The sequence below is a fragment of the Mustelus asterias genome, chromosome 1, assembly GCF_964213995.1.
Source record: "Mustelus asterias chromosome 1, sMusAst1.hap1.1, whole genome shotgun sequence".
Classification (NCBI taxonomy): Eukaryota; Metazoa; Chordata; class Chondrichthyes; order Carcharhiniformes; family Triakidae; genus Mustelus; species Mustelus asterias.
In genome coordinates, this window is record NC_135801.1 from 7,653,113 (window position 1) to 7,797,291 (window position 144,179).

Consider the following 144,179-nt stretch of genomic DNA (forward strand, 5'->3'; position numbering starts at 1 on the left):
TTAGTATTACAAGTCTACTTACATTAACACTGCAACGAAGTTACTGTGAAAATCCCCTAGTCACCACACTCTAGCACCTGTTTGGGTACACTGAGGGAGAATTTAGCATGGTCAACACATCTAACCAGCATGTTTTTCGGACTGTGGGAGGAAACCGGAGCATTCAGAGGAAACCCACACAGACATGGGGTGAACGTGCAGACTCCCCGCAGACAGTGACCCAAGCCAGGAATCGAACCTGGGTCACTGGCACTGTGAGGTAGCAGTGCTAACCACTGTGCCACCATGCCGTCCACACGGTTAGATGGATTGGCTATGCTAACTTTTCCCTTAGTGTCCAAAGATGTGTAAGTTAGATGGATTAGCCATGGGAAATGTGTGGGGTTACAGAGATAGGGCGGGGGACAGGGCCTAGGTAAGATACTCTGTCAGAAAGTTGGTGCAGACTTGATGGACTGAATGGCCTCTGCTGTACTAACCATTATGCCACTGTGTCACCGTGCCGCCCATTTCTGTTCTCACTTGCAGTGGTGGCGGGTCACAAATTGCTGGAAAATTCGGGCCGGTATCTTTATTTATCTTTGATAACCTGAGTGTACTGAGCTGTGTTTAAGCCTTTTTCCTCAGAGTGCCACATGGACAAACCCACCACTCTTAGCGCTAATTCTATTTGTTTTCTTGCAGTTCAACAATATTCCTAAAAACTCCATTTTCAGGACAACTGCTATGCATTTTGGATATGGATCTAGCAAATTCGACAGCTCTTTTAAAGAGCTAGCAGATTCATGATGGGCCAAAAGGCCTTCCTTTGTTCCCTATGGGCCCATGGAAACAGGGTTGGAGGTGGAGGGCTGTGAAAATAGGGAAGGAAACACATAGGGATGGGCCCCAATGCATTCTTACCACTGGCGTCTTTCTCAGGGGCAGGCTGAAAACTGGGTTGGCTCTTTGCTGTCTGGAGGTGGACAGTTAATGGGGGAATTAGTTTAGTTGCTCATTTGCAATTGTGCTGGTATTTTGGCTGGTTGTGGGACTGGATCCCCAGCCAAAGTTTTAAAGTTTAAGTTTATTTATTAGTGTTACAAGTAGGCTTACATTAACACTTCAATGAAGTTACTGTCGCCATTTCATGAGAGCTTCCCTCCTGTTCGTTTCCACTTTGGCTGGCAACAGGGATCTTGGTTCAGGTGCGTCTGGAGAACATTCTCTGTGCTGACGAGGGCAGACCCTTGGCAGATTACTCAGACTAGGTAAAGTCCCCCTAGTCCCAGCTGACCATCAGCTGCTCTCCCCGTTGAGGGGGAGAGATGACTGGTGCTGATTTAACCGGAGGATCACCGCACCTCAGGCGAAGGGCAAGGTTAAGAAGGCGCGGCCTTCAGGAATAACCTCAGCCGATACGGGACATGAACCCATGCTGTTGGCATCGCTCTGCATCACAAATGGGGCGGCACGGCGGCACAGTGGTTAGCACTGCTTCCTCACAGCCATGATGTGGAGATGCCGGCGTTGGACTGGGGTGAACACAGTAAGAAGTCTCACAACACCAGGTTAAAGTCCAAATAGGTACCTTTAAGACCTGGCTGGCTGTAGGGATTCGCATTCTAATTAGTATTCTGTAACTTGATTTTGTGTCTGTGCCCTGTTTGAGAGCACATTTCCACTCCATCTGACGAAGGGGCAGTGCTCCGAAAGCTAATGGTATTTGCTACCAAATAAACCTGTTGGACTTTAACCTGGTGTTGTGAGACTTCTTACTGTCCTCACAGCGCCAGGGTTCAATTCCTGGCTTGGGTCACTGTCTGTGCGGAGTCTGCATGTTCTCCCCGTGTCTGCGTGGGTTTCCTCCCGGTGCTCTGGTTTCCTTCCACGGTCCGAAAGATGTGCTGGTCAACTGCATTGGCTATGCTAAATTCTCCCTCCCTCCCTCCCTCTTGAACAGGCACCGGAGTGTGGTGACTAGGGGATTTTCACAGTAACTTTATTGCAGTGTTAATGTAAGCCTACTTGTGACACTAATGAATAAACTTTAAAACCAGCCATCCAACCAACTGAGCTAACCAGATACTAGCCCAGGTCTCCTCATCAATATTCATTGCGAGATCTTTCTCCCAAGATCACAGAATTTCCAATCTATTCAAGGATCTAAAACATAATGTGTCATAAAATCTCCTGATTAATTGCTTTGGTTCCGTAGATATCAGGATTTATTTTCCACCAAGGAGACACTAGCATTAAAGATGCTGAGATATCTCATGAATAAAGTTTCTGAGTTGTAAATATCTGAAAAAGGATAACAAGGAGACACCACTAAACATATCATCCAACCTAATGAGTCCCCTCACTTTCCAAATATCAAAACCATGGTCAGTAAGACCTGGTGGGAAATCTGGGTTCCCCAAATTCAAATCTTCAAATTAAAAAATCTTCCATCCAATTCACAGACCATCCTCCACACTCTCTGAGTGTTAATGGATTCTCACATTTGTCAGGCGCAGTCTTGGAATCTTGAGAAACAACTGTAGTGGCAATTGCTGTGGCTTAGACCTGCAACACTTGGCAAAGTGATTCCATTTGCCATAGGTATTGCAATGCTTAGTAAGTACAAAGCACACTCTTCACCTTTGTGAGTGCTGGCCACTGCAGTTTGGGCAGGGTACGTTCTGTACTGAGGAAACTTCCTTTTCTCTCCTTCATTCCTTCCTGCTCCTCTTTGACTCTTCATTTAGCGTGCAGATACTAAAGGCGGATTCTAACACGAGGTTTGTTTCATGGACCAACTGCTTACATGCGGCATCGCTGTGTATTCCACACAGCATACGGTCTCTTATGAGTTTATCAGTGAGAGTATCCAAGATGTGCATTTTTACAGGATTTTCAATGTTGAGGCAGATGATTGTATCGATTCATCAGGTTTCGGGTGTTTAAAACTTGTGCATGTTTGTTTTTATTTATTCGTGAGACATGGGCATCGCTGGCTGGCGACTCTTCAAAATGCAGCGAATGAAAATACAACAAAACTTACTCCAAGTTATAAATCAAAGAAAGGGTTTAATAAAGAAACATCATTACTCCAAACTTGGGGCCTCGCCCTGGGCCATTCCAAGCTCTCCACAATTCTACGTAGTTCCTCATTAAAAGTGAATCAGCTGGTCAGCTGACTATTACATCACTCTGTAATTGGTTCCATGTTTTACTGGGTCAGCTGACCCTTACATCTTATTCCCATTGGTCACATTACATCCAATCAAAGTTGTCACCGGCTACATTCTAACAAATTCCCTTTGTTTTTTTAAAAATTGTTTTTCAAAATAATTTAAGACAACCATCCTCCAGTATTCTTAATAACTTTCCAGTACCTGCACCCCTTTTTGTAAAACAGTTGGAACAGTTGTAAAAAACCTGTGGATTACCACCGACCCAGTTAAGTTTGGAAACCTCTTTGTTTTCCAGCATTTGCTTAATGCTGGCCAAATCAATTCTTAATCTTTTTTTCCGCTACACTTTTTGTTGAGTGAACATTGTCCATATAACACTCAATTGGTACTTTCTTACCCGATGTGCCCATAAAAAATAACTCTGTTAATGTGTCAGACAAATATATCCCCATATCCAACGCCTCCACTAACGCTAGGGTTTCAGCGCCAATCTGCTTTTGACTACCCTTCTTATTTTCTTTGCTTTCCAGGCCAAGGGACAACATTGTCCTTCTTTACCTACCAGGAATATTATGAATCCAGCACCGCTCGAATGTCCATCTGGTAGATTGGCATGTGAACCATCACTAAACACAACCAATTTCATATCTTCCGGTTCTCCTATTGCTGGGAATTTAATTATATGCTCCTCTCATTTTAACTTTTTAAATGTTTTATTAGCTTGCAAGATCTCTGTCTGTGGCATGCTTCAACATATTACTGAGCTCTAGGACATTATAGCTCTTGTCTGTGTGCATAGCCAATTTAGCTGTCCTATCATACTCCTCAACAATTCTGTTTCTTTTTCATTGGCCCGTTCCCCTTTTTCCATTGACCTTTCTCTGGTGATGGGAATGGAATCAATACTGTTCAGATATCCCTGTTGACTCATCGTTACGATGTGGAGATGCTGGCGTTGGAGTGGGGTAAACTCATCATTACACCAGAGGTACTTTGTCGGATATCAAGACCAAGATATCGAAAAGCACCAGCTGTTTGACTCCCTACTTTAAATTCTGTTTTCAGCTTCTCAATTATCCTGTATTCAAATTCTTCTGAGCCACCCCAGAGGAAATCATCCACATGCATTATAAAAATTCCAGCTAATTTTCCTTTAGCCTTCCAGTAAAACATTGCTGGATCTGCTTTTAACTGGACACAGCCATTCTTCAGTAACACAGATTGTACAGAGAAATACCAAACCCTTGATGCATCACTTAACCCATGTACATATTTATTTAATTTCCACAAATGTCCCTGTGTATTATCTGCTTCTTTGAGTGGCCTCAAAAAAACTTTTCTTTGAAATGTTTGGCCCTGCTGCTTTGATATCAGTTGATTTACACATCCAATTATGAGATGCTGGAACAGCAACAAAAATTTTCATCGTCACTTTCCCTGCTGTGGGTGGGTCAGCCCTAATGTCTCTCCCATCCAAATGTTCCTCATACCCACAGGCTACTAATCTGGCTTTAGCGTTATATGTTCCATCTTGCAAAACTTTCTCTGTGCAAACCCACCTATGGGACAAAGCAGGCTGCCCTTCATCTGGTGCCTTGGTGTACACCCTAAACTCCTTCCAACTGTTCAGCTCCCTCTTACTTGGCCTCTCTTACTTCCGCGAGCTCCATTTTGTTTGCCGCTTTCAATACTTCCATATCATGGGGGCTTCTACTCTTCTTCTTGTCATTGGTTTGATTCCCAGCCTTCCTGGTTAAGCTCCAGCCTCTACAGCCGTGTCTGTTTCTGTCAGGGCTGCTACTCTCAGACCGCTGCTCTCTGTAGACACACCTTTGGTCACAGATTCGTGACTTTTTCCTGGGTTCGCGAATGCTCACTGTCTCATCCTCAGGACTTAAGTCTCGCTTTTTTTGTTTCCATCTGTCCATCCCATTTTCCCAATCTATAGCTTTGGCTTCTTGCCCTCGCTCTTGGATGTTGAGCCAGTGTTTGTACTTTCCTGAGGCCTTTCCTGCTTTCCCGATTATGGTAGCCTCCCTCCACTCTCTTGACCCTTCGGCTATGTATGATACCACTGTGCCTAGCTGAACCTTTGAAGTAGCAGCTTCATCCCCTGCTTCACTGGTACTTTGTTGATCATCAGATTCCCTCTCATCTAATGTTGACTGCTCCCATAATAACTCAGGGTATGCGCATGGTAGAAGGTGCCTCCTGCACTTCTAATCTTGCTCACATGCTCCAAATTCATACCCAAGTCCCACTACTCTCGAAGAATGGGCTCGCACTGTCTGGTTACCGTGTTATACTATAATTCCTTGCCGTCTGTTCCCATCACTTTCTCGGGCCCTTTCCACTTTTTTTCCTTCTCTTTTATAGCAGAACCTATCCCCTTTCTCAAAATATACTCCTGATGATCATATGCGATGCCTTAGGGCCTTTCTTATCCGTTCTGAAACCTCAGCCTTAATGAAGGCCTTTCTCCCTGCATGCATGGCGTTTAAGTGTGCAGAAAACATGGAGCTAATGCTTGTCCCTTCTCGCGCCGGGGGAGCATCTGTTAATTTGACGGCAACTTTGGATTCCTCCCGTAAACCAACTGGTATGGACTATAGCCCCCCCCCCCCACCATTTGTAATGAATTTTTCGCGTGCACTGCCCATGCTAATGCAACCTACAATTTACAGCCCGGTTGATCCGCCAAAGTTTTATGTAACATGTCACCTATAATCACGTGATTCCTTTCACAAAGGCTATTGCTGAATGGGCTCTCTGCTGCAGTGTCCATTATTACAATATTTAAATTTTCGCACATATCTTGAAACTCATCATTTGCGAATTCACCCTCATTGTCCGTCAAAAATTTAGACGGTGCCCCCAATCCTATGGGCCATAATTTTATCTATAATAGTCTTTTTACCTTTGCTGTAAATCACCGTGGATATGCTAAACCGGGTGGCCATGTCCACAAAGTGCAATAGATAAACACCTTTGTCTTTGTCCCATATCTTTAGATCCATCGCCACTACATCATTGAAATCACATGCTAGTGGTAGACTCACGACTGGAAGCAGGCGTATCCTTTTATATTTTATGCAAATTTCACACAGGGCTGATATTTGTTCTATGAAATTATATCCTTTGTCCAGAACACCTGCATACCGCAACAGTGCTCTCTGTCTCTTGCTACTGGATGACCAAACTGCTTATGGAGTTTCAGAATAATCTTCTTTTTGTCCTTCATGCTGTTATCTATTAGTGACACTAATGCCTCATGAATCCTTTGGTCTGATAATTTCGGTTCACTTAAAGGAAGACAATAATGGCCAGATCTTGTAAAACGTAGGTCCACAGTTTTCCCAAATACCACAGCTTTATCCTGTTTCAAATCGATGGTCATCTGAGCTTTCTTCATCGCAGACCTGCTTAACAACAAAGGTATATCACTGGAAACTACATCTGTATTTATAAATAAACTGATGCCCGCAATCTTACAGGGAAGTATCACCCTTTTGAAGGATGTTAGAGTGTTGTCATCTCCAAATCTAAAGCAGGTGGAACTATCATGTTTTTTCACTTTCTTTCGGTCTTTATGATCAAGAGACCCTAAATGGCAATCTAGCCAATCTTGGCCGCAGACGGTGGAAGTACATCCACTATCTAAAACAGCACAGTTGAAAGAGTCTATCATCAGGACGCTCATTATGGGACTCAACTTTTCTGCCACAATGCCTTCCTGGTCCTTACCCTCGTCACTGTTGGTTTCCACATGTTCTGTGTCACATGTGGTTTCAAAGACACGATTTCTTCTTTTCGGACAGTTTACAATGTAGTGGTATGGGGAAATCGCATTGGAAACAGCGACTCACAATCCCTCTCGCATTCCTTTGATTTAAGTATCCCATGTGCTTCTTTTTTCCCCATTTTCAAATCAGTTATAACCATTTTCGACACTAGGTCTGTTATTAATGTAACTGTCTCTGTTTAAAGGCCTTCGTGTACCATTTGGTCTGGCACGCGGTTGAGTGACCATTGACTCCTCCGTTCTAGGCGCTATGGCATTCCATTCTGTATTGAACAAGGTGGCGGGGAAGGATTATTTCCCAAAAAACTGTTTTAATGATGCTGCCATTTGATCAAAGAAGGGCTCTGTTCCCCTTAATTGTATTCCAGTCATTACTAAAAGAGTATCCATGTGCGACAGACATGCACAGTCCAACAACTTAAAGGTCAATACTGCATCTGGAATCTCCAAATTAAATTTCATTAGCCTGTTACGGCCCCTATCAAAATCCATGATATACTCTTCCATGGACTGAGTGTCTTGTCTCCTAATCCTGTCAAACATCACCCATTCTTCATAATTCTCCAAGAACTCATCTTTTTGGTAAAACTTATCTAAGTATTGTAGCAGGAGCTGTAGCCTTTCTTTTTTATTCAGGGTATCTGCTGTCCAATCGAAAAATACTTTTCTTCTTATCTTGCTGCTAATTGGAAGCGACAAAGCTAATGCCATACCTTGCTTTTTTTTCGGTATTGTGGTGACAAGGGTCCACATTTCCACTTCTGCCTTCCATTGCCGATATGGTTCAGCATCTGTAAAGACAGGAGGACAATCCAATCCCACCGGCTTACTTCTACTTTCTGCCATGGTTGTGCACTTCTTCAAAACCAAACGCCAAATTGCGATGGGATCCCTCTGCTACCAATGTTTCTTCAGAAGGAAGTCTTCAAAATGCAGCTAATGAAAATACAACAAAACTTACTCCAACTTATAAATCAAAGAAAGGGTTTAATAAAGAAACATCATTACGCCAAACTTGGGGCCTCGCCTTGGGCCACTCCAAGCTCTCCACAGTTCCTTATTTATAGTGATTCAGCTGGTCAGCTGACTATTATATCATTCTGTAATTGGTTCCATGTTTTACTGGGTCAGCTGGCCCTTACACGTTGGTCACATTATATCCAATCAAAATTGTCACTGGTTACATTCTAACATTTATTGCCTATGTTGCCCGAGGGCAGTTGAGAGTCAACCTCATTGCTGTGGCTCGGGAGTCACATATAGGCCAGACCAGATAAGGATAGCAGATTTCCTTCCCTAAAGGACTTAGTGAACCAAATGGACTTTTCTGATAATTGACAATGGTCGTCAGTAGATTCTTAATTCCAGAATTTTTAAAAATTCCACCATCTACCATGGTGGGATTCGAACCTGGGTCCCCAGAACAGTAGCTGAGTTTCTGGATTAATAGTCTAGTGATAATACCACTAGGCCATCACTTCCACCTCAATTTATCAGAGAGACTGACATGGCCGTATGCTTGCCATCCCTTTTCCAACTTTTTCCAAATGTTGAGCATGCTATCATCGACGACAAATGGGTCAATGTGCCAAAGTCCTTGTGCCATCTCCTGACACCATGTAAAGTTGCTGGGTTGTGTAGGAATGATGACCAAGGACTACAACTTAAATGGTTCACTACAAGATCTTCAGTAGCTCCAACACGCCATGCCGACGGCCATACGGGCGAGAGGTCAATGGCACAATATACATAAATACACATTCTACATCCAATCTCTCTGCATAACTGGTACCATTCTCTTAAATCTCCCCAGCGCCCTCTCACTGCTTTCACATTATAATTGCTGGCAAAATATTAAAATAACTAGAGTTCCGGAGGCTTCGATCTCATACAGTCACTTCCTCGTCAGTGGGCAATACAAGGCTTCATAAGCTGTATAAGGTGCTGGTGAGTCCACACCTGGAGTACTGTGTACAGTTTTGGTCTCCTCACTTGAGAAAGGATATACTGGCACTGGAGGGGATGCAGAGGAGATTTACTTGGTTGATTCCGGAGTTGAGAGGGTTGGCTTATGAGGAGAGATTGAGTAGACTGGGGCTATACTCATTGGAATTCAGAAGAATGAAGGGAGATCTTACAGAAACATGTAAGATTATGAAGGGAATAGATAAGATAGAAGCAGGGAAGTTGTTTCCACTGGTGGGTGAAACTAGAACTAGGGGCATGGCCTCAAAATAAGGGGGAGCAGATATAGGACTGGGTTGAGGAGGAACTTCTTCACACAAAGTGTTGTGAATCTGTGGAATTCCCTGCCCAGTGAAGCATTTGAGGCTACCTTGTTGAATGTTTTTAAGGCAAGGATAGATAATTTTTTGAACAGTAAAGGAATTAAGGGTTATGGTAAGCGGAGCTGAGTCCACGAACAGATCAGCCATGATCTTACTGAATGGTGAAGCAGGCTCGAGGGGCCAGATGACCTACTTCCGCTCCTAGTTCTTATGTTCTTATGTTAATGTCTGGTGTGAATTTCCATTGCAGTGGGAAATTAATGATGTAAAACCCCTGCCTATCCTGGAATTGTTGTGTTAGAGATTGCAATGAAGCATTACTGTGCTACCAATATTGCATGCATAATAGTTAGATTTCACAAACTTTGCACTTGCTCAAGAAGTACTTCTGTTGTTAATACATGTTTGTTGATTTTTCCTAATTCATTCAACTCAAAACTTTGACAACATGTCAACGATAGCAGGATTATTCTCTGAATTCTGAAGTAGAATACGTCACCTCCCTCAAGTAAAGGCAGGTTTGTTAATATTCTCAGCATTAGCCCAAACTGAACTTGAAATGTGTTGGCAGGTAAGGCAAGGATGATGTCTGCTCACTGCACTGGCAGAGGATTAGAGTATGCTCAACTGCAGGCAGGCATTATTGAATAAACTTTTACTTATGCCTCCCCCCCACCCCTTTTAAAAGTAATTTATAAATCAAAATGTAAAACGGTACTTGCACACAATTTGCCAGAATGCAAAACAACTAAGACGATATCAGCAATACCTGATATGCAACAGCACATCGGGCGACACGGTGACACAGTGGTTAGCACTGCTGTCTCACAGCGCCAGGGACCTGGGTTCAATTCCCAGCTTGGGCCACTGTCTGTGCAGAGTCTGCACGTTCTCCCCATGTCTGCGTGGGTTTCCTCCGGGCGCTCCGGTTTCCTCCCACAGTCTGAAAGACGTGCTGGTCAGGTGCATTGGCCATGCTAAATTTTCCCTCAGTGTACCCCAACGGCTGGAGTGTGGCGGCTAGGGGATTTTCACAGTAATTTCTTTGCGGTGTTAATGTAAGCCTACTTGTGACACTCATAAATAAACTTGTTATTACTGTAATCGCTGTTAAAACACATATAATAGCAATATTGCTGGAGTAATTAGCATGTTTAGAAAAACCTTTTCCTTAATGGAAGTTTGTATTTAACAAAAATACTATCGTTTAACAAGAAGCAATGAAAAGAACAACTTATTTATTCTTCCTTCCTACATACTTTCAAATACGGGGCAAACGGGGCATAGAGTATAAAAGTTGGGGTCTGATGTTGCAGATGTATAGAACGTTGGTTCGGCCGCATTTGGAGTACTGCGTCCAGTTCTGGTCGCCACACTACCAGAAGGATGTGGAGGCTTTAGAGAGAGTACAGAGGAGGTTTACCAGGATGTTGCCTGGTATGGAGGGGCTTAGTTATGAGGAGAGATTGGGTAAACTGGGGTTGTTCTCCCTGGATAGATGGAGGATGAGGGGAGACTTAATAGAAGTGTATAAAATTATGAAAGGCATAGATAGGGTGAACGGTGGGAAGCTTTTCCCCAGGTCGGTGGTGACGTTCACGAGGGTTCATAGGTTCAAGGTGAAGGGGGGGAGGTTTAACACAGATATCAGAAGGACATATTTTACACAGAGGGTGGTGGGGGCCTGGAATGCGCTGCCAGGCAAGGTGGTGGAGGCGGACACACTGGGAACGTTTAAGACTTATCTAGATAGCCATATGAACGGAGTGGGAATGGAGGGATACAAAAGAATGGTCTAGTTTGGACCAGGGAGCGGCACGGGCTTGGAGGGCCGAAGGGCCTGTTCCTGTGCTGTATTGTTCTTTGTTCAAATAACCTAGCTGGCTTCTTTCTCTTTCTATACTTTTGTGGTGAACCATCGTTGGTTCCCACTAGATAGTACTGAGCCAGGGTCTGGCCAGTACTACAAGTATGTATATATGTTGCTGTTGGGGTTAGGGATGGGTTGTTCTACTTGTTGCTGTTGGGGTTAAGGTTGGGTTGTTACACCTTTGTATTATAGTATTGTGGTACATCCCAGTCGGGCTCCGCCTCCTGGGAGAGGTATAAAGGTCTCTGCTCTGTCTGGGACCCCTCAGTCTGGGATCGTGTATATAATTAGTAGCTGCCTTGTTACAGCAAATAAAAGCCTTTATTCCCTGAGCATCAAGTCTCGTGTGTGATTACGCGCATCAACTTTCTTCCAATTCCATTTCCATTAGCTTGACTCTGCTGTTTCCGCATTTATCATAGAATGCCTACAGGACAGGAGGAGAGCATTCAGCCCATTGAGCCAGCAGCAACAACAATCCCACCCAGGCTCTATCCCCGTAACTCTAAAAGTCTGGATATGACAGACTTCCCCACACACATAGCGCTTTGACTTGAAATGGCGGCATTTAAATGGTCGATGGCCCAATAGTGCAGGGCATTATCAGGCTAAATACGTGGGATTATGGGGATAGAGTTTAGATGGGATTGTGGTCGGTGCAGGCTCGATGGGCCGAATGGCCTCCTTCTACACTGTCAGGATTCTATGACAACTGCTTCCTTCAGCCCAGGCAATTTCATTCTAAGTTGCGGATTTGAGAATCTAATGAATTTCAGAATAGTCCACCTACTGGGGTCTTTCAGTGTTACAATGTGGCCAATGGTACCATGCTGTGAGGGCCAGCTGCTGGGGAGCGATCCCCCATGAAGTGAACTGGGAATGTAGCACGCCGTTCCCCAACACCATAAGATAACTTGTTTGTCTTGTTCTGCTGAGATGTGATGGAGTTAATCGTCACTCCATGCTCCTCCCCTCCACCCCGCCCCTCACCTCAGGAATAAATACGTTGACTGACTTGTGAGCAAAGCACTTAAAGACCAGCAGAGAATACCGGCTAATCTTACCGAGTTTGTGTTCTCTGTGAAAGCCGCTGTCTGAACAGTACCTCAACCCCGCCTCCTGTTGCAGCACCAGCTGAACCTACAGTGCAGAAACTCCTCCGATCTTACTGAGGGCACCACTTCATCCAGGTTAAAATCCAAGAGAAGGGAAGGTAGGGGTGTTTTCAATACTTTTACATACTGTAAGTATGGGATTCAAGAATCATTACATGGTGTTGTGAATGGGAAATTCAGTCCCTGTTGAAGTACATTCACCCAGGACAAATTGAGTTCAAAGTTTCATTCCTGGCCAGCTCAGATCTTTGGTTTAAATGGTGACAGAATAGTTGGTGGTTTTTTTTCTCCCCTCTTCACTGTAAATGGGCAAACACAGAATCCCCAAGTTGAAAAGTCCATTGTTCGCAGGATCAGCTGCCTTTTGAGTTTTTACTTGCCAATTTCTCTGTGTTCAAACTCTGTGACCTGAATTGCAAGTCTCTCATTAACCCCGTGACTGACAGGGCACAGGGAAACTTCTCTCTGGGCTAGTTGCTTTGTTTAATTGGCTGTCACACTGAACCAAAGGTTGACACTCGCAACCTAGAAACAGGAGGAGACCATTCAGCTGCCCTCTCAGGGGATTTTCACAGTAACTTCATTGCAGTGTTAATGTAAGCCTACTTGTGACACCAATAAATAAGCTTTAAAACTTTAAACTTCATTCTGGACACTCTGACCAGAGTAAGTCGTTCTGTCTACCCTATCGACCCCTCAACTTAAACACCTCAGTTGGATTACTCCTTAACCTTCTATACTCAATGTAATACAAGGCTGGGCTATGCGACCTGTCCTCACAATACATTGAGATGAAAGGCTAACAAATGAGAAAATCTAAAATGTCTCCTGGGCACCCTGGGTTGCTATTTGCACAACTTTTGTTTGTCTTCATTTATATTCCCTGTGTGTACCCAAAAAACATTGAACTGATACTATCCTGATGTCACAAAACCAAACTGGCTGATATGATGCCTGGATTTGAAATATAGACAACACAGACCCAGCCCAATGCCCGTTGTCCACTCTTGAACAAAGAAGTGTGAAACAGTCAGACTAACTCAATATTTAAAGTTGCAGGCAGTTTAATATCAGCTAAGTAAAATTTATCAAGCCTTTGCCTATTGGGCAATGTCGGAGAGGGTCCAAAGTGTTTTTGGAGGTGCATTGGCCATGGAGCGTTGCCACGCCCTCACCGGGATGACAGAGGAGTGGGTGACCTACCCACACAAAGGCTGCAACAGGCAGGGGGGGCAGCTGTGACAGCGGCACTGGGTGACAGAGAGATGGAGCAGGGTCCATTTAGAGGGCAGGATCTTTTTTTAATTCATTCATGGGACATGGGCGTCACTGGCTGGCCAGCATTTATTGATGTGGAGATACTGGCTTTGGACTGGGGGTAAATACAGTAAGAAGTCTCACAACACCAGGTTAAAGTCCAAATAAACCTGTTGGACTTTAACCTGGTGTTGTGAGACTTCTTACAGCATTTATTGCCCATCTCTTGTTGCCCTTGGAATGCAGTTGAGAGTCAACCACATTGCTGTGGTTCTGGAGTCACATGTAGGCCAGACCAGGTAAGGATGGCAGATTTCCTTCCCTAAAGGACATTAGCGAACTAGATGGGTTTTTCCAACAATCGACAATGGCTTCAAGGTCATCAGTAGATTCTTAATTCCAGATATTTTTTCATTGAATTCCAAATTCCACCATCTGCCATGGCAGGATTTGATCCCAGATCCCCAGAACGTTAGTTGAGTTTCCGGATTAATAGTCTATTGATAATACCACTAGGCCATCACCTCCTCATTCACCGTGCCCTCTGTTGCTTTGGACCTGGACTGCTCCAAGCTCCTTGGCAGTGTTTGGATTCTGTCTGGCAGGCCAGTGATTTTGTCACACTGTGTTCAGCCGATGTTCCCGTCATTGCCGAATAGCAGAGACAATGAGGGGTGGGTTTGAGGCTGACAGCATTAGTAGATGTGTGAATTGGTGTAGGGTACCTGGATTTTAGGTGTATGTCCTTAGAGTTAGGGAGTGGTCGGTCGAAGATACCTTGTGAACATGTTGATCACTGTTTTAACATAAGGTAATTGAAAGAGCGGCATGGTGGCACAGTGGTTAGCATTGCTGCCTCACAGCTCCAGGGACCCGGGTTCAATTCCAGCCTTGGGTGACTCTCTTCGTGGAGTTTGCACATTCTCCTCGTGTCTCCTTGGGTTTCCTCCGGATGCTCCAGTTTCCTCCCACAGTCCAAGGACCTGTAGGTTAGGCGAATTGGCCATGGTTAAGATTTTCCCTTAGTGTCCCGAGATGTGTAAATTAGGTGGATTAGCGATGGTAAATGCACGGGGTTATGGGGATAGGGTGGAGGAGAGGGCCTGGATAAGATACTCTGTCAGAGAGTCGGTACAGACTTGTTGGGCAGAATGGTCTCCTTCTGCATTGTAAGGATTCTATGCTGATAACTCCTTTAGACACTGCTGCCAAGTCCTTGGATCCAGACTCTTGGAGTGCATCTTCCTGATCGCCTGCTCCCACTACTTCGGAGTGTGATCTTTGAGGGTCTCCTGGCACTTCACAGGATCATAGCCTCTTTCCTCTTCCCTCTTGCACCACTAATGCCTCCAGCTCTGCTGCTGTCAGTCTAGATCCCTCTGTGTGTCCTGATATTCAGTTTGCAGGAATTTCTACTGCAGCAACTTTTCCACCTTTACATTAATAGTTAGCCGGCCTTAACAACAACAGGCTGTCAGTACCATGTGCTGTGTGAAGGGCTTGCTGAAACCAGCACTGGAAGTGCGGAAAGTTGCACCAAAATCATTCAGATGAAAAGGGTAGAAAAAGATGATGGCAAGAATTTTCCAGCTGTTCACATCCACCGCTGCTGCCAGAGAGGACGGAGAATTTGGCGCTCAGCAAAATCCCTGTTCACTGCAGCGGGACCGGAGAATCCCGCCGGCGTGAATGGCCAGAAACTTTCAGCCATTATGGGCCCTATTTTACCATTTTGATTCTAAGTGTTGGGTGGCCTTGAAACTGGGAGTGTTTCAGATCCGACTTTTAGACCCGTTCTCAGGCGCCCCCATACGCACTCTGCCTGAAAAAATATCAGCGATTCCGAATCGCACTGTAGAAGCCTGTGGGCAGGGCTTAACGCGCCCAAAATCCTGCAACTCCGATCGGACCCTCCAACTGCGCATGTGCAGAAAAAAATGATAGAATGTGGCTCCCCTGCCACATTGCTCCCAGGTCGGATAATGCCTCCTGCTGGCCCCCACAGACATTGCCCCACCTCCGCAACATTACTGACCCCTTTATCCCCTCACCCCCTCTGCCACCCAGACTGATTGCGGGCCCCTCCCCCCTCACTGATCTCAGGCAGAGTGGCAGCGGACCCCCCTTCCCCCTCACTGATCTCAGGCAGAGTGGCAGCGGACCCCTCTTCCCCCTCACTGATCACAGGCAGAGTGGCAGCGGACCCTCCCTTCCTCCTCACTGATCTCAGGCAGAGTGGCAGCGGACCCCCCCACCCCCTCACTGATCTCAGACAGAGTGGCAGCGGACCCTCCCTTCCTTCTCACTGATCTCAGACAGAGTGGCAGCGGACCCTCCCTTCCTTCTCACTGATCTCAGACAGAGTGGCAGTGGACCCTCCCTTCCTTCTCACTGATCTCAGGCAGAGTGGCAGCGGACCCCCTTCTCCCTCACTGATCTCAGGCAGAGTGGCAGCGGACCCCCTTCTCCCTCACTGATCTCAAGCAGAGAGCCTTTGGACGCTCGGCACCTACCCCCTCACTATCTGGAGCGCCCGAATCGGACATTTGTGGAGCATGTCTGTTTTGCGCCGATTCTGGATGGGCGAACGCGGTGGTAAAGGGGGAAGTGCCGGTAAGGTTGGGCGTGCAGCCCATTAAGTCAATTTAAATGAATGCAAATGCATTTAAATGGCCGTCGCACCCATTTCGGGTGCAGTCCCGATCGCGACCATTTCCGGGCCTTGGTAAAGGGGGAACCGGTGCGGAGGCGGGCGCGGATCATGCTACTCACCTGACGCCCGACTTTACCATGTTTTCGTGCCCAAAAACGGGCGCAACGCAATGGTAAAATTGGGCCCCGTGTCTTATCCACTTCTAGCCAAATAAGCATAGACATGTAACAAATCCAGGCCCCCTTGTCCAAAGCTCAGGGTGAATTAATTTTGTACCCTATATACCCTATACAATTCAATGGAATACAAATGCAACATTTTAGCCCCTGCTGTAATAAAAGTTATGAATATCATCACCAATAATTTTGTTCAGGCAATATTAACCTCATATAATTCCAATGTATCAAAAAAAAGCCCAAAATGCTTTTGAGCAAATTCTCAGATGATAAGGATTAGAGGGAACACTGAAATTGTACATTTCTTCTGCGTGTAAGACCATAAGACCATAAAATATAGGAGCAGAATTAGGCCATTTGGCCCATCAAGTCTGCTCCACCATTCAATCATGGCTGATAAGTTTCTCAATCCAATTTTCCCACCTTTTCCCCGTAACCTTTGATCCTTTTACCAATCAAGAACCTATCTCTCTCTGTCTTGTATGCACTCAATGGCCCGGCCTCCACAGCCTTCTGTGGCAATGAATTCCACAGATTCACCACCCTCTGGCTGAAGAAATTCCTCCTCATCTCGCTTCTGAAGGGTGGTCCCTTTACTCTGAGACTGTGCCCTCGGATCCTAGTCTCTCCGACTAATGGAAACATCTTCCCCGCGTCCATTCTTTCCAGGCCTTTCATTATTCTATACGCTTCAACGAGATCCGCCCCCCCCCCCCCCCCCCGCACCCCCCCATTCTTCTAAATTCCATCGACCCAGAGTACGTAGTGTTAGAAGATGCGGGCTCAGAAAAGGCACAATGGCTGTTATCGAATTGATATTATTTACCAATTTGCTTCACGAGATAGATTCTGGCTACTGCCTGCACCATCGTATTCTCAAACACAATTGATCAACGGCAAATTGAATTTATATAGCCCCAAAGAGGTTCCAAGAGGTTCACAGGAGTGAATATCGGTCAGAAATTTGACACCAGGTCACACAAGGAAATATCAGGATAGGTGACCAAAACCTTGGTCAATACGTAAGTTTTAAGAAGGATCCAAAAGGAGGAGAGAGAAAGGGAAGCAGAGTAACTTAGGGAGGTAAGCGCAGAGCTTAGGCCAACTAAGGCATGAACAGTGAAGAGGCGAGATTCAGGAAGATCGAGAGGTCAGTATTCGGGAGGTTGTGGGCTTCATAGAATCATATAATCCCTACAGTTCAGAAGGAGGCCATTTGGCCCACCGAGTCTGCACCGACCACAATCCCACCAAGACCCTATTCCCATAACCCCACACATTTATCCTGCCAATCCCCTGATACTAATGGACAATTTGTGATGGCCAACCAACCTAACCCGCACATCTTTGGAGCGTGGGAGGAAACCAGAGCACCCGGAGGAAACCCACACAGACACGGGGAGAATGTGCAAACTCCACACAGACAGTGACCCGAGGCTGGAATTGAACTTGGGTTCCTGGTGCTGTGAGGCAGCAGTGCTAACCACTGTGCTACTCCAAGGAGGGGGGGTTACTGAGATAGGGAAAGGTCATGGCGGAATGGGGATTCATTCTTTAGTCCACATTCAATGTAAATCCAGCAATTCTTCGTACAAGAAACCTTTCATGTTTGTTACTGCTTCCAATAGAATCATAGAAACCCTACAGTGCGGAAGGAGGCCATTCGGCCCATCGAGTCTGCACCGACCACAATCCCACCCAGGCCCTACCCCCACATATTTACCCGCTAATCCCTCTAACCTACGCATCTCAGGACTCTAAGGGGCAATTTTGAACCTGGCCAATCAACCTAACCCGCACATCTTTGGACTGTGGGAGGAAACCGGAGCACCCAGGAGGAAACCCACGCAGACACGAGGAGAATGTGCAAACTCCACACAGACAGTGACCCGAGCCGGGAATCGAACCCGGGACCCTGGAGCTGTGAAGCAGCAGTGCTAACCACTGTGCTACCGTGCCGCCCAATAGTAACCAAAGTCTTGACATAAATTTGGCTAAGCCCATGTAGGATTTGGAAAATGTGCCTCATTCTGTTCCTCCAGTGTTCTTGCCAAAGAACTAAGAGTAGTTGCTAGATAAATCTGAGCTGTACTTGAGTTTATTTTTGAATGATGTGCTTGATTCCTGACAGGTTGCAACATGTCAAACTACAAGCTGACTTACTTTAAAATAAGAGGGAGAGCTGAAACTGCTCGTTATATTTTTGCATACAGTGGGATAAAGTATGAAGAGAACACAGTTGAAATGGCAAATTGGCCCAGTATAAAACAATGTAAGTGGCGCAGATTGCAAATGGCAATTGGAATGGTTAATCCTCTTTTGTCTACTTTTACAATTTTATCTTGCTTCATCCCATGAATGAAAGAGGAATTTGGGTTCCGCTGTGCAGTCCTGCCTCGCCCTGGTTGGGGTCACTTGGTGTCAGAAAAGAAATGAGTTGAAAAAGTTTTTTGTCTTGAGAATTTGGCAGGGCCAGAGGACTGAATAATTTCAATCTCTCTGCTGGTTGGAGAATGGAAGTGAGGTTAATGCCGGTAAGCTTTAACATCCCAAAATAAACAACTTCCCTCACAGGCTGTTAGATCTGCTGTGATGCTGGGCTGCCTGTGGGTTTCAACAAGACGTAAGAATTTTCTTCACAAAAGGTACTATCCCCAATACTCAATACGAACCTGATAAGAGGAGCAGAGAATTGTAACGGTGCAGAAGGAGGTTATTCAGTCCTTCGTGTCTGCACCAGCTCTCCAAATGACCGTGTGCCATTCCCCTGCCTTTTCCCCATACCCCTGCACATGGTTTCTATTCAGATAGCCATCTAATGTAATCTTGAATGCCTCAATTGAACTTGCCTCCACCACACTTCCAGGCAGTGCATTCCAGACCCCAACCACTTGGGCGGCACGGTAGCACAGTGGTTAGCACTGCTGCTTCACAGCTCCAGGGACCTGGGTTCGATTCCCAGCTTGGGTCACTGTCTGTGTGGAGTTTGCACATTCTCCTCGTGTCTGCATGGGTTTCCTCCGGGTGCTCCGGTTTCCTCCCACAGTCCAAAGATGTGCGGGTTAGGTTGATTGGCCATGCTAAAATTGCCGCTTCATGTCCTGAGATGTGTAGGTTAGAGGGATTAGCGGGTAAATATGTAGGGATATGGGCGTAGGGCCTGGGTGGGATTGTGGTCGGTGCAGACACGATGGGCCGAATGGCCTCCTTCTGCACTGTAGGGTTTCTATGATTTCTATGACTTGCTGGGTGAAAAAAGTTTTTTTCTCATATCACAGAAGAATTAGAAGGAGGAGGAGGAGGCCACCAGTCCCATCAAGTCTTCCCCGCCATTCAATACAATCATAGCCAATCTATGCCGGCCTCAGTTCCTTTTTTCTGCCATTTCCCCACAATCCTCTATTCCTCGATCTATTAGATATTTATCTACCTCCACTTTAAATACTTCTAATGATTCAGCCTCCACTACCCTTTGCATCAGGGAATTTCAGAGATTCACCACCCTCTGCGAGAAGAAATTTCCACGCACCTCAGTTTTAAATGACCAGCCCTTTATCTTGTAGCGATGTCCCCTTGTTCGAGACTCCCCCACCAGTGAAAACATCTGATCATCGACACTGTCAAGCCTCCTCAGGGTCTTACATGTTTGAATAAGGTCACCCCTCACTCTTCTAATCATCACATTTGCTTTTTTTTGCCAAACATTTTAAATTTGTGCCCTCCCGTTCTCAATCCTTTTACGAGCAGGGACAGCTTCTTCTTATCTACTCTGTCCATCCCCCTCATGATTTTGAACATCTCTATCAAATCTCCTCTTAGCCTGCTTATCTTCAAGGTGAACAGCCCCAAGCTCTCCAATCTATCCTCATTAAAGACGTTTGTCATCCATGGGCCCATTTTTATAAACCTCTTCTGCACTCTCTCCAATGCATTTAAGTACTTCCTAAAATGTGATGTGCCAGACATGTACACAGTACTCTGGCTGAGGTTTAACCCCATAGGCTGGGGAGGTGGTGGGATGGTGGTATTGTCATAGAGTCATGGAATCATTAAGGTTTACAGCATAGAAACAGGCCCTTTGGCCCAACTTGTCCATGCCGCCCTTTTTTTAAAATTGTCTCTCGACTAGCAATCCAGAGACCCAGGATAATGCTGCCATGAGTTCCAAAATTCCTTTTCTAAATCTCTCTGTTTCTCTCTAATTTCCCACCTTCTTGTGAGCTGTCCCCCGCATACCCTCTTATTCTATCTTTTACTCTTGTTCTATGCTTTTAAAACTTAACTCCAACTCTCTTAAACTGTTGCCATATTCTGCACCCTCTCCTTTCCTTCTCCCCGATGTACTCTATGGCTGGAATTTTACCGTCCTGCCTGCCACGGGAATCAGAGCGGGCGAGGTCGGACCATGGGGAGGTCCATTGACCGGGGGAGGGATCTTATGGTTTCGGGACGAGCGAGGCCATAAAATCTCACCCTCTGAACGGTATGTTTTGTCTGTATCGTGCGCAAGAAATAATACTTTTCACTGTATGCTAATACATGTGACAACAATAAATCAAATCAAAAATCAAATCAAAAACCCTCCTTGAAACAAATCTCTCGAACCAAGCTCCGCCTAAGACGTTCTGTCCTAATTGCTTATCCTGTCCTAATATCTCCTTATTGTGGCTCGGATGCCAGATTTTGTTTGAGAACGTGCCATTGCAGAACCTTAAGATATTTTATTACGTTAAGGGCGCTTTATGAATGCAAGACATAGGCCGGGATTTTACCGCCTTGTCCTCCCCGGAATCAGGGCAGGCGAGGCTTGCAGAACAAAATTCTCTGTTGGCCTTGGGCAGGATTTTACGAGTCTCGCCCGAGTGAGGTCCTTTCGTCCTGCCCATATTGTATGATCAAGTTGCAGTGTGTGATTTGAAAGGAGGATGTTGATTCATTGGTGATTTCAGGGCTGTGGTGAAGGTTCTGAGAACTAGGGAGGGCTGAAGGATTGGCTCGCTGAGTGTCCTTGTGGCCGAGTCATCTTTTTTTCCATAGAGTGACATAGAATATACAGAACAGAAATAAGAGGTTTCCCTCATTCCATCTGCCTGATCTCAGCCTTGCAGAACATCTTTCTACCCCCTCCTTTTCTCTCATGTATTTGTCCACTCGCCTTTTGAAAGCACCTAAGCTATTCGCCTTGATCACCTGTGTTTCCCTTTTGGACTTATTAGTAGTACTTCATAACTGATCACTTTACACGTGGGAATATAAATTGCATTAAAAAACCCCCTTTGATTTATCTTGAGTGATATAAATCACAGAGGCAGATGAGACTATGTCTAAATCACTTGATATGCCTTATTTGCACCATTTGTGTTGCTGCACTTGTACAAGGCACTAGTGTTTAAAAGTTTATTTATTAGTGTCACAAGTAGGTTTACATTAACACTGCAGTGAAGTTACTGTGAAAATCCCCTATTGCCACACTCCGGCGCCTGTTTGGGTACATTGAGGGAGAATTTAGCATGGCCAATCCACCTAACCAGCACGTCTTTCAGACTGTGGGGGGAATCTGGAGCACCCGGAGGAAACCCACACAGACGTGGGAAGAAGAACGTGCAAACTCCACACAAATAGTGCCCCAAGCCGGGAATTGAACTCATGGTGGGATTGGACTTAACGCTCTCACTAATGTGGACTCTGCGGTTCTCATTCCAGCTCTGCTTTTTAAACAAATTCCAGTCCTGAAGGTGGATGATACTGTCCTCAACCAGAGCGCAGCTATTGCAAGATACTTGGCTAAAGAAACAGGTAACATTAGCCAAAAAGCTTCATTTCATTACATTTCTGTGCCAATATAATCATAATGGGAGTTGAGTATGATCTTGTTTTCCAGTCTGACAATTATACATATTTTCCATCCATTTTTTAAAAATTCTTTTTTAGGCATAGCGGGAAAAAGCAACCTGGAACAAGCTCAAGTGGATGCTGTTGTAGACACCATAAATGACTTCATGAATATGTTCCCCTGGACCGAGAAAGACCTGGCTGTGAAAGTACGATTGAATTTCAAATATTATAAGATGGAGAAGTGCTTGTGGTTCGAGATAAGATTTGCTTTTATGGCACCAAATGTAGCTCAGTGGATAACACTCCTTCCTCTAAATGGATGGTCAAACCTCAACCCAGAGACTTGAGCATTATCAGTGTAGTACCGAGGGAGGGAGTGTTGCTTAAGAACAAAATAAATAGGAGCAAGAGTAAGCCATTCGGACCCTCGAACTTACTCTGCCATTCAAAGAGATTACGGCTGATCTGATTGCAGCCTTAACTCCACTTTCCTGCCTGCCCCCCGTAACTTTAACTTCCTTGTCAACCAAAAATCTGACTAACTCAGCCTTGGATATATTGAATGACCCAGCCTCCACTGCTCTGTAGGGAATCATAGAATCCCTACAGTGCAGAAGGAGGCCATTCAGCCCATTGAGCCTGCGCCAACGACAATCCCACCCAAGCCCTATCCCCGTAGCCCCATGTATTTACCCTGCTAATCCCCTTGACACTAAGGGGGCAATTTAACATGGACAATCAACATAACCTGCACATCTTTGGACTGTGGGAGGAAACCGGAGCGCCCGGAAGAAACCCATGCAGACACGGGGAGAATGTGCAGACTCCACACAGTCACCCTCGCTGGAATTGAAGATGTACAGTTTAGGTGGATTGGCCATGCTAAGCTGTCTTTTAGTGTCCCAAGATGTGTAGATTAGATGGATTAATCATAGTAAATGTGTGGGGTTATGAGGATAGCACCTGGGTGGGATGCTCTGTCAGAGAGTTGGTGCAAACTCGATGGGCCAAATGGCCTCCTTATGCACTAGAGGTATTCTATGACGAATACCTAAAAATATCTTAGTTGATCACTTTCATATGACTGTTTGTGGGATCTTTCTGTGCACAAATTGGCTGCCACATTTCCTACATTACAACAGTGACTACACTTCAAAAAGTATTTCATTGGCTGTACAGTACTTTGGATTATCCTGAGGATGTGAAACCCTGCTCACACCAAACAAATATTAGGCTTTGATCTTCCCCTACTTGAAAGTGACGAGTCCATGTTTTTTTTATCTGCAGTGATAATCTTTTAGTAGTCGGCAGCAAATTCCACAGCAATGTCTTAAAACATAGGCAGCTTGGAAAGTGTGGCAATAACATATTTTTCTAATCATTTCGCTTCAGCGCTTACAATCTTACTTCCAAAATAGTGTCCCAGGCAGAATTTGATATGGAGGAGTGGGTGAGGGGAGAAAAAAAATGAGAAGAAATTCTGTTTGATCAGAGTTATTTCAGAATAGTTTGTTCAGAGATTCTGGATATTGAAGTGTTCGAACCTCCAACTTCTTCGCTGATCGTGGTGCTGTTTGGAATATCTTTCAGAGCGCTTGGACTCCTCACTGTTGTATGATCCCGAGATAAACAGGGGACAAGTTCATTAATGTTCATATAAGTTCATATAATATTGGGGTGGCACGGTGGTTAGCACTGCTGCTTCACAGCGCCAGGGATACGGATTCGATTCCCGGCTTGGGTCACTGTCTGTGCGGAGTCTGCACGTTCTCCCCGTGTCTGTGTGGGTTTCCTCCGGGTGCTCCGGTTTCCTCTCACAGTCCGAAGACATGCTGGTTAGGTGCATTCGGTCATGCTAAATTCTCCCTCAGTGTACCCGAACAGTGTGGTGACTAGAGGATTTTCACAATAACTTCATTGTAGTGTTAATGTAAGCCGACTTGTGACACTAATAAATAAACTTTAAAAAACCTTTAACCCACACATCTTTGGACTGTGGGAGGAAACCGGAGCACATGGAGGAAACCCACGCAGTCACGGGGAGAACATGCAAACTCCACACCATCAGTAACTTGAGGCTGGAATTGAACCTGGGTCTCTGGCGCTGTGAAGCAGCAGTGCTAACTACTGTGCCACCGTACCGCCCCATGTCTATTTTTAAGCGAGAGGTAGATAGATTCTTGACTAACAAGAGAGTCAAAGGTTATAAGGGGAGGTCACAATGTGGAGTTGAGGCCACAATTCTCATTGAATAGCAGGGCAAGTTCGAAGGACTGAATAGCCTACTCCTGCTCCTAATTTGTTCATATTTATGCAAGCAGAATGTTTGTAACCTTTACCATCCTATTTGACCCTGAGCTAAACCTCTGATCCCCAAATGGTCCCCATTGTGAAGAGCACCAACATTAATTGGTGGTGGAAGCAGTGCTTGTATTAAACTGTTGCTACTGCAAACCTTTACAGACTCAGTGAACTGGTTTATGTGCAAGAGCTAATGGCTTTCTCCTTTCTCAGCAAAAGATTACAGAAGATGTCTTCGCCAATAATATCCCCTTACTGCTAGATGGTTTAAGTAAGCTCCTGGAAGATCGAATGTGGTTTGTTGGTGATTCAGTGAGTATCATTTATTGAAGTTTAAAATTCACATGCAGGAGATTCACAGTAGACAATGTCTGTGTGGAGTCAGCACGTTCTTCCCCTCTCTGTGTGGGTTTCCTTCAGGTGCTCCAGTTTCCTCCCACAGTCCGAAAGACGTGCTGGTTAGGTGCATTAGCCATGCTAAATTCTCCCTCAGTGTACCCGAACAGGCGCCGGAGTGTGGCAACGGGGGGATTTTCACAGTAACTTCATTGCAGTGTTAATGTGATTGTGATGCTAATGAATAAACTATAAGGATGATTGGCAGGGTAAACATGTGTGGTTACGGGGATAAGGCCTGGGTGGGATTATCGTCGGTGCTGGCTCGATGGGCCAAATGGCCTCCTTCTGCACTGTAGGGATTCTATGAATAACAAGAGGGACTGAATGGCCACTCTTGGCTGGGAAGCTTGCCCACAGTGAGTGTTGCTATGATGTCCCAATGCCACTTAATAATCTACAAATATTCAATTATCTAGATTCACGCATCTTATTCTGGGATACATAGAATCCCTACAGTGCAGAAGGAGGCCATTTGACTCCTTGGGCAAAATTTTACAGCTGTTTTATGTCTATTATGTGGCAGGAAAATATCATAAAATTGGGCATAAAGCGACCAGCGCGATAGGCGCCGGTTTTCGCGACCGGAGCGATTTTACGACACCCAGAATTCCGGCATGGTGAGCCTCTCGCCGGAAATGGGCAAGAGGTTGATTAATTTATTTAAATTTATTAAAATCGCGTTTTGCATGTGTTTAGCTAGCCCGGCGCTCAATTGTCTGGGCTCGCTTGCCTTCATGGCCTCGCCGAGAGAGGTTCTCCCCGGCGAGGAAAACACCTGCTTCCCATGAACGGGGAACAGTTGTGTTGGCCTCGCTGGTGGAACCGGAGGCCATTGAGACCCCTCGGGGAGGCCAAGTGCAAAGCACTTCTGCCCTTGGACAGTGCCAGACTGGCAGTGCCACCCTGGTACCTGGGCAATGCCCACTGGGCAATGTCATGGGGTGGGGCCCTGTGGGGGCAGTGCCACAGGGTGGGGCCTGTCGGGGGGTGTGAGGCCCACTGCCACTCTACATGCAATCTCTTACCCACCCTGTCCTCGCAACCTCACACATTTAGCATGGCTAATCCACCTAACCTGCATATCATTAGACTGTGGGAGGAAACCGGAGCGCCCGGAGGAAACCCACGCAGACACGGGGAAAATGTGCAAACTCCAAACAGACAGTGACCCAAGCTGGGAATCGAACCCGGGTCCCTGGTGCTGTGAGGCAGCAGTGCTAACCACTGGACCACTGTGCCGCCATAGAGTACATGAGTAAGTTGAGGCACCATGTGATGTATCGCATGTTTGATGGAGCTGTAGCTCCCCAAACTTCTCCATCACTGGGAATTCTGTTGCCTCCTGTCTGTCTGATTAATCGATAGAGATTGATTGTTATGATCACTCATCAGCCCCATAATAAGCAACTGCCAGGATCAGAGAGGGAAAACCTGTTCTTAATTCATCCAGCAATTTATGTTTCTCTATGAATGACCACATCAGTGACTGGAGAGAAGTCAATCCCTGTGGAAGATGGGAGAGGAAACATTGATCCATAAGAGAGGGAACAAAATCTTTAAAATAGGGTGCCTAAAGAATAAACTATGCACAGCTGGATTCATTTCAGCTAAGCCTTCTGCCTCTATTCCTCGGGCACATCTAGCAAGAAAGTGACTATTGTGCTAAAAGAAATAACTGGAATTAAGAACCCAAAAGAGAAAATGCTGGAAAATCTCAACAGGTCTGGCAGCATCTGTAAGGAGAGAAAAGAGCTGACTTTTCGAGTCCAGATGACCCTTTGTCTGGACCTTTCTCTGAACCAGCTTTGACAAAGGGTCATCTGGACTCGAAACGTCAGCTCTTTTCTCTCCTTACAGATGCTGCCAGACCTGCTGAGATTTTCCAGCGTTTTCTCTTTTGCTTTCAGATTCCAGCATCCGCAGTAATTTGCTTTTATTTAACTGGAATTAAGAATCTACTTATGACCATGAAACCATTGTCAATTATCGGAAAAACCCATCTGTTTCACTAATGTTCTTTAGGGACAGTAAGAAGTCTCACAACACCAGGTTAAAGTCCAACAGGTTTATTTGGAATCAGGAGCTTTTGGAGCGCTGCTCCTTCATCAAGTGAGTGGAGTCCGCTCTGCTTCACCCCACTCACCGGAGGAAGGAGCAGCGCTCCGAAAACTCGTGATTCCAAATAAACCTGTTGGACTTTAACCTGGTGTTGAGAGACTTCTTGCTGTGCCCACCCCAGTCCAACGCTGGCATCTCCACATCATGTCTTTTAGGGAAAGAAATCTGCCGTCCTTATCTGGTCTGGCTTACATGTGACTCCAGATCCACAGCAATATGGTTGACTCTCAACTGCCCTCTAAGGGTGACTAGGGAAGGGGAATAAATGCTGGCCCAGCCAGCAACACCCATGTCCCATGAATGAATAAATAAAACCGATTACTTATAGTAAACTCTATTACTGCAATGTGGCCATTTTAAAAATAATGTGTTTTTGTTTTTAGGTTACTTGGGCTGATTTTCATTGGGCCGTCTGTTCCATCACCCTCACCAACCTAAATGTGGACATCTTGCACAACTATCCCAAATTGTTAGCTTTGAAAGAACGCGTGGAAGCTCTCCCTAAAATCGCAGCCTGGATAGAACAGAGACCGAAGACGCCACTGTAAAGTTATAGCATTGACCTTCGCTTAAAAGCACTTGCTACAGTTCATAAAATGGAATTGTATTTTCTAAACGACAGTATAATTCTTTAAACTGTACTTTCTAATAACAGTCTTGGTTCTGTAATAATGGATTTAAAATATTTAACTTTGAAGTTTTGCATTTGTGAACCATTCACCCTTAATGTATCCGAGGAGGACATATAGACCAGACTTGCTTTCTCTTGAATCGATTTGATTTTTGATTTATTTGATTTATTATTGTCACATGTATTAACATAGTGAAAAGTATTGTTTTTTGTGCGCTATACAGACAAAACATACTGTCCATAGAGAAGGAAATGAGAGAGTGCAGAATGTAGTGTTACAGTCATAGTTAGGGTGTAGAGAAGGACCAACTTAATGCAAGGTAGGTCCATTCAAAAAACTGACAGGAGTAGGGAAGAAACTGTTCTTGTCGGTTGGTATGTGACCTCAGACTTTTGTATCTTTTTCCAGAAGGAAGAAGGTGGAAGAGAGAATGCCCAGGGTGCGTGGGGTCCTTAATTATGCTGGTTGCTTTGCCAAGGAAGCGGGAAGTGTAGACAGAGTCAATGGATGGGAGACTGGTTTGTGAGATGGATTGAGCTACATTCACAACCTTTTGTAGTTCCTTGAGGTCTTGGGCAGAGCAGGAGCCATACCAAGCTGTGATACAACCAGAAAGAATGTTTTCTATGGTGCATCTGTAAAGGTTTTTGAGAGTCGTAGCTGACATGCCAAATTTCCTTAGTCTTCTGACAGGTTAGGTGGTTTGACCATGATAAGTTGCCTCTTAGTATCCCAAGATGCATAGGTTGGGGAAATTAGTAGAGTAAATGTGTTACGGCAGTAGGATGGGGTTTGCACCTGGGTAAGATGTTCCATCAGAGAGTCAATGCGGACTCAACTGGTCGAATGGCCCCCTTTTGCACTGTAGGGATTCTATGACTCTATGAGTTTAAGGAATTACAACATTGATAAAAAGAGTCGAAGGGTGATAATCTTTGGCCTGTTCTTTTGCTGGATATGCTTAGAAAGATTGAGGTCAGGTGGCCGGTGAATGAAAGGTTCACATTATTGGGTCATTAGTGGGCATTCTGAAGTTCCTTGAAAGTTATAATGAAACAAAAGCCTTTGTCTGAACCAACACTAGTGTTCTTGTAGGGCAGTTGACGTTTATTTGGGGGAGAGGATGGGAAAGAGCGCTTAAGCTAACACGATGGGTGTGGATTAATAAAGGTCTAGGTTTTAGTGTAAAGGAGAACAGGATTAGGAAAGCCCTAGGAATAGAAGTAGAAAGATTAGGTGAAATTAATCAGAATAATACATTATCAAAGAAGAAAGAGGGGAAAATCTGATATGTTCTAGAATGAATGAGGGATATTAAAAACTGTAGATCAGGAAAAATATAAGGGTCAACGCCACCAAAATTTGGAGTCAAGATCGAGTGCTACAGATGTGAATGTACAAGTATCCAAATTTGGAGAATTGGAAGCATGAATATTGGTAGAGTGAGAGCAATCTATTCCCTATCCAACAGCCACCTTAATCATCACTTTAAAAGATACCACTGTTTGCTTCAGCTACTTCACCTAAACCTACCTTTACACACTTGTGAGCTTACCTCTTAACCACCTGTCCAGGCTGTAGATATTACACACTATTCTTTCTTCATACCTCACACCCTTTGCTTCAGCATAGATTCAACCAGTGCCCAATACAATACCCAGCGTCCAATTCATTATTCATTATGGCTAATTGGGAATCCAAATGTGGCTAAGCTAACTGTATTTGACTAGTGAATAAGGAGAGTATTTGTAATACGCATTTAGAATTTTTTTGTGCATTTGCTAATAGAATATTGTAATGAAAAGCAATGTGTGTGTGTGTTGATTTGATCTCGTGCTTTATTGAATGGCAGGAGACATATTCACACACGAAGAATATTTACTTGTATCGAGTGCGTCAAAGCATTTTCTACTCAAACATTGTCACTGCAGCCATATCTGTGACTAGCCAACAACTTCTAATGTATATGGACGAATTGACGGAGATTGATTGAGCTATTGCGGCAATTGGACAGCACACACTGAACAAGCCTGAATGCGCTCTGAATTACACTAACAACCAATTTAAAATTATCAGTTGATCTTGAAATGTGGCCCATTTACACACATATATACATATACATATATAGATTTGTACGCAGAGCCCTGCTCTCTGCATAGGAAGAATACGTTCAGACATCGCACCTTTTTTAGTTAAACAAAAGCATGGGGCACAACTGTTCCCCATGGAAATGCCTCCACCAGAGCTGAAATGGCTTTTTGAATGTAAGCAAAAGCTTGGGGGATAACAGTTCCCTGGTGCATTCTCCATGGCAACACCTTAACAAGTGTACACTTGCCAACTCATAAGCACTCTTCACCCATGCAGTCTGAATTGTTGTTCCCTTTGGTGTCCGGTATCCTCGTGTCCGTCCTGATGAGTGCATGTAAAAAAGCTTTGACAGCATCTTTTTTTTTCTCCCCAGCAACGCTAACATTTCTCCATTGTGACCAAAACATTCCTCTTTTTAAAGTGTCGATGTATTTCCTAAATCCAATAGTTGCCTATTTCATTATCTGAAAAATTAAAATTAAAGGTGAAGGGATTCAGTGATTTAAATTTCCAATTCTCCCGTGTGCTCACAATGCAATATAATTTACCCATTTGCTGATATTATGGCTATTGGATACCTGGACATCCCCTTATAGTCATAGAGGTTTACAGTATGGAAACAGGCCCTTCGGCCCAACTTGTCCATGCTGCTTTTTTTTTTAAACCCCTAAGCTAGTCCCAATTGCCCGTGTTTGGCCCAAATCCCTCTACACCCATCTTACCCATGTAACTGTCTAAATGCTTTTTAAAAGACAAAATTGTACCCGCCTCTACTACTGGGCAGCTTTGTTAGAATTCAGCGATGAGTCCCATTACTTCAGAACTGACCACAATTCCAAACTTAGACCAGGATCTTCCAGACCCGACGTGGCAGGATAACATACAACTGCTCTTATCCGACCATTTCTCCAACTGGATTTTTGCATCATTGCATTTGTCTGCCCACCTGTCATCAGGAAGGAAATTTCACGGAATTGAAATGTCATCAGGGAAGAGGACATTTTCGTTGCATCCAATTGAAGAGTCGAGTACAGACAGCACATCAGAATGTGCAGAAAGTCATAAAAATGGAGGGTAGATCATAGAAATAGAAATCATAGAAACCCTACAGTGCAGAAGGAGGCCATTCGGCCCATCGAGTCTGCACCGACCACAATCCCACCCCACATATTTTACCCGCTAATCCCTCTAACCTACGCATCCCAGGACTCTAAGGGGCAATTTTTAACCTGGCCAATCAACCTAACCCGCACATCTTTGGACTGTGGGAGGAAACCGGAGCACCCGGAGGAAACCCACGCAGACACGAGGAGAATGTGCAAACTCCACACAGACAGTGACCCGAGCCGGGAATCGAACCCGGGACCCTGGAACTGTGAAGCAGCAGTGCTAACCACTGTGCTACCGTGCCGATAACGGCGACAAGGTCTGTAAACAGTTACCGAGGGGCCTAGACAGACGAGGGGAAGGGGTGCTGATGATGGATGTCAGGTTTACAATACAAGTGAAAACCATGCTGAATATAGAAAATTTAGAGCAGGCTTGTCTAACTACCAATTCCACCCCTCCCCCCAATCCCCCAGGCCTGGAGGTTACAACGTACCCCCAGAAGCCAATGATCACTCTTCAAATTATGAGCAACATGAATGAAAAGTCTGCAAGCATCTGCTTGTGCTCTGAGACCGATTCTTCCGCTGCCTTTAAGAACAAAGAAATTTACAGCACAGGAACAGGTCCTTCGGCCCTCCAAGCCTGCACCGACCATGCTGCGTGTCTGAACTAAAACCCCCTCCCCTTCCGGGGACCATATCCCTCTATTCCCATCCTATTCATCTATTTGTCCAGATGCCTCTTAAAACTTTTGCTCATTAATGGGCCTGTCAGCAGCAAATTCGGGAGACAATCAGTTTTCTTATTGGATGATGAGTATAGGCCTGGGAGCAGCTGGAGGTCGGCTAGGTCCACCAAGTGAGGGGGCCTGGCTGCCACTTCCTGATTAATTCCTCCTGGAGCAGTGTCCAAATGTTTTGGGGAGTGTGTGTGCGCGCGCGAACAAACGAGTCTGTGCACGTGACTGAGAGTCTGTGTACGAGAGAGAATGGCTGATTTTGAGTGTGAGAATCCAGAGACATGGTCGGAGTCGGAAACACAAACTAGGCCTTCCTTGTCCTCCCTTCCCAAAAAAGCCATCCACAAAGCAGGTTGGGAGAGGCGGACAACACAGGCTGAAAGGCAGGTCGCTTCCTGCACCTGCTTTTGTATGATTTCTGCCAAGGCCAGCATGGAATAATGACCACCAGAAGCAAATACAAGGTCAGTGTGCGTTAAACTCAATTCCTCAACTAAGAGCTAGTCCCCACACCTTTCCTGGTGACTCTGGGGCCTAGTCTGTCTCTCTCAAGTTCTACTTAAATGGAAGGGAAAATTAGAAAGGCTTTATTGATGAACTCTGCTAATTGGCACATTTTAATGGAAGTTTCATTAATTACTTTACTGAAATTTATTGCCTTGACATTTAGTGTATAATAACTTATGTTACTGAAATTAGATCATTGGTGCAATGAGAGAGAAAAAAATTTAAATGTACACCCCATCCTCTCAGCGCCAGGGACCCGGGTTCGATTCCCGGCTTGGGTCACCGTCTGTGCGGAGTCTGCACGTTCTCCCCGTGTCTGCGTGGACTTCCTCTGGGTGCTCCAGTTTCCTCCCACAGTCCTGGTTAGGTGCATTGGCCATGATAAATTCCCCCTCAGTGTACCCGAACAGGCGCCGGAATGTGGCAACTACAGGATTTTCACAGCAACTTCATTGCAGTGTTAATGTAAGCCTACTTGTGACAATAATAAATAAAAATATCAGTAACGTTCATGATATTTAATATTACATCATCTGCACCGGAGGAGATATAATTGAGGATGTTGAGTGAAATAAGTGTGAAAATTGCACAGATACTGGCCATAATCTTCCAATTCATCTTTGACACAAGGGGTAGTGTCAGAGGACTGGAGAAATTACACTTTTGGTTCAAAAAAGATTGCAAGGATAAAGAGGTTATTCAGTTTAATCTCAGGGGTGGGAGGACAGAATTGTCAGTTGGACAAGTGTAGACTAATTAAGGAAAACCAGCATGGATTTGTTAATGGAAAGTCATGAATGATAAGGTAACAGAAAGGGTTGCCGAGGCTGTGATCTACACAGACTCCCAAAAGTGGCTTGGTAAAGTACCACACAATGACAAACTTGGGAATATAGGGCACAGTTTTAAAATGTTGATGACAAAGCTTGCAAGCATTGTGAATTGTGAGGAAGATGGTGATAGACTTTGAGAGGATATGGGCAGGTTGTTGGAATGAGTAGACAGAAGGTAGATGAAGTTTAATGCGCAGAAGTGTAAAATGACAATTTGTTAGGAGAATGACAAGAGGCAATATGAACTAAAGGATAGAATTCTAAAGTGTGTGCAGGAGCAGAGAGATCTGGGGGTATAATGTGCACAAATCATTGAAGATGTCAGGGTAGGTTGCAAAAGTGGTTAAAAATGGCAAATGGAATCCTGGGCTTTATAGAGGCCGAGAGTACTAAAGCAATAATTTATGATGAACTTTCAAAAACACTAGTTGGGTCTCAACTAGAGTAGTGTGTCAAATTATGGGCACTACACCCAAGGGTGTGAAGGTGCAAAAAAAGATGAAAATGGTTCCAAGGGATGAGTGAGTTTAAATATCTAGATAAATTGGAGAAACTGGGGTTTGCTATCCTTGAAGGGAAGGTTGAGAGGAGATTTAATAGAGATGTTCAAAATAACAATACATAAAAGTTAAGGTGAAAGGCAAAAAGAATTAATGGTGACACAAGAGAAACGATTTTGTATGCAGTGAGTGCGTGGTGGAAGCAGATTCAAGAGAATACTTCAGCACTAGAATCTATATTTCAAAACTGAAGAATCTTTATTTGCACTTAATTTCTCCTTTTCAGTTAGTAACAGTACAACAGGTCAGGTAAACAAAGCAAATATGGCTTCACTATGAATACACAAAGCAACACAGAACTGAACCAAAATAAGTTTCCAATTATTGGGCCAACACGCAAGTTTTACCATCTCTGGAGATAAGAAATCCACAGAAGTATTAAAATGACCACAAATTGAGACACTTCTCTTCATTCCTGATGAATTTGTTAGTGGAATTTGCAGCTGGTAGGTTTAGAACATTTTCTTAGCAGGTTTAGAGTTTCAGTAAGCACTGTATTCCTCATCAGGGACAATTCGTTGAGAAACATAGGCCAAATATAATTCAATATATCAGAACAAACAAAGTGTCTGGTCTGAGAAAATTACTGTAAAGTCACAGGTATCTGGAAAAGGAAGTGAGAAAACATTGAACTGTAATACTGTAATTCCAATGTTTTACCACCAGAGAACACCATTACCATTCAGACTGCTTCAGTAAGGCCTACTTGTGGTCTAAATATGAAACTACAGCAATACTATATTAACACGTCAAAATTTGTTTTTGGTGTGTGTTTGGAAATGGTCAGATTCTGGAACAGCATTCTCACGCAAAAATGGTCCCAGCTCCCATTTTCTCATTAAAAACAGGTCTGATACATCACATACAACAAAAAAAAGATTAGAGTCTCTTGTTAATTGACTGTTTCACTGCTTCCAATTACAATATCAGAGGTTCCTTTTCGGAGTTGCGTTCCACACAGAATTCAGTTCATTTATCCTGACAATGCTTACCGGGGGGGGGGGGGGGGGGGGGGCGGGTGTAGGAAAGGGCAGGCGATTGTTACAACCCTAATGAAGTCTTCAACAGTGTTGCTATATTAAGTGGAATGTTTCCCTCGCCTCCTTAAAAACAAAGAAATTCACATTAAAACTTGCCAACATCTACAGCAGTTTTAGATAAAAGTATTGTAAAATCCTGGAAATGCCAGCTTACAATGAACAAAGAAAATTACATCACAGGAACAGGCCCTTTTGGCCTCCAAGCCTGCACCGACCATGCTGCCGACTGAACGAAAACCTCCTACCCTTCTGGGAACCATATCCTTCCATTCCCATCCTATTCATGTGTTTGTCAAGACACCCTTTAAAAGTCTCCATCCTTTCAGCTTCCACTACCTCCCCCCGGCAGCGAGTTCCAGGCACCCACCACCCTCTGAGTAAAAAAAAAAAACTTGCCTCGTACATCTTGGTATCAGAATTAACTGCAACAGCAGCAATGGGAATGTCACAGGGTAAGAAAATAATTTTTGAGAGGCAGTGGAATAAAGAATAGAAAGAGTGGTATCGTGTGATTAGCACATTATTCTTTAACCGCTGGGAAATGGCTTCCAATCTTGTCCACATCCCTGGCACAAAAGCCATGCCTTCTCTCAATGTTTTTTCAAGGACTCTTCCAGGAGAACATACATTTCCGTGGCAGATACGAGCCCCAAATGAAAAAAGAAATTTGAATAAAAAGCTGTGTGTAGCAAGTATGTGGAAAGACACACTTAGCAGTATTGGAAAATGAAGGTGGCTACACAACTGCTATGTGGCAAACCAACAGAAACTGGGGTACAATTTGTACCGAGGAGAAAGGAAAACATGATATTGGATAGTCAGCTGCATAACTCACCTGTTTCCGTTGAAATCATGTCCTGTTCCAGTTTCAGTTTATGTTCACCAATTTTAAGCATGGACTCTTCAATTGTCCCTTTGCTGATCAGTTTTATAACATGCACTATCCTGCAAACAAAAAATTTTAAGAATATAATTGAGTTTTGTATCTTTTCATATTCTTCCTTTTCAAATACTGACTCAATTTATCTTCTAAATAATGTGATAATTTATGCTTCAATAGTTACTTGTGGTAACTTTACTTATTTTGCTCCAATAAAAAATTATCCTTTGTTATTCGAGTAACAAACCTGTGTGCCTCTCTGCTACATCTAATGGAAGATTTCATTCTTTCCGCTTAAACCCTCCTGCACAAAACAGATCTGGCACAGTGGATAAAACACCTAGGCCCAACTGCAGATATTAAACAGTTCTGACCCAAAATTTGGAAATCTTGAAATATTTTGAATACCTACCTCATTAATTTGGTTTGCGATATTTTCTTCCTCTTAGAATTTCTATCTTTTTAAAACATTGTAATTATTTTTCCACACAAACAAATGGCTGGAAACCCCCATTTTAAATTCTGAAATCAAATGCTGTACCATACAAGAAATTTTGAAAACAGGTAGTTATCCATGCAAATCTGTAGTGATAAAGCAGTCCACAACAATAAATTATGGCTGGAATTCACCAGTGTCACACCAACTAGACTGGAGAATTTGGCACTCATTGTCATCCACTGCAGAGAGACTGGAAAATCCCAGCTGCAGGAGAGGTCAGAGAATAAACCCACACTAACTGTTGGGAAGGTGCTTTGGGAATACACAACATAAGACTATTTCCTCAGGTGAATGGAGCGGTAACTAGGGGGCATAACTATAGGGTTCATGGTGGGAGATATAGGAAGGATGTCCGAGGTAGGTTTTTTACTCAGAGTGGTTGGGGTGTGGAATGGACTGCCTGCAGGGATAGTGGAGTCAGAAACTTTAGGAACATTTAAGAAGCTATTGGATAGGCACATGGAGTACTTTGGGATGATAGGGAGGAAATAGCTTGATCTGGGTTTCAGACAAAGCTCGGCACAACATCGTGGGCCGAAGGGCCTGTTCTGTGCTGTACTGTACTGTTCTATGTTCTATAAACGGACGAGGATTCAAGGCTGCAGTAAGGTTTGATCTTTACATATGATTCAAGAAGTTGGATTCTTTAATTTGGATTATATTAGGCTGTGGCAGTGTCAGAATATTAACAGCTGACATTACAAGATGCCACTTTGCAATCACAGATGTGCCTTGGTACCATGCATAACCAATGTTGCACACAAGTGGAGTCAGAACTTAGACTCAATGAGTCTAGTTGCATCAGCTACCTGATTTGTGTTGCAGTAACAGCTTTGTGGTGAAAATCGTTTTTTAACCAATTTCAGATATGGGTAATACTGGATCATGAATCTCTTCAAAACTTCCTTCTTCAAACGAGAGAGAATCTAACCATCTCTCCGACATTCAATGGCATAATGATCATAGAATCCCCCACTAGCTACATCCTGGCATTGACCTGAAACTGAACAGGATCAGCCATATAAATACTGTGACTTCAAGAGCAGATCTTAGACTGGGAATTCCGCATGGAGTAACTCACCCCTAAAACCCCAAAGCCTGCCACCAGGTACAAGGAACAAGTGTGGAGTGTGATGGAATACTCCCCATTTGCCTGGATAAGTGCAGCTCCAACAACATTCAAGAAGCTCGATACCATCGAGAACAGCGCAGCCCACTTGATAAGCAGCCCATCTACCACCTTAAATATCAACTTCCTCTACTATTGGTGCAGAATGGCAGCAGTGTGAACCATCTACAAGATGCACTGCAGGAATATGCCAAGACTCCTTTAACAGCACCTTCTGAACCCATGACCTAGAAGGGCAGGAGATGCATGGGTACACCACCACCTGCCTGATCCCCACCAAGCCATACACTATTCTGACTTGGAACTGTATTGCCCTTCCTTCACTGTCACTGGGCAACACTGTGGATTTACCTACAACACATGGCCTGCAGTGGTTCAAGGTGGCAGCTCACCACCACCTTCTCGAGGGCAAATAGGGATGGGCAATAAATGCTGGTCTAGCCAATGACATCCACATACCCATGAATGAATAAAATAAAGCAAATCAAAGTATTCTCAAGTTTGTGTTAAGGTGCACCATCCTGAAACTCTAGATTTTGAGTTACACAAATCTGTGATGAGAACAAAGGTTTAGGAAAATGGATTTAGAATTGCAAGCCAGTTTTCGGTGATGTACAATGTTGATCAGCATCTAAAATACCAAGCTGAAAAAAAATAGGATGCTTCGCTGCTCCAATGCTGGAGCTATTAAGATGGTTCATAATGCACAATGGTTGGATAGAAATATTCAAACATCTATACGGTTGTCTAAAGATTCTATTCTTTTCATCCAGCCATTGTAATTCTGAGGGAAGCAATGGTATTTAACTGATCTGGGGCATATATTCAGACATGTCCCTTATGGTGCTGAGGACTTAAAAATCATGGAACGATTTGAGTTTATTCAGTTTAGCTCATAATTTGCTTAAATGCTAATTACTATATATTTTATATCATTTTTGTGCTAGAAAGGTGTTGGAAGCCTTATTAGAACGCAGTTCAATTTTTGCAAAGGCATTCTCAGCAGTTACTCATCTTGTTAGCAGTTGATATATCAGTTATCCTGGCTGTTTAACATGCTTTTCATTTACACATGTAATCTATTAATGACAAATAAAAGCAAACTTAGTGAAAATATTGTTATGCAACCAGTGTGTTTCTTTTAGAACTGACATCAAGTTTATTGGTCCTTCCCCTACAGAATTTAAATGTTCTAATTGCTAAGCAAGGTAAAGTTTGGAATTCATTTACACAAAGTTTTAAAAAATGAAACAATGCAGTAACCCATGACTTCTGAACTAGCTTCCAACAAAGCCAAAACTACCACAAAACAAGCAGCAAACTGAGTTACTACCTTTGGCGATGGATTACGCTAATCAGCTGCCATAAAAGGAAAAATATAGCGAGTATACTTGAAGGAATGTGACAATTTGGGGGAATGGTGAATTTAGTTGCAATCCATGCTGAAGAACACTGCCCGTAATTCCTGTTTGTACAAACAAAACTTGTTGTGCCATGCAAAAGAATCCCTGGAACAGGTCCCAGTGAAAACATTCTAAGAACAGTACTAACAACTTCTTTAAATCTTGAGCAAGCTAGGTCAGAAACTTGGCTCTAAAAATCAGGGGCAATTTGGCAAAACTAAGGCTGACTTGTGTTGCCAACCTCAACACTACTGTCTGGCATAGTAACCAATCACTTAATCCCATAATGTTTTACAAGAGTTCAGATTTTTATATTGCAAAATTAAAACCATTTACATTACGTTATTTGACACCAAATCAAGAAGCTTCCACGGCAGATGGGCTTTAGTAAGTGCGCAGATCAAATGCAGGATAAAAGCAGCTGTTGGAAAGTCTGCCAATTGAGCAAGCATCTTGTTTTTTCTAATTTATTTGTTCACAGGATGTGGGCGTCGCTGGCTAGGCCAGCATTTATTGCTCATCTCCAAGTGCTCGACAGAAGGTGGTGGTGAGCCGCCTTCTCAAGCCAAATCTCAGGAAGCATGCGAGAGCAGTATAGGTTCACTAGCTCAGATTCCCCTCTCTTGGAGAAAATAGCTCAGTATGTCAGATATTCCACCCACCCAACAACTGGAGAAATACAGGAATAAACCACCACCCTAACAATGAACTGGAAAGCCAAAATATTGTACTCTTAAGCTGCCTTGAAACAAGCACCTCTGGCAAGAGGAATTGCAAACCTTAATTTTTCATCTTACTTTTTCTGTCCTACTCTGTGACATCGATCTTCTGCTTGTTTATCATTATAGGGATTGCAGTCAATATCATGAAGGATGACAATGTTGGCTGAGGTGAGGTTTATACCCAGTCCTCCGGCTTTGGTTGATAACAGGAAAACAAAAATATCCATATCTGTATTAAACTGATCTATCAAGTGGATTCTGAAAAAGAAAGTCAGTTAAAGAGTTACATGTAAATTGTTTACAACTAAAAATGCAAACTCTTAATAAAAATTGATCCTTTCCCGACTGAATTTAAATGCTCTTAACATACTCTCAAATGGAAGCCTGCAAATTCAAGCATTTAAAATGTTGAAAATAAAAACCTAGTGACAACATAGAAACATATTTTGAATACAAATTCACAAAAAAACCCCACAAAATGTCAAAACATCTGCTTTCAGGTTTAGGTTTCTTGAACTATCCAACAGATCTTTCCTATATTATCTCAACTTGAAACGCCTCAAAGAAATCCATGCCTTTAAAAGTTTAGAGCACTTGGGCAAAAGCATCTGCCCCCACTACCAAAACATTGCTTCCAGAGACAGGGAAAAGGTCTAGGTTTGACCAGGTGGAGCACATGAAAAATCTTCAGGCGCAAAGTAGAAAAGAGAAAAAAAAGACATCAAGTGTTCATGAACTAACCATGCAAGTCATGTAAAATAAGAACACTGACTAATAAATCAAAAGCTTGTTTAGAATTTTATAGGTGGTAACTGGAGCCTCTAATTTGAAAGCTGGTGTGTCAAAAAATGCCCTCTTGAACAAGATTCACTTGGAATAATTTCTAAGGAATTCTGAGGCAAAACCTTGAATCTTTCTCTAGTTACTTACTGGAGGTTGATGATCATATTTCTGAAATGTAAATAATCCATTATTGCGAAAAGAAATCTTTCTATGCCTTGAACCATGCTTCTTTTAAAGCAATTTTTTAAAAATGTGGCGTGGGTGTGTAAACATTTACTCCAACAAAGAAGCCTAAACTGTAGGAATTTTAACTAGCTGAAGCTTGGAAAATCCCACCCAAGGTCAACAGATCTTTGCATGGTCTGTCCCCTGCCCACTATGACACCCGTGGTTGGCGGCGGCGGCGGCGGGGGGGGGGGGGGGGGGGGGGGGGGGGGGGGAGAGAAAGAGTTTCTTCAGTACCATTTAATCACAAGATTCCATTTTGTTGAAATGAAATGAGTGCAATAACTGTAGACTTTATTGTGACAAAGCATAAAACCCATATGGAACCTGCTTAAATTACTTCCCATCATGATGCATCTAATCGGAGGCTTCTGAGGATAAGCTAATCAGGAAAAATGTGAACTACAGAAATACAAATATACTATTAGATTATATTTTTAAACTTGAATTTACAATATTTAAAAAATTTCTTTACTTTCTTAAAAGTCAAACAGAATGTATCCATCCCTGAGTGATAGTAATTTACGATTGCAACTGTGACAATTAATGCGCATTAGAATTTCTTGCTGATTTATGGGGGAAGAGAAGCTGAGATGATAAAATGTTCATTACATGTTTATACACGCAGTACAGAAATTTGAAATATGCATATACTCTACCTGTCAGAAATTGGAGTTTTGCCATCCAATCGAAGATATCTGTGCTTATGGTGTCTTAAGAATACTTCTAGAATGTCCAACATCATAGTAAACTGGCTAAAGAGGACAACTCTGGAACCCTGTTAACAATAACAAATTAGACCAGTTGATGCAAAGCAGAAGCTGGAACCCTATTCATTTGATGTTGACATCATGAAGTTGGATTCAAGCATGTCAGTTGCCAGCATACTTAAAAATAATCCATCTTAAAATTGTTGCAACTGGACTTCACAAATGTAGATAAAAGTGTGGTTGAAATGAGATGTGTATACTCTGGCATTGGTTTTGTTCTGTAGCAAGTATCCTATGGTGTTTAGTTAATTTGAGGTCTGAAGCACACTTTGTGAAATATACTGACTAATATGGTCTTCCCCCTTAAGTGCTCGAGTATCGGTTGGTTTGGGTACTTGCAATTAAATTAAAATTAAATACATGACTTGCAAATTTCAGAATCCAGGTCAGTAAGTGTCTCACTCAGTTTTAAGAGATTGCTTTGTAGTTGTATAACATAATGCCTCTGTGTGGCACACACAAGACACCAGATCCAAATTCAATTCAATAATCCTTTAGTGCAGAAGTAACAATTTTAATGGCTGTTTTACATCCAATATTCTCTGCTACACAACTATTTGCATTCCTTTTGCCATCGCGAGGAGTTTGAAATTCTGTCGTTACTACAGGGTTAACCTTGTTCCAAAGGTTCCAATGTACAACAAGGGAAAACAAGTTGTGTTTTTTTTAATGTTCAGATAGATATTCTTGGCGAAATAAAATAAATGAATGTAACTAATCATGTAATGAACTAACAAAATCTGAACATAAGTAGAGACCAGAAATATTTTCCTGCATCGTTAAGCAGTCCTAATACAAGTTTCAATTGAGGCTGCAATTTTCAGATACAAGAACTGTACCTTTACTATTGTGATGATGCGGAGTTGCTGGCGTTGGACTGGGGTAGGCAAAGTAGTCTCACAACACCAGGTAGCACGAGCTTTCCGAGTGCCCACCTGATGAAGGGACAGTGCTCCGAAAGCTCATGCTACCAAATAAACCTGTTGGATTTTAACCTGGTGTTTTGAGACTACTTGCTGTGTTTACTATTGTGTGGAGTGCCTTTTCTGCCCCTGTATACCCATCATAAAAATTCTGGGGAGACCATTAACTTGTTCCAGTTAAGATACTCATTTAAGGGAAGGGGCAAAACAGAGATCCTAAACTGCATCTTCAAGCCTAGTGCATTCCTCAGGAATCTTGAACATCACATGTTAACAGGCTGTGCAAAAATATTTGCTGTATGCATGCTCCATTCAGTTTATGCAATAATCACATCAAGAGCAAATATTCGTAAGCTATTTCACATTTAGCTCCATGATGTAAAATGGCGAAGTGCCATCATAATTGTTTGAAAAATTACCTCCTCCTTCAGCTCTGCAAGTATATTCTCCAGAATTTGGAACTTCCCTGAATCCAGGAGCAATTCCATTTCTAACTGAAAGCTTCTTATGCTACTGTATTCTTGACACAGATGGTGCAATTCAAAATCGGTCATCGCCTCCATGTCTTCAAAGATGAGATCAGGATTGGCATCTCTGTGAGTGGGCTCCTAGAGACGGGTACGAAGTAGCAGCAAAATGTGAATGGACAAGTTACTCAGCTTGCTGGATCTTTACATCGTAGACTTCACACACAAAGTACTGCCTAGCTCAATTGGTTTAGGAAGGCAGCTGGGCTTTTATCTCCCTTCTAAAATTTGATAAAAGGAATAGCTTTTTAATTTTGGCAATATTTAAAGTCACATGTACATTGCTAATCTATAGATGTAAAATGCTATAAAAAAATCAACTATTTCGTGCAAAAACTTAATTCTGTTATGTTTAATTTGTGTGTGCGCGTGCATGCGTTAATAGAGGAAAAACATGGTTCGAGTTTAAGAGTTTTTTTTGTGAGCTGCGTACTGGAATATCTGGAGGCCCTGTTTTTATACGTGTACTTTTAAACAAGGTTTTACAATCCTTGAAGCGAAAAGATAGGTTAAAGTAGTTAGTTCAGTAATTTTAGGGGAAAAGAAAACTGCACTGTTGCCAAACAACAGGGGTCCAGATACAGGGAAGGGTAGAAGAGCAATTCAGTCAGTGCATGTCTACCAGAGCGTGAAGGCAGAAATTGTAAGCTCACTACTCAGAAATTCTGCAAGACTGCTGACGAACTGAGTATAAGGAACTCATGTGTTTGCTCTGAAGTTAAAGTAATAGGGAACTTAGATTATGTTTTTTGGGTGTCTAAAGGAGTGAAACAAACAGAAATAAAACATTGAGTGAAATCCAACGGAAAAAAAACAGCTCATAACCATGGCAGCCCAAGCAAGAAGCTGCGGTGTTGAGATAGTGGAAGATTTTCATTGTGTTTTTGTGCAATGGTACTGCTTGGATAAAAGGAGTAGTGCTAGTCTGAATCATTTTCTGGTGCTTGAATTGAAATCTTTTCAATCTTTCTGTGCAGCGAAATATGGTTCATTTTTCTCCTGTAATGAACATTTTGTGTTAAAAGTCTGCTGGCAGATGTGTTCAGTAACTGACCTTCAGTTTCCAAGAAACAAAATTAAGGTCTATTAAGCCAGGATTCACCTTGGTTCTGACCTGTCTAGTATAATTATCTGGGATTATAATTCAAGATCATCATCTCCACTTTGCTGCAAGTAGGTAGTCACGATTTTATTTTTAGTCCTGGAAGCAATCAAGAATGCTGTGAAATTGCAGCATCCTTGACTTCCATCAGCACGGTGGCACAGTGGTTAACACTGTTGCTTCACCACGCCAGGGACCCGAGTTCGATTCCTGGCTTGGGTCACTGTCTGTGGAGTTTGCACATTCTCCCCGTGTCTCCATGGGTTTCCTCCCGGTGCTCCGGTTCCTCCCACGGTCCGAAAGATGCGCTGGTTAGGTGCATTGGCCATGCTAATTTCTTCCTCCGTGTACCCGAACAGGCACCGGAGTGTGGCGACTCGGGGATTTTCACAGTAACTTCATTAACATTGCAATGTAAGCCTATTTGTGACACGAATAAATAAATTTTAAACCGTACCTTTTTCATCAGCTTGGCCATTTTTCTGAGTTTTTCTGCAGTGTAATACTGCCTATGGAGCAGTGGGTGGTTTGCCATCTTTCGAAGCTGCATCATCACATTACATAATTCATTCTTTTCTGAGAAAAAAATACAGAAGTCAAATTAGAAGGCGGGCAAATGAGTAGAATTCGTAAAATATATTAAATGAAAATAAAGTCAGTTGCAAGAATAAAAGAACCACCCTCCCTACATTTGGATCTAATTTCATGCGTTCTCCAAACATAACTGAAAGATTCAACGACCAAATTGGTGCATTATGGAGAAGCGTGCATAAGGCAGACATGCTCTGCTGAGCTTCATTGCCAAACAACTCCACTTTGGAAGTTGCCCCGCGAGTAAAAATGTGAAAAGGGGTTCTGTGCAGGGGTTCAGGTTGCAGTACAAGATGACACAAGGGAAATAAAGAAAATACTTTAAGTCAAATGGCAGAATTGCTCCTTTATTGTCCAGGTTAGTATTCCGCAAACAAGTTGCATTCACTGTTTTCTTCAAGCAGCTTCTCACCGTTTTTATTTAAAATTATATGGGCTTTAGTTAAGTACAATGTATAAATACAAGCTACCTCCACCGTTTCTGGCTATATTAGATATGTGGGTATGTTGCTCTTTCAAATTCTTGATGCTTTGTGATGTCCCTTAAAATCATCCATGTTTTTGAAGGTACTTCACTCATTCTATTTTCATCAGATCAGTACTAAGGCACAGTGTACTAGTTTCATGGGAATGGAATATGGGTGCAAGCTACCACAAAATGTCATCCAAAATAGTATTTAACCTTTAAATATAAAAAGTCCTGGGACCACCACTCATGCTCTTGATATTTATACATAACACAATAGGTCGTGATGAGCAAACAAAGCTCAGCAGATTTTAAAATAATTTTTTCTTCATTAGGAATGAACTCATATCATCCTTTTGGTCTAATTGGGAAGTAGTGCAGTTTTTAAAAGCTACTACATGACAGAATGAAAAACATAACTAAAATGACACACTTAAAGACGAACATCCAGGAGACAAGACTTGTATAGAATATACCAGGTATAGAATGTACCATTACTGTTGATAGATTTTTTCAACTTCTTGTAGAGGGCAGAATACGCCTGTTCTTGTTTATCAGACATTGAACATATTTCTGTGCGATCTTGTTTGGGTGGCAGTTGTTGCAAGACCTAAAAAACAGATTTAGTACACTTAAATAATGAAGCAACTTTCAAAACCAGAAACAGCAATAGGAACACAAGAGCTGACAGTGGCCATTTTCCAACGCAATCAATTGATTTACAGTCCATTGAAACATACAAATAAAATCTAAAGCATTTTTGAAATCTGTTCTTTCCACGTTTGGAACTTACACTAATTGCATTTGTTGTGGGAAAATCACCACTCTGAGTCAGACTTAAAGATTCAACACAGTTTTATCAGACAAAGCTTTGGGAGAAGCGCTGGGCTCTTCGCAGTGCGCACAGTCACCTTCTCAACTTTACAATGGCAGTTGAGCATCTTTAGACTTTTCAAATAATAGACAAGTACGGACATTAGCCATTAGCACAGTTATACAAATAATAGACAAGGACATTGGCAGTTAACGCATCGTTGTACATAGAGTAGATACATTTATGTCCCCCATCAATGACTGATCTCGTTATCAAAACTTTGTTTTGGGTCCTGCTTTTATCTGAAGCTAAGGTGCCTCCAGGTCCGATCTGTTTCCTGCAGTAATTTAAACACTAACAGGTTTTAACTTGCTGTGCAATGTCTGTGCCCAAGTCAGCACATCTTAATGTCTTTTCCCAGAGGCCATTTTGTGCCAGGTAACCATTTTGCGTCCTTTAATTTTGATTTTACTCCAACAGCATTTATACTTATTTTTGCTGGGAAAACACAAAAACCTTTGCTAAAATGAAGTAGTCTGTTTCAGATGGTCAAAATGGCTAGAGTACAGTTTTGTTTTGCAGGCTGCAGACCTTTAGCACCAGAGGCCATCTTAATATTCAAATTAAAGTTCTCACTGATTTGCATACTTCACAAGTTGTTGATATCAATCAATCTTCAGTTTAGTCTTCGGATTGATCTACCAGTGAGGCAACAGTACTTAAAACATGACTTTCAAAACATCTAGAATACACAATTCCAACAGGACAAGAGTGACTAAAAGCCAAGTGCAAGTGGAATGAATGCCTCAAGGATCAGAAGTTTGGGCACCAAGGATCAATGATTTATTAAATACTAGTAGCTTGAGAGGTACTTCTAGCAACAATGGATTGTGTGTTAGATAGTTTCAAAATACCCTAGGATAAAAAACTAAAAAGACTATTAAAGTAGAGTGGAATAATTTAGGATAAAAGTCAGACTGCCTTTTACATGTATTTTAAAGAAGTACTGTCTGCATAGAAACACATGTAACCACAGTTCGAGAATTTAAACATGTATTTCTGAAAAGTGTGTTATTGAAAGGACATACAGCTTGGCTAATGGTACAGAGTTCTAAGGCATCATGGGAAAATAGTCCAGTAAAGTGAACCACATTCTTTAAAACAACACACTCAGAAGCATAGCTCTTATCGGCATGGACTTTAGACAGTCCTTGTGAATAGAAAATTCATAAGCCACGGACAAAGCCAGCAAACTCAGACAGCTTAATGAATAGACAAAGCCTTCAACCAGATAAGATGGTCTGGAATCCTAACAGGTGGCCATGAGCAAGGCAGTCAGAAATCACTGGTAACCACTGTTCCCATGCTGTCCCTACAGAGGATAACTGTAATTGGCTGAGGTATATGACATTTACTAATAATGATTGACCTGTATTAACGATGACTGCTTCATTTCCGACTGGGCATGAGCCAGTTGGCATGTAAAATGACTTATGGAAATTGTATAATTATGCTGCCGATGTGATGAAACTTCAGAGAAGTGTTGGATCGCCCAATCCTTCTCTCCCAGCATATGTTGGTCAATAAAGAAACATCTTTCACCAGGATACTGTAGTCGCTAGTCTTTGTATTAGCTAAAGTTAAGCTCGATACTTAGCCTCCGAAGAAAACTCCCAACATTGTATTATCAATAACTAAATGCAATTTGCTAAAGGGCCATAGCTGATGCATTCCCACCGCAAACAGTAGTTACCTGTATTCTATTTAAAGGTTCACGTTTATAAGGTACTCATAGCTTGGAGCAGTCTGCAGTGTGTGTCCTACAAATAACTCTGGTTGGATGGGGAGGAAGAAATTTATTTGCTAGATTCTGTCTCTTAGTCTTCAATCAGAGACCCACGTTGGTAAGATTGGAAGAACGGACATCAGATGAGAACAACTCAAGAAGCCTGTGCCAACACTTGTTGCATAGATTTATGTTGAAAAATAGGCATGTGGGAGATAAAGTTTTTCGTCTATCTAAGGAAGCAACCTGAGAAGCAACTGCCTCCCCTGAGGAGCCAGCACGAAGTTAAAATAAAAAGAAAAACCCAAACAGAAAAGGCCCTATGACATCCATTAAGCTGAAAAGGTTTTTAAAAATACACACCTAAAATAATTTGCTCATCTCATTTATTTTTTGGGGGGAATTGCTTACTGGTGCATAAGAACATCAGCACAAGGGGTAAAAATATTCAGCTACGTGAACCAATTTCTTCCAGCAGAATCAACACTTTACATTATAGTGTACGCTATCAAATAGGTGAACGGCAGGTAATATCAACAATGACATTTTTATTCAAATAATAAAAGGTAAATTGAGAAAATTTTGAATAATTTTCTCAATGCATTGGCAACTTGGCCAATTGTATTCTGATAACACGTTTGTGACTTTAAAAGGTCCAAAATTAGACTCAGCATTGTTTATTATAAAAGCAAAATACCGCAGATACTAAAAATCTCAAAAACAGAAAATGCTGAAAATACTCAGCAGGTCAGGCACCATCTGTGGAGACAGAAATTGAGTTAATGCTTCAGTTTGAAGGCCTTTAATCAGAGCTAGATCCAGCTCCTCGATCCTGGACCATGTTCAAGAATATCAAGTTCAGTTCCAGGGCTTGAGCACAAAATTCAAAGCTGGCTCTCCAATGGAGTACTGAGGGAGTGCTGCACTGTTGGAGATGCAGCTATTTGGAGATGTTCCCATTGATCAGTTCTTGTGTATGTAAGAAATCCTAAGGAATTATTCTGAAGAACAGGAGAAATTCTCCATGGCGTCCTGGCCAGTATTTATCCCTCAACCACCATCCCTAAAGCTATTTAAGTCATTGTCTTGTGGGAGCTTGGTGTGTGCAACTTGGCTGGTCATTATCACATGGTTGTTTGGGTGAGTTTGCTGCATGCAAATTAATAGCCACGTTTCCTCCATTATAAAAACGACCATACTCCAAAATTATTTCAATGGCTGGAAAGCACTTTGGGACGTCCAGTGGTCATGAAAATATAGGTAGTCTTCCAGAATTTTCAGTATTTAATTTTAGTTATTTTTGTAGCGTATACATGTTCAAAACAGTCTCTTGCAGAACAACTCTACTGAAGAAGCCTGCACAATAGGTGGTGACCTACAATCACATGTACACTATGTGCTGACAGCATTGTGCAACATGCCAAGTGTACAGACTTGGCATGTTGCACAATGTAACAGAAACATCATTCAGACAACACTTTGAATGTCAGAAAATAAAGCTGTTAACACATCAGATCGCAGGTAGAAATGCATTACCTCACTCTTTACCCTCCTCAAGATAAATGGCTTCATGATCTTTTTGGCATGAGCAATCCTCCCTTTCTCAAAAGTGCTTTGCTGCTCCAAGATTTTCTACAAAGAAACAAGACGACATTCAGTAAACTGTAGTATGGAATAAATCAAAACAATCGAACAGTAGTTGTGCCAGAAGTACCTTTGCACTTGAATCAACTGAAAAAATAGGAACACAGTTATTTTGGAGAAAATACAAGTACATGAGTAACAGCTGACTACACTCCCAGAGCCTGTGAATAAAAGCAATCACATTTTCAGCATTCACCTCTGAAACCATCCACCAGATACACTGGTTAGTGCAGAACACAGCTCTCAATAGATTACATTTTTTTTTAGCAGCAACAATCCTACACAAAATGAGTGTTGATGGTTCCTAATGGACACTGATGCTTGGTACAAGGCTGCACAAACTAACACTAAATTGGCAATCTCACTCCAGAGTTTCTGTTAGTAGGAAGTGGTAATGCCATATGGGGTTTCTAAGTTGGCCTAGTTGAAGTCCAGAGGTATTTACTTTAAATCACATTATTTGATATAGAAAAATAGAGGCGGGGGGGGGGGGGGGGGGGGAATCTAAGATTTCTGGTGCTTGTACAACAATTCAACCCATAAACACTTAAAACATTCAGGGAGATTGTACTTTTTCTAAAATAAGCTTTAGTGACAAAGAAAAACAAGGTTATGAGAGAAAAACAAAATCTTTTGTAAGCATCTTTTCTGGGCACTACATTCATAATACCACATTCAAGGATATAGCAATAGAACACAAGCAACCATTCTGTGTAGTTTGGCAATACAAACTTCAGGTTTGGGACTGCAGAAACACCCCAAACATATTACAGGATAACATCTGCTGCACTCAGGTTCGCTTCAAAACAACTGCCTACACAAAAGGCTTGCACATCTCTTGGTGTGACCTTCTTTACCTGGCAAAATTGCCTTCACCAAAATGCTGGTAAAGAGTCACTTTACAGACCTGCAATGGGAAACTCATCTGTTGAGAAAGAATAGATTCTTATCCATTCCTGACAGAAAAATGCCCACTTGTTTTTATATTGATGTCTGAGCAATAATTGCTAAATTCACACCCTTTGATTGCACACAATTCGCCTGTAGCAACAACAGATTTTCCGGTTTTGTTTTCAGACAACTGACACCTTTTCTGCTACCAAACACAGTCTGCTGCTTCGCTTTCAGGCAGTGTTGCCCTTTATTCAGTTATTAACACCTATTTTAGGTCAAAGCTTTAAGTCTTTAATACCATCATTACCAATTTCTTTTGACTTGTATTCCACGACATCTTTGTCATTTAATCTCTTCTGTCCTTCAACCTATTGCTGGTCTTCTATTCTGCTTCACTTGCCTCTCCCCTCCTTATTCAACCTCTTCTCTCATGTTTTGAAGAGTCTTAGAACATAGAACAGTACAGCACAGAACAGGCCCTTCGGCCCATGATGTTGTGCCGAGCTTTGTCTGAAACCCAGATCAAGCTATTTCCTCCCTATCATCCCGAAGTACTCCATGTGCCTATCCAATAGCTTCTTAAATGTTCCTAAAGTTTCTGACTCCACTATCCCTGCAGGCAGTCCATTCCACACCCCAACCACTCTGAGTAAAAAACCTACCTTGGACATCCTTCCTATATCTCCCACCATGAACCCTATAGTTATGCCCCCTAGTTACCGCTCCATTCACCCAAGGAAATAGTCTTTGAACGTTCACTCTATCTATCCCCCTCATCATCTTATAAACCTCTATCAAGTCTCCTCTCAACCTCCTCCGCTCCAAAGAGAAAAGCCCAAGTTCCCTCAACCTTTCCTCATAAGACCTACTCTCCAAACCAGGCAGCATCCTGGTAAATCTCCTTTGCACTCTTTCCAGTGTCTCCACATCCTTCTTGTAGTGAGGTGACCAGAACTGCACACAATATTCCAAATGTGGTCTCACCAAGGTCCTGTACAGTTGCAGCATAACCCCACGGCTCTTAAACTCAAACCCCCTGTTAATGAACGCCAACACACTATAGGCCTTCTTCACGGCTCTATCCACTTGAGTGGCAACCTTCAGAGATCTATGGATATGAACCCCAAGATCTCTCTGTTCCTCCACATTCTTCAGAACCCTACCTTTGACCCTGTAATCCACATTTAAATTTGTCCTACCAAAATGAATCACCTCGCATTTGTCAGGGTTAAACTCCATTTGCCATTTTTCAGCCCAGCTCTGCATCCTATCTATATCTCTTTGCAGCCTACAACAGCCCTCCACCTCATCCACTACTCTACCAATCTTGGTGTCATCAGCAAATTTACTGATCCACCCTTCAGCCCCCTCCTCCAAGTCATTTATAAAAATTACAAATAGCAGAGGACCAAGCACTGATCCCTGTGGCACTCCGCTGGTAACCGGTTTCCAGTCCGAAAATTTTCTTATTGAGCTTAATATGTTAACGTTCTCTTTCTACATATTTTGCCAGAGTCATAGAGCAGTACAACACGGACACTGGCCCTTCGGCCCAACCCGCCCATTGTGCCCTCCCAGCTAGTCCCAATTGCCTGTGTTTGGCCCATATCTCTCTAATCCTTTCCCATCCTTGTACTAAGCCAAATGCTTTTTACATGCTGCTATTGTACCCACCTCAACCATTTTCTCTGGCAGCTCATTCCATACAAACACCACCCTCTGCGTGAAGCAGTTGCTCCTCTGGTCCCTTTTAAATCTTTCCCCTCTCCCCTTAAACCTATGCCCTCTAGTTTTCAATTCCTTTACCTTAGAAAAAGATTGTGTGTGTTCATCCTATCTATGCCCCTCAACAGAGCTGTTGAGTTTTCCAACCAATTTCTGTTTTTGATAATAGATTTGCCTCGTTTGCTTTAAGGATTTTTCACTGGAGTTGGAGAACCCACTGGCAGTGAAGTAGAAACTTAAATGCCACATGATGCATTTTTTTTTTTGTTTTGCTTTGTTACTAAAAATAAAACAGGTTGCCCGAGTACAGTAAAAACTGAGGCAAATACAAGTTCTGGATTGGTTATCATTGGATCGGTGCTCTAGTACCACAAATGCCTTTTTAAAAAAAACATGAATCCTTCTCAATATACATCTAGCTATAGAATTACTCTATGGCTGGTCTAATACTTACAGTTTTTGAGGAAAACATCCTGCGAATCTCACTGGTACTACTACTGAACATGTTGGGCATGACAAAATTCAACAGCGACATCAATTCTAGAAGATTATTCTGCAGTGGAGTCCCAGTCAACAGCAAGCGATGTTCAGCCTAGTAATTGAAAACACAATCTGATCAGAGTTTCAAACTCATACAGATTACTCACACCTAAAATATATTTTATTCAGCTCGCTCGAAAGTACATCAACACACAAAGAAAATTACAAGGAGCAGAATTATTCTAAGGCAGTAAGTATTTGAGACTATCACAATGTTATAGGTCTAATAGAATCAGAGTCCTACAGTGCAGAAGGAGGCCATCAAGTCTGCACCGATCACAATCACACCCAGGCCCTATCCCCATAACCCCATGCATTTACCCTAGCTAGTCCCCCTGACACTAAGGGGCAATTTATCATGGCCAATCCACCTAACCCGCACATCTTTGGACTGTGGGAGGAAACTGGAGCACCCGGAGGAAACCCACACAGACATGAGGAGAACGTGCAGACTCTGCACAAACAGTGACCCAAGCCGGGAATTGAACCCGGGTCCCTGGCGTTGTGAGGCAGCAGAGCTACCCACTGTGCCGCCCCATAAAGGAAAGTATACAGTATCAAGCAATGAGCTATAATAACAGAAAAATACCACAGATGCTCAAAATCTGAAACAATAGAAAATGCTGGAAAAACCTCAGCAGGTCTGCAAGGATCTGTGGAGAGAGAAACATGAATCATACAGACTCAAAGCATTAACTCCTTCCTTCCAGCATTTTCTGTTTTATTTGAGCAATGAGCCATACTGGATTAATAAACTGAACAGCTAATTGTGGAGTGGTGCTTCATATACTTTAAAGCTTACATTAAGCATCATGAGATGCTGATAACGAATGGAACTCATATTTTTCAGCATGTGCCCTTCGTCAAAAACAGCATAGTGGAGTTTCAAACGTCGAAAGAGACTACGGTCGTCAGCGTTACTTATTGAGCAGCTATACCTGTTAATTGAAGCAACAAAAAAAATTATTGCAAATCAGCAAAATGACAAAATATTCAATAATAACTTTAACAGAAAAAACAGCTTTATAAATGTGTTTAATTTTGTGTGTGTTTCCTTTTTTCTTATCCATATATTGCCAATGATTATTAGACGATGAACACAATGGGGATTAAAGAACTTCACATAAACATGACAACTAAATAGATTCTCTGCTGTTGGACAAGGTACTGTATTTGAGATGGCTGAGAACCAACCAATACATAGAAATTAAGTCAAAACTCGGATCAGTGCTATTAGATAAAATCCACACTGAATGCTCAATATCTAACTGTTGCAAGTCCTTTCACTCACTACTAGAGGGAGCACCAACTCACAATCTTTAGCAATGCCAGTCACAGACACTTTATACTCCCTCTTGTGGCATTGGACAAACATAGCAGAAAGAAGCTCAACACTGTGCACTTGGTTTCATCTCTTAACAGAGGTAGTCTTCATTTTGCATTTCTATGCTCGTTTATAAAATATTTTAATTCAACAAAATTCAATGCCCATATACACATCCATCATAGGTTTTCTCCATTATTTAACAACCCAAAACTTGTGTAACAGTTGTGTATCAATAACTTACGTTGTTACTATTACAGTGAAGTCCACAAACTTGTGAAGAATATCAGATCGAAGGACCTTCCGGTCTTCTAAAGATCCTAAACACCAAAAACATCAAATTCATTGTTAGTAACAAAATTAAGTAATTTGTGCCTACGCTGGTAAAACCAAACAGCTATATTAAGACAGGGGATTAATGTTGTGTATGTATCTATTAAAAACATTTTATTTTTGGATGTATGTATTTATTAAGAGTAAACCTGCTGATACTGTTCCAAATATATAAGCCAAATGAACTGAAGTTTATTCCTGTCATTTAGTTATTAATCATGCTGCAAAACGTCATATTAAAACGAATGTCTGATTTCTAGTATTTGTTTAAGATGAAAGTTTATATTTATTTGTTCATCTTCCTTCCAAAGCCTACCAGTTATTCATGTAAATTAATTTGAAACTAGTTACATCCAGGATGAGAGGAGCGTGTAGTTGATCTAGCCGTACTACCCTAGAGATCGCAACATTAGTTTAAAAGCTTGATTTTACTCAAACTGGCCAATCATTTACCTTTTGCTACCAATCCCCAGAATAAAAGGGACTTTAACCACTTCTTTCGGTAACTACAAAATTATAAAACCAGACTGGTCAAATAGAAAGATAATGTTTGTTTACAGCAGAATATGAAAGTACATTAAGTACACTTTCGAGACACTCAAAGTTCCAGCCACTTTGCAGGTTCCAGTGAGACATTCCAGGAACACAGACACATAGGGCAGAATTCTCCGGTCTCGAATGCCCTGCTACCCATGTCAGCAAGAATGGAGAATTTGACGCTCAGCCAAATCTCCATTCACAGCAGCGGGATCAGATAATCCCAGCTTTGGATGAGGTCGGGGAATTCCTGTCACAATCTAACACATAGGATTTGCCCCTCTCTCCTAAAAACTTTGCTTTGATTAATTTCAGAGCATCTCTTACCTCATGTTCATTAATTAATTCAAAAGTGCTAAAACAGCAGATTAATTCAGTGAATATTAAGTAGCAAATTAAAAGTCCTGTCCTTTTGTCCCAATCATGGGGACATTCATGACAATATGCTTGAATCATTGCTTTCAGAGTTTGATGACATTTCTAAATTCCCATGACTGTGGACTGACTGTTTTATACCCAAATTACTCATTATTTTTTGAATAATTTTAGAAATAAAAAAAGGAACCTTGGCCCAACTGGATCTCCATCAGTAATTGAAAGGGAGTAATAAACTAGGTTAATTTCTCTACCACTACTTCAACTGTAACCATCCTTAAAGTGATGACTCTGGAAATAGAGTTCTCTTATCAATAACAGTAAAGATATTCTGGCGTACTTTCGTTTTGGTAATGGTTCTACACAGTCTACTAACGCCCTACAAAATCTTTCCTCAAAAGTTGGTATGGGAATTAAGGTTTGATTGTATGCTGTGGTTTTCCCATCATCTGGCACATTTACAAAACTGCACCACATCCTTTTGAAGACCTGGCCAGTAAAACTGCCCGTTTATCCATCCGAGTTTGCTGTATCCCTACATGTCCTGTCATAGAAATTTCACATGCTATCCGTAATATCTCTTCACGATATTTGGGTACTACCACTACCTGATAAACATATGTCCACTTTGCATCTGCAGATCTGAGACACCTCCACTTCCTCATTAGAATCCATTCTTGATGCAATAATATGCTGGAACTTTCTCAGCTTCAGTATGGGCTGATCATGCTAGCTTACTGAAGTATGGATCAGCTTGCTAAACCTCAATTAGGGAGGATTTATTGCACCCCTGCTGAATTATCTGGATCTTAAAGTTTCAGTTAACCAATCTGTGTGGTATCATTTTGACTTCCGATAGTGGACTTCTGTTTAACTATTGCTCTAAGGGAATTTTTTTTAACCCTTTCCTGTGCTTGTTCCGTTCCTTTAATCTCACTTTGGCTTTCCACAATTATTAGGGAAGCTACTGCCTTCACTCTGGCTAATCATTTCCCATAAGTAAATCAACTGTATCTACAGGTAACTTGTTGAACAACTCCTCCCATCACTGTTCCAGACATTATGTCACACTCCAGGTGCACCCAGCACAAAGGTACAGGAATATGCTCCACGTTTCATAACCTGCAAGTGCCCCCAATCTATGTTACAACTGTGGTGGGAGGCAATGCATAGGTGATATGGGCCCAGTACTCACAGGCTGCAACAGTCTGATTCACTCAAGGCCAATAACTTACCTTCGCTACTGTTAGCGGAATAAATGAAACTTTAACCAGGCTTCTTTCAATAAACAACAAACTTGTTTATTATAAAACCAGTCTTGTTGAATAGAAAGGCAAAACTTGCTGGCATACAGTAGGGAATATTGTTAAGAAATAGAGCTGGTTAAACAATTTATATTTGTATGGAGGGTTTTAGAAACAAAAGATAAATTTAAGCTTAATTTGTGTTTCTGTACTAAAAAAGGGTTAAAATTTCAGTTAGTTTCATGTTAACCAAAGGTTCCTGCATTTCGAGGTTCTTCTTCCAGTTTAAACTTTGCCTGCATTGTAATTAAGGAATTATGTAGAAGCAATTTCAGGGGCAAGAAAAACCGAGTTGTTGCTGAGCAACCCGAGGTTCACACTGAACAGAAACATTTTGAGTTCAGTCTGGAACCAAGTCCTTCAGAAGCAAGAAGTTTTTCATAGGCACTGCTGGTACAGCTAGGACAATAAAGTAAGGGGCAGAAAGCAAGTCCCAGAAGCTAAATAACAGTCCCAGGAAGACTGAAGTCAAAGGGACAAATAGCCAGAATCTAAACAAGGTACAGTTCACTGAAGTTAAAGGGGTAGAGATAGGCTCCAAGTTAAAGGCAAAGCTGCAAGGTGCAGATCTGGTGAGGTCGACTAGTAAGCCACCGACATTTGAAATAATCCTAAAGTTGGTAACACCTTGAAACAGTGTTGTTCTGTTGGCATTGCTGGGTACCTGAGAGATTGTGTGGAAGTTTGAATACCTGCAGCAATCCAGGGAAGAGGAAAAAGTAAGTTTATTTATTAGTCACAAGTTGTCTTACATTAACACTGTAATGAAGTTACCGTGAAAATCCCCTAGTCGCCACACTCCAGAGCCTGTTCGGGTCCACTGAGGGAGAATTTAGCATGGCCAATGCACCTAACCAGCACGTCTTTCAGACTGTGGGAGGAAACCACAGCACCCGGAGGAAACCCATGCAGACATGGGGAGAGTGTGCAGACTCCACACAGACAGTGACCCAAGCTGGGAATTGAACCCGGGTCCCTGGAACTGAGAGGCAGCAGTGTTAACCATTGTGCCACCATGTATAAATGAAAGGAGATTGAAATCCTGGATGTGGATCCTTGGTGAAGGCATTGTGTGGGAGAAGATTTCCAAGCAACTAGGAAATGTCATAAAGACCTATCTCCTTCAGAAAAGTCATCCTTATCCAATCTGGTCTACAGACCCAAACAATGCAGTTGATATTTAACCCCCTCCCTCACTGAAATGGCCTAGCAAGCCATTAAATTCAAGGTAATTACAGATGGGCAACAAACGTTGGTCTTGTGACGAATGAATGAATAAAAGAGGAATTTCTATACAAGGGAAAACGCCATTTTCAATGAATACAGTGGCAGGTAGTGGGTCAGACCCTTAATTAACAGTGTTAAAATTCAGATGCCAGAACTTAAGCATTCTGGCTGAACAGAGGGCAATAATGATTATGTATCTGTTATTTTACCACATGCACTGGAGCAAAAGACCACAACACAAGTGTTAATCGTAGCAGTCAAGTAGAATAGAAATTTAAATAATTGGCTAATCACAAATGTTTCAAAGCTGCAACATAAATTGGGCAGTGACGGGTATTGAAATTAGAAAATACTAGTTTTATAATATAACATTTTAAATATTGTTGAAATATGGTGGTCAGGTTTTGTTGATAATGGTAACGGCGGCTGCATGACATACTCAGTTGTTAGTGTACAAACTGGTCAGCAACTTGTGAGGAAAGAAATATTCCCCGAATTGCAAAATCATTACAAGTTGCTGTTAAATTGCACCCTTGTGAAAACGGCATCTCATCGTTACTGTATTTATGCATTAATTGGACACTGAATTGTGCAAAAGTACAACTACAGTGCAAGTACCATTTTAACAATGTGATAAAGACTGCCAATTAACTTCTTGCCCAGAGCCCTCATTCCTTCAAGTTATGCATTTTTTTGAATTTCAAATGATCAAATTATTTTCCTTTACCTTCTAGTGTCTTTGCTCTCAGTTATTTCTTTCCCCGATTTCTGTACCCAAAGAACAAAGAACAGTACAGCACAGGAAACAGGCCCTTCGGCCCTCCAAGCCTGTGCCGCTCCTTGGTCCAACTAGACCAATCGTTTGTATCCCTCCATTCCCAGGCTGCTCATGTGACTATCCAGGAAGTCTTAAACAGTGTCAGCGTGCCTGCCTCCACCACCCTACTTGGCAGCGCATTCCAGGCCCCCACCACCCTCTGTGTAAAAAACGTCCCTCTGATATCTGAGTTATACTTCGCCCCTCTCACCTTGAGCCCGTGACCCCTCGTGATCGTCACCTCCGACCTGGGAAAAAGCTTCCCACTGTTCACCCTATCTATACCCGTCATAATCTTGTACACCTCTATTAGATCTCCCCTCATTCTCCGTCTTTCCAAGGAGAACAACCCCAGTTTACCCAATCTCGGAATTGAACACATTTGCTTTCTCAATCCTTGCTGTATTTAATACTTAAATCACACGGAGACACATCGCTGGTCCTCATTAAGGTTCCAGTTGTCTTGGCTGTGTTGCTATCAGCTTGCTATTCCAAAAACTTTATGGGAATTTGTTTTAAAAAAATGTTTTCTGAATATGAGCAATTCTAACCGATGAGTATGCCATTAGACGCCTGACTTTAGTAAAATCAAGTTCAATGTACAAAAAAGAGAGCTTCTTACTTAAAACCACAAGTTTGCCTCTAAGCTAATGAGACATAGGCATTAATTGCAACAATACACAGTCTCAAGAGAAAGATGTACTTTTTATGCCCCTCATCTTCAAGTGTTTATTTTGTCAAGGTACATAACTGGTTTGAAAGTAGACCATTGTCCCTCTCCCTTGACAAATGATGGGTTACTTAATTACATACAAAATACTGGAAGATTTTGCATTTTTGGGTTAATTTTAAGTCCTGTAAAATTGGTCATAGCACCCTCTCTTCCTTGCAAAGTTCTGTTGTGCTCTTTTATTTGATGCAATACTGGACAATACCGAGGCCTGGGCTGACAAGTGACACTCATACCACACAAGTGCCAGGCAATGGCTATCTCCAACTAAAGAGAATTTAACTATCACTCCATGACATTCAATGGCATTACAATTGCTGAATCCCCACTATCAACATCCTGTGGGTTAGCATCAACCAGAAACTGATTTGGTTTATCCATTGAATACTGTAGCTACAAGAGCAGGTTAGTGGCTCGGAATGCTGTGGGGAGAAACCCACTTCAGACTCCCCAAAGCTTGTACACAAACAAAGCATGAGTGAGGAGTGTGATAGAGTACAACAAAGCAGCCTGCTTGATTGCTATCCCTTCCAGACATTCACTCCCTCCATCACCAATAGTGGCAGCAGTGTGTGCCATCTACAAGATGCACTGCAACAACACACCAAAGTTCCTTAGACAGCACCTTCCAAACCCACAATGATGGCGGCACGGTAGCACAGTGGTTAGCACTGCTGCTTCACAGCTCCAGGGACCTGGGTTCGATTCCCAGCTTGGGTCACTGTCTGTGTGGAGTTTGCCCAGTCTCCTCCTGTCTGCGTGAGTTTCCTCCAGGTGCTCCGGTTTCCTCCCACAGTCCAAAGATGTGTGGGTTAGGTTGATTGGCCATGCTAAAAATTGCCCTTAGATGTGTAGGTTAGAGAGATTAGTGGGTAAATATGTAGGGATATGGGGGTAGGGCCTGGGTGGGATTGTGGTCGGTGCAGACTCGATGGGCCGAATGGCCTCTTTCTGTACTGTAGGGATTCTATGATTACCGTCTAGAAGGGCAGCAGATTCATGGGAATACCACCACCTGGAGGTTCCCCTTCAAGCCACTCACCATCCTGACTTGAAAATATAACGCCGTTCCTTCACTGTCACTGAATCAAAATCCTGGAACTCCCTTGCTAAGAGCCCTGTGGGTATACCTGCACCACGTGGACTGCAACAGTTCCAGAAGGCAGCTCACCACCACGTTCTTGAGGACAATTGGGGATGGGTAATGAATGCTAGCCTAGCCAGCAAAGCCCACATCCTTGAATGAATTTAAAAAATGCTTGGTTTGTTAGCAAATTTCAACAGTTTCCTTCAAACCACACTAATTTTAACTGATTTAAATGTGCTGCACGAAATGTTGCTTTTTACTTATTGTATAGTAAGACACGCCAGGAAATGGTGTAGCTATTCAAGCGCCTATATGGGGAAAAAAAAGTTTTACTGTACTTGGTTTAAAAATTAAAATAGGAAACTTGAAACTATAGAATTGGAAGATGAGACAATGGTACCAGATTTATGGTACTTTATTTGTTTCAATTAACTCAAGAGATTGCAACCAAAATATATACAAACAAAAGCTTTGCAGCCCAATTCTGTGAAAACAGTTTACTCTTCATTAAGGTTTTTATGGCACACAAACTTACCATAATACAGAAGGACTTTGAGATCAGGGCACCATTGCTTAAGTTCTCGGATCCAGTTGTCTGAAGAAAAGTTAAATTAAAAACGTTCAGTGAATGAATGTGTTTATTTAAACTATGAATAAATCAGGCATTTTTACTCTAGGTTTTATGAAATAATCATGTATGAAATTTAAAAAAATATTTTGACTTGCTAAGGAAAATTGCCAAGTCTCAATAACTTGAAAGACAAATCAGGGTGGGAAAAAAACTGACTAGCAAAACAATTAATTACTATCTTTTTTGGCAGATTCCCAATTAATTGGGTATCTTGAGTTTTGATGTTACCTAGGGTTGAGGCAGGTACAATGATGAGATGTGGTCCGTTGTCTCCTTCCTGGTAAAGATAGGCAAGGAACGATATAGCTTGTACAGTTTTTCCCAAGCCCTGCGTACAAATAAGACAATTATTGAAACAGGAAGAAACCGCTCCCTCATTAAAAAATTGGCTTCTTATACTACTTTGTATGCAAAGCATTAAAATACAGACCATGGGGAAAACATCCTCAGTGAAGCTATTACTAACATTCTGAAAACAATACTGACTTGCATTTCAAACAGCATAGTAATAAATGGAGGGAAAAGGATAAGCTGTAAACCTTTGAGAACAATATTCTTTTTGTAATTTTCAGCTATAAAATGCTTTGTAAGGAAGTCAAGGAGGGGCAAGATTTCTTTTTGTAAGTTCTGAGCAGAATGCAAATTTGGCAGTTCAATTCCCATCCATATGCTCAAATTTGAATCCAGTTACTTATCCCATTTTATCTTTTGGAGATTATTAAAATGGGAATTATTTGAGTTTTGACTGATCAGAGTGCCATTGAATGACAGATTATGATTTGAGTAACAAAAATAAAGGAAGCATCTCCAGTGCCCCTCTTATTATTCTGCTGAATTCACAGTAGGGGCGGCACTCAGAATCTTCCAGGTTAACACGTATAGAAATTGGACAGGGGAAGAAAAGATCCAAAGAACTGCTGAGTTATTAGATAATATGTCAGAGGATGCATCATCAACTAGGATTAACAGTAGTGCAAAGATTTTTTTTATTTACCATTTCATCTGCTAATATGCCATTCACTCGATGTTTATTCAGCAAGACCAACCAATTTAATCCCACTAGTTGATATGGTTTAAGCTCCAAACTGCAGAACAGAACATAGCAAAAGGCAGATAAGACACACGTACTTAGAAAAAAAACTCCTGCATCTTGCATACACCTTCTCCAAGCACTATCTGGCTGACTTTCTGTAGTACTTCTGCTGTCACTCATATCGTTAGAAAACTATACCTCCGACTCACCATGAAAATGGCAGATGTTATTGTATTGAATATATTAGCACATGTAAACATCATATTTTATTACAGATACAATTCAATCCTAAAGAAAAAGGGAGCAGGATAGAGTGAGTGGCTAGTGTACTGAGATTCTGGCAGGGGCCAAAGATAATGTTCAGTGTTTAGCTGAAGGAAATTACAGCTCATTCAAGATCAAAAGCCAGAGAAGCAACCAGATTGCAGAGTTGGAGTTGGTTTCCATAAGATCACAAGAAAAAAAAGAGTAGGCCATTCAGCCCATCAAACTTGCTTTGCCATTCAATATCATAACTGATCTTATTGTGGCCTCAACTCCACTTCCCTGCCTGCCGCATAACCCTCAACTCTCTTGTAGATCAAAACCTCTTGTCTAATTAAGTCTTGAATATATTCAATGACCCAGCCTCCCTGGCTCTCTGTGGGAGAACATTCCATAGACAACTCCTGAGAAAATAAATTTCTCCTCTTCATCTCAGTCTAAAATGGGAGACCCCTTATTTTGAAACTAAGCCTCCATTTACACATTCGCCACGAGAAGAAACATCCTTTCAACATCAATCCTGTCAAGCTACCTCAGAATCTTAAGCTTTCAATAAAATCACCCATCATTCTTCTAAACTCGAGTATAGGCCCAATCTACAATTTCACCAATATCTCACATCTGCAGCATGACCGCCCCACTTTTATTATACTCCATCCCCTTTGCAACATAGGAGACCATTTCATTTTCCTTCCTAATTACTTACTCCGCCTGCATGTTAATCTTGTGATTAATGTACAAGTCACCCTAGACCTTTGTACCACATTCCTGCAGTCTCTATTTAAATAATATTTTGCTTTGCCATTCTTCTCGTCAAAGTAGATAACCTCACATTTTCTCCAACTTTCAAATTTTTATCCACTCACTGAACCTATCTATATCTCTTTGCTTGCCCTTTTGTGTTGCCCTCAGATTTAGAAATAGTGATAAAATGACAAACAAGAAATCCAATAAATGGGAATGTTTTCTAGTGGTTTCATGTTTAAAGAAAAACAAGCTATTTTAAAATGGAAATTTTATCAGCAAAAACAGGTTGGCTAGATTGGAGGAACTACAGTTTTGGAATGATCATTAGCCTAGTAACATTGAACAAAAATTTACTCAAGACAACAGAAGATAGAGGCCGGAACTCTACAACCTTGCATGCCACGGAATCGGCGCAGGCGAGCACCCGACAACGGAAATCTCCATTGACCTCGGGTGGGAATTTCCAGTCTTGCCCGAGCAAGGCCGTAAAATGCTGCCCAGAGTGTCAAAAGTTAAAATAAAGATGGTGAAAGTTCAAAAGAAAAGCTGGGGGTGAATTTCACACTTGCATTCTAAAAAATAAACTCATGCAAGGCAATTTCTGGAAAGGGGAATAAGGGGAAATCAAAAGAAGAACAGCATATCCCTATGCAAGGGAGCGGTTTTGAGACTGCAGCCCATAGCAGGTAGCTGCGTCAACTCCCAAGAGACTGTGCCTGAAGAAAGCCTCTTTGAGAAGCCAGTTGCCTCTATCCAAAGTTGAAAGCACCCCCAAAAGATACGGGCGTCTGGTGTGGTAATTATTGCTGGATTTTGCTTAAGTTTTAAAAACCAATGGGATGTTGTTTGGGGAGGTTAATGTTAGGAAAACAGAGTGGTTTGGAACTGGGTAAATTTAAAAAGGTACTGTGTACAGTGAATAATGGAGTCAAGTGTATTTTTAGTTGATCTTCTTTTGCACGTTTTGTTGTTGCATAGAATCCCTACAGTGCAGAAGGAGGCCATTTGGCCCATCGAGCCTGCACCAACAACAATCCCACCCAGGCCCGATCCACGTGCCCCCACATACTTACCCTCCTAATCCCCCTGACACTAATTTAGCATGGCCCATCCACCTGACCCGCACATCTCTGGACTTCATTTGTTTGGTTAAATTATCAAAAGAAAATCTGAGACATTCCTGACTGGTCTTCACATTATATCAAATTGCAAAATAAAGTTGAGAGCAGGTGTTCCAGGTTTCCCTTCTGGGATTTGGAATACCCTAGCAGTTATTAGCTATGTTCTTAACACACATAACTTGCTTTCCTACCTATGTACTGACAGCAAATTCAGTTGCAATACAGTATTGTTCCTTCATCCAAGTCATTAATACAGATCATGAATGGTGGAGCCCTGCCCCACCCTCGCCTCCCCAGTAAAAGGTTACCCAGTTGAAAATGACCTGTTTATCCAACTCTTGTTTCCCCGTTAGCCAATTTTCTACTCATGCTAATATATCAACCCCAATACCATGAGCTCTTATCCTGTGTCGCAAACTTATGGGCACATTATCAAATGCCTTTTGGAATTTATAATACACAACATCTATTGGTTCCACTTCATCTACTCTGGGATCCATCAGCAAACACGTGCAAATGGATGCCATGTCCATGAATGCTGTTACCAATGGGACTTCATGTTGAAAGACAATGAGGTAGAGGACTTGCAAGAATGTCAGAAAACCCACATTATGTTTAACAATCTATATTTGAGGCGAATTCAAAATAATATCATATCATCTCAGCAAACGTGCAACCAGCAGAGGGTGCTCTTGGATTATAGCTTAACAGAACACAACAGGGGAGTTCGCTGCATAAATTCTTTTATAAACTAAATCAAACTTATAGCAGTAAAACAGATCACTTTGCCTAATTGGTCTATGCTCATGTTTATGTTCTACACAAATCTCCTCTCAGTATATCCTTCTATTCTTTCATGTACATATTCAGTTTCATCTTAAAAGGTGTAAGTTGACATTTTTACTTTGATTGTGGGCGGTCAAGAACACAAGAGTCCACCAATATTATTTATTGACTTACTGTGTGTTCAAAAGGATAAACGTGGTGTTCATCAGGCTGAGAAATTGCACTGTACGTATAGGCCATTAGAAACCTTGCTTAATGCATCACTAACATATGGGGAGATGGGGAAAAATTGCAGGAATTAAGTTAATGGTAAGTTTGTGAATTCATAGTCTAAACTTTATTAGATGTGTGGTAGGTGAGGAATCACCATGGCAGCTATATCCTAGACAATAAATCAGAGGCTCAGCAAGGCATTAAAAGATCACTTCGCAAATATCAGAGAGAGTCTGCTGGGTCAGCAGCAACACTCGAGTTGTGGATTCAGGATCCGCTCTGAAGACTCCAGCACATATTCAAGGATAACCTATCAGTGCAGTATTGAGGAAGCTCTGCACTGTTGAAAATGCCGTTTTTCAGCCAAGACCACTGAAAATGAACAAAAAAGTTCCTACTCAACATAATTCAAACAACAAGGGAATTTACCTGGTGTCCTGGTTAACATTTATCCACCAGTAAAAGATTAATCCCAATGCAGTTTATGGGCTCTAGTTGTGTGCAAATTTGCTGCTGCACTTCCTACGTTAAAAAAATGCCTAAAGTTCAAAAGTATTCGGTTATGAAGTGTTTGGAATGCCATAAAAAAAAACTTTGAAAATTAAATTTAGTTTTAGCTCGAATAACAGAAATCTAAAATAAAATACCAAGGGAACACATTTCAAACTAATTATAAACCTTACTCTTTCCTACCACAAAGAACTTGGATAGGATTTATCTCAAATTTCCCCTCCAAGTCACATATCATCCTGACTTAGAAATATATTCCTGTTCCTTCAATAAAGCGGATTCAAAATCCTGGAACTTCCTTCCTAACAGCACCGTAGGCACAATTCCATCACAGGGTTTGACTCACCTTCACAAGGGTAATTAGGGATGGGTAATAAATGTTGGCTCTCCCAGCAAAGCTCACTTTTTTTTTCTTAATTAATTCAAATAAAGTGCCAGTATGGAGGGTGGCATAATCAGAACGTGTGACAATAGATAGAAAAACTGGGGTAATGGAAGAGAGTCCTTAGGGGGAATGGGGTGGGAGAAATGTAATCAAGGTAACTGTGGAAGTCAGGACATTTATAATAGATACTGATTAACAGTCAATTCCCAGAAAGAGAGAGAAGCCAAAGGGAAGAGTTAGAGATGGATCATGAGAAGGCAAGGTAGGGGTGACAATACTCCATAGAATCCCTACAGTGCAGGAGGCCGCCATTCGGCTCATTGAGTCTGCAGTGGCCACAATCCCACCCAGGCCCTATACCTGTATAACCCACATATTTACCCTGCTAATCCCCCTGACACTAGTATCAATTTAATATGGCCAATCAACCTACCCATCTTTGGACTGTGGGAGGAAACTGGAGCACTCGGAGGAAACCCACGCAGACACGGGGGGGGGGTGTGTGTGTGTGTGTGTGTGTGTGTGTGTGTGTGTGTGTGTGTGTGTGTGTGTGGTGGTAGAGCAGAGGAGGGCAGCATTCAGCATGCCATGCCAGTGCTGATATCACTTCTCCACCTTTTTCCTTTCATTTCAGAAAGTTCTCCAAATTCTTTTTGAACGCCAAGATTTAAACTGCCTCCACTCAATTATGTGGAGATGTGGCCGTTGGACTGGGGTGGGCACAGTAAGAAGTCTCACAACACCAGGTTAAAGTCCAACAAGTTTATTTGGCAGCACGAGCTTTTGGAGCGCTGAGCACTCACCCGATGAAGGAGCAGCACTCCGAAAGCTCGTGCTGCCAAATAAACCTGTTGGACTGTAACCTGGTGTTGCAAGACTTCTTACTCCACTCAATTAAGCAGTGCATTCCAGATCTTAAACCATTTGCTTCGTAAAAATTTTTTCCCCTCAAGCTGCCTCTGGCTCTTCTGCCATTTGTTCTCTTGTTCACGATCATTCTGTCAACAGTTTCTTCCAATTAAATCTATCCAGGTTCCTTGTGATTTTGAATATCTCAATCAAATCTCCTCTTAATCTGCTTTTCTCCAAGGAGAACGGACCCACTGTCACCAATCTGTTCTCATAATTGAAGTGTCTCACTCTCAGAACTATTCCCATAAATCTTTGCTGCAACCTTTTCATTGCCTTCACATAATTCCTAAAGTATGGTCCACAGAGTTGGGCACAATATGCCAGTTGAGGCCCAACCAAGTGTTTCATCAAGTTCACCAGACCGACCTGCTAAACTTCTCTGCTATGTATTGGCCCATTCTACCAGCTGGAGGCTTTGCACATCAGTTCAGGTTTTGTGACATAAATTCACAACCATGTTGCCGCTGTCACTATTATTTCATGGGCTAGAACTTTGCAGACAAACCTGTTAAGTTACATGGTAATTTATCTAACACCTTTGAGTCTCATGTGCATCACATCAACCACATTACGGCATGGTGGCACAGTGGTTAGCACTGCTGTCTCAAAGCACCAGCGACCGGGTTGGGTCACTATCTGTGCGGAGTCTGCATGTTCTCCCTCTGGGTGCTCCGGTTTCCTTCTACAGTCCAAAGACGTGCTGTTTAGGTGCATTGGCCATGCTAATATTCCCTTAGTATACCCGAATAGGCGCCAGAGTGTGGCGACTAGGGGATTTTCACAGTGACCTCATGTAAGCCGACTTGTGACACTAATCAACTTAAATTACTTACTCTCATCAATCCTTGCTTGAACCCAGTTCCATTTCTAAGATTTTCCAGTTCTGACGAAAGTTAACATTTCAGGTCAATAATCTCAGATACTGCCTGATCTACTGAGTATTTCCAGCATTCTCCGTTCTATTTCGGATTTCCAATGTAGAGTATGCTTTTGCTTAAATCACACTTCATTTGCCATTCTTTAAGACACATTTAAGACACATGCTTAAATTAAATCTGGATGCCTATTTTTGTCATTTATATTGCCTATCAAATAGGCTATAATATCCTTGTGTACTGCCTTGTACACACCTAAGTAAACCAAAACAAGCCCTGCAAAACTGCACTATTCACCGTCTTCAATGTTTTTTCCATTCATGACCATCTACTTTTGGACTGGCACACTCATTTACTGTTAATTTCATATGTAGCTTCGTTAAAGCTCAGAATTTGAAGTTTACCAAATACCCTTTGAGTACTAGAAATTTTTTAATCAATCGATAGCACAAAATCATTAATGCCAAACATTTTATCACGACCGCCTTTCTCAAAAATTTGGTCAATTATGCCGTCTGTAAACTTTACATAAATAGTTTAAAAAGGTAATATCCTCCACAACCTAATCAAGATTAGTTTCCTTATTTATTGACTACAGCTCAGTCTTCAACCCCATTATTCCTACAAAACTCATCTCCAAACTCCGTAAATTAGGGCTTGGCTCAACAGACCGTAATCAGCAAAAGTCTGGGTGGGCAATGACATCGCCATGATTATCCTCAACACCAGTGCTCCGCAATGCTGTCCTCAGCCATTTACTACACGCCTTATACACACACAACAATGTGGCTAAATTCTGCTCCAACTCGGATTTTCAAGTTTGACGCTGACACCACCGTAGCGGGTCAGATCTCGAACAATGATGGGACAGAATACAACAAAGAGATCTGGTGAACTGATGCGATGACAATAATCTCTCCCTCAATGTCAGTAAAATGAAGATAGTCACTGACTTCAGGAAGCGTAGTCAAGGACATGCCCCTGCCTACATCAATGGGGATGAAGTAGAAATGATCAATAGCTTCAAGTTTCTAGGGATCCAGATCACCAACCTGTCCTAGTCCCTCCACACCAACACTATAGTTAAGGAAGCCCACCAATGCCTCTACTTTCCCAGGAGCCAAGGAAATTTGGCATGTCCGACTCTCACCAATTTGTACAGATGGGCCATAGAAAGCATCCTTTCCAGATGTATCACAGCTTGGTATGGCTCCTGCTCTGACCAAGACCACAAGAAACTACAAAGAGTTGTGAGCGTAGCCCAGTTCATCACGCAAACCAGCCTCCCATCCATTGACTCGGTCTACACTTCCCACTACCTCGGGAAAGCATCCAGCATAATCAAGGACTCCCATGTATCCTGGACATACTCTCTTCCACCTTTTTTTGGAAAGAAAAAGATACAAAAGTCTGACATCACGTACTGACCGACTCAAGAACAGCTTCTTCCCCACTGCCATCAGACTTTTGAACAGACCTATCTTATATTAACTTGGTCTTTCTCTACACCTGAGGTATGACTATAACACTACATTGTGCACCCTCTCCTTTCCCTCTCCCCTATATACTCTACGAATTGTATGCTTTCTCTGTACAACATACAAGAAATGATACTTTTCACTTATACCAATACATGTGACAATAACAAATCAACTCCCAGTATAGTTTCAATAATTTCCTGGTTTTATGATTATCTCTTCACTATTGGGATAAATATCAGTACCTTACACCAGGGCTTCCCAAACTGGGTTCTGTAGGAGACCCAGGGGTGCCATGGTAGGATGCAAGTTTGAAAAGTGTTCTCTTTCCTGCTTGTCCAATTTGAGGCAATTTTCACCCTGTGGTAGCTACTGATAGGCGCACGAGTCAGCATATCAACAGCCAAGGCACTGAGAAGCTGGCCTCCGATTGGACAAACTGGAAATAAAGTTTATTTATCATTAGTCACAAGTAGACTTACATCAACATTGCAATTAAGTTACTGTGAAAATCCCCCAGTCATCATATTCCAGCGCTTGTTCGGGTACACAGAGGAAAGAATTTAGCATAGCCAAATCCACCTAACCAGCACATTTTTTTTTGACTGTGGGAGGAAACCAGAGCACCCGGAGGAAACCCACGCAGACAACGTGCAGACTCCACACAGACAATGACCCAAGCCGGGAATCAAACCCAGGTCCCTGGTGTTGTGAGGCAGCAGTGCTAACCACCGTACTGCCCATGCAACAAATTGGGCATTCAAAACCCCAGGCAAGGCCAAGAGCAAACAGTGGAGCAAAGGTGAGCAAATAGCGAAGCAGACAGAAAAATGAAGGCAAGTGGATGGCAGTGTGAGATAGGCATTAATCCTTGAGCTGGAGGGAAAGTTGTAATGGAATAAGGGTGGCAGCAGGCAATGAGGTGGGAGGGAAAGCAGCCATGGAGCAAGTGAGGAGGTGGCCTGGGAGCGAGCAAGGAAGTAGCCATGGAATGGGGGAGGGGGGTGAGAATGTGCGCTCATGTGAAAGAGGGGCAAGTATGTGTATGTGAGTGAGTGAAAGGGGTGAATGTGTATGTGTTTGTGAGAGAGAGGAGAGTGCTTATGAAATAGAGTAGCGTGTGCTTGTGAGAAAGAGATGAGTGAGAGAGTTTGTAAGAGAGAGGTGGGAATGCCAGAGTGTGCATCTGATATGAGAATCCAGCTCTCCTAATATTGAGTGAGCAAAGCAGCAGCCTTATTTTTGTCATTTTAAATAGGGAGTGAGACTTAACTACTTTGCTGAAAAGAACTTTTTAATTATAAATGTATAAAAATACAAAATACTTTTATAAATTTGTTTCCATTTACTTGTACCTATTGTACAAAAACAATCAATTTTTTGTGGCTTAACTTATCAATACAAGAATGTTTTTCAGGCGTTCCGTCAGTACTCTTAGGAGGTCAAAAGGGTGCCATAGTTGGAAACATTTGTGAAACCTGGCCTTACATCATCTCATAAGTTTGTATATAGAGTGCATCTCAAATACTCCAAGTACCTGCTGATATTTAAATTACTTGAGCTGTTTTAGATCGCTACTGCTTTACTGATGCCCACATGTACTTCTGCCAACTGAACAAATGCACAGCCCAAAACTTGTGACCCCATTAAAAAGAAAAATACGGTACAAGGTGAAATGTATCAAAAGGTTATTTCTAACAAATAGATATTGATTCACCATTTTACAACTTAAACAAAATGTACTTAATTCTTAAATCTTCGTTCCACAGGTTATGTGATGTATTCCGTTTTTTTAAAAAGGTTGTACTTTGTATTAAAATATTGCTTTTACTAACGCCTGCAAGTATTGAGTGGAAAAACCCAACCTTTTACTCAGAATGGCTGGCTGTTCAATGGTTCTGTGACTTCCACCATCTTCTGTTATTTTTGTTACTTGCGTCTCTAATCTTTGGGAGATTTCTGCACATCTGTTCATAAGCTTAAGTACCACTTCCCGTTCCTTGATTACCATTTTGCAGTTCCATATCAAATCTTCAGACAAACCATTTGGTCGATTAAACTTTTTAAACTGAAAGAAAAAATACTGCAATTAATTCCACAGTAGAGTACTTAAAAATACTCTTAAAAATTAAAGAGACAGTTTTCTATATTCCGCTAATGTCACAAGTACAAGCATTATTCACTTGGATGGAGAGAACGAATGCAATCTTTGTACTCATTAATAGTATGCCTTAGTCCTCAATGTAAGCAAAACACATTCTAAATCCAGTATGAGTGGATAAATGCATTCTATGTCAACTGTGGTTCTGTGGTAACATATGCTGATTCTGAATTAGAAGGTTGCAAGTTCAAGTCCTATTTCAGAGACTTATATTGTACAAGCTTGGGAATGGGACCCTCTTCCCTCTAATATTTCGAAGGCCTTCACAAAAATGGAGAGGATGCATCTTTGCAGGATCTCCTTCCATAGGCATTCTCTCCCTTTGCTTGCAAACAACAACACCCGGACAACATCCAGACTTGGGCTAATAAGTGGCAAATAAGATCTGTGCCACACAAGTGATTGGTAATGACCATCTCCAATGAGAGAATTCAACATCTTTCCTTGGCATTATTATTGCAAAATCCTTCACTATCAACATTCTTATTCAACAGACTTATACACTGACCAGAAACGTTACTGGACTAGCCATATAAATAATGTGGCCAGAAGTTGAGATAGTGACTCCCCAAAGCCTGTCCACCATCTATAAAAGCACTAGTTACGAGTGTGATGGAGCACTCTCCATTTGCCAACATTGAAGAAGCTAAACACCATTCCGGGCAACGCAGCCTTCTCAAACGCAATTTATTGACCACCTTAAGCATTCGATCTTTTCACCATCAGCTCCAACCCTCTTATAATTTGACACTTTGTCCCACATCACAGATCAGGTGTTTGTGGGATGCATTTTCTTCTCATCCCGATTTCTTCTTTTGCTGGAGGTTTTGTTTCTTCCAATGCTTTGGGCCTGGAATGTATGTGGTTTGAGTTTTGGGTGTTCTGCAGGTGACCAGAGGCTCAGGTTGTGATCAAGCAGCATCAGTGTGAGCAGCCGTGGGACCTTTCTCCCTGTCTCAAGTACTTGCCAGTGCTCTCCTCCAGGCGCCCTGCTCTCATAGGCTCTCCAGCAGCCCCCACTAGCCAAAGATGTCCGTTTATTTATTCCCCAAAAGTTGGTCACCTCAAATCAGCTCAGTGGTAGTGCTGTAGCATACTGCAGCAAACTGCCAAGGCTTCTTCGCAGCATGGTTCAAATCCCTGACCTCTTCCCGCTAACACTATTCTATTCTAGACCTTTCCGTTCTCTGGCTCAAAAATCTGTAACTTCCTCCCTAACAGCACACTGAGTGCACCACACCACACGTACTGCAGTTGTTCAAGGAGGTGGCTCATCACTATCATCTCAAGGGCAATTTGGATAAGCAATAAACACTGCCTTATTCTAGAGGGAATGAGTAGTTGACATTAATGGCAAATTATCCTTCTTTTGTGTTTCTATCTTGCCAAAACAAGTGCTGGCAATGGTGTGCATTGTGTAGGTTTCTACTGAAGGTGGTGTTGGGGAGGAATTGCACAGTGCAGCAGTTCACAACCAGTGTGTCACGGTACAATGGTGTGTCATGAAGACTCCAAGTGTGCTGTGAAAAAAAGATTCAAAATTCATGTATTTAACTTAAACAAAGCTTCATGTGGATGGCATCTCCAGGAGCCAATGAATCTTGGGCTGCCCATGCATGCACCAACTGGGATCATGCGCAGTTTAGATTTTATATTGGTCAGGCCCATGCATGTGACCATTGGGACTTGGAGCTGAGAACAAAGGTCCCATGCGCCTACACAAGTGAGAACTCAAAGGTCATGAATGTAGCCCAATCCATCACACAAACCAGCCTCCCATTCATTGACTCTGTCTACACTTCCCACTGCCTCGGAAAAGCAGCCAGCATATTCAAGGGCCCCATGCACCCAGGACACTCTCTTCCACCTTCTTCCATCAGGAAAAAGATACAAAGTCTGAGGTCACGTACCAACCAACTCAAGAACAGCTTCTTCCCTGCTGCCATCAGATTTTTAAATGAGCCTAACATATATTAAGTTGATCTTTCTCTACACTCTAGCTATGACTGTAACACTACGTTCTGCATTCTCTTGTTTCCTTCTCTATGTACAGTATGCTTTGTCTGTATTGCACACAAGAAACAATACTTTTCATTGTATACTAATACACGTGACAATAATAAATCAAATCAAAAACCCTGGGAGAAGCGAGAGAGAGATGGGGAGAGGTTAAAAAAATAGGCAAGAGGACAGGGAGATGTTAAAAATGAAGTTCCCAGTAAGGAAAAAAGACCGAGAAAATAGTATAGAGGTGTGCCAGGTCATATTAAAGGTTGGAACCACTGGCCTATTGGGCAACAGAAAAGATAGTGAACGTATCTGTGGGTAGGGGAGAACTGTTCATGCCAGTAAGAGCTGCTGCAGTACACAAATGATGCGACAATGGGGACACTGCCTTTCACAATCCTGGTAAAGCCAATTTACGGAGTGCTTTTCACAAACTCGAGCTTCGTTCTGACAAGCTCTATGATTAGTCTACTCTTTGGCTGAACGAACGTCCATTTCATAGGAAGAGGTTCTTCCCGAGCTTTAGCAATATTTAAAAAGATCCCCTCCGTGATTTCAACTTCAGTAATAGAAAGGTACATGTTTGTACAAGAGCAGCTGCTAATAAGTAACCACATTTTTAATAGGAATGCAAGTGGAGACAAATTCAGGAACAAACTGGAACCTGATGGAGAAATGTGGGATGGCTCAACATGGGTGCTCTAAAACACAAGGATTTCTTTGGGAGTAAAGAATTGTGAAATCTTCACTGTCAATTTGGCAGTCCTCAGCAGGTCAGAACAATGATTGCAATGTTTTGGTAAATACACCAAAATGTGCCACTTTATTTTTTGCAGAAGAGGGTACACAACAGCAATTAAAGATTGACGACAGAGGCATTGTGCCAGATAGGTAATCCTTATGCCAATTGAAGCTAGCACGCAATGAGTCGAGCTGGTCCAATTGGGGGAGACAAAATAGGAGAAAGCCCAGGGTGGTGAGATTGCAAGTAGTACTGTATGCACCTGAGAGCATAGGGGATGGTGCATGCTAATAGAGGGTTATTGATGCATCTGCTTGGGCGCGCACTCTTCCAGCAGAGATGAATGACCGAATGAATTTTTGGAACTGTGAAATGGCAATATTAACACCTCACAATGTCAGAGTTGCTGCCAGACATGGTCGCAAAGTATCGGGTTCGTCCAGTTCCTCATTCTTGTGCTCATTGATACGATGCATTGCCCTGCTTGTCTAAACATCACACCTGGGGAGACTTGCTGTTGCTGCATTGTGCCACTGAGGTCCCCACACACAGCCTGAAATGAGGAAATGGGAAACGAAAGTTTGGAGCCAAAGCGATTTCAGTGCAACTGGGTTTAGATGTACATACTTCCACCCCATGCGGATGGATGAAATCTCCTTGGACAGCATCTGAGAGAGAAGTCAAGAAGTCACAGAAGCTCTCAAAAGCTGGAGTCTCCAATGGCACTATGTGGCAGTCATGTCGATAGGTTATCCAGTCGGTGTGAGTGGATAGGGCCTCCTCCCACTCTGTAGCTGCTGCATCCTGCTCTCAACTGCCTTTGCTGCTCTGCAGATGGAATACTCATGCATTTCTTGTGCCTCCTGCCTCTGACCATTTAACCTTCCCTCCTTCCCATTCTCCTCCTCTTGTCTGGAGGATGCCTCTCACACTGTCCCCAAATTGCTCAGAGCACAAATGCTGCAGTGCAGATAAAACACAAACCACACAGGTTTGCAGGGAAGTGCATGTTGGAAACCCTGATAGTATCCAGTGGTTCGGCAAATTCCGAAAACCACTCATCACAAATCTTTCAGTCTCTCCTGCTGAGGTTATACAGTGACCGAACTACAGCTTTAAACCCACCCTGACAAACAACAATTTGAAAAAAAAAGTTTTCCACTTGGCGGTTTTCCCATGCTGAGAACCTGTACTTGCACAGTAACTTAATTACTAGTGTTAATATAAGCCTACTCTTGCTTCTAGTTTCTGTGTTTCTATATTTGGGCCGGGGGAGGTGGGGCTTGGAGTTCCAGAATTTGACTAAGTGACAATGATAGAGCAGCACTATATTCCAAGGCAAGTTGGTGCACAACTTGTAAGCAATCATGTCCCCATACGTCTGCTGCCCCTGTCCTTCAAGATTGTAGAGGTCATTGGTTTGGAAGGTGCTGATGAAGGAACTTTCTTGGCATGTTACTGCAGTGTAGCTTGTAGATGGCAAACTCTACTTTCACTGTGCACTGGTGGCAGAGAGGGTCATTATGGTGATGGATGGGTTGCTGATGAAATAGGTGGCATTGATGTCAAGCTTCTTGAGTGTTGAGTGGAGAATATTACATCACATTCCTAACCTGTACCTGAAGACAGTGGAAAGGCTTTGGGGATGAGTAACTTGCCACAGAGATTCCATCCTCAGACCAGCCCTTGTAGCTAATGTATTTGTTTGCTGATCAAGTTATGTTTCTGGTCAACAGTGCCCCCACCAGATGTTAATGGAGGGGCTTCTGTGATGGTCATGTCTTTGAACATAAAGGGACGATGGTTAAATCCACTCCTGTAATAAGGTCTTCAACATCATTAAAGGAACTAGTTCCGAATTACCCTGCTTCTCAAAAGCACAGACACAACTTATAATTTAGTGAGCAGAGTGAATCCCCAAAAAATTAGATCTGACTTTGTTCGCACTTAAAATGTTAAAATTAATTTCATTAGAGTTGATTGGATTTATTCAAAGAGAAGCAATGGAAGATATTACAAATTTAATATACTGTCAACATCACTTCATATTGTTTAAGCTCCCAATACTGATTTACAGACCAGTTAAAGCCCTTTAAGGCAGCTTAGTCTTATTTCCATCCAAAAGCCAAAACCTCAGTTCTCAATGTGTACACCACCAATGCACACTTCTCAGATTGGAACCAAAACTTCAGACTGCAAGAACGACTTGAGCAGTCTGCAGCTGATTTACAATATCATAGCTCGTTCAGCGTCAAGTTTCTCTCTTTTTTTTTTAAATCAAACTGTTTTTGATCAATTGCTTGTAATTATACCATTTCTTATGCATGGAAAAAACTCAATAATTCCTAAAAGTGAATATACAAGGTTCTATTTTTACATGGCTTCTGGTACTGAGCCTCCTCAGACCAGACATGAATCAGAGATAGGGAGAAGTAAATTTAAAGCTGATCCTGATCAGTTTTCCCATTCCTAGTAAGACTGATGCTGGGTGTCTTTGTTTGTTACTTGGATACGAGTACAACCATACAACTAAGCTTCTCAGCAGAATTTATTTATTCTAAGTGAACTGAATTGTGATCCTACCAGTTATTCAATTAAATGGGTTGTAAAAAGGGAAGTGCTGAATCCAAGTAAAATTACAAGCAAACAATGGTGGATATTAATTACTAGACCATCTAGCCTTTCCCACAAAACAAGGGTGCCTTGTGCATCATCCAATGTTAAAATTTGGCCAATGGGAGAACCTAATTGATATATGTTGTTTAAAACTAAAACTGAACGAAAGAAAGAACACAAACGTAAAATAAATAATTCTGCTCGCAAGCGTGTAGCAATAAAAGTAGTCTAATTATCTCTTCATCCTCATCACTGGAGCTGACCAGCATGGGCCGGCTTTAGGACCCAGTGGCTGGGATTACCCAAAAAAAGCAAAGGACCTTGCTTCTGGTGTAGACAGATATGTTACAGCTGGATGGAAACAGGGTGGGAGACTCGAGATGGCCACTCCAGAGCGATGCACGCAGTGTGCAAAGTTGTTCGATGTCCTCACCAAGTTGAAAATTAGTACGCTACAGAAGAAACCATTCTTCCCTAACACACAAAGATTGTGTTACTGTTAATTCATCGCTTCAAATGTTGCCATGACCACCAGTTGTGTAAGCACCAATATTTCACCTTACTTACCTAGATCAGAATGCTTACTACAAATAAAACCACAGTTTGCAAACATCAAACTGGCAATTGTATTGCTCACAGTTCAAGTGGACAGAACACAAGTGTAACCACCTCCCAATGTGCTTTACAGAAATTTACACTGACAATTTACAATGACAATCTTCCGAAGAGATTAAGGGCGGCAGTAAACTCAAATCAACTGAAAATTCAATAAGGGGTAACATAATACAGGAGAAATAAGTTTGCGCAAAATGTAGGATTAAATCCACAGATGGCAAAAACAAAAAATCGATGTTATATCAATATACTATACTGTCCTACAAGGGCAGTGCAAACCCTGAGGGCAGAATTTAATTACCTGTTTGAAGCTACTGAAAAGCATCACAATCTGCAAAACTCAACACCTGGTACCACTAATAACAGAATACTGATTAGAATGCGAATCCCTACAGAAAACCAGATCTTAAAGATACAGGCAATGTGGGTGGAGGGAGCATTAAGCACAGGTTAAAGAGATGTGTATTGTCTCCAGACAGGATAGCCCGCAAGTCCAGGAGGCAAGCTGTGGGGGTTACTGATAATGTGACATAAATCCAACATCCCGGTTTAGGCCGTCCTCATGTGTGCAGAACTTGGCTATCAGTTTCTGCTCAGCGACTCTGCGCTGTCGTGTGTCATGAAGGCCGCCTTGGAGAACGCTTACCTGAAGATCAGAGGCTGAATGCCCATGACTGCTGAAGTGCTCCCCCACAGGAAGAGAACAGTCTTGCCTGGTGATTGTCAAGCGGTGTTCATTCATCCGTTGTCGTAGCATCTGCATGGTTTCCCCAATGTACCATGCCTCGGGACATCCTTTCCTGCAGCGTATCAGGTGGACAACGTTGGCAGAGTTGCAAGAGTAGGTACCGTGTACCTGGTGGATGGTGTTCTCACGCGAGATGATCCAGCACGTCTTGCAGAGGTTGCTGTGGCAGGGTTGTGTGGTGTCGTGGTCACTGGATCTTCAGGTAAGCGTTCTCCAAGATGGCCTTCACGACACACGACAGCGCAGAGTCGCTGAGCAGAAACTGATAGCCAAGTTCCGCACACATGAGGACGGCCTAAACCGGGATGTTAGATTTATGTCACATTATCAGTAACCCCCACAGCTTGCCTCCTGGACTTGCAGGCTATCCTGTCTGGAGACAATACACATCTCTTTAACCTGTGCTTAATGCTCCCTCCACCCACATTGTCTGTATGTTTAAGATCTGGTTGTCTGTAGGGATTCGCATTCTAATCAGTATTCTGTAACTTGATTTTGTGTCTCTGTGCCCTGTTTGAGAGCACATTTCCACTCCATCTGACAAAAGGAGCAGCGCTCCGAAAGCTAATGGTATTTGCTACCAAATAAACCTGTTGGACTTTAACCTGTTGTTGTTAAAACTCTTACTGTGTTCACCCCAGTCCAACGCCAGCATCTCCACATCATGACCACTAATAACACCAGCGCCATGATAACTGAGGGAATGAAGACAAGACAGAAAATGGAAAAGCAAAGGAAAGAGTACCATTGTGAATAGCAGGGTGGGGGAGATAGGTTAAAAAAAAACATTGTAAATGGATAGGTATATGGTTTGAGAAACTGCCTCTGTGGAAGTGACCCATGTCATGATTGGTCATGAAACTCAAAACATCACATTTCCTATAACTTTTTAAAATAAATCTAAGTGTTTAAAATATGCTTCTTACACATCTTTCGAGGTGTACCAACAGGACTTTCTTACAGGGAGCCACCTGGCTTCCCTTTGGCAACTGTGTCTTCCATTACTTAATTATGCATGTAAAGTGGTGGATAACGAAATCAGATAAGGGTAATATTTCAGCCAAAACATGCCAACTGTTAGCACTTAGCCCTTTCAGATCAGAAACGACACTGCCAAGTCCAGAACAAAATTTGCCCTGTCTCGCCCAAATAATATTATCCCAAAGACAATCCTGTACAAGAATGAGCTCAGATGCAAATTAGGTTAATATATATTATCTGCGGTGACGTTTAACCTCCTTCACAACTCTGTAGAAATGCTGGAAGAAATTTCTCAATTTGTCAGTGTAGTGCTCCTCACTTTTTCTTTTTAGTATTGCCAGTTAGCTGTCTAATGTGATAAATATTTAAAATGTCTGGCTAGGTATTGATCCATGCTTGTATACCTGTCCAAACAATTTTCTAGTTCCAGGCCACTCCCTTCACTGATTTCGTGTTTTTACATGAAGTAGAGCATGGCATGTGTTTCTTGTTTTAATAGCTAGCAAAGCAAAAATATTCGTACATTTAATAGGAGCTCAATTACCAAGATAATGAATGTGCTTTAAAGCTTTGAAAATATTCATCAGCATAAAAATAATGGAATAAACTTAAGACAAATTGTGTAGGTCATACATTCATCCAATTCTCATTAGTTTTGCTTATCGCTGAAAGATTTTGTATTGCAATTTACAACAATCACCGAATGATTGTGTTTTGATAAACATTTGACACACAAACACGTAAAGCATTAATGCTCAAATAAGTACAGTGCACACAAATAGGTAAACCTGCAATATCCAGGGTCTTCTAAAACCCAAGTCTGATATCAGCTAATCATATCTACTAAATTTAGATGATCTACTCTTTAAATGTTGTTATCTCCTGTTCAAACGTTGAGTTGTGTGTGCCTTCAGCTTAGTTTCTCGCAAGTGTTGAGAAACATTTCTACAAGGAAACAGAGCAACAAGATAGCTAAAAGGGGTCAAAACAGAGCAAAGAATGATTTATAAAGATTAGTTCCTTTATTATTTCAAATAAAGGTGTTTCAGGAGAGACTGCAACCACATTTATATTATCCTTCTAAAATCCTGTGTGTTTAAATGATGTGCTGTCAATTCCAAAAATGAAATTACAAATGTGGAAATTGTTTGTACATCACTTTTGCCAAAATAAACATAAAAGAATTCGCAGAAGAGAAATCTTAAGAAAACATCAAGTGTCCAACAGCTGCCATCGCCCTCAGCAATAATACTGTCAAGTTAGATTAGGCATGCTGCAACAACCCTACTCGCTGGGCGAGGCTGCTGACAGTACATTCTTGAAATAAAGCAGTATTCTTAAACCTTCAAATGGCTTAAGTTCTGGGTATTGGAAAATCTTGGAACCATCAGAAGGAAATAACAAGTTTGAATCGGAGGAGCACACAAAGCAGATGTTTTCTACTTAACAAGCTTAAGACAATACTCCTGTAGAAAAGTCTACAGAAAAAGAGAATAAATCTTTGCAAGACACTCCAAACTACTGATTTATTCTTTTAACCTTTAAGCAAAGAAATAACTTTCAGGTAGATAAATTAATATTCTTACAAATAAACAAGAGGACCGTGTAGTTGCATTAAATTATAAAGCTCAAAGAATTAGGACATCACAAAGATCTAGGTTCTTTAGTTTTACATTGTAACTGCACTATACATTTTCCTTTTACATCCTCAGATCAATCCACAAATCTGCTATAGCAATCGCTCTTATGACAAAGTGGCTACTCACCATTGATATGTTGTCTTCTGAAAGATCTGGAGATTTCAGACGTTGCTTGCTCTAAAACCATTTTTAAGATGTATTCTGTGCATTTGACCGTACCAAGTGAAAACATTTTTGCAACTTTGTAATTACAAGAAAACTCATCTTTGCTAATCAACACAAAAAACTAAAACAAAAAGTTTCAATAAATTAAGAACCTTATTCTGAGAGGTGCAAAAAATATCCTTGACTACATCTAGATTCATTATTGCCAGGGAGCTGTTCATCTTCAAACACTTCAAGTAACAATCATACATGTCCCATGGTTTTCTTCTGAAACAGTAAAGAACTGACTGGCAACCACTTCATACCCAAATACCACTTCTTTTGCCTAGAACACAGTCACAGAAATCAAGTTTCTATGCCACCAGAATGAGTGACAGAATTATCAGCCAATCAGCTTGGATTTTCAAGTAAAATCATCCCATATATTATTCAAAGTAAGGTCATATGATCCTTATTCCAAATGCTATTTGTTCAGAATAAGCCTAGTGTTTGAATCTAATCACAGTAAGGCAACCCATTAAAGAAAGGCTCCTTATATGCAATAAATGTTGGCCATGTCATGTTTTTGGGGTTATATTTTAAAAAATGCAGTCTCACCAGTGCCTCCCAATTGTTAAAGGGCCGCAGTTCTGTAATCTTCTGAGCCTTTCGCAAAGAACACTGAGGTATGAGTGTAAGTTCATCCACTGTAGCATCCTGCAAGAAGCTGACAATTTTAGTCCTGTATTCATCTTCTACCTCTTCATCTGCACTACTGTAGTCCTCATCAAGTGAGCTGTCACCACCAGAAAGAATGGATTCCATATCTTCGGAATCGCTACCTTCCTTTTGAACAATTTTACTATCTTTTTGCCTTTTACCATTCTGATCCTTTGTTGCTTCAGTTTGTTTCGACTGCACTGCAGGCATCTCTTTCAGCTTTACTTTAAAATGTGACTTGGCATCTTTTCCATTTATGCTTTTAGGCTCTGGTAGACAAGGCATTTCGTCTTCTAAACACATAAAAGAAGTAGTTTTCAGTTTGGAACTATTCAAGTAAGGAGAATAATTTAAAATCTAATGTAATAAGGTCACATCTACAAATTGGTTTTAACAACAGCGATTTTATACTGTTCAATGCTTTTCTCCTTAAACTCAGGGTGACTTAAAACATCTTTTTGAACAATGTAAGCGCAGTCCAAAAAGGAATGTCTTGATGGTAAGATTTTTCAAAAAAGTTGTCTTACTTTCAATTTAGAAAGTGGAACAGCAAATTGCATCATACTGAACAGCTCAAACCCACAACTTCCTTTAAATATATATAGGAATGCAGGAAAAATTAACAAATTCCCATGTTTAAATCAAAATCTGGACAAGCTGGAGTTTCCATCATTAAAAAAAAAATCATTGCTCATGGGTCTTTTGCAGAGCACAGCTAATCTACCTTAATCTCTTTAGTATAACATTTTAATTGAGGAACTGTTGAAGACAATTTAGTAATGTTAATTCCAAAATATATAAATTACTTAAAAGTTTATTGCCAGGAGTTAGGATGCAAAAGCAACTGCGTGTGACAGACTACATAAACTAGTTGGCTTTATGCACCTGTAATTTCTCATGTGTGTCTCTTTATTGTGGTTTCTAATTACAAGCATTCTTATTTCCACACTCTGACAGATGCTTCTTGCTTTATAAATGGGCAAACACTAAACTGTAGTCAGGTTAAAGCTCAAAGCATTGACTTTGCTGGAGAGCTGGAACAGTGTTTATTATATATGTAAGGGCATATCAACTATATTTTCAGAAAGATGCTGAATGCACAATTTAAAAATACTGGAAAGTTATGAAACATTAAGGGTACAGTTGTACTGCATAATTGGTTTCAGATTGGTAACTGGAGTGCAAAGTACAGCTCAAGATTGAAATGTTACTGTGGGTACTTTGTAACATGTTTGCATGCATGTGCAGAATTTTACTGACTGGCAGTTAAGTGTTAGGAAAGAGTAAGCAACATACTGGCTCTGCCAATTTAATCCCAAAGGTTTATAAAGCACTCAGGTCATGCACTCTATACTACCACATAGATTCCTGGAGGGGGTTTACATGTTTGACTTTAGTATGGGTGGCTTAGAAGAAGTCCCAAAGATTTCAAAACTTCCCTGGCACTTGATCCACTACAGACTTAAAAAAAGTCATACAGCCACAGTCCAACAGTCTAGGGTGCAGATAACTGTACTAGGGAAATTTAGTTATAGGAATTGCAGTCATCAATTATTGTAGAAATTACTGGCTTTCTCCCATAATGCTAACACCTCCTAATTTCCATTACTAAAATCCTACTGATGCATTTTGTGGGCCAGTTACCACTTCTGCTCCCCAAAAGGTCAGGAAAATGCTAAAACAAAATCAAATGCTTGAAAAATCAGTCTGCAGTGATCTGTAAGCTGACCGAGTGGTATCGACCCACATTTATCCAGCACAACTGTTCACCATGGTAGCTACATGTCCAACCATGAAATGTCCCATTATAATTCACAAGGTGCAGCACGAATATGCACATCACTGTAAACCTAAAAAACATTTTTCATGAAAATCGAAAAAACATTTTAAAAAATACACAAGCGATAACCTTGAATGTTGATGCAATGTTATGTGAGTGATGCTAGATCTCTTTATATCCATTTCCTTGAGGAAATAAACCCCAAATTGGGACAAATGCAGTAAATTATCTCCATTCAAAAGATGTGTGCAAAAAAAGAAAATTTCCAAGTTTTGATTCTAAAAATGTTGCTAAACAAAAAAAAATTCCCTTACCACTTTATTAAAAAAGCTTTTCCAGCTTTTATTTTAATCAAAAGATATATTGCGAAAGGACTAATCACATAGGTAACTGTTACCTTGATTGGCAAATGTCTGCAAGGCTTCCAAGGCCTCCCAATAGCACCAGTCATGTTCTTCCAGGACTGCCCTTAGTTCCTAATAAAGAACAGAACAGGAACATATTTAACAAAATGAGCCACTTTTATTCTAGTACGATACTCATTATGCTCCACAGCCGAGTACAATATCTCACCACGTTTTACAAGGAAGATGTCATACTCGCAGTATAATAATCCTTGTATTAACATGCTACAGAAACTCCTTCAATAGAAGTAAAAACAATGACAGTCACAGGCATTCAAAATTAATAAAACTGCTTTGAAATACAAATGACTAGATTGTTACACATCAGACCACACAGTACATTAGCTACTAGTATATTTTGATCTTTCCATTCCAATGTTTTAATACATGCATCATGCAAGCAATTAGTCATACATAGTCCAAATACACAATTTGACATTTCAGTGAATTCCCTTCAAATATAAAAATATTTTTTCTCTCTCCAGAGAATCAGACATTAAAGACATCCAAGTTCGCGAGGATTAAGGGAAGCAATTCCAAAGCAGTTTTGAATACATATTATGAACTATGATGCAACTAACCTGCAGATGCTAGTCAAATTATACACAGGATGGAAATGGAAAAATTTCAATGACCATATATAGTGCTTCCTGACAGATTTTGTAGATTATATCAACTGAACTTCAGAGGTTGTAACCCAAAATGGCATCTCTCAATGAAGGTAAAGATCTTCCTTTTTGGATCTAAGATTCTCCTTTAAGGCAGGTGACTTATATCTGGAACGGACTTCAGTTTGAAATGCTCCAAAAGATGAAGTAAGGCAAATGATCACAGAGTTAGTATTTCTTAGTGAGAAGCAGTGGAAGATCTTCGCAGTTCAATTTACAGATAGGAATTGTACCAATCTCACAGAAAAGGTAGCCTACTTGTCAGTTTAAAATCAACTGATTTCACTCTAATTAGAGTGACAATTGAAAGCACATTCATTCTACCACTGTATTTTTTAAAAACCTGCAAGTCTCAGCTGAAGCAAGACTAGAGAGATTTTCTAACACTAAGAAAAAGCTATCAAGTGAGCACATGGTCCACCTAGGTTCCAATATCATTAGTGTTTAGTGGCACTGTAATTTAACTGATGATTTACTCCAAAAGCAACATTCAATTCAGTTTCTGACATGCAAACACATCATCCTACATTACAAATTGAAATCGCTCTCATGTACTAAATACATGAATAAAAATTCTTCATTTTGCAGCATAAAATTAGATTTTTTAAATCCCCATCATCACTGAAGTGTCATTTTGGGTCTCAAACTCAAACCAAAGCAGAGCTAACATGAATTGAAATATCTGTCATATACAATACATCTGAAAAATCTATTTTATCTTCTGTTAGTTGGAGATTTCAGTGTTATAAACTGGTAGGTACCACTCATTCTGACCTACATGCACTTCTTATACATACATAATTTGATCCATGCATTTCCTTAAAAAAGGAAAATATTTTGAAGGGGTAGAAAAATGGAATATGCCAGTGTCATATTTGGTGCAAAATTTAAATTTGCAACTTCATGTGTTTTTCTGTGATTAGCAAACATTAAGCTGTGACCAACCTTTTTCAGGTTGTTTTCCCAGATTTTGTACAACATTGACAAAGGTTGCTATTATTCCGCTTGACTGATGCCCTAGCTATTGCTACTACAAAAAAAAACCACAGCATGGAACAGAATCAAGTGGAGGTATGAACTTCAGGAACTGCTCGAGCCGCATTGCATTGTCAAGATTTCTTTGAAATGATCTGCAGGCTTGGCATTCAATGCAATAGATTAGTCAGTGAACACTTCAGAACTTTTCATTTCTAAACAAATTCATAGTAGACATGCTACATACATCCTATTAGCAGGACTACTTTGTAATGGCATTAAACTGCACAAAGCATTTCAAAAGGTCACTTACAGCTACGGAACATTAAGTATACATCCCATCAGCCTAGGGTTTAAAAAGGGTTGCAAAATAATTTGCTTGGTTTGCAATCTCAAAATAGTATGCTCTTTTAAATAAAAGGATGCTCAAATGACTTAAGAAAACTAACTTACTTCTTTGTCCAAATCTGAAAACCTTTTGTGAAGTTTTCTCAGGATAGATTCTTTTTTCTCAAAATCTTCTACTGAATCTTGCGACTCAAGCTAAATAAGATGACAAGAGATTATAAAATACACAATCGCAAATAAGTAACAAAACTGAACAAATCTATCAAAGATGGTGTGATAGCATCTGAAAACTGAGTACAGTACAAGTCTATTCCTACATAAAGACTTTTAAGGCTTAGATATACACACACGAAACTGTGAATCTTTTCAGTCAATTAAGCAATCACAATATCCTGTCTCTTTACAAGTTTCAGTTGTTCGTCCATTCAAACTGGCATTAACACACAATGGAGCAGCAAAATCTCAAACCTTGCAACAAACAATTAAAACTATTTACAATTTAAAACAGAAAATGTTCTAGTTACGTAACAAACATGTTTAAACTTTTTTCAAAGTATTATTTCAATCTCTTCGCATAAATAAGATCATTGGGGGGGGTAGATTTGATTCAATTACTCGCAAATTAAAAAGCCTGAAGAGATAAGGGAGTGTAGTCCTTCAACTTGGATAGGACTTCTTCCAGACCCAGTATGCAAGAAGCCCAAGGGAGAATTTACTCCTAGCTCCGTAATGGTGAATGAACCAGAGCAGATAATGAAATAAAAGTGAGGGAACAACTGGACAATAGTGAGCATAATACAAATATGCTTTAGGGTAATATTTGAGAATTACACAAGTATGGTGAAGGGCAGAGTAGCAGGTTGGAGAAAGACTTAGAGGGGCTGAGATCAGAACTTGAGAAAATAAAATGCACAATATTGACAATTATGTAGAACAGCAGTGAGAAACATTTAAAAGTGCGTGCAACAGATGAGGAAAAAATATATTCCACTTATAAAAACAAAAACAAACTGAATATCAATGAGACATCATGGGCGAATAAGAAAAGCTAATGGCAAGGAAAGCAGCAGACTAAGTACATGAACATTAAGGAAGAGCATGGAACAGGAGAATAGAAAGATTAGGAGAGAAGGGGAACTATAAAATGATCAAAGAACAAATTAAATAGAAGATCTTCTGTATGCACAAATAAAAAGTCAGGATCACAGATGGAGAGGATAAATTCATAGGAAGTGATAACAAAATGGTTTAAATATTACTTTGTTTTTGTACACAGTAAACTAGGAAGAAAGTTCAGATGGACATGAAAACAGAAAATGAGATTAGAAATTATGTTACTGCACTTAAAATAGAAAGAGATATAGGAACGTAGGAAACAGGAGCAAAAGGCCAGCTTGCCCTTAGAGTCTGTTCCACCATTAAACCAAATCATGGCTGATCTATCGTAACGCCATTTTCCTGCACTTTTCCAACATCCCTTGATATCTACTAATCTCTGTCTTGAATGTTATCAGTGACTAAGCCTCCAGTCCTCTGGGCTAAAGAAATCCAAACATTCACTACCTTGTGTGTGAAAAAATTCCTTTTCAGCTCAGTCCTAAATGGTCTCCCTCTGATTTTGAGACGGTATTCCCTGGTTCTAGACCCCGCACATTGTCACAGAATTTCTCACTATTTAAGAAATGCTCTGCATTTCTCTTTTCCTTCCAAAGTGGATAACTTCACATTTTTCCAGATTATATTCCTCTGGCATGTTCTTGTCCACCAACTAAGCCTGCCTAATTACCTTGAAGCCTCTGATCATCATTCTCACAACTCTCACTTAGTTTTGTGTTATCAGTAAACTTGGAAATATTACATTTGGTCCCCATAACCAAATCATCGATATAGATTATGAATAGCTGGAGCCCCAGGTACTGAACTTTGTGGTATCCCACCAGTCACAGCCCGTCTACCTGAGAATGACCTGTTTATTTCTACTCGCTGACATCATAAAAAAATCTAAATCAAGCTCAACATGGATAAAACATACGGTCTCGACAGATTACATCGCAACATTTTAAAAAGGGAACAGATAGCAGAGACACTAATGGACGGCACAGTGGTTGTTAGTACTGTTGCCTCACAGCCTCAGGGACCCATGTTCAATTCCAGCCAGGTGACTGTGGAGGTTGCACGTTCTCCCAGTGCTTGTGGGTTTCCTTTGGGTGCGCCCGTTTCCTCCCACATGCCAAAGATGTGCTGGGTAGGTTGATTGGCCGTGCTAAATTGCCCGTGTGTCTGGGGGATTAGCAGGGCAAATACGTGGGATTATGGGGATAGGGCTTGGATGGGATAGTTGACGGTACAGGCTCAATGGGCCTCCTTGTGCACTGTAGGGATTCTATGATATAGAAACTTAGTGTTAGAAAAAGGTGCATTGCTAGAGCAGATAGCTAGTGTAATACTTGCATTTAAAAAGGGAGATAGAACACAACTAGATAAGCAAAGACCTGTCAGCTTAACGTTGATGGTAGGAAAAACAATGAAATCCCTACTAGATCGGAGTACAAATCACTAAAAAGTAGCAACCCCAGTTAACAAAGCCATTAAATAGAGAAAATCAAGTATTAGAGTTTATTTCTAACAGGTGAGAATTGATAGTGTAGAAGTTATGCAAATCCTGTATCAAACCTTTGTTAGATCATATCTGCTTAAGTCTTTCACAATTATAAAAAGAATATAAAGCCACTGGAAAGCATGCAAAATTAGCTAGTTATGCTGATAACGGGAAAGATTGGGAGGCTCAGGTACAGCATAAACATCAGTGCAAAGAGTTGTCTATGACCAAGTGTTCCAAACTGGCGTGTTTCAAGGTCCAGGACTGCATCAGTCAGCTTGGAATAGTTGCTGCAAAGGCCCAGTAAAACCAAATTCATCTACTAAGCTCACTTGTTAAAGCCACTTCAGCAATTCGATAGTAGAAGTCATCACAGCTGCAGAAACAATCTTACAACTTCAAAACCTTCACTTCAAACAATGCAATACCTCAACTTCAAAAATATCACGCACACCAAACTTGGACTTGTGTGTTAATCACCATCTTTTCTTAAGTTCCAGAGCAAGAAATTAAATAAACTAGAGCTACTCAACAAAGCACTTGCACAGGACCAGGAATGGCTTTGGCATTATGAAGTGTTGCTCAATAGGGTTTCACTGCTAGAAAGAATCTGAAAATCTTCATAGCAATTTTCAAATTGAAGGAAAAAAGGCCATCTGTTGCCATGGAGATTGCAAGGGCCTGTCCCTTTATAGAGGCATAATGTGATGTCGAACATATTACAATAGAAATTATCAAGCAAATTTAAATGGTAAAAACTGCTCTAAGCTGCATGTGAATACACAACCAGTATAAACAGAAAAAATAACCCTTTTTCTCTTGGAACAAAGATCAGAAATGTCAGCAGAATAGCATTAGAAATGAACAGGATTAAAATCACGTGACTACAAAAATAGGTATATTTTTACATGGTCAACATTTCAATTTCCCCAATGTAATTTTTAAGCAGCTAATGTGTGAAAGCGAAACAAAACAGAGCAAGGGAAAAAGCATTTTGGGCCTCTAGCATCTTCAAGTCTTTCAAAATTAGGATAATAATTTAAATAACTATTTTTTTCTTTGGTTAAATAGCTAATGTATGTGCTTATTTCTCAAGACAGTTTTTACAATGTATTTGTGCAGTATAATTCAGCGACTTTAGATCTTTCAGATCCAATAGAGCAAGCACCCTGTATCTGTTGTAACATGAAACATTATCTGGAACAGGGTCATGCTTCAGGCACAGACACATTTGACATCAAATTGTATTTGTAATTCTAACCACAGTCTATCAACAATCCCAAAGAAATGTCTACAGTGCACTGTTAAAATGGAGGGCACTTGTCAATATTGCAATTAAGAATTAGAGATGGTTTCAGAATTTCAAAATTCTGAACTGATCTGAACTTTAACATTCCTGCCACTTTGGTCAATAGAGCTAGTATAATCAGAAGTAGTTTGCCTGTTCAAAGCATTGCTGCTAACGCAGCCTAAAAAAATATGAACTTTGCAAGAACTTAGCCATTAGAAGTGAACCTTTTAGGAAGAGGGGATGACCATTTTGTCCATTGAGCCTGTTCCGCAATTCAATGAGATCATGATTGATCTGTGTCCTGACTCCATAACTCATCAATTTTGCAGCACATCTATTACTCCTGCCTTGCTTTTCCTTCCACAACACAAGTGAATTGGTCAGATTTTTACTTGGTTATTTTACCGTCCTTTTATAGTTATCTCTAAAACCATCTGAAGCGCCAATGGTTCTATAATGAATTCGAAGTAAACTAAAAAAAATTTTTTTGAATACAGAGCTAAAAAATTTACATTTTTAGAATGCCCATACAGTCAATTTACTAGGCAAAGTTCATTAAGTACGATAGCACATTGGAATAAACTCAGGATTCCCAGAAAAACTAGGTGGCTGGAACCGCATTGCAGAAATTTACATTTATCTCTTGCAATGCCTAACCTAATAACCTAACTTCGCAAAGGCATCGATCTACTAAACTTGAGAAGTTGAAACCTTAGTACCAGCAGGAGGATATTTAATCAAATTTGTTAGTTCGTAAAATGAAAACTGTAGATAAAAGACCTCCACCTCCTAGTTAAGCCTCCTTTGTTCATTTCCATTATGCCAACTGATTCAAAAGGAGAGAATGCGCACTATGGGAATTTCACTATCATTCTTGTCAAATATTTTTGCATGATAAAAGTTTAACCATTTTAAGAAATATTTAATGGATGTGCCTGTACTCCAAGCATTCTGCAAGTTCTGTGCATCGCAATTGTGAAGATTTCTTATGGAGAAGCCTTCAGATAGTTCAAATTGAAAACCTACACGATTAGGTTTCTTCTTCTTGAAAGAAACAGGGAGCTCATCACTTTCTTCGGAGCTGCTGTTTTGAGGCATTTCCAGCTTCCTTTTCCGAGCGGTGGCTGAAAATACAAGTATAAGCTTTAAAATTAAAGTGTCAGCAGGAGGAGGATATTTAGTCAGATTTGTAGTCTGTAAAATGAACATCCTACATAAAAGACTCTGCCTCTTCAGCACAGTCTTGTTTATTATCTGATGATAGATCAATACGCAAATAATAATGATGCAGTCAACCGATCAACAAAAACCCAAAACCTTCTCCACCTCTATCATCAATGCAGAAAATTGATTCTTATTACAGAGTATGATTACATTATGCTTCACCCATGCATGGTATACACTATTTACACATGCTGTTTGATATTGCAATAAGTAGCTATAGTACAAAGTTTTATTTGGATAGGTCTAAAAGGTTAGCTTGCAGTAAGATACAATAAAAGGTCAAGTTTTAGAAAAGTACTAAAAACAAAAAAGAATTTTAATGATTCCAACTTAAATTATTTTCCTCACTGCCATTTCAAATATCAAACTCAATGGCATCCACTCAACTGATGTTAGCGGCATGTTAGCATCAACAAGTGACATATTTTTCAATCCTGGATGTCGATTTGGGAGAAACCCATCATTACTAGTAAACTCCTCTACTCAGTGTTACAGTGAAGCCAGTTCGGTAATCTTAATTGGGTTTCTAGTGTGCATTAAGCCACACAAGGAACAGAAGATGCATCATTCAACGAATGCACTTCATCTTTCTAATATACACTATACAGCCTTTTGGACTCAACACCAAGTTCAACAATTTCAGACCGTATCCTTTGTCCCCATTTTACTTCCTTTATTGTTGCAAGTTTGGGTCTTACTAACTTTCCTCCTTTTACCTTTGGATGGCAGCTTTTCACCATTCTTCCATTCACAATTCCTCTAGATACATCTTTTGTTGCCTTACTTGTCCAATTACCACTCTTTATAGCCCTATTCCACCAACTGTGTCATTTAATCTCTCTTGTTTTACACCCTATCTCCAACCTCCCCTTGTTATTTTTCCCAAATTCCCCCAAAAATTCCTTCAGTTGCTTAAAATCTATTACATTTGTACTTCTCCCAGTTCTAATGAAAAGGAAGTTGACCTGAAATGTTAACTCTGTTCCTCTCCCCACATACCTCCTTAGTGTTTCCAGCATTTTGATTTTAACTTACAACTAACTGCTTTGAACACGTCAGCGATTTATACAGTTCATCCTCTGGCAAAAAACACACTGCTTGAATCAGATCCACACAAAATAGAAGTTTTACACAAACATTCCTTTAACACCCTTTAGAGAAACAAGGTTGGGACAACAATACTCGGAAAACGCCAGCAACACAAAATTCCTATAGAAATCAGTAAGAAGTCTCACAACACCAGGTTAAAGTCCAACAGGTTTATTTGGCATCACAAACTTTCGGAATGCTGCTCCTTCATCATTCACCTGATGAAGGAGCAGCGCTCCGAAAGCTCGTGACACCAAATAAACCTGTTGGACTTTAACCTGGTGTTGAGAGACTTCTTACTGTGCCCACCCCAGTCCAACGCTGGCATCTCCGATAGAAATGGCAGTCCAGGAAAATGCACCAATGGCAGCTAGATAATTTATCTCTAAATTATCAATGTATTATTAAACATACGCATTATGAAGAATACACAATTTTATAGCTCAATGAAGTAATGAGAATGAGCACAATTCAGTCTGAAGTCTCTTGCAAGTGGGCACTAATGGGCAGCACGGTGGTACAGTGGTTAGCACTGCTGCCTCACAGCATCAGGGGCCTGTGTTTGATTCCTGGCTTGGGTCACTGTCTGTGCGGAGACCACACGTTCTTCCAGTGTCTATGTGGGTTTCCTCCCACAGTCCGAAAGACGTGCTGGTTGGGTGCATTGGCCATGTTAAATTCTCCCTCAGTGCAACCCGAACAGACGGAGTGTGGCGACTAGGGGTTTTCACTAACTTCATTGCAGTGTTAACACAAGCCTACCTCTGACATCAATAAATAAACTGTAAAACTATTATCTGTAAAACTTGATGAAAATCGATATTTTAAAAACTTTTGTGCAGATTCTGCAATTTGTAATTACATCAGTATTGCTGACAGAATATTTTGGGCACGGTTTTAAGGCCTCACTCGAGTTAGACTAGAAATTCCCATCCAAGGTCAACGGACATTTCTGTTGTCTGCCCCAATTCAGTGGTGGGTGGGGCAGTAGAATTTCAGTGTTTATGTTAAAGTGGTTATACAAATATGTTGTCGTCTGAAGCAATACTGCAATGCTTGTTGCAGGTTACTCGGCTGTACAAACCAACTTTTTTAATAAAACAATAGCTTTTCTTGTACCCAGTTCCACAAAAAACTGCACAAGGACAATAGTTTTGAAATTAATGTTTTTTTAAAGTAGCAAATCCTGTGGAAAAAAAGTGTCAGGATATGGGCAGGATTGACATTTACTGCACATCCCTACTTGCCCCAAGAACGTTGACCTTCCTTGTTTCCTGATAAAGGGTACTCTACCATTGCAATTCAGACTCTCGCTAACCAAAAAGGTGGCCAACTTTCTAGTTTTCTTTGGTTTATGTTGCTGGAACATGAGCTCAATTTCTCTGATTGTGGTGGTGCACACCATGAGCGGGATTTTATGGCTTCGCTCATCCCAATACCATAAAATCCTGCCATGGTCAACGGACTTTCCATTGTCTGCCCCTTGTCCACTCCGATTCCCGTGGCAGGTAGGGCGGTAAAATTCCAGCCCATATCTTGTTTACATTGCCCGAGTGTCAACAATTAGATGCAACAAAAATGAAAGTAGAAAAATGCACATTTATAGCACACCTCTCTTTTATGCCCATGAATGTGCCTGGTAAAGATGTTTACTCTTCCATCTACAGTATGAACTCATATATATTTCTACACAAGCCAAACTCCTTAAATGACTTTTATAGAAAGACATTTGAATTTGTACAGTAGCTGGGTGTGAATCTCTCATCTGGCATACATACTCAAGTGTACAATAGACAAGTTAGAACGATGAAATTTAACACACTCGCAGCGGATTATGATGTCAAATGAACATTACAAATAGGGAAACTATTTTTTCTTCTGAACTTAAAAGGATGGCAAATTGCCTAAACTGCCCCAAACAATTCAGAATATAGAAGAATAATCAGGATGAAGTTTTAGCTATTGTTTATATGTAAATACATTTTTGAAGATAAATTTCTGTGGAGGTCGTTCAATTTTTTTGTCCTGTTAAAGAAAATATTTACAAGTACTCTGCAATAGAAAACAGAAAAAAGGCACTTGTGTAAAACCATATATTGCTCTTTACTCAACCAACATGGATCACAATGACACAAGGAGCTTTCAAAATATTTAATATCTGAAGAGACAGTAAACTATGAAGGCATGAAATATTTAAACATCATTCTTCCAGCTTGGAAACTGGACTGGATTTGCAGGGGTATGGAAATAAGCAGAAAACAAATACTTCTAAAGGTCATCACACATGTGAACGTTGTCCTAAGAAATAGAAGGCAGCCCCTTGAGCCTGCTGCACTACTCAATAAGATCATGGCTCACCTATCTCAATTCTCCGTTCTTATCATGTTCCTTGATCCCGTTAGTGTCTAAATACATATTAATCCCAGCCTTGAATATACTCAACTGAGCAACCACAGTACTCTTGCATATAGACCGACAGAGATTCACAACATTCTGTGAAGAAACATCTCGTCTCAGTCATAATTGGTGACCCCCTAATCTAGATCTAATATCTCCAGCAGGGGAAAACAACTTGTCAGATTCTTGCAGAGTCTCGTGCGTTTTAATGGGTTCACCTATTATTCTTTTAATTCAAAGAGAACATAAGCCAATACTGCTACTTTTACAGCACCTTCAATATACTAAAACGTCCCCGCTTCAGAGTGCCATCAAGACAAAATCTGACACCAAACTACATAACAAGATATTAGAATTGGTGACCAAAGGTGCTTTATGAAGCACCTGAAAAGGAACAAAGAAAGGTTTAGGGAGGGAATTCTCAAACTCAGGGTCTTGCCTGCTGAAGGCATATTTGACAACTGTTGAGCGATTAAAACCAGGAATATGTAAGAAGCCAGAACCGGAATCTCTCCTCATCCCTGGAACTGTTCTATGATCATTCACTGCACCACCTCTAAGGCAAGCATGATCAAAATTTTACACAAAATGTTGTCTAATTAGAGCTCTATACATTTAAGACTTCCTTACTCTTGTACTCCAATCCAACAACTGCTAATTTACCATTCACCAACTTAATTGCTTACTGTACCAGCATTGTTTATTTAAAATAAAGGGACTATTTATGTATTTGACACTATAGTTCATTATGTTTACCCGTTTGCATCATTAACAAAAAGTGGCTACATCACAGGAAAGATTGTTTAGCATTTCACAAGCCAACTGTACAAACATATTGTACAATACTGTTGCTTGATACTAAACTACAACAGGTCAGCACCTACTCCATACATTAGTGCATTGCAGTTCCTCTGTTGAATGCCCGCCATCCACTTCCTGCTCCAATCCTGACCCTTTTCTGCCTTGCTCTCACAACTTCCTGCTCCCAATCCTCAGCTGTCGCATGTGCAGATCCTCTGCTATACCTACCCTGCCTTGTACATCGTGAGCAGGAGGTAGTAAGCGGTCAGATGTGGAACTGCCAGTGAAGCAGCATGCAAGGTGGCCAAGGGTTGACAATGGGGCTGAGTGAAGCACTTAGGTCAAATTGCAGTCATGATCCAAGGATTTTTAAACTGGTGTTTTTGGGGATCAATATTCTGTGAAAACTGCAGCCCATAACCATAATATTAAGCTGTCTGAATGATATCACAGATCATGTAAGACTCTGCACATCAAGGATAGATGTGAAAAAACATTTTATTGGCGCTTACTTGCTTAAATAAACAGCTCAATATTACAGATGGTCCTAGTCTTACAGCGAGTGCACTCACTGGCAGTGACGTTACGGACACTATGACTGCATGTGGAGGCGAGTGTGCCCTCTGCAGCTGTGATATCTGCAAATCGAGCCTTTACAAACTGCATTTGATTCGCACACAATACTTTATAGTCGTTTGGCATCACTTAAAAAAAGGCACGTTGTCAAAGCTTTTCATCGTGTACTCATCAGTACAATTTGCAAGAATACCAAATGTAAAGGGAACAATAATTTATACTTCATGAGAAGTGAGCACCGATTGGCTGGCAGTGAATTGTGATAGAGATGTTGCCATGGAGTGACAGTTAACTGCCAATAGACTCTAAACACTAATTCGGTTTTGCTTTTCTCTCTGCAGAAGTTGCCAGACCTGCTGAGCTTATCCAGCATTTTCTGTTATTATCTCAGTTAATTGCCAAGCTTTGTTCTAATGCAAACCAAGCAGACTCTAAATCGATCAAGGCATTACCCTTGGCAATGAACCAAAGAATAGTTGTCGCCCAGACCCCAAAGACTGGCAGATCACATCAAACAGCACATCTGTTTGGCTGTATGTAAAGTCAGTCAATCTTTAGTAGGATTGTAGAATGCAAAGACATACTTTCACAATTAGTCAGTTACTAATCTCTCAAGAGTTGAGGGAAATATCTGTGTTTTATGGAAAGTAAATTAGTGTGGCAAATGCTAAGTAGGTTTCGCCAAATGGAAACTAGTCAGAATTATGTTTCAGTCGTAAGCTTAAATAGGACTAAATATTTCCAAGACATGTTTTATGGAATAAATTTTAGCAAAGTATCATTTCTCATGATTCTTAGAAGGTTAGGCACTTGAAAATAATTGCTGCGTGTATTAAGACATGCCATTTAAAGGAAGGCACAAGAATGAAGTGGCCTTACCGTCTTCTCCAAACAGGATTAATCCCGAAGCTACAGCTCCATCCAGTGTACTTGTTGATTCAATTACCTAGGTGGGCGAGAAGGAAAATGAGAGAAAAGGTGGCAGAGAGAAAGAACTTAGTGAATCCATCCTGTATGGAATGTCACACCAAACGTATCAGTCAGAAATCCCTACATTCCAATGCTTCAGAGAGTTTATTCAAGGACTAGCTGAGGTCTAATGTTCTTTTCTGTTCTGTACAGAGTGTGAACATCTCTGTTGAGAAGGTGCAAAGCAAAAACATCTCCGATTCCTGCTACAGATCCAGAGTATCCCTGCTGGAAGAGCATGAATAAATGTTGGACAAGTGTAGGATTGAATTTGGTAGTGGTATTCTTCACAGTTAAACAATCTGCTAAGGCTGGCTGTAAATGCTCGCACATGAATAGTAATCATTTGCGATATTAAATGCGACCTATGGAATCATACCCAGAATCCAAAAATTGTTACAGCACAGAAGCAGGCCATTCAGCCCATTGTGCCTGCACAGTTCTCCCCACGAACAACGTATCGAGCACGACTCCCAGGCCTTCTTCCTAAAGTCTGGCACATTCTTCCTTTTATGAAAACCCCCTCGAATGCCTCAATTGAACGTGCCTCTACCATTCTCAGGCAGTGCATTCCAGATCATAGCAACTCGTTCTGTGAAAAAGATTTTCTTCACGTCATTGCTTCTTTGGCCAATTACCTTAAATTTGTGTCTTCTTGTTCTCAGCCCTTCCACCAATGGGAACAGTTTTCCCTACCTACTCTGTCCAGGCCCTTCTTGATTTTCAATACCTCTATCAAATTTCCTTTCAACCTTCTCTCCTCCAAGTAAAGCAGTCCCAACTTCTCCAACCTATCTACATAGCTGAAGTTGCTCAATCCTGGGACCACTGTTGTGAATCTTTTTGGCACTCACTCAGATGCCTTCACATCTTTCCTAAATTGTGTTGCCCAGAACTGGAAGCAACACTCAGACCACTGTTCTATAAATTTAACATAAAACTTCCTTGCTTTGAGACACCATGCCCCTGTTAATAAAGCCTGGGATGTTGTATGCTTTATAATTGTGCTCCCAAACTGGCCTGCCAACTTCAATGATTTTTGCGAAAAAAAACACCCAGATCCCTCTGCTCCTGCACCCGTTTTAGAATTGGACTATTTATTTTAAATTGTCCCTCGGTGTTCTACCTACCAAAGCGAAACCACATCATACTTCTCTGCATTAAATTCCATCTGCCATTTGCCTGGCCATCTACCAACCTCTTATTTCCTTTCAAAGTTCTACACAATCCTCTTCGCAGTGTTTCCAAATCAGCAAACCTTTCAAATTTCATCCTCTACACCAAGACTAGGTCATTAATATTGTTCAGGAAGAGCAAGGGTCCTAACATCGACCCCTGGAACCCCATGATAAACCTTCCTCCAGTCTGAAAAATATCCATTAACCACTTCTTCCGTTTCCTACCACTTAGCCAATTTCGTTTCCATGTTGCTACTATCCGTTTTACTCTGAGCTACAACTAGGCCCATGTTTGTTGTGTGGCACTTTATCAAATGCCTTCTGGAACAACATGTACATCACTACAATAGCACACCCTCAACAACCTTCCGCTCACTCATCAAAAATTTCCAGCAAGCTAGTAAAAGCACAATTTGCCCATGACAAATCTGTGCTGACTTTCTTTAATTAACCTGCATTTGTCCAAGTGACAATTAATTTTGACCCAAATTGTTGTTTCTGGAAGCTTCCTACCACCAGGTTTAACTGACTGGCCTGTCGTTGCTGGGACTTATTTGATCAAGGTTTTAACAACTGCAATTCACTGGCACCACGCCCAAGTCTAAGGAAGACTAGAAAATTATGGCCAGTGCCTCCACAATTTCCACTCCTTAGTATCCTTGGATGCATCCCATCATGTCGTGGATCTGATCACAAAAAGTACAGACAGCCTATCCGATATCTCTTCCTTTCAATTTTAAACCTTTCAAATGTCTAAATTAATTCCTCCTTTTCTATGACCTGTGCAGCATCTTGTTCCTTGGTAAAGACAGATGCAAAGCATTAATTTAATACCATAGCCATGCCCCCTACATCCAATGTGCACATCCTTTTTTGATCCCAAATCATCCCCATTCCTTTTTTTAAAAAACTACCCTTTCACTATTTATATGGCTAAAAGTGAGTCAGTGACTTTGCAAGCGAAGAGAGGAGACAGTTGGCTAGAAAATATAGAAAAAATACAAATTAACAGAAGAAAAACACCAGTGTGTTACTTTACCCCATGTATCTTCTATTGACAACACTGAACACTTATCATTTACTCTCAGCTGGTGTGTTTTTTAAAAAACCAGTACAATAATCAAACATTAAAATATAAACAAATATTTGTCACCAGCTACCCATTCTATAACTATTTCTTTTAAATCCAGCGATTCTTGAGAAATTTAACAAGATAGAACATTAAAAAAAAGGGGTTGTCTTTCCATGCCCATGCCAAACTAATCCTTACTTGCATTGAGATATATTAACTTCAGTCATGCTGGCTATAATTATGAATAATTTATTCCCCTTATAACTCTCATTACACTAATTTCTGGCAATTATTCTTGCTTCCAAAATGCAGTGCTCCACACTTCTCCACAATAAACTGTATCTGCACCTAGCCATTCCTTCTGTTACTCATATCTATGCCCTTGTCAAAAATCTGACAACCTCCAATTTTCTAACATTACTTTATTCCCAAAGACTAGCATTTATTGACCATGACTAGTTAGAATGGCTGGTGTCAAACAGCTGACTGCTGGGCCAAAGAGGGCAGTTAATATTCAATCACAGTGCTGCAGTAGAATGGAGTCCTAAACAAACCAAGCCTATGAGTCAACATAAATAATACAAATAGGCTTTTAAAAGCTGCTCAATAGAGTTTGGTTGATACTTATCAAAATCAATTGTTATTTCCTCAATTAAAATTTGTCAGATGCAGATTAAAAACACTGGCTACCAATGTTTCTGCAAATAATTTTATTCCACATCATAATAACTATTGATCAAAAGTTGGTAAGCTTTTGTAGACAAAGTTCAATCCTACCTCATTTCTTAAGCAAAAAATCTAGTCACTAAAATGACAGATAGACAATGGGGGCAATTGTCTAGCCCCTTTCGATGCAGGCGCAAATCCCCTTATGGCCGGAAATTAGGGCTGCCTCACAGCGCCCGGGACCTGGGTTTGATTCCCGGCCTCGGGTTAGGGTTCTTGAGAAATTTAACAAGACAGAACATTGTCTGTGTGGAGTTTGCACGTTCTCCCCGCGTCAGTGTGAGTTTCCTCCAGGTGCTCCAGTTTCCTCCCACAGTCTGAAAGACGTGCTGGTTAGGTGCATCGGCTACGCTAAATTCTCCTTCAGTGTACCCGAACAGGCACCAGAGTGTGGCAATTACGGGATTTTCACGGTTACTTTGTTGCAGTGTTAACGTAAGCCTAGTTGTAACACTAATAAACTAACTTTAAAAATAACAGGATTTGCAACAGGGAGATCTCAGCTTGAATTCTTCCCTGTCCCTGCCAGTGACATCATCAGGTTCATGGTCATCATGTCTGGTCTCTGTTCACTAGCCATGTCAGGGGCTCAGAGGCCAAGATAGTCCCCAGGTGGTCAGGGACTGGGCAGTGGCCTGGCACTGCCAAGGGATGGGGCCAGAGGGAGCAGGGCCTATAGGCAACCTCATAGCAGGGACTCATTGTCCCGAAGACCTGATGCTGGCGATTTGGGGGGAGACAAGGGTCTTTAACATGGTTTTGAGTTTGGAGCACCTGGAATCTCTGCAGAGCCGGGCTTGCTGACATCTTTAGGCCCTGCCCCGCATAATGAAGGCACAAAACACGGCCCCCCGCAAGATTTGGATGGGAAATCTCTGGGGAGAAACACACCAGTTTTCAGGCAGAATCTGACACTTTGGTTGTACCCGATGAATATTGGGGAGAAACACACCTGACTCAAATGGTGCCAGTCAGGTTTCACAATGTTATACCCCCGAAACCTGAAAATTGGCCCGGGTTGAATGCTGTCATTAAATTGGCACCCAGGTATTTAGTCTCTGAAATTAAACAACATTCAATTATTTTTGTTCTTCAGTTTCCTCTTTGCCTTTCTGAAATGACAACTCACACTGAACTAGTAATGTATGCATAACAGTAGTTCGCTCAAAGTTCATCTGGACGATCACTCTACAGCTGGTATCGGCAGCACGCTGGATCACGTCCTTATTGCATTTTCTAAACAAAGGGCCATTGGATAACAAAGAAAAGAAGGAATGCTTGATTAATTATTCTTCCTTCCTTTCTTGTTCAAGACATTGAAGGCCAAAGTCCCTACAAAATTAACATGGCTGGGATCAGTGCAAACCAAGGATCAAAAACAGTCATCCTCTATAAAGTATAATTCAATAATAAGCACATCCAGTAGTTTAAGTCATTCAAAAGCAAACCTTTTACCACATTCTACTTACCTGCATTAGTTCAGCATCTGTTCTATTTGGAAATATTTCTTTCAGTTTATGTACTTTGGTGACAGTAGAGTCCCCCAAGTCAGTATTAAAGTGAGATGAGCTACTGCAGTCTGGGGAAGACACATTTGCTTTTGGGGAAAGCTGTTCATCGTCATCAGATGGAAAGTCAATCGGACCATTTCTGAAAGATGTTAAATGGTATACAGACATGAGGCTGGATAAGACTTGTGCAAATAAATGAATACAACAAAAGTGGATTGTACACAAAACCACAACACCGTTATCCATCAGTTACTTCAAATCTCACAAAAGGACAGTGAAAATAAAAATGTTGTGATAAAATTAATGGAATATTATGGTTTGGGGGTCCTCTCTCTAGTTTTTAGGAGAGATTACAAATGTGTGGGCCCATATCTAACTTCACTAATTACATCACTAGATATTCTCCAAATCCAGTATTAAAATTGTTACAATCAGTCTCAAAACTGGAATTAAAAGGTAGAAAAAATCATTCAGGGAAAAAGCAATGATAAATACACATAGAAATCACAATGCACTCAGAAAACAAGTTATGTGCATCACGCAGCCATAGGTTGAGCCAACTACCAGGGAAGTGATGGGATACAGATGTTTCACTCCAACGTTCCCAGCTCCATCGTAGCACCAACACTCAGCACATTTTAATGTGCTGAACACATTCTCATAAGGCCATAAGACATAGGAGCAGAATTAGGCCAGTCAGCCCATCGGACCTGCTCCGCCATTCAATCATAGCTGATTGTCCTGATCATGGATCATTCTCCTGATGTTCCAATTAATTTGTCCTATGCCACCAAATTAGGAAGTTTTTCTTTGATAGTTCCACAAGTTGATCAGAATTTCCTCTGTTCTGATAAAGTGTTTAGGTGGATTGGATGCAATAACTTTTGTCCATTATAAAAGAATTTCAAGCTGAAATCCTTGTTATAGGAAGCAAAAATATTACCTTGTGCCCATTTTGGCATCAAAATGAGATTTAATTCGCACTGACTTGGAACAAAGGTTGAAAGTACAAGACTCATTGTCTCATAACAAATCCAACAGCTTATGCTTCAAAATCTAGGTTGCTTTGCGCATGGCTGACAAACTGGGTGCTTCATTTGTAGCAACCAATCATCCCACAAAGCATAGCTAATAATTTGGTTGAGTACCTTATACTGACAAAATATATTTGAAATGTGAGAAAAGGCCCCTCTGCTGTCACATTGCAAGTCAACCCTACAGAAGTCATTTTAAGTTGCAGTGTAATTTCAGACTAATGGCTGTAAAGTTATAAAACGTACAAGCTGGAGTGGTGCATATGGTTTGCCATGAGAAAGGTGAATTCAAGAGGCTATTCTCTTATCTCTGTTTTATAAGAACATAAGAACATAAGAAATAGGAGCAGGAGTAGGCCATCTAGCCCCTCGAGCCTGCCCCGCCATTCAATAAGATCATGGCTGATCTGACGTGGATCAGTACCACTTACCCACCTGATCCCCATAACCCTTAATTCCCTTACCGATCAGGAATCCATCCATCCGCGCTTTAAACATATTCAGCGAGGTAGCCTCCACCACCTCAGTGGGCAGAGAATTCCAGAGATTCACCACCCTCTGGGAGAAGAAGTTCCTCCTCAACTCTGTCTTAAACCGACCCCCCTTTATTTTGAGGCTGTGTCCTCTAGTTTTAACTTCCTTACTAAGTGGAAAGAATCTCTCCGCCTCCACCCTATCCAGCCCCCGCATTATCTTATAAGTCTCCATAAGATCCCCCCTCATCCTTCTAAACTCCAACGAGTACAAACCCAATCTCCTCAGCCTCTCCTCATAATCCAAACCCCTCATCTCCGGTATCAACCTGGTGAACCTTCTCTGCACTCCCTCCAATGCCAATATATCCTTCCTCATATAAGGGGACCAATACTGCACACAGTATTCCAGCTGCGGCCTCACCAATGCCCTGTACAGGTGCATCAAGACATCCCTGCTTTTATATTCTATCCCCCTCGCAATATAGGCCAACATCCCATTTGCCTTCTTGATCACCTGTTGTACCTGCAGACTGGGCTTTTGCGTCTCATGCACAAGGACCCCCAGGTCCCTTTGCACGGTAGCATGTTTTAATTTGTTTCCATTGAGATAGTAATCCCATTTGTTATTATTTCCTCCAAAGTGTATAACCTCGCATTTATCAACGTTATACTCCATTTGCCATATCCTCGCCCACTCACTCAGCCTGTCCAAATCTCTCTGCAGATCTTCTCCGTCCTCCACACGATTCACTTTTCCACTTATCTTTGTGTCGTCTGCAAACTTCGTTACCCTACACTCCGTCCCCTCCTCCAGATCATCTATACAAATGGTAAATAGTTGCGGCCCGAGTACCGATCCCTGCGGCACGCCACTAGTTACCTTCCTCCAACCGGAAAAACACCCATTTATTCCGACTCTTTGCTTCCTGTCGGGTAGCCAGTCCCCAATCCACTTTAACACACTACCCCCAGCTCCGTGTGCCCTAATCTTCTTCAGTAGCCTTTTATGGGGCACCTTATCAAACGCCTTTTGGAAATCCAAAAACACCGCATCCACCGGTTCTCCTCCATCAACGTTATACTCCATTTTCATAAAAATCCAACATGTTCGTCAAGCACGACTTTCCCCTCATGAATCCATGCTGCGTCTGATTGATCGAACCATTTCTATCCAGATGCCCTGCTATCTCCTCTTTAATAATGGATTCCAGCATTTTCCCTACTACAGACGTTAAGCTGACCGGCCTATAGTTACCCGCCTTTTGTCTCCTTCCTTTTTTAAACAGCGGCGTAACATTAGCCGTTTTCCAATCAACCGGCACTACCCCAGAATGCAACGAGTTTTGATAAATAATCACTAACGCATCCACTATTACCTCTGACATTTCTTTCAATACCCTGGGATGCATTCCATCCGGACCCGGGGACTTATCCACCTTCAGTCCCATTAGTCTACCCAGCACTGCCTCTCTGGTAACATTAATTGTATTAAGTATTTCTCCTGCTGCCAACCCTCTATCGTTAATATTTGGCAAACTATTTGTGTCCTCCACCGTGAAGACCGACCCAAAAAACTTATTTAAAGACTCAGCCATATCCTCATTTCCCACTATTAACTCCCCCCTCTCGTCCTCCAAGGGTCCAACATTCACTCTAGCCACTCTATTCCTTTTTATATATTTATAAAAACTTTTACTATCATTTTTTATATTAATTGCTAGCCTAGCTTCATAGTCTATCCTTCCTTTCTTTATCGCTTTCTTAGTCTCTCTTTGTTGTTTCTTAAATTTTTCCCAATCACTTGTTTCTCCACTATTTTTGGCCACTCTGTACGCAGCTGTTTTTATTTTAATACTCTCCTTTATTTCCTTCGTTATCAAAATTTATGGAGCGGAGATGCCAGTGTTGGACTGGGGTAGACAGTAAGCAGTAATTAGTAAGGGGCGCACGGTAGCACAGTGGTTAGCACTGCTGCTTCACAGCTCCAGGGACCTGGGTTACTGTGTGTGGGGAGTTTGCACATTCTCCTCGTGTCTGTGTGGGTTTCCTCCAGGTGTTCTGGTTTCCTCCCACACTCCAAAGATATGCAAGCTAGGTTGATTGGCCGTGCTAAAATTGCTCCTTAGTATCCTGAGATGCGTAGGTTAGAGGATCAGCGGGTAAATATGTAGGGATATGGGGGTAGGGCCTGGGTGGAATTGTGGTCGGTGCAGACTTGATGGGTCAGATGGCCTCTTTCTGCACTGTAGGGTTTCTATGATTCTAAGTCTCACAACACCAGGTTAAAGTCCACCAGGTTTATTTGTAATCATGAGCTTTTGGAGCGCTGCTCCTTCATCAGGTGAGTGGACTTTTTTTTCCATTCATTCAATGAAATACGAGCGTAAGCTAGCTAGTAATATAAAGGAAGATGGGAAGAGTTTTCTCAATGCATAAAAGGTAAGAGAGGCAAAAATAGATATTGGACCACTGGAAATGAGGCTGGAGAAGTAATAATAGGAAACAGAGAAATGGCAGAGGAACTGAATAGTTACTTTACATCAGTCTTCACAGTGGAAGACACCAATAGGATGCCAGAGCTCCAAGAGAATCAGGGGACACAGGTGAGTGTTGTGGCCATCACTATGGTGAAGCTTCTGGGGAAATTGAAGGTGGATAAGTCACCTGGACCAGATGGAATACACCCCAGGGTTCTAAAAGAGATAGCTGAGGAAATTGGGGAGGCATTGGTGGTGATCTTTCAGCAATCACTGGAGACAGGGAGGATCCCAGAGGACTGGAAAGTAGCTAATGTAACACCGCTATTTAATAAGGAAGGGAGGCAGCAGAAGGGAAATTATAGACCGGTTAGCCTGACTTCAGTCATTGGTCAAGATTTGAGTGTCCATTATTAGAGATGAGATCGCAGAGTACTTGGAAATGCATGATAAAATAAGACTGAGTCAGCACGGCTTCATCAAGGGAGGTCATGTCTGACAAATCTGTTAGAGTTCTTTGAGGAGGTAACAAGGAAGTTAAAGGAGAACCAGTGGATGTGATTTATTTAGATTTCACAAAGGCCTTTGACAAGGTGCCGCATAGGAGACTGTTAATAAGAGCCCATGGTGTCAATGGTAAGATCCTGGCATGGATAGAGGATTGGCTGACAGGCAGAGAGTGGGGATAAAGGGGTCTTTTTAAGGATGGCAGCCGGTGACTAGTGGTGTGCCTCGGGTAAGTGCTGGGACCACAATTTTCCACAAAATACATTAACGATTTGGAGGGAAGAACTGAAGTTTGCAGATAATACAAAGATATGTAGTGGGACAGGTAGTATTGAGGAAGCTGGGGGGCTACAGAAGGACTTGGACAGGTTAGGAGAGTGGGCAAAGAAGTGGCAGATGGAATACAATATGGAAAAGTGAGAGGTTATGTGCTTTGGAAGGAGGAATGGAGGCATAGACTATTTTCTAAATGGGAAAATCAGAGACACAAAGGGAATTGGGATCATTGTTCAAGATTCTCTTAAGGTTAACGTGCAGGTTCAGTTGTTAGTTGGCAAATGCAATGTTAGCATTCATGTTGAGAGGGCTAGAATACAAGAGCAGGGATGTACTTCGGAGGCTATACAAGGCTCTGGTCAGACCCCCTTTGGAGTATTGTGAGCAGTTTTGGGCCCCATATATAAGGAAGGATGTGCTGGCCTTGGAAAGGGTCCAAAGGAGGTTCACAAGACTGATCCCTGGAATGAAAAGCTTGTCGTATGAGGAATGGTTGAGGACTCTGGGTCTGTGCTCACTGGAGTTTCGAAGGACGAGGGGGGATCTTATTGAAAGTTACAGGATACTGCAAGACCTGGATAGAGTGGGCGTGGAGAGGATGCTTCCACTAGAAGGAAAATCTAGAACCATAGGACACAACCTCAGCTAAAGGGACGATCCTTTAAAAACAGAGATGAGGAGGAATTTCTTCAGCCAGAGAGTGGTGAATCTGTTGAGCTCTTTGCTACAGAAGACTGTGGAGGCCAGGTCATTGAGTGCCTTTAAGGCAGAGATCGATAGGTTCTTGATCAATAAGGGGATCAGGGGTTATGGGGAATAGGCAGGAGAATGAGGATGAGAAAAATATCAGCCATGATTGAATGGCGGAGCAGACTCGATGGGCTGAGTGGCCTAATTCTGCTCTTATGTCTTATGGTCTAAGGTATGTGGGCTTCGCTGGCTGGGCCAACATTCATTGCCCATGCCCAATTACCCTCGAGAAGGCAGTGGTGAGCTGAATTCTTCAACCGCTGCAGTCCATTTGGTGCAAGTACAACCACAATGCTGTTGTGAGGGAGATCCAGGTTCTTGACCCAGTGACAGAACAGTGCTACAGTTCCAAGTCAGGTTTCTGGAAAAGTACCAGAGGATTGGAAAACTGCCAATGTGACACCCCAAATCAAAATGGGAGAGGAAGAGAGGCAAAGAGCAGGTAACTATTAGCTTCACTTGCACTGTTGGAAAAACACTGGAATTAAAGACGTAATAGCAGCACATTACATTAACGTTACAATGAGATAGAATCTGCATTCAGACAGCTTTCATCCCAGAGGCTCCAAACTTCACCGTATTAACATTCTGACCAAACACTAAAGCTTTCCATAAAGCAAGGCTCACAAATTCCAACCCTCCTTTTCCTATGCGCTCTGACTAATATATTTCTTTCACTCACGATCTCTCGGTCCCCCTCTTGATCTCTGTCACTCCCTTTTTCTCACTCATTCAGTCTGTGATTTCTCTTAAATTTCTCTCTCTCTCCCCCTCCGAGAATCTAGAATGAAACATCAGTCAGCTTTTTTAGGGTTGTTCACAGTGAGCAATTTTCTTCAATGCTTTCTCAGATAAGGAGAGCAAAACTGCACACACTACTCCAGGTGTGGTCTCACTGAGGCCCTGTACAGCTGCAGTAAGACGTCTTTGCTCCTGTACTCACATCCTCTTGCAAAGGAGGACAACATACCATTGGCACAACATCGTGGGCCGAAGGGCCTGTTCTGTGCCATACTGTTCTATGTTCTATTTGAAAAATCATAATCTAATCAAGCAGAGTCAGCATGGGTCCATGAAAGGAAAATAGTGTCTGACTAATTTATTGAAGTTTTTTGAGAAAGTCCCAACCAGAGTAGATAGAGGGTAACCAGTTGGTGTGTTATACTAGGACTTCCAAAAGGCATTCGACAAAGTACCTCGAAATATGAGTTAACTGTCAGCCACCATCAACTGGTGAATTCTCTATAGCAACGCCTCTACCAACCTGCATCCCAACTAATCAGTACTCTTCTGATAAATTTGTTTTCTATTAGTTTGGTATTCTTGTGGCTTTTCCTGATGAGTGCAAGATGAAAAGCTTCAACAAAGTGTATCTTTCAGCAATACTCAAGTATATTATGTTTAAAATGGCATAAATCATGCAACATGCGATCAGATAAAATTACATTAGTCCCCACTAATAAATATCTTGTCCAATGAGTCCTTGAAAATGTGCAAAGACGTCTGGTATTTGAAATATGGATGCAGCTTAAAGTGCAGAAATACTAAATTGAAATAAACACTAAACATGAAAGAAAATGCTCATCTTCCAAAATAAAAAAGTGGTGTAAGGAAGTTGTGATCAGAAATGCATTGTCTGCAAGGGTAGTGGAAGCAGATTCAATAGTAACTTTCAAAGGGGAACTGGATAAATTGAGAGAAAGAAATTCCAGATCTTTGGGGAAAGAGTAGTGAAGTGACACATTCGAAGATAGGCATGGCTCCTTATGTATTATTTTATGATTCCAAGTCTCTTTCTTTCCTATGTCAAGAGGAGTGGGGACCCCGTTTAATCATACTGATTTCTGAATGTTTCCATCATGTTTTGCAGGTAGGTAGGAGAAATATTTCATTGGAACAGGGCAAGCGTTTCTTGCCCTGCAGGTTACTGGATTTATGAGCTGATGTTGGCACAGCATGGACAATGGGGCACTGTGACTTTACAACAACAATCTATATTTATATAGTCCAAGTTTCATTGACTTCTGTCTCTCTCCCTCCCCCATGTAGGTCCTTCAGCTCTCCCTTTATCTCACTACTTACTCTCCATTTTAAAATTTCACTTTTTCTTACTCTTTGGAAATCATAGAGTCAGAGGTTTACAGCATGGAAACAGGCCCTTCGGCCCAACTTGTCCAGGGCGCCCTTATTTTTTTTTTTAAAAACCCCTAAGCTAAACCCAATTGCCTGCATTTTGCCCATATCCCTCAATACCCATCATACCCATGTAACTATCTAAATGCTTTTTAAAAGATAAAATTGTACCCGCCTCTACTACCACCTCTGGTAGCTTGTTCCAGACACTCACCACCCTCTGAAAAAATTTCCCCCCTGGACACTTTTGTATCTCTCCCCTTAAACCTATGCTCTCTAGTTTTAGACCATCCTACCTTTGGGAAAAGATATTGACTATCTACCCAGTCTATGCTCCTCATTATTTTATAGACCTCTATAAGGTCACCCCTCAGCCTCCTACACTTCAGGGAAAAAAGTCCCAGTCTATTCAGCCTCTCCTTATAACTCAATCCATCAAGTCCCGGTAGCATCCTACTAAATTTTTTCTGCACTCTTTCTAGCTTAATAATATCCTTGGATTGAATGAGTGAGCAGGCAAGCCTTTCCAAAATGAGGAACATTTATATTTACAAAGAGAAAGCACTATGTAGAAAATTAATTAAGCTTCATGCAGCAAATAATGAGGGGATGAGCCAAGGAGGTAGCTTGAAAAGCCTCAATTTGATGAGGAAAGTCCAGCTAACTAAAAGCTAATCAAAAGGCACAGTACCAACAACTCTGTGATAACTCAATAAGCTTACCAGACAGTAAATAAACCAGACAAACCAGGAAGTTTAAGGTTCAATTCCCATTTGCTAGACTAAGGAGAGAAAACATCCAAGGTTCCCAACGCCTTTGTGATATTTAGTGACAATGCATATGACAAAAACAGGAAACATCAGTCCGAAATGATATCCGCTCCTTTTCATGGGCTTGATAACATACAGTCAAGCAATGGTCCCTCTATTTTTTTTTTTAAATGGAGCATGGGGGCGATTTCTTTTTAAATACACAGTTTACGTGGAGACTTTTGGGTTGCTCAACAGCTTAGAGAAAATACTGGCAGTCAAGACTCACATTTGAATAATGAAGGTGCACTGACCCGAACAGGCGCTCGACTGTGGCGACTAGAGGAATTTCACAGTAACTTCATTGCAATGTTAATGTAAGCCTTATTTGTGACTAATAAATAAACTTTACTTTAGTTGAAAATATCAAGTACCAGATAGCTATCAATACTTGTGAAACATATTCCAGCAAGAGGTCAAATTATTCAGGACAGAACAGTTGGGAAGAGAAATATCTTTACCACAAATTATCAAGGATAAACCACTGCTATAAATTTGAGGTAAACATGGCACACGAGAAAATCAGTGATTAGAGTTTGTGTACAAAATACTTACAGTTTTTGAAGGCCCTTTGGCTTTCCATTCACTGCTGGACATGATACATTGTTCTTGCATGGTTCTTCATTTTCAGATTCAGAGTCGAGAAAAAGAACTCCCTTTTCTTTTCTGCTAAAATATGATAAAAGGTGCGACTGCTTTCCTTCTGGTGTCTCTGGTACAATGGTCACTAAAAAATTGAAATTAAAAACAATGTTTTTAAAAATAGTTACGAAAGTCACCGTGAAGATTGAATCATCACATGAATCAAGGCACTGTTTCACTAAAATTTTATATGTCAAAATATGTTTTAAAAATTGATACTTGTTTACATGGTTAACTATTCTCAGCGTTAAGGGAGATGGCTATAACCAAATTTATTCAAATTGCAACCACCTCTAAACACAATGGCAAACGTACCCATTTTAGGAGCAACATGTATGCCCTTTGCCAAGCCCATTATTGTATGCACTGACCTGTGGCCTATTTAAAAATTATAAACATGCACATGCTCACTGTAGCACCTTATTCCCATTATCTCTATTTTTGCTCCAATGCTAACAGTTTAATAAATTTCAATGAAGCAGTCGAACTTTATTTGTATTAAAAGTTTGAATTGGTTTGCTATCTTTGTTTGCTCAGCCTTCTGGCTCTATTCCATTTTGTGCATCAGAGCTACTTTGAAAAAGATAAATCACCTCTGATCACTTGTTAAAATCTTCTGGTTTGGCAAAACGATGAAAATGAAGAACTTAACAGTGCCACCAGTAAATGTTAATCAATCCATTTCTCTCCAGTGTGGAAGAGAAAATTATCCCCCAATTTCCAAAAGAGGTGCATGCAGCGTTAAATTATCCCAACCACAATTATTTTAGCTGGTGGCCTGCAAAATTGTTATTTTTCTCTATTTGTCTGAATCAGGTTTATACACATTTATTTATCCTTTACAAAAAGAAGCAAAGGCTCTACAGCATCAGACTTAAAAAACAAATCAATTGATTCTCCTTTCACTCACCTATGAATGTAAATATAACCCAAATTAGGGTTGGGAGGAACCCAATTTTAGTTCCCTGCTCCCCCCCCAAAATTGGCACCCTCCTCCCAACCCCAAAGAGTAAACAAAATTTACTAACTTCTAATTGTCAGAGCAATAGTTGGGAGATTTTAGATGTAAATTTGTCTTGCAAATAGTATTTTTATAAACATGCATTTGTTAAAGTAAAATAATTAGCAGAGTAAGATCCGCTTACTGTATGCACTGTGATCGCTTTACTACTCGGAAAGAAAGAAAAGCTCCAAGAAAATAGAAACTCTGACATTGTTAGCCAAGGGATTCTTGCATTGCACAAGAGAAGAAAAGAAAACTGAAGAAAATATAAAACCTGGGAGCCGATAACCAAAACTGGCTGGAAAAGGTAGCGCAATGGATGTATTTGATGAGGATTGAAACACTTGGAACTTATATAAAGAATCCAATATTATCTCCAAGCAAATAAATATAGGATGACCTAAAGGTTATGACATTTCAGTTTAGTAGGACACAAAACTATACATTACTACAAAATTTAGATAGCAATTTGTCCTGTTTTTTTTCCTAAGCCGTACCCATTTTTCCTCTCGCCTTCATCGGAATCAACGCATGCAGCTATGCCTGCTCCCGGTTCTATTTTGGGCCCCATATCTGTTTCCAACAATTTTCCATCAAAGGAGAGCTCTGAATTTCAGGGCTACTATCTCCCAGAGCTCTGAGTTCTCACGCTTATTTTTCAAGAGTTGAAATCTCAGTTGAACTGACTCACTTGCCCTCTTTTTAGGTCAAACCAAATAAACAAACTCAGATTAAATCAGGACAAAGTAAAAGGGGCAGCTCAAGAGGGTGCAATAGTGGGTTGGGAACTCATTGAATCAATGGGTTTTGTTGTGGGATTATTTAACTCTGCCACAGCATCGTTTGCAAGTTTCCACACCTAAATCAGAGTGCAGGCATAACAACTTGTGCTCGTCAATTGATGCATTTCAGGTGAATGTTGCAGGGATCATGACCAGATCAGGCTCATGTTCCTCCTCCTCGGATGCAGAGTGGTTTGCACATTCCTCCTCCTGCAATTCCATTTCTCTTAGCCCAAGTGTTGTGCCAAGAGACCACTAGTATTCTAATACCCTTGGTGGTGCATGCCGAAGGGCACACCAGATTCAGCTTGGCATCTTCAGCAACTCGATGGCTTGCGCCTTTGTGGTTAGCTGGTTTCATTTCATACCCTCTGCAAGAGTGGGCAAATGAATGGCAGATTTAGTACAATTTGGATAAATGTGAAGTTGCCAAAACTGGAAGGTAAATTACTATCTGAATGGCCATAAATTAAGCGAGGACAAGGCTTGGGTGTCCTCGTACACCAATCACTGAAGGTAAGCATGAAGATGCAGCAGGCAGTAAAAAACAAATGTTATGTTGGTCTTCATAGCAAGAGGATTAGAGTACAGGAGCATGAGTTTCTTGATGCAATTATACAGAGCCTTAGTGAGGTCACTCTTGGATTATTGTGCGCAGTTTTGGTCTCATCAGATGGATGTTTGTGCTCTAGAGGGAGTGCAGACAAGGTCTCCCAGACTGATTCTTAGGATGGCAGGATTGATGGACAAGGAGAGATTGAGTCGGTTAGGACTGTATTTGATGGAGTTCAGAAGAATAATGGAGGATTTCATAGAAACCCATCAAATTCTAACAGGACAAGACAGGGTAGATGCAAGAAGAATGTTCCCAATGGAGGGGGTGCCCAGAACAAGGGATCACAGTCTGAGGTTACAGGATAGACCGTTTAGGACAGAGATGAGGAGAAATTTCTTCACCAAGAGAGTGGTCAATCTATAGAATTCGCTACCACAGAAAGCAGTTGAGACCAAAACACAATGTTTTCAAGAAGCAGTTAGATACAGCACTTGAGGTGAAGGGGATCAAAGGATGTGGAAGGAGGATCAAGCTATTGAATTGAATCATCAGCCATGATTATAATGAATGGCAGAACTGGCTCGAAAGGGCGAATGGCCTCCTATTTTCTATATTCCTGACAGGTGTTACCAGCCAGGTCCTGTGGTCGTTTTCAAATGGTGTGCCATGGTTGTGGGCTCCAGGCCGCAGTAGTCTGCACAACTACTCTTCAGTTCGTTCCCATGCTTATAATAGCATGTCTCTTTAAGATACATAGCTGCTTAGTCGCCGATAGGTCAAAGTGGTGCTGTTCAGTGCGTGCGCGCACACACGCATTGAGTGTTATATTGTCTCTGTTCAATAATATTGCTGGTGTTTGATTGCCTCTTGTGCGGGTGCTCAACTGGTGTCTGGGCCATTCTTGAGGGAGTCACGAGTCCTGGCATCAGAGAACACATATCTCTTCTCATCCCATGGACCTTAAAGTTGTATGGGATAGAATGACTGTCTCACGTAATGGATTGTGACAGCTCCATGAATTGACAATGGATAAATACCGCATGAATGAGGTTGGATTTCAGTATGTGCACCAATATGTGTTGTAAGCAGCACATTTTCAAAGAAAATAAATTATCTTGCTACACCCATCCATCCCCTAAAATTATGTTTCACAGCCCACAAAACTGGAATAATTTTAGAACACGTTTTTTAGAAACTGAATGTCAGGGGGAAAAAACGTCTTGTGACTAGTGTGTACCACTGATAGCACGAGTTATTATCTCCTTTAAGAGTAAGAGATAACCTGGAAGAAGAAAATGCTATTTGGACCACTGAGCCCAATCTTTGCTACAAACCATGTCTAAGGTGCACTGACATGGTCTTGATAAATTTATTTAAATCTCCCAAAGTGTTTAATGATGCTATTCAACTATAATTGTTTTGGGCACTTCTGGGTTAGTGACTGCATTAAACAGAGCAATTTACAGAGCCAGGTTGACTGTGCCCTCTGCAAGCTAGCATTTTCAACACGGGGATACGTAAAAGACGTGATGTGGAGATGCCGGCGTTGGACTGGGGTAAACACAGTAAGAAGTTTAACAACACCAGGTCAAAGTCCAACAGGTCCACCTGGTAGCAAAAGCCACACAAGCCCTCGGAGCCCCAAGCCCCCCCCCCAGGCGAGCGGGAACTCTGCTCACAAACAGAGCATACAAAGACACAGACTCAAATCTTCTTGGAGATCCTCTCCACCCGGAGCCGGCAGTCCGCGGCGTCGATGGTAGTCATGATGTGGAGTTTGCGGTGTCGATGGTAGTCATGATTGGAGCTCTGAAAGCTTGTGTGGCTTTTGCTACCAAATAAACCTGTTGGATTTAACCTGGTGTTGTTAAACCTCTTACTGTGTTTACCCCAGTCCAACGCCGGCATATCCACATCATGACTACCATCGACACCGCAAACTGCCGGCTCCAAGTGGAGAGGACCCCCAAGAAGACCCGAGTCCGCGTCTCCACATGCCCCGTCCGTGAACAGAACTCCCACCCACCTGAAGGGGCCCGGAACCCCGAAAGCCCGTGTGGCCCCCACCACCAAACAAACCTGTTGGACCCTAACCTGGTGTTGTTAAACTTCTTACTACGTAAAAGACAACAGGAGGGAGCACTCATCAGCAGAGCAAGATTTGCGGGTGGCCTTCTCATTAATTCTTCCCTAAATCAAAAGGTTCTCAACACACCAGCAGCCCCAGGTTTCCCCACTAACCCTGCAAGTTACTATTTACTCAACTTTGCAGCATACAATTCAATGGATCAGAGCAAAATGCAAAGTAAATGTGATGTTTACAAGCAATTGGTTCAGCTGAAAAATGGTGGGTGCACCATGGAATTGTTTGTCTCATTGAAATGTGCTGTGTTACTGAAAAGGTTGGGAACCATAGATCTAGATGATATTCTCATCACAGGTTCAAATGAACAAGAGCACTTGAACTTGGAAGCGACATTGAAATGTCTGCAAAAGCATAACTTCCAAATAAAGGAAAAGTATGACTTTTTCAAGATATCAATAAATTACCTGGATCACATAAAAAAACGAAAAAGATGACAGCAATTTTTGAAGCATCACATCCTCAAAATGTGACACAACAGATAGTTTCTAGGATTGATCAACTATTGTGCCCAATTTAGCAAGACTGTGCTATGTGTCAAGCAAACATGGCACTAAAAAGAATGTGAAAAGCTTAAGAGGTAAAGGAAGCCTTAAGGCAGTCACATTATTGGTTCATTTTAATATCAAGCTGAAGTTACAACTTGCTTGAGATGCATCACCCCATGGGGTAGGCACAGTTATCTTGCACATAATGCCCTCAGGAGAAGAACAACAAATAGCCTTCGCTTCACAAATGCTTACTCGTGCAGAAACAAATTACATTCAGCTAGAAAAATCTGCTTTGAACATTATATTCAGAATAAAAACATAGAAAACAGGAGGCGGCCATCGGCCCTTCGAGCCTGTTCCGCCATTCATTATGATCATGGCTGATTATCCAATTCAATAGCCTAATCCTGCCTTCTCCCAATATCCTTTGATCCCTTCAGCCCAAGCACTATATTTCACTACTTCTTGAAAACATAAATGTTTTGGCCTCAACTTTCTTTCAGTGGTAGTGAATTTGTCAAGGTGAAGAAATTGCTCCTCATCGCAGCCCTAAACGGTCTATCCCATATCCTCAGATGGTGAGCCCTAATTCTGAATACCCCCATCTTCGGGACCATCTTTCTTGCAGCAACCCTGTATAGCTCTGGCAGAATTGTATAGGTGTGATTCGCCTCCCTCATTCTTCTGAATTCCAGCGAATACGATCCCAATAGACTCAATCTCTCCTCATACGTCAGGCCTGCCATTGAGGAATCAGTCTGGTAAACCTTCTCTGCACTCCTAGTGCAAAAACATCCTTCCTCAGATAAATATAGACCAAAACGGCACACAATATTCCAGGTGTGGCCTCAGCAAGGCCCTGTATAATTACATCAAGACACACCTACTCAATTACTCGGATAATCTCGCTACGAAGGCCACCAGACCATTTGTTTATTTGACAACCTGCTACACCTGCATGCTTACCTTCAGTGACTGATGTACAAAAGGACACCCAAGTCTTGTTGCACATTCCCCTCTCCTAATTTATGGCTAGATAATTTGCCTTCCAGTTTTGGCCACTTCACATTTATCCAAAATTACACTACATCTGCCATTCATTTGCCCACATCACTGGATCCTCCTCACTGCTCACCCTCCCACTCAGCTTTGTTTCATCTGCAAATCACTGCCTGCCTTTTGGAAAGAGATCTGGGTATTCCTACCCTTTGTTTCATGTCTGCCAACTAGTTTTCTATCCATCCCAACACACTACACCCAACCCCATATGCTTTAATTTTACAAATTTTTCAAAGAGATGCCATCACTACTTTTACGGACGTCATTTCACACTTATAACGGACCCTTGACGACAATCTTCGGGCTATATAAAAGGTATTTCTTCTTTAGCAGCTTGTAGATTGTGGAGATGGTCTTTGATATTAAAGGCACACACCTATGATATTAAATATCAATCGAATGCAGGGGGGGTGTGGGGATGCAAGGGGGGGTGTGGGGGGGATGCAAGGGGGGGGGATGCGGGGGGGGGGTATGCAAGGGGGGGTATGCAAGGGGGGGTATGCAAGGGGGGGTATGCAAGGGGGGGTATGCAAGGGGGGGTATGCAAGGGGGGGTATGCAAGGGGGGGTGTGGGGGGGGGATGCAAGGGGGGGTGTGGGGGGGGATGCAAGGGGGGGTGTGGGGGGGGATGCAAGGGGGGGTGTGGGGGGGATGCAAGGGGGGGTGTGGGGGGGGATGCAAGGGGGGGTGTGGGGGGGGGATGCAAGGGGGGGTGTGGGGGGGGGATGCAAGGGGGGGTGTGGGGGGGGGGATGCAAGGGGGGATGTGGGGGGGATGCAAGGAGGGTGTGGGGGGGGATGCAAGGGGGGGTGTGGGGGGGGATGCAAGGGGGGGTGTGGGGGGGGGATGCAAGGGGGGGTGTGGGGGGGGATGCAAGGGGGGGTGTGGGGGGGGATGCAAGGGGGGGTGTGGGGGGGGATGCAAGGGGGGGTGTGGGGGGGGATGCAAGGGGGGTGTGGGGGGGGGATGCAAGGGGGGGTGTGGGGGGGGATGCAAGGGGGGGTGTGGGGGGGGATGCAAGGGGGGGTGTGGGGGGGGATGCAAGGGGGGGTGTGGGGGGGGATGCAAGGGGGGGTGTGGGGGGGGATGCAAGGGGGGGTGTGGGGGGGGATGCAAGGGGGGGTGTGGGGGGGGATGCAAGGGGGGGTGTGGGGAGGGGGATGCAAGGGGGGGTGTGGGGAGGGGGATGCAAGGGGGGGTGTGGGGAGGGGGATGCAAGGGGGGGTGTGGGGAGGGGGATGCAAGGGGGGGTGTGGGGGGGGGATGCAAGGGGGGGTGTGGGGGGGGGGGGATGCAAGGGGGGTGTGGGGGGGGGAGATGCAAGGGGGGGTGTGGGGGGGGAGATGCAAGGGGGGGTGTGGGGGGGATGCAAGGGGGGGTGTGGGGGGGGGGATGCAAGGGGGGGTGTGGGGGGGGGATGCAAGGGGGGGTGTGGGGGGGGATGCAAGGGGGGGGTGTGGGGGGGATGCAAGGGGGTGTGTGGGGGGGGATGCAAGGGGGGGGTGTGTGGGGGGGGATGCAAGGGGGGGGGTGTGTGGGGGGGGATGCAAGGGGGGGGGTACAGGGAGGAATTTGGGGGATGCAGGGGACACAGTAGGGGGTTGATTGTGGATGAGGATACGGGGGTGCGGGGAGCCTGGGTAAGGGGCTATGCGGTGGGAGGGTCAGTGATGGAGGCTTTGGCGGTGTGGCCCGCGGGCTGTTTGTCTCACCTGCCGGTCTTTCCTCTTCCTCCCGGAAGCCGGGCTGTGGCGGGGGGGTGCGGGACCCGGTGCCGGGCCGCTCCCGGTTGCCCTGCAGCAACGAGCCGCCCGCGGCGCCTTTCTTCTCATAACGGAAGCGGTGGAGGTTGAAGGAGCTCATCCGGGGACTGGGCGGCCGGTTCAAAGGGCAGATTGGAACGCGGGGCCGTTAGAACCGTTAGTGCGGCCGGCTCACGCCGGGCGGGGGAGGGGGGGAAGAGAGAGAGAGAGTGACAGCCGCCGGGATGACACCGCCGCCTTCAGAGCACTCGCTGCATGGTCAAAGCCGCCGCTGTACCCTATATCTATATATTATATATTATAATTCTATATCATGAAGCACTTTCCCGCGAACCACGCCGCTCCGCCAACCTATCCGCAAGGCGCGTTCCCATTGGCGGGCAGCACGTGGAGCGGGCCAATCAGCAGGCCCCATGAATAAGAGTGGAAGAGGGGGCGTGTCCTATTACGTCACTGGATGGAGGGTTCCCCCTGATTGAGAGTCGCCAAGGGAGGGTCAGCAAAATGAAGCATCCACCTCCAGCCCTTAGCCCACCATTGGGATGTCACTGCATCTGTCCAGAAGGGGCTTGCAGCTCCGAAAGTTTGTGTGGCTTGTGTGGCTTTTGCTACCAAATAAACCTGTTGGACTTTAACCTGGTGTTGTTAAACTTCTTACAGCATTTATCACCCATCCCTAATTGCCCCTTCAGAAGGTGGTGGTGGGTGAGCTATCTTCTGGATCTGCTGCACTCCCTGAGGTGTAGTTACACCCACTGTGCTATTAGGGAAGGAACATAGGAATTAAAAGTGTATTTATTTGTGTCACAAGTAGGCTTATATTAACACTGCAATGAAGTTACTGTGAAAATCTCCCTCGTCGCCACACTCCGGTGCCTGTTCGGGTACAGTGAGGGAGAATTTAGCATGACCAACACACCTAACCAGCACGTCTTTCGGACTGTGGGAGGAAACCGGAGAACCCAGAGGAAACCCACGCAGACACGGAGAGAATGTGCAGACTCCGCACAGTCATCCAAGCCAGGAATCGAACCTGGGTCCATGGCGTTGTGAGGCAGCAGTGCCAAGCAAATTCAGCCGTTTGAGTCTACTCTCTCATTCAATCAGGTCATGGTTGATCTCTCCTGGGTCTCAAATCCACCTCCCCACCTGTTCCCCAGATCCCCTTATTCCTCTTTTTATTAGAAATATATCTATCTCCTTCTTGAAACCATTCAACGATTCAGACTCCACCGCGCGATGGGGCAGCGAGTTCCACAAATTTACCACCCTCTGCGAGAAGTAGTTCCTCTTCATCTTAGTTTTAAATCTACTATCTCTCAACCTATACCTGTGACCTCTTGTTCACAATTGCCCCATTAGAGGAAATATTTGGTCCACATTTGCTTTATCATCAGAATTTTATCTGATCCCCTCTCATTCTTCTGAACTCCAGTGAGTGCAAGTCCAAACCATTTAATCTCTCTTCATACATCAACCTTTTCATCCCCAGAATCAATCTGGTGAACGTCTTCTGAACTGCCCCCAATGCTACCACTTCCTTGACAAAGGGTCATCTGGACTCGAAACATCAGCTCTTTTCTCTCCTTACAGATGCTGCCAGACCTGCTGAGATTTTCCAGCGTTTTCTCTTTTGGTTTCAGATTCCAGCATCTGCAGTAATTTGTTTTTTTCTACCACTTCCTCCATTAAGGAGACCCAGCAACATTGAAGGAACGGCCAATATATTTTCATGTCAGGATGGTGTGGGGCTCAGAGAGGAACATGCAGATGGTGTTGTATCTGTGCACCTGCTTCCCTTGTTATTCTAGGTGGTAGAGGTCATGGGAGTGGAAGGTGCTCTTGACGGAGCATTGATGCAATGCATCTTGTAGATGGTACACACTGCTGCCACTGTGCACCAGTGCTGAAGGGATTATATGCTTTAAGATGGTGGATGGGTTGCCAATCAAGCAGGCTGCTTTCTCCTGGATGGCGCCGAGCTTCTTGAGTGTTGTTGGAGCTGCACTCATCAATTCAACTGGAGAGCATTCCATCACATTTCTAACTTGTGCCTTTCAGATGGTGGACTGGCATTGGAGAGTGAGGAGATGAGTGACTTGGGAGAATGGTTTAGGAGGTGAAGGATGAAAAGAGACTTTCATTAATACAGTGCCGTTTACAAAGGATGTCTCAAAGCACTTATTAGCCAAGGAAGTACTTTCTGAAGTCACTGTTGGAATGTCAGAAATGTAGACAATTTTAGCAGAGCAAGTTTCCACAAAAAGCATAATGACTAGACAAGCTGCCTTGTGATGTCATAGAGTCATAGAGGTTTACAGCATGGAAACAGGCCCTTCGGCCCAACTTGTCCATGCGGCCCTTTTTTTTAAACCCCTAAGCTAATCCCAATTGCCCGCATTTGGCCCATATCCCTCTATACCCATCGCACCCATGTAACTATTTAAATGCTTTTTAAAAGACAAAATTGTACCCGCTTCTACTACTACCTCTGGCAACTTGTTCCAGACACTCACCACCCTCTGTGTGAAACAGTTGCCCCTCTGGACACTTTTGTATCTCTCCCTTCTCACCTTAAACCTATGCCCTCCAGTTTTAGACTCCCCTACCTTTGGGAATAGATATTGACTATCTAGCTGATCTGTGCCCCTCATTATTTTATAGACCTCTATAAGATCACCCCTCAGCCTCCTACGCCCCAGAGAAAAAAGTCCCAGTCTATCCAGCCTCTCCTTATAAGTCAATCCATCAAGTCCCGGTAGCATCCTAGTAAATCTTTTCTGCACTCTTTCTAGTTTAATAATATCCTTTCTATAATAGGGTGACCAGAATTGTACACAGTATTCCAAGTGTGGCCTTACCAATGTCTTGTACAACTTCAACAAGACATCCAAACTCCTGTATTCAATGTTCTGACCAATGAAACCAAGCATGCTGAATGCCTTCTTCACCACTCTGTCCACCTGTGACTCCACTTTCAAGGAGCTATGAACATGTACCCCTAGATCTCTTTGTTCTGTAACTCTCCTCAATGCCCTACCATTAACTGAGTAAGTCCTGCCTTGGTTTAATCTACCAAAATGCATCACCTCGCATTTATCTAAATTAAACTCCATCTGCCATTCGTCAGCCCACTGGCCCAATTGATCAAGATCCCATTGCAATTGGAGATAACTTTCTTCACTGTCCACTATGCCACCAATCTTAGTGTCATCTGCAAACTTACTAACCATGCCTCCTATATTCTCATCCAAATCATTAATAAAAATGACAATTAACAGTGGATCCAGCACTGATCCCTGAGGCACACCGCTGGTAACAGCCTCCAGTTTGAAAAACAACTCTCTACAACCACCCTTTGTGGGATAAATATTTTGGTCAGGACACCACTGGCCCAATCAGAGGGCTGGCAGTACAGTGGCCTCAGCAGTACCATTGGGATCATTGGCTATTGCTGAGGCTGCACAGGGGGAAGTAAATGCAACAATGCGCTGCTCATAACCCGGTAAATGGGGTCTAGGGGCACCAGAGTCAGGCAGGGAGGCCCCAGCAATGGGGTAAGGGATTAAGGGATGTTAGTGAGGGCAGATGACACCTCTGCCAGAGGAAGACCTTTGCTGCCAAGGGGCATATTCACGGGCCAACGACTGCCCAGAAATGAACCAACCACTCAGATGTGGTCCCTATATTCAAGAAAGGGAACAGGGACAGCCCGGGAAATTACCGACCGGTGAGTCTAACCTCAGTGGTTGGTAAGTTGATGGAGAGGATCCTGAGAGACAGGATTTATGATCATCTAGAGAAGTTTAGTATGATCAAAAGTAGTCAGCACGGCTTTGTCAAGGGCAGGTCGTGCCTTACGAGCCTGGTTGAGTTCTTTGAAAATGTGACCAAACACATTGACGAAGGAAGAGCGGTGGATGTGGTCTATATGGACTTCAGCAAGGCGTTCGATAAGGTCCCCCATGCAAGACTTCTTGAGAAAGTGAGAGGGCATGGGATCCAAGGGGCTGTTGCCTTGTGGATCCAGAACTGGCTTGCCTGCAGAAGGCAGAGAGTGGCTGTGGAGGGGTCTTTCTCTGCATGGAGGTCAGTGACCAGTGGAGTGCCCCAGGGATCTGTTCTGGGACCCTTGCTGTTTGTCATTTTCATAAATGACCTGGATGAGGAAGTGGAGGGATGGGTTGGTAAGTTTGCTGACGACACCAAGGTAGGTGGTGTTGTGGATAGTTTGGAGGGATGTCAGAAGTTGCAGCGAGACATAGATAGAATGCAAGACTGGGCGGAGAAGTGGCAGATGGACTTCAACCCGGATAAGTGTGTGGTGATCCATTTTGGCAGATCCAATGGGATGAAGCAGCAGTATAATATGAAGGGTACCATTCTTAGCAGTGTAGAGGATCAGAAGGACCTTGGGGTCCGGGTCCATAGGACTCTTAAATCGGCCTCGCAGGTGGAGGATGCGGTCAAGAAGGCGTACGGCGTACTGGCCTTCATTAATCGAGGGATTGAGTTTAGGAGTCGGGAGATAATGCTGCAGCTTTATAGGACCCTGGTTAGACCCCACTTGGAGTACTGCGCGCAGTTCTGGTCACCTCATTACAGGAAAGATGTTGAAGCCATTGAAAGGGTGCAGAGGAGATTTACAAGGATGTTGCCTGGATTGGGGGGCATGCCTTATGAGGATAGGTTGAGGGAGCTTGGTCTCTTCTCCCTGGAGAGACGAAGGATGAGAGGTGACCTGATAGAGGTTTACAAGATGTTGAGAGGTCTGGATAGGGTAGACTCTCAGAGGCTATTTCCAAGGGCTGAAATGGTTGCTACGAGAGGACACAGGTTTAAGGTGCTGGGGGGTAGGTACAGAGGAGATGTCAGGGGTAAGTTTTTCACTCAGAGGGTGGTGGGTGAGTGGAATCGGCTGACGTCGGTGGTGGTGGAGGCAAACTCGTTGGGGTCTTTTAAGAGACTTCTGGATGAGTACATGGGATTTAATGGGATTGAGGGCTATAGATAGGCCTAGAGGTGGGGATGTGATCGGCGCAACTTGTGGGCCGAAGGGCCTGTTTGTGCTGTGGCTTTCTATGTTCTATGTTCTATGCCTGCGGGAGGCCGCCAGGCTCTTACCGGTCCGTCTCACAGCATGGTGTAGGCCCCCTGCCACTGGTGAAATGCCAGAAATGGTAGGAAGGGGCCCTTAATTGGCCGGTTGAGTTGCTCAGTTGGGCTCAAGACAGGCGGGATGTCTGCCATCTTTCCCACCACGAGCACAATGGCATGGCGGCGGGAGCGGGTCAGGTACCGCTTCGTTATCTTCTCATGTCATTTTGCCAACCCTCCTGCTGCAAAGCCAGTACCCAAAAGCTCTGTAAAATTTAGCCAATCAGCATACTTTGTGTTATACAAGTTGTGCTGTCCTCCAAGTTACGTTTTAATTATGTGAAGAGTGATGAATCCAGAGCAGAACCATAGAATCATAGGGCTGAATTTTATTCGCTGAAAATGGGACTCTTGTCGTCCTGTGGAAGCGTAGTATCTGGCACAACGATGTTGGATCATGATAGCAACATCATCATGCCAGTCAGCAATAATACAGTGGTGGGCAGTCAGCCATTTTGATTTTTCGAATTAATGACCATTTAAGCTTCTTTGCTGTCCAATCGATTGCAATAATAGGCCCCTGAAACCTGCACACAAAACACACCTGGTGGGCACTTTGTTTTATTTTCACTGATATTGGAAAGGATGGATATAAAGTATATTTTTTAGTGTCACAAGTAGGCTTACATTAACACTGAAATGAAGTTACTATGAAAATCCCATAGTCGCCACACTCCGGCGCCTGTTCGGATACACTGAAGGAGGATTTAGCACAGCCAATGCCCCAAACCAGCACGTCTTTCGGACTGTGAGAGGAAATCGGGGCATCTGGAGGAAAGCCATGCAGACATGGGGAGAACGTGCAGACTCCACACAGACAGTCACCCAAGCCGGAATCGAATCCAGGTCCCTGGTGCTGCGTGGCAGCAGTGCTAACCGCTGTGCCACCGTGTCACCCTAAAGGCTGGTGGTAAGTCTATGCCTGGCTTTAGCACCATCATTCAAATCCATCTCCAGGCAATCTCATACACAGTGAATGAAGCTCCAGTGCGTTCTACCAAGATATCACCAACACATCTGTTCCACCAGAGGGCCAAATATCCTAAACTATTGCTACATAAAAATCAAAAATGTCTGCCTCTCTATCGCTCGCCCACACTTTGGCAAATCAGACAACAAGGCTGTGCTCCTGCTCTTGGCTTACAAGCAAAAACTGAAATGGGAGAATCTGTCAAAGAAAGTCGTGCAATGTTGGTCTGAGGAATCGGATGATTTCCTACGGGACTTCTTAGAGTCAGTAGATTGGTGATGATTTAAAAACTCTGCGACCAGCCTGAACAAATACGCCACTACAGTAATTGACTTCATTAGTAAGTGTGTAGAAGACTGTGTGCCAAAGAAGCAAATCCGCGTGTTTCCCATCCGGAAACTATGGATGAACAGGGATATCCACTGCTTGCTGAAGTTCAAGTATGAGGCATTCAAGTCTGGCGACCCTGACCTGTACAAAAAAGCCAGATATGATCTACGGAGATCCATCAAAGATGCCAAAAATCAGTATTGGACCAAGCTAGAATCCCAGGCTAGGCACACTGATTCCCGCCAACTATATCAAGGTCTGCAAGACATAACAGGCTGCAAAATGAAGGCAGGTAAAATCACTGGCTTGGCCGAACTTGTATCTGAGGTCACCATTGCCGACGTCAGTGTAGTCTTCTCAAAAGTCAACCCACGGAAAGCAACTGGTCCAGATGGAGTACCCGGACGAGCACTCAGGTCCTGCATAGACCAGCTGGCGGGGGTATTCGCAGACATCTTCAACCTCTCTTTACAACAATCTGAGATTCCTACCTGCTTCAAGAAGATGATCATCATCCTATAGAAACACAGAAGATGGGAGCAGGAGGAGGCCATTTGGCCATTTGAGCCTGCTCCGCCATTCATTACGATCATGGCTGATCATCCAACTCAATAGCCTAATCCTGCCTTTTCCCCATAACCTTTGATCCCATTTGCCCCAAGTGCTATATTCAGCTGCCTCTTGAATGCATTCAATGTTTTGGCATCAACTCCTTCCTGTGGTAATGAATTCCACAGGCTCACCACTCTTTGGGTGAAGAAATGTCTCCTCACCTCCATCCTAAATGGTCTACCCTGAATCCTCAGACTGTGACCCCGGTTCTGGACTCCCCAACCATCAGGAACATCCTACCTGCATTTATCCTGTCTATAGAATTTTATAAGTCTCTATGAGAGCCCCCCTCATTTGTCTGAACTCCAGCAAAAACAATCCTAACCTAGTCAATCTCTCCTCATACATCAGTCCTGCCAACCCCGGAATCAGCCTGGTAAACCTTCGCTGCACTCCCTCGAGAGCAAGAACATCCTTCCACAGAAAAGGAGACCAAAACTGCACACAATACTCTAGGTGTGGCCTCACCAAGGCCCTGTATAGTTGGGTGGGAGTTACAACAAGACATCCCTGCTCCTGTACTCAAAACCTCTCGCAATGAAGGCCAACATGCCATTTGCCTTCTTTACCACCTGCTGCACCTGCATGCTTACCTTCAGTGACTGGTGCGCAAGGACACCCAGGTCCTGCTGCACATTCCCCTCTCCCAATTTACAGCCATTCAGGTAGTAATCTGCCTTCTTGTTTTTGCTTCCAAAGTGAATAACCTCACACTCATCCAAATTATACTGCATCTGCCATTGATTAGCCCACTCACCCAACCTGTCCAGATCATTCTGAAGGATCTCTTTGTACTCGTCACAGTTTACCCTCCCACCCAACTTGGTATCATCTGCAAACTTTGAGATGCCACATTTTGTTCCCTCATCCAAATCATTCATATATATTGTGAATAGCTGGGGTCCCAGCACTGATCCCTGTGGCACCCCATGAGTTACTGCCCGTCAATTTGAAAAGCACCCATTAATTCCTACTTTTTGTTTCCTCTCTGCCAACCAGTTTTCTATCATCTCAATACACTTCCTGCAATCCCATGCGCTTTAATCTTGCACGATAATTTTTTGTGCGGGACTTTGTCAAATGCTTTCTGAAAGTCCAAATATACCACAGCTACTGGTTCCCCCTTGTCAACTCTACTAGTCACATCTTCAAAGAATTCCAAGATTTGTCAAGCGTGATTTCCCCTTCATAAATCCATGCTGACTCTGTCTGATCTTGCCACTGCTTTCTAAATGCTTTGCTATAAAGACCTTGATAATGGATTCAAGAATTTCCCCCGCTACCGATGTTAAGCTTACTGGTCTATAAATCCTTGTTTTCTCTCTACCTCCCTTTTTCAATATTGGAGTGACATTCGCTACCTTCAATCTGCAGGGACAGTTCGAGAGTCTATAGAATCCTGGAAGATGACCACCAATGCATCTGCTATTTCTAGAGCCACTTCTTTAAGTGCTCTGGGATATAGATTATCAGGCCCTGGGGATTTATCCGCCTTCAATCCCATCAACTTTCCTAACACCATTTCCTTATTAATATTGATCTCCCTCAGTTCTTCTCTCTCACTAAATCTTGATTTGTGTCTGATTTGTGTCCTCTTCTGTGAAGACAGAACCAAAGTGTGTATTCAGTTGCTCGGCCATTTCTTTGTCCCCTATTATACATTCCACTGTTTCTGTCTGTAGGGGACCTACATTTGTCTTCACCAACCTCTTTCTCTTCACGTATCTAAAGAATCTCTTAGTGTCAGTCTTTATGTTCCCTGCAAGCTTACATTCATACTGTATTTTCCCCTTCTTAATCAATTCGTTGGTCCTTCTTTGCTGAATTCGAAACTGCTCCCAATCCTCAGACCTATTATTTTTCTTGGCCAATCTGTATGCTTCTTCTTTAGATCGGATACTCTCTCTAATGTCCTTTGTAAGCCATGGATTGAACCTCTTACCCATTTTGCTTTTGTGCCAGACAGGAATAAACAGTTGCTGCAGTTCTCCCCATGTGTTCCTTGAATGTTTGCCATTGTCTATCCACTGTCATTCCTTTAAGTAACTCTTCCCAATCTATCAAGGCCAACTCACGCCTCATATCCTCATAGTTTCCTTTATTAAGATTCAGCACCCTAGTCTCCAAATCAACTACTTCACTCTTCATCTTGATAAAAAGTTCTATCATGTTATGGTCGCTTGCCCCCAAAGGCTCTCATACAGCTAGATTGACAATGATTCCCTTCTCATTACACAGTACCCAGTCAAAGATGGCCTGCTCTCCAGTTGATTCCTCCACATATTGGTCAAGAAAACCATCCCGTATACACTCCAAGGATTCCTCCTTTACGGCATTGTGGCTAACTTGATTTGCCCAATCTATGTGCAAATTAAAATTACCCAAAATCACCCGTGATATTCCCTTATCACGTGCATCTCTAATTTCATGTTTAATGCCATTCCCAACATCACCACTGCAGTTTGGGCATCTATATGTGACACCCACTGATGTTTTTTGCCCCTTGGTATTTCTCAACTCTACCCATACAGACCCAACGTTGTCAGAGTTAATATCCTTTCTCACTATTGTATTAATTTCCTCTTTAACCAGCAGTGCCACTCCACCACCTTTATGCCTGTCCTTCCTAAGTATTGAATACCCTGGGACATTCAATTCTTGCCCCTGGTCACCCTGCAGCCATAATTCCAATTATATTATATCTATCTGCTCGAGTAGTTCATCCACTTTATTGCAAATGCTCCGTGCATTAAGGTACAGAGCCTTTAAGCTTGTTTGTTTTTAACATTGTTTGCCTTGCTCCCAGTATTATTCTCCATAGCCCTGTTTGAACTTTGTCCTTGGTTTCTATGCCTATTACTTTTCTTATTCCCTTTTCTACCTTTTGTTTTTATCCTTGCCCCCTCCTTCTCTGACTCCTTACATAGGTTCCCATCCCTCTGGCATATTCGTTTAAACCCTCTCCAACCACTCTCGCACACACTCCCCCTAAGACATCAGTCCCAGTCCTGCCCAGGTACAACCCGTCCAATTTGTACAGGTTCCAACTCCCCCAGGACCGGTCCCAATGCCCCAGGAATCTGAAACCATCCCCCAACACCATCTCTTCAGCCACGTATTTATCTGATAGAAACATAGAAACATAGAAAAACTACAGTACAAAACAGGTCCTTCGGCCCCACAAGTTGTGCCAAACATATCCCTACCTTTTTGGCCTACCTATAACCCTCCATCCTATTAAGTCCCATGTACTCATCCAGGAGTCTCTTAAAAGACCCTATTGAGTTTGCCTCCACCACCACTGATGGCAGCCGATTCCACTCGCTCACCACCCTCTGTGTGAAAAACTTCCCCCTAACATCTCCCCTGTACCTACCCCCCAGCACCTTAAACCTGTGTCGTCTCGTAGCAGCCATTTCCACCCTGGGAAAAAGCCTCTGAGAGTCCACCCGATCTATACCTCTCAACATCTTATATACCTCTATTAGGTCTCCTCTCATCCTACGTCTCTCCAAGGAGAAAAGACCGAGCTCCCTCAGCCTATCCTCATAAGGCATGCCACTCAATCCAGGCAACATCCTTGTAAATTGCCTCTGCACCTTTTCAATCTTTTCCACATCCTTCCTGTAATGAGGTGACCAGAACTTAGCACAGTACTTCAAGTGGGGTCTGACAAGGGTCGATATACGCTGTCATTTCTATTCTGGTACCAAAGAAAATCCAGGCAGTGTACCTTAACGACTATCGTTCGGTGGTTCTGACATCCATCATTATGAAGTGCTTCGAAAGGTTAGTCATGGCACAAATCAATTCCTGCCTCCCAGACTGCCTGGATCCACTACAATTTGCCTATCACCGCAACAGGCCACAGCAGATGCTGTCTCCCTGGCCCTACACTCAACCCTGGAACACCTAGATAACAAAGACACCTATGTCAGACTGCAGCTCAGCCTTTAACACCATTATTCCTATGAGACTCATCTCCAGACTTTGTCGGCCTGTGCCAATCATGATGTCCTATCTAAACTAAAGAAAAAACCTTCTGCCCTTAATCGGTCCGTATCCCTCTATTCCCTGCCTATTCATGTACCCACCCGGATGCCTCTTAAATGTTGTTAATGTGCCTGCTTCCACCATCTCCTCTGGCATTGTGTTCCAGGCACCACCACTCGCTGTGTGATAAACCTCCCCTGCACATCTCCCTTAAACTTTCCCCATCTCACCTTGAATCTGTTCCCCCTTGTAATTGACATTTCCTCCCTTGGAAAAAGCCTCTGACTATCCACCCTGTATATGCCTCTCACAATTTTGTCTTACTGCTTGGCCTGGCATTGTGCACCCTCTTCTGCAAATAAAGTGTAACATTTCAGTGATTTTTAAAAAATATCCCGTACAATAAATCCTTCCCAGATATTGCCTATGAGAACTCTAAAGGCTGCACAATTTGCATCATGACATGTGCACACTAACCTGTGAGGCTTTTACACTTCCAGCCCATCTTTCCCATTCCCCCAAGCCCCTTTATAAGGCCTCAGTGCAATGTAGAGTGGTATTTGTGAATCATGCCGTCTCACACCTTTGGGGAGCACAAAAGACAATCCCCAAATGGATCTTCATAGAAATCATAGAAATCATAGAAACCCTACAGTGCAGAAGGAGGCCATTCGGCCTCTTTTCGAAAACCTTCCATGTATGCATATAATATAATAGTGATGCACTCTTGCACATCTTAGAAGGACATTCAGCTGTTTGCAACACTGAATCCAGGTTCCTTGGATAACCCCAAAGCTGCTGACCTCTGCTGCCACCTCAGTCCAGGCAGTTTTGGTCAGGCTGGGAGGTTTCCTCTTGCCGTGGCAGGCATAAAGACCTTCTGCCTGTCATTTACATCTTTGAGGAGGGTTCGCAGAGAGTTGTTGTACTTTGGGGCTGATCTTTTTCCCTCCCCATCTCCATATTCCCTTCTCTCAGCCATCTCCGAAGAAAGATTAGCAGCTCCACATCTCCATATAGAGCTCATATTCATTGGGATTACGATTCACCTGCATTCCAAAACTATTTATTTGCTGCCAAAATCTCCCCAGAGCATCCCAGTAGTTAGAACTGTCAATAAAATCTCTAACCTTTGACAACGTCTCCAAAGTTTTATAATCACCAACAGGAATTTCTTCCTCTCTGTATACAATGAATCCTGGTACATCTGAAATGGTCCCATGCCAGGGTTCCCTTTAAATGAGTAAGTTGTGACTTTTCTCTTATGCATTCACAGGATGTGGGCATTATTGGATTGGTTGGCACTTTTTACCTATCACTAGTTGCTTTTTGAAGACAGCTGAATGACTTGCTAGGCTAGTTAAGAGTCAACATTTTTTAAAATGTGAGATGTGGATGCTATTGACAAAGTCAGCATTTGTTGCCAATCCCTAATTGTCTTGCATATTTCAGAGGGCTGGTAAGTATCAACCACATTGCCATGGATCTGGAGTCACATGTACGCCAGACCAGGTAAGGTCATTAGTGAACCAGATGGGTTTTTACGACAATCGATGACGGTTCCATGGTCAACATTACTGAGACTAGCTTTCAAGTCCAGAATTTATTTATTCAATTTGAATTCCATCAGCTGCAATGAACTCATCCCCACCCACTCCTTCATGCCCCCTCACATCTCCCATGCCCCCACATCTCTGATGCCCATTCCGTGTCTCCTGCATCCTCCATGCCCATTCACACAGTGTGCACAGAATCAATGAGCCATTTAATTAAAAAGGTCTTGAAATGCTTGTGAAAAAAACAACCATTCAGAAATCTGCTTTGAAATAATCGGCTCATAGTATCTTACAACACTGTTAGATTGAAACTGCAATCATAATTTCAACAGCAGAAGCTTTACCCCATTTACATCTCTTAATATAGTCTAAATAAACATATAGACATTGAAAGAAATCAAAAATAATAAATTATTATAACCTCGAAGATGTCAATCAATCAAAGCCAACACACACCACTTCAGCTTGTATAAACAGACCATTGCTGAGCAGATCCATTAATGGTCTTGGAGTTCAATTAGGCATTTAGAATGAGGCCATCTGGCAACTATATCAACAGAAAACAGATGACCAGAACTGATTGGTTTATGCAAGGCTGAGATTGTGGGCGTGCAAGATATGAAGGGACAGGGGGCAGTTATCAGGGGACACGCTATTTATTGTTCACGCCTCCTCTAATCCACACAAATTGCATAGGGGAGTATGAGGTGTCTACCCCTGCAAAGGAATCGGCCAGGTCAAGAGTGCATAATGTGGGAATCTGGGCTCGCTACCTGCACCCTTATCCTGCAACAGTGAAAATTGCAAGTGTTGGGGAATGGCAGATGGGAATCCTGGAATTGGGTCCTACCAACATTTTTAAAGGCTTCTGGAGTCAGCCCGGCTTCATGAAAATCCAGCCCAGATTGGTCATTGTTGTTTGTGGGACTTTGCTGTGTGCAAATTGGCTGCTGCCTTTCTACATTACAACATTTCAAAATTATTTCCTTGGTTGTTTTGCACTTGAGACATCTGATGGTCAAGAGGGCACTATAAATTGCAAGTCTTTTTTTCTAGGTGTTATGATGGCCACAGGGAATCATCAATAGAATCACAAAACTAACCTCCTCAGTCTCCCTACATCCACAGGAGTGGCCTGGTAGGCCCTGGATGCGAGTGCATGTAGATTTCACCGGGCATTTTTTGGGCTCCATGTTCCTGATTAGTTGACGTACATTCCAAATGCTTGGAGACCACTTCCCATACGATAATTGAAAAACTACTATGAAGTTTCTGCATGCACGGGATACCGAAAGTCCTGACAATAGCACTGCCTTCAGTAGCATCGAGTTTCAGACTTTCATGCTTTCCAATGGAATCAAACACTTTAGTACAGCACCCTATCACCCATTATCAAATAGGCTGGCAGAATCAGTGGTGCAGATCTTTAAGCTCGATATGGAGAAGCAACCTGCAGCGTCCATAGAGACCAAACTGACGTGGTTTCTATTCAACTATAGAACTACCCCTCATACAATGACAGGAATTATTAATGGGACGAAGGGTTTGGACAAGATTCTTTTCCAAATCCTGGCGGGAAGGGTGGACTCCCAACAAGACACCCAGAAGAAGAACCATAATTCTGTAAAGTCAAACAGAACATTCAAAACCAGCGACGCAGTCCACGAGAGGAATTTCAGGTATGGCTTCAGTTGGGTCCCTGGGATCACAACAGAGGAAACAGGGCCCATGTTGTATAAAGTCCATGTGCAGGGCAAGATAATCACAACGCACCTGGACCATGTTTGGAGTAGGGAGCCCGTGCCAGTACAGATCACATTACCAGCCTTGGGGATGGCTACTGCCAGCGTCGAGCCACAAATTGAAGTCAACCCGGGTGATGAAGATACGGACTCCAGTATGGAAGTGGAAGGGACTGAGACCTTGAGAAGAGCCAGAGTCAGTGGCTTCACGTTCTCTTCGAAGCAAAGGCTCCCATCGGCTTCATGCTGCCTGATCCTGTCCTGCCTCCAGCCGATCCCATGCCGGTTGCTAAGCGGTGGAAAAGACCCCCCCATGGCTTGTGGGCGGGGTAAGAAATGGACTTGAGGTGGGGATGGATGTTATGATGGCCATGGGAGATCATCAATAGATCTCCCCATGGACCTTGTCGAATATGAGCTTCTCTATTAGGCGAGTGGAGGCTCACCCAATAGGCTAGGAGCAGCGGGGGTGGGGGGGGGGGGAGCAGGGGGGGTGGTGGGTGGTTAAAACAGCTAGTTCCACTCAGGCTGCAGTCAATGGACTCGGGACTGCAGTCAATGCACTCTGTAGCTGTTGAATTTATCACTGTTCAGATATCACTGTAAATAAATGGGAGATTAGTGTCGGAAAGCTGGCCTTGGTAGGATTATTACACTAGAATATTAGAAAACCAGCTGTATTTTTTTTATCATAATCCAGTTGTATTTGTGATCAGTAATACTAGCAGTTTTTTTTATTTCAGATTTATTGAATTGCTTGGAATTTAAATTCTGCAGCTGCCAGTGGGGTTTGAACTAATGTCTCCCAGATCATTCAAAGAGGTTTCTGGAACTAGTTAAAAGCAAATTATTGTGGATGCTGGAATCTGAAACTAAAAGAGAAAATGCTGGAAAATCTCAGCAGGTCTGGCAGCATCTGTGAGGAGGGAAAAGAGCTGATGTTTCGAGTCCAGATGACTCTGTCAAAGCGGCCTCCTCAAAGGTTTCAGAAAGAACTGTCAATCAAGACCACTACATCAGGCTGGGGTCTATTCTTTGGTCTATGCCCGGATGGCATGGGATGACCTCTGCAGTCATCCCAACACAAAGGCTGTAGATAACTGTGTATCTTTCATAAATACATTAGATGAAACACCCATCCATCAATATTGAATGTAGGAAATCTTTGACAATAGCAAAGATGTTTATGATTACAAATAATGGCTTTGACAAAGGGTCATCTTGACTTGAAACGTCAGCTCTTTTCTCTCCTTACAGATGCTGCCAGACCTGCTGAGATTTTCCAGCATTTTCTCTTTTGGTTTCTGGAACTAGTGTTGTGGTAAAAGATTGAAACCTCTCAAATATGTAAGTTGCAGTAACAGAGACTTCATTCACAAACATGTTTGGGAGACACAACCTACTCCTACAGGATGTCTGTCCGATACAAAGGCTGCATAACATATTTATACTTTTGCTTATCACTCGGACACGATAAAATCCTAATAAGCAGAATTATACAAGCTGCAGCTCTCCCCTTTATCTGACCTAAGGCTGAAGTCTGTGCTTCTTGTCACACTTTTGCTTGCATATCCTGTGAAGGTCATTAACTTGGGATTGTTACTTTCCCATACCATCATGCTGAGAAAGGGTTTTAATAACTACTCCTTTAAAACTGTTAATGATGATAATTACATCTTCAAAGCTATTAATATTTAATGTTGAATTATTTCAATTACCCCACTTCACTAGCCCCATAACATAACCACTAAGGTATCCATAAATTATCAAGCCAGTTTAAGGTTCCCCTAGATAAATGTCCATTTGTTGAGTTTTATCTTCCTTTAGAAGCCTTAAGTATGCAACATCAGCGATGCCATCAGAAAATCCAAGCAGTTTATGGTGATTGGCTAGCCTTTATTCACAGGTGGGTCAAAATATATTAAAATGGCATCTAATTACATTAATATTGAAGGGACTGAGAAACTACTATAGACTACATTTGATAATAAAGTCACTATAATATCTTCAACTATTAAACTAGTTTATTAAATAACCACATCGGAACCAATTTAGAGCTGGCATAGGTATATACAGTAGCTTATTTCACTGTGTTAAAAAGCATAGAGTAACAGATTAAGAAATTGAAACATTTACGATATACTGTATCCTGTATTGACATTGTTACATTGGGCAACAATTGTCAAAAATGTCCATTATCATTGGTAGCCTGTACCAACCATTTTTTTCTGCAGTTCAGTGTCACTTTTTTGTCTTTTTGCACTAGATATATTTGCAAGTTTAGTCTCGCTGGCCATTTCTGTAAGTAAACTTTATGGACCCTGTAATCTGGAAATCACCTTTTCCTGGTTAATACTGGGTAAAGTGATCGTGAGATCCTAAAAGAGAATAATTGTCCTGCATGCCAGATACTCGAACACAGCTTGTATGGTTCTTCTGTCTTTGAAAGTAAACTGCAGAGGTTAGAGTATGCAGGCTTCAGAATAACATACAAATTTACTTACAGATGAATCAACATTAGAAATTATAATACAATGAAATTAAATTTCTCTACTCAAATCTATAAAGATATGAATACAGCATTGCTTTCTCTGGAAACACAGACTTTAAACAGTCTTCTTATGGTCAACCCAATCTAGTCTACTTCTGATTAGGCCCAGCATTAATTTAAAAATACAACGCTTTGCAGCTACAAAATGTATGCACTAACTATCCCTGGATGTTAGCTGGCTCCCCAAATAATTCTGTAAAATGAGAACTCTGACCCTGAGATGTCAATCAACATGTACTCTTTGCAATCAATGACCCTGTTCACTCCTCAAAGGTTTCAGAAAGAACTGTCAGTCAAGACCACTACATCAGGCTGGGGTCTATTCTTTGATCTATGCCCGGATGGCATGGGATGACCTCCGCAGTCATCCCAACACAAAGGCTGTAGATAACTGTGTATCTTTCATAAATACATTAGATGAAACAGCTATTCATCAATATTGAATGTAGGAAATCTTTGACAATGGCAAAGATGTTTATGATTACAAATAATGGCTCTTTGGAATTAACACTTCAGACAGCTATTGTCTGGGGCACAGTTAACCTCCAAGCCTTGTAGTGAAACAGTTTCAACTTCACAATTGCTTTTCTTTCTCCATGAGGTAACCCTGGCTTCCTGTTGCCGAAATTTCTTCCCACTTCAAAGATACAGATTGCCAACTTCACCGTTCCCCCAATTGTTCACTTACCTTCACTGGGATTGTTTCCATGGCACTCTAGTGGCACCCTGTCCCTGTATTCTCACCCCCTCCCTTCCCCTGTGAATGTTGACTCCGTACCACTGGCGTTGCCAACAGCTTGGAGCGGGACTACATGCAAATGAGGTCCAGGATTGACATAATAACACAGAATGGTTTCTCCTCGACCTCACCCACTGGGTGGGGGGAATGGTGGGGGCATGGGTGGTGGGAGGGGGGGGGGGTGTGGAAGGTTAAGTGAGCTGCAGGAGAGGCAAATACTTCTCACTTAGGCCTCAGCACCCCTGATTTCTGCCTTAAGTTAAAAATTGGTGGGTGGAGTCTGAGAGGGTCGATGCTTAATGCCTTTATAAAGATGGGTTCTTTTGATCTCAGAAGTAGATAAATCAGAGAAGCCTTATAAAGAAGGAACTTTAAGAGGATAGAAACTTGGGGTAGGATTTTCATACAACTCACCACACGTTACGCAGAGGCAGCCTTCCATTGGCTTGCGCGCTGGGAAACCCATGACAGGGATGCACCATCGGCAGGACCAGAAGATACTTTTGGCATGAATGGCTAGAAAGTTCCAGCCATGGAATTTACAGCCCCGAAACAGGTCATTCTGCCAAACTGGCCTGTGCCGGTGTTTATGCACCACATGATACTCCTCTCACTCTACTTAATGTAATCCTATCAACATAATCGTATTATCCCTTTCTCCCTCATGTGTTTATCTTGCTTCCTCTATCATTACATTTATTTGGTTCAACAATTCCCTGTGACAGCAAGTTGCACGTTCGCACCACTCTCTGGGTAAATAAGTTTCTCCTGAACTCCTTATTGGATTTACAGTATTAGTGACTATATTATATTTTTAATCCACAGTTTTTGGACTCCCTAAAATAGAGAGAGAGAGCAAAAAGAATACAATCAGTTACATCAAAGCGACATAAAGATGCTGATTTTCAGAAGTTAATAGATCTACCAAACCATATCAATTAATTTTTGAATTTGAAGTATACTTTCTGAGATAATTAGATTGCCATTCTTGATAAGTGATATTAATATATACATTTTGGTGACTAACAATAACCCACTCATGACTTTGTCATTCATGAGTTGTCGGGTCATGCTCACTTGTAGATTAGGTGGCACATCAGCAGATGACAGCAGAGACAACTGTAAGGATAGAGGTTTCACAAGTGTAAGGCTAATAGTGATGTCTCCTTTATGTGTGGATTGTACAAGTAGAGGACCAGAGTCTAAATCTAGACTTCCATCCAAAACCTTTATAAAATTTCACCAGACTGCTGAAGATTTCAATGCAAAGGATTAGAGGGGATTTACTTTTTGCCCCTTGTTTTGAACAGACTCAAGTGCTAAGGTCACAATGCAAAGCCCAGAGTGCAGACAGGGTGTGGTAACTATGGCTACCTCTTCATCATTCAGTTCCCCCAGCTGAAGAAATGAGTGGCAGTGACATTTTAATTTAAGCTCAAGTTTCCCAGGTTTCTCCTTCTTATCATTCCTGCTGGGTCAGACTGCTGGTGTCTCCGGTTTAAATATTCAGGGTCTACAGGGGAGCACTTTTTGTGTAGATGTGAGTGTTTGTGTGCAGGGCGAATGTCATGATAATGTACAGTCAATGTGAAACAATAAAATGGGGACTTGGTGGCAGGCAGGGGGGAGGAGTGGAAGTGAGCAGGAAAGAGCCTCAGAATTATTGTCAGTTCCACCCGATTTATCACAGTGCCAGCCTATATTTTGTCAGAGAACCTGAAGTAATCTTCCTAAACAGCTTCCTTAAAGTTCTTTCTTTCCACCTCCCCCAACTTCTAGGAAATATTGTCCCAGCACAGTTAGAAGACTTAGAGCAATATCAATTATGATTAAAAGGCTTAGAGTGTTCCGCCGTTAACTTAAAATATGAATATAAATTATGTGCTATGTTTATTATCATTTTCAAGTGTTAAGTACAATCTTGGCAACTTTCTCTTCTCTCAGGAGAAAAAACTCTTGCAGTTTAAAAAGCAAAGGAAACTCTCGGCAGAAGTCTTACAAATGATACTTAGCCCTTGAATCAGGGTCACACAGTTCACTTATCACATTTTTCTGTGACAATGCATTTTCGTTGTTTCCACTTATGGGTGCCATTTCACTAAACCAAGAGCAGCAGCCAAGGTAATTCTTTTGAGGCAAGTCCACTCCTTATTATCGATATCAATGTGACTCGTCTGCTTTCTTTTTTTTCCATTTTCTTGTTCACTAGCCATTAGCCAAATATTGGGAAACAGAAGATAGAACGTAAGGAGTTTTTGACTGGATTAAAACACTTGACAATAAAGCTGAACAGTGCTCCAAGGGATCTCCTGCATCTGTTCCATAGTTTGCTGTAAGGAACTGTGAGCACAAACCAAATAAACTCATAGGTCTTTCTGGCATTATTCACCTCAACTACACTTATGTAATTCGTCAATGTGGCCAGCTAATGTGACCAGTCAGTTGGTACAAAAGTAGCAACTGACTCAAGAACAGCTTCTTCTCTGTTGCCATCAAACCTTTGACTGGACCTACCTTGCATTAAGTTGATCTTACTCTACACCCTAGCTATGTTTAATATGTTTAAATCACTGTGCAGTATTGGTCCCCTTATTTGCGGAAGGATATATTGGCCTTGGAGGGAGTGCAGAGAAGGTTCACCAGGTTGATACCAGAGATGAGGGGTGTTGATTATGAGGAGAGACTGAGCAGATTGGGTTTGTACTCGTTGGAATTTAGAAGGCTGAGGGGGGATCTTATAGAGACCTATAAGATAATGAAGGGGCTGGATAGGGTAGAGGTGGAGAGATTCTTTCCACTTAGAAAGGAAGCTAGAACTAGAGGGCTCAGCCTCAAAATAAAGGGGGGTCAGTTTAGGACAGAGTTGAGGAGTAACTTCTCTCAGAGGGTGGTGACTCTCTGGAATTCTCTGCCCACTGAAGTGGTGGAGGCTACCTTGTTGAATATGTTTAAATCACGGATAGATGGATTCCTGATCGGTAAGGGAATTAGGGGTTATAGGGATCAGGCTGGTAAGTGGAACTGATCCACTTCAGATCAGCCATGATCTTATTGAATGGCGGGGCAGGCTCGAGGGGCTAGATGGCCTACTCCTGCTCTTATTTCTTATGTTCTTATGTTCTCTGACTGTAATACCACATTCTACACACTCTGCTTTTCTTCTCTATGTACAGTATGCTTTGTCTGTATAGCATGCAAGAAACTTTTCACTGTATATTAATACATGTGACAATAATAAATCAAATCTAAAAGCTGCAGAAAGATAACCAGTTAAAAACTGGTGTGGCTTTGTACCTGAATTCATCTGTTTCCTTCGGATTTCAAAATGTTCATCAACCCCAGGTATCAAAAGGAGTCCACTACATCTTTCAACTGGGGTTCAAAACAAAAGTTCTGGTAAGTATGGGCCACCAATCCTTACTGGGCAGTCAGAATGGCAAATACAACCTCAGTCACCTTCTGAAAATGGGGTCGGAACAAATTTTGACCAGTTACTGCAGACAGAAGTAAAGGGGCAATAACTATCTTTGAATACCTGGTATTCACTAGGCAAAGCTATTATGAAGTTACATCAGAGCAGCTAAATCCACAAAGGTTATGATCTCTCAATTTCAGTTTTAGCTGAGCATGCAGTATCCATTGTGTGTCTAACGCATCCTCATCTTCCCCATTGATTGGCAATATTGGGGCAGGGAAAAATGAAACTTATTCCACTTTGGTGGCCTATTTATGTTTCTAACATGTTATAGATATACTTATTCTTGATAGCTATTCTCCAAGTTTAGAATTATTTGGCACAGAACAGGTCATTTGCTCCCTCATGCTTATGCCTCTTTGAAAGAGTCATCCAAGTGGTTGCACTTCATTTTTCTATCCCCATAGCTCAACAAATATTTTCACTTCAAGTATTTATCTGATTGTGCAATTTCCCTTTGAAAGCTCCCTTTGAGGACGTACATTCCAGATCAAGACAACTTGTTGCATCTCTCCTCTTTTTTTTGCCAATTATCATAGAATCCCTACAGTGCAGAAAGAGGCCATTCAGCTCCTCGAGCCTGCAATGACAACAAGCCCACCCAGACCCTATCTCCGTTACCCCATGTATTTACCCTGCTAGTCCCACTGACACTACAGACTAATTTAACATGGCCAATCAAGCTAACCTGCACACCTTTGTGGGAGGAAACCAGATCACCTGGAGGAAATCCATGCAGACACGGGGAGAATGTGCAAACTCCACACAAACAGTCACCCGAAGCTGGAATCGAGCCCTGGTCCCTGGCGCTGTGAGGCAGCAATGTGCCACTGTGCTGCCCTAATTTATTACTTTAAATTTGTGACTTTTAGCTAGCAACCCTTCTACCAATATAAAATGTTTATCCCTATTCACTTTACTCAATTTGAATACCTTCTAATAAATCTCCTCTTAACCTGTTCTGCTGCAAGTGCAGGAAATCAGCTTCTCCGGTCTCTGCACATTGCTGAAGTCCATCATCCCTGGTACCATGCTGATAAATCTCCTCCCCACCCTCTCCAAGTCCCACGACATTCTTCCTAAGGTTATGGTGTCCAGAACTGGACACTGTATTCCAGCTGAGGTCCAGTAAGTGATTTTTATAAAGATTTAGCATAATTTCCTTGTTTCTGAGCTGTATTGTTCTACTTATAAAGTCAAGGATCCCTCATGTATTTTTAACAGCCTTATTAGCCTTCAAAGGTTTTGTGTATATAAATCCCCATGTTTATGCACCCACTTTAAAATTGTACCATTTAGTCCCTCCAGTATTGTCTCTCCTCATTCTTCTCAATTTCAGCAGAAGATGATCTATAACCCTGTTTAAACATCTAGACATGTTTTCTGCTGAGGTTCTCAGAAAATCACCTCTTATATGTCAATTTTTTTCAAATGTATGGCATGACGGGAAAGCAGATAAAGGCAAGACCAGGGAGATGCAGACGTTGTAATTTTTCGTAGCTTGAATGATATATGTGAAAATGCTTCTTCATTATCATAGTGTTGATTGAGGAGATAAAAAGCACCTCACGATTGGCACTGATACATTGGGTGTGTCTGCCACTATGTTTTTCCAACTGTTAGGATCTCTTAAGTACAGATAATTGTTTTGTGCCCATTAGTGGATTTCCTTGGCCAAAACCAACATTAGTACATCAAACATTCAAAATGTTTCTTGAAAAGTGTTACAGCGCTACTGATTTTAAAAAAAAAGCATAATGGTACAGCTTGGATGATTCATACTTGGACAAAGAAGTTGACAGAAGGGAAGTTTGTGTTTACATGCCCAGGGGTTGTTGCTATGGTGCTTATTGCCTACTAATAAAGTCTACAATGGCCTTTTAACTGATGTGAACAATTTTCATAGGGATAACAACACAAGAATGATTTTCCTCTGAAATTACTCAAGTTTGCATCACCCATTTTCTGACCTGTATCAAACCAGAACAATGTCACTCCCTCCGAACACCAGAAGCATCTGCTTTAAAAAAAAGTGGATATAATCAGAAAGGGCATGAAAGATGTTCTACATTACATTGACCATCATTACTGTCATGACAACGCTGGCTGTCAGCGCCACCAGCATACAATAGGCTTGCAGCACTGCTAGGTCCAGCTGAGGCCGATTCCTCATTCTGACTCCTTCCCTCTCTAATATGTACATAATTCCAGTGTGTGTACACTAGTTAAAGTGCTGAGATGAAAATTTGTTTAGCAATACTAACTCCTGCAACATGTCAAACCAAATTGATCTTACAACTACAGTAGTTTTTGGCTGTAGTGAGGCAAATAAATATTTAAAATATTAAATATCTCTATTTAACTTGTATTAAAATATAAAAATAAAATTTAAAGTAGTGCAATAGCAAAGTTAACGATGTTAGAGAATGTATGCACTTATATAAGGCAAGAGTTTACATTTATAAGTCATATTTCATGGACCCAGAGCTTACAGTCATTGAAGAACTTTTGAAACATAGCCACTCTTGTAGGGGAAAAAAATCTTATTTGCATACAGCAACTGCCCACAGCTAGCAGTGCAATAATTGTGTTAATTGTGTTGGTTGAGGGATAAATATTGTTTAGGGCAAGCGGGAGAATCCCTTTCTCTTTGGAATAGTATCAATTTACATTCACCTGAGAGGCAATTGAATCCTCAGTTTAATGTGCAAGACACCACCATCAACAGTGTTGCTCTTTCAGTCCTGCACTGGAGCGTCAGCCAGGTTATGTGCTCAAATCTCAGGAATGGTACTTGAACCCAGAGGTGCGAGTGCTGCCATTGAGCCACAGTTGATGCCTAACAAGTTTGGCTTGGTAGTGTAAGATGGTAAACAAGCACAGAACAATGGGTATAAGATATTTCCAATGCATTAACCCAGTCGTAGACATGTAAAGGCTAGAACATGGGTTTTTGTAACAGTATTCAATCTGAGATGTATGCTCAGCCATTTATCAATATGCAAGCAAAATAAAGAATTCTGCGATTCAGAATACTTCTGCTTGGGGAAACAGATGGTTTCAGAATCTTAACTTTTAAAAAGTTGGGAAATTTTTCTTCTCTGCGCACCACAGAAAAAGATGCCAGTTAGAATTTCTGGTTTTTGCAATGACATGGGACAACGACTGTACAAATGCTTGTATAGGATGGCAGATTTTGTTTTAAATGGCAAATCAAATTTCTACTTTACAGATTTTTGTAATTTTTTTTTACTGGCATTTAAGCATTATTTTTGAAATGTTTAATTATATGACAGAGCTTCATTGCACGACTGATGAAGGAGCTCGTGATTCCAAATAAACCTGTTGGACTTTAACCTGGTGTTGTGAGACTTCTTACTGCAAGACTGATTGTAGGGGGTTTAAAAAAAGTGCATGAGAAATGTTTCCTGACTTGCTTCCATAGTACCTCTGTGGCCTCCTGTTTGATGAACAAGCAGCTTTGGATCTTTATTGTAAGAGACAGCAGAGGACTGTGCTACCTGATTCCTGTCTGCACGAGACACAGATGAATGGTCGCTCACAGTGCATAGGTCATATGTGAGGAGTCTAAGGTCACATGCTTTACATGCAACCTGATGTGCCTGTTACCCTGCAGCAGAGCACTCCTGTGGTAACATGGCGGCATGACGAGCTGATCACTAAGGCACCAGGTCTGGCATTTAAACTTGCTGCACAGACTCCCACAGAGTCAAATTATCAGTAAATTATTATAAGGAGTGCAACAACAGCAACAGACTGTCACAACCATCGAGTCTTTTCCAAATGGACCCATGGGTGGCGCCATATTAAATCTTGTGCTGCAATCCAGCTGCGCTGAGTGGGATTCCTCCAGTACTTTACAACAGCAGGAGTTTAATTGGGCAGCAAGGAATTTACATAGAAAATACATTAGCCACACACTGCTTTCTTGGACCAGGCTCCGACAAGGGTGACAAATGTGAAGGGTTTCTTGGGCAAATGCAGTTCAAAGCATTGATTAAATTAGAAAAAAATTAATGAAGATGTCACCAACTAAAGCTATCGTGGAGACGTTTTGCTAATGGGAATGTGAGCATTGCCAAGAGTTGATGATAAAATTGTTGGAATTAAGGAGCTACTGCAGGCTCTTGTAAAAATGTGGGAAAAAAAACCTCACAGCAACAAGATGAATTTGGCAAAAATCTATAGAGAATAAAAGGCAGCCAACAATGCTGCACTGACTGCTAACTATTGAGGGATCCTGAATATGCCTAACACTGAAAAGTCTATAAGAGTTATATCCGAATTTTATTCATTGGTCTAACTGCTTCGCTGTCCAACATCCAGAGATAAGGTGAGATATTCTGCTAATTGCTTATTGTTAGTGTTCATGTAACTTGGCTAATGATTCTGCAATAAAAAATATCTAGATAAATACTGTACATTGTGAATGCACTCAAATAGCTAACAGAGCCCATCCAATTGAAAGGCCTTTGACTCAAAAGGTATGATCCAATAATCCTGCCAGTGCATTCATGGGTTACATTTGGCGGCATGATGGCACAGTGGCTAGCACTGCTCCCTCACAGCACACAGGTATCCGGGTTCAATTCCCAGCGTGGGTCACTGTCTGGGCAGAATCTGCATGTTCTTCTCATGCCTATATGGGTTTCCTCCGGGTGCTCCGGTTTCCTCCCACAGTCCAAAAGACATACTGGTTTGGTGCATTGGCCATGCTAAATTCTCCCTCAGTGTACCCGAACAGGCGCCGGAGTGTGGTGACTAGGGGGGATTTTCACAGTAACTTCATTGCAGTGTTAATTAAACCTACTTGTGACACTAATAAAAATAAACTTTAAACATTTTGTAAGACCACGTTGTGGAGCTTCACTTGATGGAAATGTGTATTTATTCTTCAATTAGCAAGCTGGAACAGCAGGATCATGTTCACAGGATTGACAGATGACTTGGAGCTGGTTAATAGCATGTGCAACATAGCTGTGATTGATATGAAAGTTGATAGGCTGGACATCAACTAATCTTCCCTATAAGAGACCAAAGATGCTGAGAGTGGATCATTGAAAGAAAACCATTACATGTTCATCTGGCAAGGCAAGACTTCAGATGAAACACATAAGCAGAATGAAGGCTTTGCTCTATGGATCACACTACTCTTGTACTAGAACTCCCTACAAATTCTCATTCTCTCAAACACATTCTCCATTTGCCTTGCAAACGAGGGTCAATTAACCTCACAAGTACTTATGCTTCAAAGCTGTGCTCTACTACAGAGGTGAAAGACCCATACTGCAAGGAGCTTGACACTTCTGTTTGCAAAATTGCAGAACATCTTTATCTACTAGGGAATTTCAATGCAAGTGTGGCATAGCTGTCCAGCTTGAGACATCATGGACTGGGAAAGATAAATTAAAACAGACAGAGACCATCTGAGCTTTGCTGCTATCCCAAGCTTTATGTAACGAAGACCTTCCTTCAGAACAAACCACACCACAAGATGTCCTGGAGACTTCCAAGATCAGGGCATTGGCACCAGCTGGACCTGATCATCATTCGA

The 144,179-nt window shown here is 42.1% G+C and overlaps 2 protein-coding genes across 4 annotated transcripts; one reads left to right on the forward strand and one right to left on the reverse strand.

Moving 5' to 3' along the window:
• Positions 1 to 12,146: 12,146 nt before the first annotated feature.
• LOC144490851 (hematopoietic prostaglandin D synthase-like) lies at positions 12,147 to 29,404 on the forward strand. Of its 2 annotated transcripts, XM_078208575.1 has the most exons (6): positions 12,147 to 12,331; positions 18,451 to 18,591; positions 22,023 to 22,115; positions 22,251 to 22,360; positions 24,669 to 24,767; positions 27,356 to 29,404. In XM_078208575.1, the coding sequence occupies exons 2-6, from the start codon at positions 18,459 to 18,461 to the stop codon at positions 27,518 to 27,520; spliced, it is 600 nt and encodes a 199-aa protein (XP_078064701.1). In that variant the 5' UTR covers positions 12,147 to 12,331; positions 18,451 to 18,458; the 3' UTR covers positions 27,521 to 29,404. The 2 variants fall into 2 exon arrangements, with proteins under 2 accessions (XP_078064701.1, XP_078064761.1); XM_078208635.1 differs by lacking the exon at positions 22,023 to 22,115.
• A 4,215-nt stretch (positions 29,405 to 33,619) lies between these two features.
• Positions 33,620 to 117,861, reverse strand: LOC144491028 (SWI/SNF-related matrix-associated actin-dependent regulator of chromatin subfamily A containing DEAD/H box 1-like). 2 transcript variants are annotated; one of them, XM_078208740.1, is made up of 23 exons: positions 117,429 to 117,861; positions 109,596 to 109,767; positions 100,537 to 100,717; positions 96,002 to 96,068; positions 90,062 to 90,159; positions 85,251 to 85,340; positions 83,148 to 83,226; positions 80,869 to 81,263; positions 70,462 to 70,664; positions 61,267 to 61,357; positions 60,501 to 60,600; positions 60,177 to 60,236; positions 53,476 to 53,551; positions 52,710 to 52,845; positions 51,822 to 51,959; positions 48,641 to 48,736; positions 44,997 to 45,114; positions 43,905 to 44,023; positions 42,238 to 42,426; positions 40,785 to 40,903; positions 39,193 to 39,375; positions 35,320 to 35,429; positions 33,620 to 34,547 (listed from the first exon to the last, which is right to left on the reverse strand). In XM_078208740.1, the coding sequence occupies exons 1-23, from the start codon at positions 117,577 to 117,579 to the stop codon at positions 34,486 to 34,488; spliced, it is 3,033 nt and encodes a 1,010-aa protein (XP_078064866.1). In that variant the 5' UTR covers positions 117,580 to 117,861; the 3' UTR covers positions 33,620 to 34,485. The 2 variants fall into 2 exon arrangements, with proteins under 2 accessions (XP_078064866.1, XP_078064934.1); XM_078208808.1 differs by lacking the exons at positions 80,869 to 81,263; positions 83,148 to 83,226; positions 85,251 to 85,340; ... (3 more) ...; positions 109,596 to 109,767; positions 117,429 to 117,861 and adding an exon at positions 80,233 to 80,597.
• Between the last annotated feature and the right edge of the window lie 26,318 nt (positions 117,862 to 144,179).

Bases quoted from the DNA above. Each gene is read 5' to 3' on its own strand.
- LOC144490851 (XM_078208575.1), top strand. From the start codon at position 18,459: ATGTCAAACTACAAGCTGACTTACTTTAAAATAAGAGGGAGAGCTGAA. The intron at 22,116-22,250 runs GTAACATTAGCC...ATTCTTTTTTAG, and splicing joins ATACTTGGCTAAAGAAACAG to GCATAGCGGGAAAAAGCAAC. The intron at 24,768-27,355 runs GTGAGTATCATT...TTTTGTTTTTAG, and splicing joins TGTGGTTTGTTGGTGATTCA to GTTACTTGGGCTGATTTTCA.
- LOC144491028 (XM_078208740.1), bottom strand. From the start codon at position 117,579: ATGAGCTCCTTCAACCTCCACCGCTTCCGTTATGAGAAGAAAGGCGCC. The intron at 61,358-70,461 runs GTTGGGTTTTTC...TCTGTTCTGCAG, and splicing joins CCAGCCATTCTGAGTAAAAG to TTTGGAGCTTAAACCATATC. The intron at 51,960-52,709 runs GTAAGCTTTAAA...TTCAATTACTAG, and splicing joins AGCATCTCATGATGCTTAAT to GCTGAACATCGCTTGCTGTT.